Here is a 129,744-nt window from a genome sequence, read left to right on the forward strand (position 1 = left end):
CTGAACCCCATGGGAGACCAGGAGAAGCACCTGGCTCCTGCCTTCTGATCAGCACGGTGCGCCGGCCGCAGCAGCCATTGCAGGGTGAACCAACAGCAAAGGAAGACCTTTCTCTCTGTCTCTCTCTCTCACTGTCCACTCTGCCTGTCAAAAATAATAAATAAATAAATAAATATCTCCGAACTTGAAGATATGACAAGAAAAGCTTCCAGAATGGAAAAGCAAAGAGGAAAAAAAAGACTGAAGAAAACAGAAGAGACCTGTCCATAAGCTTTGGGCCAACCAGAGAAGCTATGATTTGTGTGTAACCGGAATGCTAGAAGAAGAAAGAGAGGGACAGAAGGAATATTTGATGCAATAAGGACTGAAAATTTCCTCAGATTAACGTCAGAAGCCAAACCACAGATTCCAGAAACTTAGAAAACACCAAGCAGGATAAATGAAAAGGCAAAGCCACAAAAGCCCGGGGCAGGCATTTGGCCTCGCGGCTAGGATGCAGGCTGAGGGGGCTGTGCCCCAGACTGGGGTGCCTGGGTCACTTCAGCTCCCTGGGAGTCAGGGCTGATGCCTCAAGTCCTTGGGTCCTTGTCATCCATGTGAGAGACCTGAACTGGATTCCTGGCTTACACCTGGCCCAGCCCTGGCTGGCCATTGTGGGCATTTGAGGGGGAGTGAGCCAGCAGATGGGAGCTTTCTCTGTCTCCAAGTTAATTAATTAATTAGTTTTTTAAATATTTATTTTATTTATTTGAAAGACAGAGTTACAGAAAGAGGTCAAGCTAGAGAAAGAGAGAGGTCTTCCATCTGCTGGCAACAGCCAGAGCTGAGCCAATCTGAAGCCAGGAGCCAGGAGCTTCTTCCGGGTCTCCCACGTGGGTGCAGGGGCCCAGGGACTTGGGTCATCTTCTACTGCTTTCCCAGGCCAGAGCAGAGAGCGGGATTGGAAGTGGAACAGCTGGGACTCAAACCGGCGTCCATATGGGATGCCAGCATTGCAGGTTGGGGCTTTAACCTGTTGTGTCACAGCACCAGACCCAATTAATTAGTTCTTAAAAATAGGAAGAGAAGTGGAGAAGGAAAAAATGAAGGTAAAATTAAAACTTCAAAAATAAGAACAGGGTGAGCATTTGGCCTCGCAGTTCGGATGCTTGTACCGCATGTTGGAGTGTGTGGGTTCGATACCCAGCTCAGGATCCTGACCCCAGCTTCCTGGCAATGCAGACCCTGGAAAGCAGCCGTGATGGCTCAAGCAGTCGGGTTCCTGCCACTCCTGTGGGAGACCTGGAGTGAGCTCTCAACTCCTGGCTTTGGCCCAGCCCAGCCCCAGCTGCTGCAGGCGTCTGGGGAATAAGCCAGTGGACGGTAGCTCTGTCTGTGGCGCTGCCAGCCTCTGTCTCAAATAAGCAGATACATCTTTAAAAATGAAGAAAAGAAGAACAGTGGAGAAGGAAAAAAATGAAGGTAAAACCATAAACTTCAGAAACAGGAGTGAGGCGAGCCTTGGCCTGGTGGTTAAGAAGCCAGTGTCGGGCCGCACCATGGCACAGTAGGCTAAGCTTCCACCTGCGGCACCAGCATCCCATATGGGCGCCGGTTGGAGGCTTCCACTCCGGCCATTTGGGGAGTGAACCAGTGTCGCGAGCGCCACTTGTCACGCAGCTCAACAAGGCTAATGTGACATGTCAGAGCACGGGGAAGAATCATGACAGTCTTTTCAATATAATTTATCATTCAATACCACTCAATGTGTATATTCAGCGCTACATCTAAAGGTCAGTACCACTCATACATCATTAGTCCACACATCTAGGAGTAAGGCAATCTCTAAAAATATCCACCAATAGTAACGAGTATAAAGCCTAAAAGCATAACCAATCTAAACACTCATAGCTAAGGGCATAATATGAATGCTACATCCTCAAGGTTCCTATCCCGGCCACAAAAGTCCAAGTCCAGAGTTCAGAGTCCAAAGTCCCCGTTACCACTTGGAGAGATGGATCTCGGAACAGTCACTTATGGGCAGGGCTTGGAGTTCCAAGACAGATGACGACGGTGGACGGTGGACGGTGGACGGTGGACGGTGGAGAAGTCACCGATGAGAAGTGCGGTCCAGCTCTGTGATGGAGTGGATCCACTGGACCACCACTGGCACTGAGCCGTGGCCCTCGAGGGGATAAGGAGCGAGCAGGGGTGAGGCTTGCCTTTTAACCCCACTCTGGGGTAGGTGGGCGGGGAGTCTGCTCTAGGGTGCCACCAATCAATCACAGGCCCATCCTTTTGGGTGTCACCAACCAGATGTTGGTGTCTGGGTGTGACCAATGGTGTGTTAGGGGTCCCTGGGTGTAGCCAATCGTGGTGCAGTAGTGAGGGTGAAGTAATGCAGTAGCCAGCTGGTTGGCTGCTTCTTATGATGTAAAAAATATGATAGATATTCATTTGACTATGTTGATAATCACTAATTTTTAAATATTTATTTATTTGAAAGCAGAGCAACAAAGAGGAAGAGAGAGAGAGCGAGAGCTTCCATCCTCTGGTTCACTCCCCCAAATGTGGCAACAGGTGGGGCTGGGCCAGGCTGAAGTCAAGAGCCAGGGGCTCCGTGCCTCCCACGTGGGTGGCAGGGGCCCAGGCACTTAGGCCGCCTCGGCAGTCCTCCTAGGCTCATGAGCAGAAAGCCGGACTGGGAACAGAACAAGTGGGGCTCTCACCGGCACTCCCGCGTGGAGGCTGCTGGCACAAGCATTGGCTCCATCTGCTGCACCACAACGCCGGCCCCTGGATGATCACGAACCAGCGGTCTGAACACATGACTAAGAGGCCGGCGATGTGGTGTAGTGGGTAAAGCCGCTGTCTGTGGCACTGGTGTCCCAGTAGGTGCAAGTTCTAGTCCTGGCTGCTCCACTTCCGATCCACTCCCTGCTGATGGCCTAGGAGAAGTGGTGGAAGATGGCCATGTCCCTGGGCCCTGCCATCCACAAGGGAGACCCAGATGAAGCAGCAGCCCTAAGCAGTTGTCTCCCGCCACTTACCTGGGACACCTGGACTGAGTTCTGGGCTCCTGGCTTTAGCCCAGCCCAGCCCGAATCATTGTGGGCATTTGCGAAGTACACCAATGGATAAGAGTTTTCCTGTCTCTGTCTCTCTGCCTTTCAAATAAAAAGAAAAAAAGTAAAATGTTAAAAGAATAAAAATAAACATTTACAAAAAGAACTTGGGAACAGCTATATTAACTTCAGACAGAAAAAACTTTGTAGTAAGGAAAATTATCAGGGATAAAAGGGATATTGCACGGTGATAACGGAGTCAACACCTCAGGGAGACGTGACAGTTCTTGATATGTGCATGTCTCCTAGCAACAGAGCTCCAAACTATCAGAGGCAGGGGCCGGCTCTGTGGCATGGTAGGTTAAGCCTCCACCTGCAGTGCTAGCATGCCATACGGACACCGGTTCAAGTCTCAGCTGCTGCACTTCCAATCCATCCCCCTGCTAATGTGCCTGGGATAGCAGCAGAGGATGCCCAGGTGTTTGGGCCCCTGTACCCATGTGGGAGACTAGGGTGAAGCTCCTGGCTCCTGGCTTCAGATTAGCCCAGATCCGGCTGTTGCGGCCATTTGAGGAGTGAACCAGGGGATGAAAGACCTGCCTCTCCCTCTCTCTCTCTCTCTCTCTCTCTCTCTCTCTCTAACTCTGCCTCTCAGGTAAATAAATAAATCTTATATATATATATATATACACACACACACACACACACACACATATATATATATATATATATATATATATAATCTGCATAAAAGTCCTGAGGCACCTGATTAAAAAATCTGTGAGGCAAAAACTGATGGAACCATAATGTAGGGATTCAACTTGACGTGACCACAGCCATGTGGTATAGCCACCATTTTGGTCATTAACCACTATTTGGCCTTTTAGGTTACCCTGACAGCCAAACCTAATGGGATAAACAAAGTCATCAAGATGACCTGGTGCTCCTTCCTTCCTTTATTTCTTAAAAAAATTATTTACTTATTTTGAAAGTCAGAGTTACAGAGCGGAGGGGGGGACAGAGACAGAGAGAGATCTTCTATCCACTGGTTAGCTCCCCAGATGGCCGCAATAGCCAAGGCAAGGCCAGGACAAAGCCAGGAGCCAGGAGCTTCATCCAGGTCTCCCGCATGGGTGGCAGGGACCCAAGCACTTGGTCCATCTTCTGCTGCTTTTCCCAAGCCATTAGCAGAGGGCTGGATCGGAAGTTCAGTAGCTGGGACTTGAATCGATGCCCATGTGCTGGCTTTGCAGGCGGAGGCTTAACCTGCTGCAGCAAAATGCCAGCCCCTGGTGCTCTTTTCTGAAGCTCTTCTCAATGCCTTGAATGTCTTTTATGAATATTAATCTTCCTGAAAAAGCCCAGGTGGGGGCCAGTACTGTTGTGTGGCAGGCAGAGCCGCCACCTGCAACACTAGCATCCTACACCAGTTCATGTCCTGGCTGCTCCATTTCCAATCCAGCTCCCTTCTAATGCGCCTGGGAAAGCAGCTGAAGATGATCCAAGTGCTTGGGACCCTACACCCACGTGGGAGACCTGGAAGAAGCTCCTGGCCCTGGCTGTTGCTGTCATTTGGAGAGTGAACCAGCAGATGGAGGTCTCTCTGTCTTTCCCTCTCTTTCTATAACTCTGCCTTTCAAGTAAATAAAATAAACTTTAAAAGTCCAGCCACAGGCCACCTTGTCCATAAAACTAATTTTCTCCTGCCTCATGCATGGAGAACCATACATTTCGTGGCCGCCCGAGTCCGCATTTCTGTCCATGCGTGCCCCAGGAATTGCCTCCTGCGGAACGCTGGGTTTGTCCTCTCTCTGCATTCTCACCACACCGTCCCCTTTTGGCAGTTGTTTCTCATAGATCAGGGCTTTCCAGAACATCCAAGGAGAAATAGATGTGGTGCGCTAGCTGGAGACCTGAACACACTTGTATCAAAAATGGAGTGAGCCCAAAGGCAGCAGAGCAGTCGCACAGAGCTGAGCTCACCACCGCTGTCAAGGAGCTGGGTGTGTCTGACAGTTACAGACGCTGCAGCCAGCAACAGTTGCTCACAAGAAATACTCACCCGGGCCCGATGCTGTGGCTGAGAGGGTAAAGACGCTGCCTGCTGTGCTGGCATCCCTATGGGTGCCGGTTCAAGTCCCAGCTGCTCCACTTCTGATCCAGCTCTCTGCTGTGGCCTGGGAAAGCAGTAGAAGATGGCCCAAGTCCTTGGGCCCCTGCGCCCACATGAAAGACCCAGAAGAAGCTTCTGGCTCCTGGCTTTGAATGGGTGCAGCTCTGGCCTTTGCAGCCAACTGGGGAGTGAACCAGTGGATGTAAGACCTCTCTCTCTCTCTCTCTCTCTCTCTCTCTCTGCCTCTCTATCTCTGTGTAGCTCTGACTTTCAAATAAATAAATAAATCTTTAAAAAAAAAAAAAAGGAATACTTACCAAGGTAGACCAGAACTACGTCCCAGGACACACAGAATAACAGATCTAAAGGAATGGAATCACACGACAGCTTCTCTCAGGCCACAGAGGAATTAAATTAGAAATCAATAGAAGAAAGTTGGAAAGTGCCAGAATTCTTGGAAACTAGATAATAGACTTCTATTTGTTTTATTTATTTATTTTTAAAATTTTGACAGGTAGAGTTATAGACAGTGAGAGAGAGAGACAGAGAGAAAAGTCTTCCTTCCATTGGTTCATTCCTCAAATGGCCACTATGGCCAGCGCTGCGCCAATACCAAGCCAGGAGCCAGGTGTCTCCTCCTGGTCTCCCACGCGGGTGCAGGGGCCCAAGCACTCGGGCCATCCTCCACTGCCCTCCCGGACCACAGCAGAGAGCTGGACTGGAAGAGGAGCAACTGGGACTAGAACCCGGTGCCTATATGGGATGCCGGCGCCGCAGGTGGAGGATTAGCAAAGTGAGCCACGGCGCTGGCCCCAAAAATAGACTTCTAACACCACACAGGTCGGAGAAGAAATGTCAAGAGGCCAGTGCTGTGGCCCAGCAGGTTAATCCCACCAGCATCACCAGCATCCCATAGCAGAGCGCCGGTTCTAGTCCCAGCTGCTCCGCTTCTGATCCGGCTCCCTGCTGATGCACCTGGGAGAGCAGCAGAACACAGGGCAAGTGCTTGGGCCCCTGCCACGCACGTGGGAGACCCAGATGGAGTTTCTGGTTCCAGGCTTTGGCCTGGTGCTGCCCTGGCTGTTGCAGCCATTTGGGGAATGAAGCGGGGATAGAAGATCTCTCTCTTTCTCTTTCTCTTTCTCTCTCTCTCTCTCTCTCTCTCTCTCTCTCTTTATAACTCTGTCTTTCAAATAAATAAATCTTAATAAAAAATTCAGGACTGTAGGGTACTAGTGAAAGAACAAATACATCAATGGAACAGAGGAGAGAGCCCAGAAACACAGCCACCCACATGTAGTCAACTGATCTTTGACAAAAGAGCAAAGGCAATACAGTGCAGCAAAACCGGTCTTTCCAATAAATGATTCTAGAATGACAGACTATCACATGCAAGAAAAGGAATCTAGACACGGATCTATGCTCTTCACAAAAATTAATTCAAAATGAATCACAGGCCGGCGCCGCGGCTCACTAGGCTAATCCTCCGCCTTGCGGCGCCGGCACACGGGGTTGTAGTCCTGGTCGGGGCGCCGGATTTGTCCCAGTTGCCCCTCTTCCAGGCCAGCTCTCTGCTGTGGCCAGGGAGTGCAGTGGAGGATGGCCCAAGTGCTTGGGCCCTGCACCCCATGGGAGACCAGGAGAAGCACCTGGCTCCTGCCATCGGATCAGCGCGGTGCGCCGGCCGCGACGGCCATTGGAGGGTGAACCAACGGCAAAGGAAGACCTTTGTCTCTGTCTCTCTCTCTCTCACTGTCCACTCTGCCTGTCAAAAAAAAAAAAAAAATCACAGACATAATGTAAAATTCAAACTATAAAACCCCTGGAAGAGAAAACAGGAGAAGGCCTAAATAACCTTGAGTAGGGGCTGCTGTTACGGCATAGCAGGTAAAGCCGTCCCCGGAGACGCAAGCATCCCACGCAGGCTCTGAGTCCCGGCTGCTCCACTTCCGAGCCAGCTCCCTGCTAATGTTCTGGGAAGGCAGTTGAAGATGGCCCAAGTACTTGGGCCTTGCACCCACATGGGAGACCTGGAAGAAGCTCTTAGCTCCTGGCTTTGGCCTGGCCCAGCCCTGGTTGTTGTGACCATTTGGGGAGTGAATCAGAGGATGGAAGGTCTGTCTCTCCCTCTCTCTGTCTGTAATTCTGCCTTTCAAATAGATAAAATCTTAAAAAAAAAAAAAAAAAAAAAAAAAGCCTTGAGTATGGGGAATATTTTTTATTTTTTTAACATTTGTACAGCCCAGAGGTCGTTTATCTATTTGGTTTTTTTACATTTATTCTGCCATGAATTCAGAGTGGATGGATTCCAGCAGCTCCGGCTCCTTCCACGGGTTCTGCCCGCGTGGGCTTCTCTGGGTGGAGCAGGCTGGTGCTTTAGTTGAACCCAGGTGCCTTTCTCTTCGGCTTCCTCTTTTTCTGGTTGTTTTCCTCTCTGGGCTCTCAGAGTGGGTAACGAGCTCAACACCCGCCTGAATTTCGTGGCTAGAATCTTGCCTTTCACTTCTTTGTTTACAGCAATGCCAGCAGCCCAGGGGTAACACTGTAGACGCCTCCAGTCTGGCCAGGGTAACATTTATGGGGCACTCGTTTTTGAACACTACCGGTTCCTGGCACGTCTACGTCACCTTTCTCTTAGCTGTGCGTGTGTGAGGTGGAGGCGACAATAGGTGTTTCCTGAAAGGCCTGCAGAACAGAGCAGGTGCCCCTCCTCTTTCCCTGCGTTCGGTCATCTTGACCAATTACTGGAAGGCGGCAGTTTCGGCCAGAAGGTGAAGATGACTTTTTAAATATAATACCGAAGGCACACTCCATTAAAGAAATAACTTACAGTGTAGACTTCATTAAAACTTCTGCTCTGAGAAAGACATTGTGAGGAGAACGAGAAGACAAACCACAGGCGGGGACATTTATGATGGAGGTCTGTTACCCAAAATATACAAATAACTCTTAGACGCCATAAGAAGAAAACCATCTGATTTAAAAGATGGACAACAGGACAGCACCACGGCTCAGTAGGCTAATCCTCCGCCTTGCGGCGCCGGCACACCGGGTTCTAGTCCCGGTCAGGGCGACAGATTCTGTCCCGGTTGCTCCTCTTCCAGGCCAGCTCTCTGCTGTGGCCCGGGAAGGCAGTGAAGGATGGCCCAGGTGTTTGGGCCCTGCACCCCATGGGAGACCAGGATAAGCACCTGGCTCCTGCCTTCAGATAGGCGCGGTGTGCCGGCCGCGGCAGCCATTGGAGGGTGAACCAATGGCAAAGGAAGACCTTTGTCTCTGTCTCTCTCACTGTCCACTCTGCCTGTTGGAAAAAAAAAAAAAAAAGATGGACAAAAGATCTGAACAGACACATCACCAGGGAAGACAGACAGATGGCAAGTCGGCACGTGAAAAGATTTTCAACATCATATGTCATCAGAGAATTGCAAATTAAAACAACTGCACGATGAAGCGCCACTACGCACTATTAGAATCACCAAAATGCAAAACACTGACAACACCAAATGCTAGCAAGGATGTGGAGAAAGAGAAATTCTCCTTCGTTACTGTCGGGAATACAAATTGGTACAGCCAACTCAGGAAAACAGCTTGGTAGTTTGTTTTAAATATACACTTAAGATGTGATGCTTACTTTAATGTGTTCACTTCCTCGCATCACAAGACACCCAGACATCTGGCCAAACCTCGTGGGGGTTGTGTCTAGAAGGCTGTTTCTAAATGAGATTGATCTGAGTCAGGCACGCTTCCCTCCCTCCTCCAGCAGCTGGGTACCTGAGGGGAACACGAGTGCGGAGTCAGCCCGGAGCCCTCGGATCTGGGCCCCGACCTTACGCACTGTGCTCGTGCAGCTCAGCGCTGGACTCGCACTGGAACCGCTCCATTTGCTTCTTGTGCCACTCTGGCTTGCTGACTGCAGCTCTTGGGAGCCAAGTCCTGTCTGTCTACCTAGCTACATCCTTGCAGCAATTTCCTTTTAAAAAAAAAAGATTTATTTTATTTATTTGAAAGATGGATTTACAGAGAGAGGTAGAGACAGAGAGAGAGGTCTTCCACCCACTGGTTCACTCCCCAAATGGCCTCAACAGCTGGAGCTGAGGCTGATCCAAAGCCAGGAGCCAGGAGCTTCTTCCAGGTCTCCCACGAGGGTGCAGGGACCCAGGGACTTGGGCCATCTTCTACTGCTTTCCTAGGCGCATTAGCAGGGAGCCAGATTGAAAGTGAAGCAGCCAGGATTCGAACCGGCGCCCATATGGGATGCCAGTCCTGCAGGCCAGGGCTTTAACCCACTGCGCCACAGTGCCAACCCCAGCAATTTCACTAGAGAGTGAAATCCTAGAGACCCAGCAATCCTACTCTTGAATACTTAATCAAGTGAAAGGAAAACATGTACAGAGGTTTTATTGACAGCTGTCAAAACCAGAAACAAGCCCAAATGTGGAAGTGATAAACAAGTACGTATAGTAATACAACGGGACAGCACTCAGCACCACAAAGGAGCAAGCCGCCAACGTGGCATTGCATGGACAGAGCTCAGCGACAGCAGCCAGACTCGAAGACCACGTGGACTGTGTTAGTGGCATCACTGACATGACAGTCTAGAGACAAAAATTAAATGGGAGGCTGAGAGTGGCAAGGGGTGGCCTACAAAAGTCAGAATTTTTTTTGATGATGACATTGCTCCATATTTTTGTGGTGATGGTTATTAAATAGTCGCCGACATTTGTCAAAACTGGAGAAATGTCGAGCAGAGACTTGAGCCGGCAGTCGGGCTGCCACGTGGGAAGCCTGCGTCTCCATGTTGGATTGCCTGGGTGTCAGGCTCAACCCGCTCCCATTTCCAGCTCTCCGCTGCTGCAGACTCTGGGAGGCCGCTGACGACGGCTCACGTGGCTGAGTCCCTGCCCCCCACTTGGAGACCCAGATGGAAGGAGTCCTGGGCTCCTGGCTTCAGCCTGGCCCAACCCTGCTGTTAGAGGCATTTGGGGAGTGAACAGGCAGGTATTTCTCTCTCTCTGCCTTTCAAACAAATAACATAAGTCAATAATTTTTAAAACCTGGAGAAATGTTCAGTAAAAAGTGTAAATTTTGCTCTATATAAATTGTAACAATTTAAAAACACACCTCTCATAAACGGCAGCCAGGAAGTCTTGCTTCTTGCTTTTGTCACTTACAGTGCATCTTGATTTAGGCCCACAAGGGTCCACAGGGCCTGGGATCAAATGGCTGCTCCCCCCTGTTCTAGTGGATCTGTGTTTTCGAGCGTCCCTTTTGCTCTGCACAGGCGCTGATCGTAGGACTCACCCCAGGGGCCCGTCAGGACGCAGTGGGACCCGGCGTGAGGAGCCTGGGCCAGCTCGGGCCCGCGAGGACAGCTCCACATTGGCTGCCAGCCCTTCCCCGCCAGCTCCCGCAGCACCAACACCGCTCTCTCCCCGAGTCAGCTTTGATGATGTCATTCCCATGCTGGGAAATGTTCTACAGGCCCTGGTTGCTTATCAAAGTCCAGACTCCCCAGCGTAACAGCAGGTGTCTCCCATGCTGTCGTCCCCGGCCTTTCCTCCTTTGGCTGCCCTCCCCGTGCCCCCTGCGCCCCCACCACATCTTTTCCTGGCCCAGCGATGTGCATTGGCGCATGCGCCCAGGCCTGCGGGACCCCTGCTCACCCTTCAGGACCCAGCTCAGTGGACGCCGGATGGATGTGGTCTACGCACCTGGTGCTCTCCACCCTACAGTCCTCCTCCTGTTTCCTTGCTGGTCTGGCCCAGCCCTCCCTGCCCCCATACAGCTCTTCCAGGGGCGGGTCTGTAGGTCTATCAAGACACTCCCCACCTAGGGGTCAGCACTGTGGAGCAGTGGGATAAAGCCCCTGGCCTGCAGGGCAGGCATCCCATATGGACACTGGTTCGAGTCTCGACTGCTCCACTTCCAATCCAGTTCTCTGCTATGGCCTGGAGGGCAATGGAAGTTGGCCCAGGTCTTTGGGCCCCTGCACCCCTGTGGGAGACCCAGAGGAAGCTCCTGGTTCCTGGCTTTGGATTAGCACAGCTCTAGCCATTGTGGTCATTTGGGGAGTGAACCAGTAGATGGAAGACTTTGCAGATGGAAGATCTTTCTCTCTCTCTGGCTCTACCTCTCTCTGTAACTCTTTCAAATAAATAAAATAAATCTTAAAAAATAAGACAGTCCTCCCCGCCTCTGGAGCTGTCAGCAGCCAGACATGCGCTGAAGGATTGACACACAGCAAGGCCACACAGCGAGCCAAGCACCAAACGAACTCAAGAACGTCAGTCTCTGACTCTCAGGACTTTCCTATACAACTGCACACTGACGTCAGCCCCGAGGCCGAGGCCACAGCTGCGGGGTGCAATGCCGCTGTGAGACTCAGAGTATGGGCTTCTTTTTTTTTTTTTTTTTTTTTTTTTTTTGACAGGCAGAGTGGACAGTGAGAGAGAGAGACAGAGAGAAAGGTCTTCCTTCTGTTGGTTCACCCCCCAAATGGCCACTAGGGCCGGCGCTGCACCAATCCAAAGCCAGGAGCCAGGTGCTTCCTCCTGGTCTCCCATGTGGGTGCAGGGCCCAAGCACTTGGGCCATCCTCCACTGCCCTCCTGGGCCACAGCAGAGAGCTGGCCTGGAAGAGGAGCTGCTGGGACAGAATCCGGCACCTTGACCGGGACTAGAACCCGGGGTGCCAGCGCCGCAAGGTGGAGGATTAGCCCAGAGAGCTATGGCGCCGGCCAGAGTACGAGTTTCAACTGAATCCAGCAGGCACCACCTGCAACCACTCTCTATAGAGCACTGTGGTTCCATACAGCAGTTGTGATGAGAACATTATATATATATATTTTATATATATTATATTAAATATATATTTAAATATTTGTTTGTTTATTTATTTATTTATTTGAAAGGTAGAGTTACAGGCCGGCGCCGTGGCTCAAATCTTCCTCCTGCAGTGCCGGCACTCCGGGTTCTAGTCCCGGTTGCTCCTCTTCCAGTCCAGCTCTCTGCTGTGGCCTGGAAGGGCAGTGGAGGATGGCCCAAGTGCTTGGACCCTGCACCCGCATGGGAGACCAGGAGGAAGCACCTGGCTCCTGGCTTCGGATCGCCGTAGCGCCGGTTATAGCGGCCACTTGGGGGGTGAACCAATGGAAGGAAGACCTTTCTCTCTGTCTCTCTTTCTCACTGTCTAACTCTGCCTGTCAAAAAAAAAAAAAAAAAAAAAAAAAAAAAAAAAAAAAAAAAAAAAGAAAGGCAGAGTTACAGAGAGGCAGAGAGAGAGAGAGAGGTCTTCCGTCTGCTGGTTCACTCTCCAGATGGCTGCAACGGCCAGAGCTGAGCTAAGCTGAACCCTGGAGCCGGGAGCTTTCTCCGGGCCTCCCACATGGGTGCAGGTGCCCAAGGACTTGGGCCATCTTCTACTGTTTTCCCAGGCCATAGCAGAGAGCTGGATCAGAAGTGGAGCAGCCGGGACTCGAACCAGCACCCATATGGGATGCCAGTACTGAAGGCAGTGACTTTAACCCACTGTGCCACAGCGCCAGCCTATATATATATATATATATATATATATATATATTATTTATTTATTTATTTGAGAGTCAGAGCTACACAGAGAGGAGGAGAGGTCTTCCATCCCTGGTTCACTCCCCAATTGGCCGCAACAGCTGGAGCTGTGCCGATCCGAAGCCAGGAGCCAGGAGCTTCTTCTGGGTCTCCCATGTGGGTGCAGGGGCCCAAGGACTTGGGGCGTCTTCTACTGCTTTCCCAGGTCATAGCAGAGAGCTGGATAGGAAGTCGAGCAGCCAGGTCTTGAACCGGCTCCCATATGGGATGCTGGCGCTTCAGGCCAGGGCATTAACCCACAGCGCCACAGCGCCAGCCCCTCTCTATATTTTTTAAAAAGATGTTTTTTGGGGCTGGTGCTGTGGCAGAGCAGGTAAAGCTGTCACCTGTGGCACTAGTCTCCCCTCTCTGCCTCCAAAATAAATAAATAAAATAATATATTTTTAAAGATTTTATTTATTTGAAAGGCAGAGTTACAGCAACAGAGATGTCTTCCATCTGCTGCTTCACTCCCTAAATGACTACAATGGCCAGAGCTGGGCTAGGCCAAAGGCAGGAGCCAAGAACTTCATTCCACGTGTGTGCAAGGGCCCAAGCTTTCCCAGGCATGTCAGCAGGGAGCTGGAACAGAAGTTAAGCAGCCGGGACTGAACCAGTGCCCATATGGGATGCTGGCATTGCAGGCAGTGGCTTAACTCCCTATGCCATAACAATGGCCCCCCCAAAAATAAATCTTTAAAAAAATTTACCCTTGAAAATATTTCCAGATAATATATATATATATATATATAAACATATGTACAAGAATATTCAAAGCCAGAGCCAGTGCTGTGGTATAGTGGGTAAAGTTGCTCCTTGCAACATGGGTGTCCCATATAGATGCCGAGTCCCAGCCGCTCCACTTCCAATCCAGCTCCCTGCTAATGGCCTTGGAAAGCAACAGGAGATGGCCCAAGTGCTTGGCCCTGGCACCCACATGGGAGACCTGGAAGAAGTTCCTGGCTCCTGGCTTTGGCTGTTGCAGCCATTTGGGGAGTGAACCAGTGGATGCAAGATCTCTTTTTCTGTAACTGCCTTTCAAATAAATAAAATGAATCTAAAAACTAAACAAAACTAAAAAACAGCCCAAATATTCATTAGGAGTTAAATGGATAAACTGTGGTCTATTTATAGAAGGGCATGCTACAAAAAAAGCAGAACTTCTCTCCAGTGAAGGAATATGGAACATTAAAGACACATGAAGGGGGTACAGACTTTGAATGAACTCGGGAGATGTGGGAGATGTTCCATGGTCTGCCCAGTGTAAACACATTAGGTAACATGTATCCTATGTATACCCTGGACCAACTCTTGAAGTTGCACCACTTGAACTGTGTGCCTTTGTTTGTAAGTTGTATCACAATAAAAAGTGAAAAAGTAAATAAGGGACAGCAGCCCCCTCAGGGGTCTTTATATCATTATCTTTAAAAAAAAAAAAAGAAACAAGCCATTTCCGATATACATTTAAATCCTTGACTATGAACATAGTATCTATGCCACCTAAAATTACATCCTGTGTACCAGGAATTCAAGTTTCATATTCTGGTTACCGCATTCCAGGCACTGGGAGTTTTATGTAAGCTGGTGTTTGGAGGTTGGCAGCCGTGGGAAGGACTGTGGCCAGGCAGAGATTGAGTGGCTGGGATTATGCTTTGTCACAGGCTCAGGCTGGGTTCACCGAATGCCAAGGCTCTGTGTGAAGGCATGCACCAGAAAACGAGAAGAGAGGAGGAGACGAACAGGCAAAGGGGGGCAGAGAGAAAGGGCCAAGGGCAAATTCCCTGGTGTGCTGGCCCACAGCCCAAGTCCTCGGCTCCTGACCGCACCAGAGCTGTGATGGGTGCGACCCAAGCCAGTCGCTCTCCAAATGGGAAGGGCGCCAGCAGTTCTGCTGCCCAAGGAATCAATAACAAGCATTCTTATGATTCACGTTCATCCTGCTTTATTCCGAAGCACTTTACCGAAAAGCCCCTTGACCCAGCCAAGAAGTTCAGGGCCAGGAGCCAAGACACCTGGACTCCAGACCTGCGTGTGGCAGATCTGGAACCTTCTTGGGGGTCTAGGTTTCTCCCATTGACCCTCGGATGCCTGGTGAGGCTGCTGTTGTCATTCCACAGATACGGAAACTAGGATCAGGTGGGGTTAAAACTTGCCCAAACACTCACACTATTAAAAAAAAAAGTTAGGACTTTTGATCCCAAAGCCTTTGTCAGAAATAGCAACTGGTTCCATGCCCCGATTTCGGTGCAGCCTGAGATGGCTTGATCCTGCATAAAATGTCCCCAGAGTGAATCAAAGGCAGATCAAGTGTGAGGGCCTGCAGGTGAACTGTGGAGGTCGGAGTGCTCTTTAACCAAAAAAATAAAAAAGAACCAACTACGGGATGCAAAGTCAAGTCCAAGGTCTTGCACAGGCCTTAAAGCTTCAACTTCATTCGCATGATGGTCAGTCTGCATCTTCCTCATGTCCTGCCCGCTAAAAACCCAGACACACCAGATCCCGGCGGCGCCCTCCTCCCGAGGCGAGAACCGTGGCAGGAGTCTTGGGAAAGGAATCTCATCTCTCCCAGGAGGCAGGAGGAATTACCGCGGCGGAGAGCCCGTGCGAGGAGGGAGGGAGGCTGCGCGCCAGCCAAGAGCCCACAGGGGCCCGGGGACGCAGCGGAACAAGACGCGGGCAGCGGCGGGGCCGGGGTGGGAGCCAGGCGTCATGGCGCTGTCCCGGACGAAGGGCCAAGCCGTGGGCCGGCCTGCCGCAAGCCAGCGCCCTCGGCTGTCCGCGGGCTCCCTGCGTCCTGCCCTGAGAACACTTCCCCGGAGCTAAGAAGGCAAAGTCGGACAACCCCGGCGCCGGCAGCGGAGGCCGAGGCCGGACGCTCTGCGCGGCCCGCGCGGCCCGGGTGCCGGGCGCCCCTCGCGGCTCCCCACCGCCGCCGGGGGGCAGCGCCCGCGGCCTGCTTTCCCCGGGCTGGTCGAGCCTTTTTGACAAGCTGATTGCGTGGCGGGGATTGGCTGGTCCGGGCGTGACGCCGGTAACAACAAAGGTGGAGTTGGAAGAAATTAGATTAAGGGAGAGGAGGAAAAAAAAAATTAAAGGGGGAGCTGGCAGGGGACAGGCGGCGGCGAGCGAGGGGGAGATGCGCGCGGCGCGGCCTCCGGTACCGACTGGGCCCCCGGAAGCCTCTCCGCGTAAGCCCGCCGGGACCTGGCTCTCGCTTCCCACCCCGGCCCACTTCCGAAGCCGGGTAGGAGAGACGGCTGCTGCTGCTTTGGAAACCTCCCAGCTCCCACCCTGCCACCCCTCACGACGACCCGAGGGGAGAACTTTTTGCTCGGACTCCACGTATCCTCAGCCCGGCGAAGGTGGGGGGGCGCTGGGAAGGAGGCTCGCTCCAAACCCGGGACGGCCCCGCGGGGCTCGGAGGTCGGGCGAGGAGCGCTGCCGCTCCGGTCTTCCGAGATGGCTCATCTAAGAGCTTCTTTCTGTCTTTTCTTTCTTTTTTTTTTTTTATAACACCCCCCCCCCCTTTACTTCCCCCTCGCTTTGGCTTCAGGGTTGCAAAAGCAAAGAGCAATAAAAAAAAAAAAAAAAAAAAAGGAAAGAAAAAAGAAAAAGAAAAACCGCGCACACACTCAGACACACGCCAGTGGCGACAGGGGAGAGTTGGAAAGGCGCAGGAGAGAAGCAGGAGGCGGGCGGCGGCGGGGCCGGAGCCTTGGGAGCGGGGAGCGGGCAGGTTCCCTCGCAAAACCCCCTCCGCCCCACGGCGCCTCGCCGGCCCCGGCAGGGGAGCGAGGAGCCGGGCGAGCAGATGGAGGAGTGGAGCTCGCTCTAGGCAGCGGGCTTGGCCGGAGAATGGAGGAGCCGCCAAGCGACCGGCTGATTGGAAGAGAAACGCAGAGCGATGGAGGCGGGGGTAGGAGGACGATTTCTCTGCGGGGACTGGCGGCGGCGTACACGCCCGGGTCGGGCGCTGCAGAGCTTGGCTGGCTTTCAACCCGCGCTCGCCGGCTCCAGCCCCGCGCGCCCCCACCCCCGGCCCTCCCGGCGGCTCCGCAGGTGAGTGCGAGCTGGGGGCAAAAAGACCCAAAGTCTCCGCACTCCCGCCCTGCAAAAAAAAAAAAAAAAAAAAAGAGGAAAAAAATTTTTTTCCTTTTTTTCCCCCCAATTTTCGCGCAGCCCCGAGAGCGGTGGGAGGGAAGGGGTGAGGCTGAGCCACCCGGAGGAGGCGGAGGGGCCAGGCGAGGCCGCGGTGGCCCGGGAGGCGGCGGCGCCGAGGCGGCTCTGACGGGCGAGCGCTCGGAGCGGCGCTGCGCTGCGCCGAGGCGGGCGGGCGGAGCGGGGCGGGCGGAGCGCGGCGCGTGGGGCTCGCCATTAGCCGTCGCTCCGCTTCGCCATCTCGGGCTTTGTCTGGCGACTCGCTGCCCCGGAGTCGGCTGCGGCGGAGCTGCGGCTCGGCTCTCCGGCCCGCCGCGCCCCCAGGTGTCCCCGGCCCGCGCTCCCATCCACACGCTCGGTAAGTGAGCCCCGGCGCCACGGATTTCGGGGGAGAGGGGTTGCTCCGAGCGGCCGCGCCGCCGATCTCCATGCGCCCAGGCAGGCCTGGGGAGCCATGCCGGGCTGGATTGAACCGGCTCCCACCGTGGCTCCTCGCCGCTTCCTGGGTGTAAGGAGCGAAGGGAATTTCTTTTTCCCCCTTGGCAAGGATATTTTGCTTTTCGAGTTTCGCGTGTGCCGTTCGGCGGCGAAGTAGGCGCCGAAGCTTGGCACCGCGATCGGCACCCCGAGCGAGTAGCCACGCTCTGGGGAAGGTGGGCGCGAACCGCCCGCGCCGGGAGGCGGGAGAGGGCCGGCTTGGAAGGCCGGATCTGGGCTGGGAGGCCGTGGAGGAGAGGTCCGGGGCTGCACTGCGGGCACCCCCGAGCCTCTTCGGCCGCCGGGGGGCCCTCCGGGCACCCTCTCCGCGGCCGCGCCTCGGCCCTCCCTCCCGCGCCGGCCGAGCCTGCTAGTTCCCCCGCGGGTCTGGCGAGGTCGCTCTCGGCGCCCGCCCGCCCGCCCGCCTCGGCTCCGAGCCCCGCCGCCATCCGGGCGGCTGCGTGTCTCCCTGCCCCGGCCCCCCCCCCTCCCCGGCGGCAGCAGCAGCAGCAGCCGCCGCCGCCGCCACCGCCACCACCACCACCACTACCACCACCCCCCTCCCCTCCTTCCTTCCCTCCGCCTCGGCCGCCCGGGTCCCCCCAGCTCCCGCCCCTCCTCCCAGCTGCCCCCCGCGGAGCCCGCCCGGGCAGGCTGTGGGAGGGAGCGGAGCCGGCGAGGCGGGCGGGCTGGCGCTCGCTCCCCGGGGGTCGGTGTGCGCTCTACGGGGAAGGACGCGCTCGCTGCCCCGCTTCTCCCGCCCCCCCTCCCGCTCCTCCTCCTCCCTTCTCCCTCCTCCTCCCCGCTCCGGCGGCGGAGGCTGCGGCGGCGGCGGGGGGTGTGCGAGCTGAGGCCGGGGCCGGCGGGCGGGCGGCGGGCGGGCTGCCTGCAGGCGGAGGGCGCTGTGCTTTGTGCTTTTCGCCGCGAGGAGCAGCAGGCAGCAGCTACAGCCGCCGCCGCCACAGCAGCAGCAGCAGCCGCCGCCCCAGCGCCGCCACCGCGCCCGGAGGAGGAGCCGCTGCCGCCGCGGGAGGGAGCTGCGGCTGTGCCCGGCCGAGCGGGGGAGGGCGCCGCCGCTCAGAGCCGGGGAGGGAGCCGCCGGAGCGGGAAGCCCGGAGGTCGCGCTGCGCCGGGTAACCGAGGCGGCTGAGGGCGCGCGCTGGGGGTCGGGGCCGGGGCGGCCAGGGAGAGACCCGCGGGAGCGGCGGACACCCCGGCGCAGACCCGGGGCGGCCTCCGAGCAGGGTCTGGACGCGAGCAGACCGGGGCACTGGGGAGGACGCCGGGGGAGGGGAAGGCAGGAAGCGAGGCCCGAGCCGAGCCCCGGCCTCGGGCGGAGGAGCCCGCGCTTCTCCCAGCCGGCAGGCGCAGTTCTCGCCGGCCGCCGGAGGGGGCGGCGGGGCCGGTGAGCGCTGCGCCCCCGCCTCCCGGCCGCCGTCCTCCCGCCCTCTCCTTGGCTCGGCTCCCCGGAGGCCGGGGCGGGGGCGCCGGCGGGGCTGGGCCGCAGGCTCGGGGGAGGAGGCGGCGGTTCCCGCCGCGGTCGCGCCTCTGCGCCGGGCTCCTCCGTGCGCGTCGGGGTGGCTGGGCGGTGGCGGCGCGTCTGGCCGGGGTGGGTGGCTCGGGGGCGGGGGGCAGGCTAGGCCGCTTCTCTCCGGCTGCTCGCCCGCCCAGGCGAGCGGAGACGGCGTTGGGACCTCGGGAGGGGGGAGCGGCGGGAATCCGGATCCGGTCCCCGGGGGCGGTGCGGCCGCTGCGCTCCGGGGCTGGCGGCGGCTGCGCTGCGTCCGGGTCCCCGCCGGGTTGCGGAGGCGGGGGGAACCGGCCGGGGGGAGGAGGAGGAAGGAGGAGACTGGGGCGCGTGCCCGCTTCCGTGGCCGCGCGCGCCCTTTACCCGCCCTTCCTCCTCCCCCGCCCTCCAGCCTGGGGCCTCCCCGGGGCGGGCGCACCGAGGAGGAGGAGATTTTTTTTTTTTTTTGGCCGGGGTGGGGGAAGGAGGGTGGAGGGCGGGCGCTCGCTGCACGCGGGAGCTGGGAGCAGTCTCTCGCGTGGGCAGGGGAGGGCGCACGCCGCGGAGCCAGGCTGCAGGGGCTGGGGGAGGGGGCTTGGCTGAGAGGAGGAGCGCACTCCCACACCCTCGGACCCATAAGTCTCTTGGGGTCTTGGCTGGGGCTCCCAGAGAGTGGGCCTGCGCCCCCCTCCCCAAGGGAGGGGGGTGGGAGAGAAACCCGCACGCCTTTCTCTGCCTGCCTGCCTCACTGGGGACTGGTGTCTCTTCTAAAGGGTGAGGTGGCTTTGACCCCGGGTGGCCCGGCCTGCACGATCGAGGAGGTGGCCGGACAGCTGGAGGATGAACGGAGAAGCCGATTGTCCCACAGACCTGGAAATGGCCGCCCCCAAAGGCCAAGGTAAAGGCTCCTGCCCCCGGCCCCCTGTAACTTACAAGGGTCTTTCCCACAGGGCTGGCTGCAGGGCTTACTCCCCTCTCCAAGGGGCTGTCTCCCGTCTGCTGTTCCCTGATCTGGGGGAGGGTGTCTTGAGTGTTTACCCTTGGAGCTGGGGGTCTGGGTAACTCCCAGTTAGGTGGCTACCTACAACTCCCGAGTTACGTAGCCTCCGCTCCCCGCTGGTGCCTGCCCTCCTGCTGGGGTCCCCTCCTAGTGTCCTGGAATAGGGGCAAGAGGGTTTGGGCAGGTTTTCTGGATTTTTTTGTCACCGAGAGTTGAGGTTTTGGAAGAGGCGGGTGGAGAGAAGCCCCCAGTGGTGCAGACACACAGGGGTTGGAGCACTGGCTTGTGCAGCAGCCGGCCCATCGTGGCTGGTGGAGGCTGAGATGAGCTGAGCATCTGGCCGTGATGTGGGACGTTAAGGGGAGAGAGGATTATGGGTCCATGTGACCCGCTCTGCAGGAAGCCTGGCCCAGGTTACCAAATGAAAACGAAGAGCCTCAGATAGTGTTGTCACAGCCCACCTTCCAGGGCTGTCACCCCTGAGAGGCCTGACGCGCGCTCTCAAGCTGAAAACTGCTGGTCTACGTCTGCCCCACTCCCCCCCCCTTTTTTTTTCTGGCCTCCTGGAAGCTTTGGGCCAGGAAGACAGCTTGGAATTCTGGGAGCTTTTGCCCACCTGCATGCCTTATGTCAGAGCTGCCTTACGGTTCTTCCATTTCTATCCCTTGTTTCTTAGTTGCCAGAAGTTCTCTGGTCTGCCTTGAGGGGCCAGGAAGCAGGGGCTGGTGAAATGGCCTTGCCTCCAGTATTGATTTCCATCTGTGCTGGAGAGACGGCTGTATAGGTTGTCCTACATGCCCACACCTCCTCTTAGTCCTTGTGTATTTAGGGTATCCACCTGGAACTTGGACTTGAACTTGGCAACATTTTATTTTAAAGAACTATTTATTTGAAAGGCAGGGTTACAGAAAGAAAGGGAAGAGAAAGAGAGCTCTTCCATCCACTGGTTTGCTTCCCAGATGGCCACAACAGCCAGTGTCCAGGCACCAGGAGCTTCCATGGGTGGCTGGGGCCCAAACACTTGGGCCATCTTCCTCTGGTTTTCCCAGGCCATTAGCAGGGAGCTGACTCGGAAGTGGAGCAGCCAGGAATCGAACTGACACCCATATGGCATTGCAGGTGGCATCTTTACCCAGCATGCCACAGTAGTTCTCTCCCTCTGATAAGCTCAGTGCTTTCCCACAGGGCCCCAAACTGCAGGAGCTCCATTTACAACCCTCCTGCCCCACAGTGGCAGCCTGGCCCGTTAGGGAATGACGGTAGCCTGGGAAGGTGGACTGAGTCCCTGCCCTCCTCCAGTGTGGCTGCGGGTTTCACAGGGCTTAGCCATGGGCCATGGGCCTGTATCTAGGGGGAAAACCAAGGGCTGGGCTGCTCTGGGGAAGCCTGCTTAAGGACTGGGGAGCAGAATGAGAGGGTGCATGAGCTGGGTGTGATGTCTTCTCTCCTGCTCCTCACCAGACCGCTGGTCCCAGGAAGACATGCTCACTTTGCTGGAATGCATGAAGAACAACCTTCCATCCAATGATAGCTCCAAGTTCAAAACCACCGAGTCGCACATGGACTGGGAAAAAGTAGCATTCAAAGACTTTTCTGGAGACATGTGCAAGCTCAAATGGGTGGAGATTTCTAATGAGGTAACCGGCACCCCCGCCCCCACCCCCAGCATGGGCGTGCGCACACACATGTGCACTTGCTGGTGGCAGAGGTCTATAAACAGGAAGGAACAGGACCGGGAGTGGAGTTCCTGTGCTTGCTGGTAGCTCGCTGCCTGCCCTTGTGCCTTTTGGATGGGGCCGGTTGACAGCACTGGCCTGGAGTTCGCAGTTCTGCCTTCTCTCTGGGTGCCTTAAATGCTGTCCATCCTGGAGTTCTCGTTGTCTGGGATTGAGTGGATAGCGACACTGAGGTCCCCGGCGTGTGCTGACTGCCTGGGCCCCTGCAGCCGGCGTGGGGCTCTGCTCTGCTGATCAGTTCAGTCCAGTGGAGAGCAGAGGGGGTGGGGGCACTCCTGGGTGGGCTTTCCCTCTTGCCAGCTTCTCCTTCCACCCAGCTCCCTCTGTCTTCCAGGTGAGAAAGTTCCGTACATTGACAGAATTGATCCTTGACGCTCAGGAACATGTTAAAAACCCTTACAAGGGCAAAAAACTCAAGGTGAGTGCTTAGGGGGAGGGGCCGAGGGGAGGGGAGGACAGGTCCACAGAACGGGTGGCATCTAACCTGCCTTGTGCCTGTGTCCCTGTTTCCTCCAGAAACACCCAGACTTCCCAAAGAAGCCCCTCACCCCTTACTTCCGCTTCTTCATGGAGAAGCGGGCCAAGTATGCAAAACTCCATCCTGAGATGAGCAACCTGGACCTGACCAAGATTCTGTCCAAGAAATACAAGGAGCTCCCGGAGAAGAAGAAGGTGGGGGGAGGGGGGCTCAGGTCTGGGGAGGGGAAAGGCTGGGAGCGGCTGATATGGTGTGTGGGGGTCAGGTGGGGGCGCGGTAGGCCACCGGCAGAGGGATGCGGGTGCCTTGGTACAGCCAAGTAGGGTCTTGGCTCTCCGGTGGCCAGGCCCACACACGATCAGGCACAAGGCACTGTCACAGACGGAAGCCAGGTTGAGGCAGGGCCTAGACAGTCGGCGGCCTTCTGCTTTCTCCAGCTCTCCTCCCAAATGTGTGCCCTCGCTGTTGGGCCTGCCTAGCAGTTCCTCACCCCCGTGAAATTTCACTCTGTGGGCTCCTTTGATGATTGCCTGACAGGCAGAGAGATTGTTGGGATTTGGCGCTCCAGGAGCTGAGGGCCAGGAGGGTGAAGGGCCTCAGGTCACAGACTTGGAGTCCCGGGCTCCACATGTTAGATGGATGCCTTCCCCACGCACATGTGTTCACCCAAGGATACCTCGTGCTGCTCCCTGCGGAGATGAGGTGATGCCCCAGACCATCAGAGGAAATTAACTTTGACCCAGGCCTCCTAAGCGAGGATGGACACGAGCCCAGAGCTCAGGGGGTCCGTTGCAGAGACAGGTAGCAAAGCATTGGAGGAGCGCCGCAGACTGGACATGAGATGGGGGGGGGGGCGGCGATGGCAGGGGTCTAGACGGCACAGGCAGAGAACTGGGTGAAGGGCGGGGGCGGGAGACAAGAGGCACATTTGCTGGGAGATGACGTAGGCACAAGCCAGCTCAAGATGGTGGCACCAGCCACCACCCTTTTTTCTGGTTCGTATACCCTGGCTGCGGACTCCCATGCCCTTGGTGTTGAACCGAGAGGAGCCAGCTTGGTTGGGTAAAGCCATTCTGCCCCAGCCGAGTGGGAGGACGCTTTGCTGGAGCTGTCACTGAGCCCCTGCTGAGGACGCTGGGCAGCGGACTGTGCACAGCCCCCACTCAGCATGGGAGGGACAGGCCGACGGGCAAATGAGCTGAGCAGTGGGGCTGGGGGTGGGGGGAGGCATTGGACAGAAGAAACGGAGACAGTCTGGGGCCTGGTCTCGTGCCTCTACCACCCATTGGCTGGGTGTGGGGCCTTGGGTACGTCACTTCTCTGGGAGGGGGAACCGGATCAGAGCAGTTCCCAACAGCTCCAGACGGGCTTTTTGCCTGAGGAGGACGGAGCTGGGGCAGAGACGTCCGGGTTCTGCTCCTGGCGCCTGCAGTGCTGCTGTTGTGAAAGGGAGAGACGGTGCCTGGGAGCCAGGACAGGAAAGGTGGGTGAGGAAGGCAAAGAGGGAGTCAGGTGACTGGGAGGGGCGCGAGCTGATAGAAGAACAGAAGAGAAGGCAGGGGCAGGGGGACCCCAGCCGGCCAGCCAGGAGCCTGGAGGAAGGCATGGGAGGCAAGGAAGGTGATGGCTGACAAGGATCGGAAGATGTCCCATATGGGAAGGAATGTGATGTGAAGGCAGCTGCCCCCCCAGGAGTGGGCTGGGGGGGACATGCTGGATTCAGGGGGCACACAGGGGAGGATGTGATTTGCATTGCAGGAATTCACTCTGGGGGGGATCCCCCAGCCCCCCCCCCCCAGGGTTTGGAAGCAGAACTCAGCTGCCGCAGACGGCAAGACAAGGGAGTAACAGGAGCGAAGCCACCTGCCCCTGTGTGGTGCGGGTCCTGTGGTGTCAGGAAGGCGCTGGGGTAGCCCCAGCTGTGCCAGGCCTGTCGTGCGGCCACATAGAGCCACGTCCCGCCTCTGGCAGTGTGACCAGGCCGTGGAGCTGGTGTGTGGGAGAGCCCCATAGCGCCCATGTCTGTGGCTCTAAGCCCACGGGTGTAGTGTGAGGTGCTCGCGGCTCACGGGAAGTCGCGGGCCTCCCTCCCGTCCTCCACAGCACACACTGGGGGCGCAGGAGCTGGCAAGCTGGGCTTGGGGGGCTTTTGTAAAGCTCAGGGTGACACAGGCCTTGGGTCCTGGATGACCCCATCCCTCCTCCCCCCAGATGAAGTATATTCAGGACTTCCAGAGAGAGAAACAGGAGTTCGAGCGAAACCTGGCCCGGTTCAGGTAAGGCAGTGGAGCCCGGAGGAGGGCCGTGGGGCACCGGATGCGGCAAGACAGACTAGCGCCGGCCGGAGCCTCAAGCTGGCGGTTCCTGAGGGTCCCACGGAGACCCTAGCATCCTGCTGCAGGCAGGGACAGGCAGGCAGCCGTGGCCCGCTATGTTGTAGCTGGGAGGCCCCGGGGGGTCGGGCGGCGGGACAGTTAGCTCCCATCTGCCCTGGCAGTGTCCTCCGCTGACCCTCGCTCCCGCGCCCTGGCTAGGGAGGACCACCCTGATCTCATCCAGAATGCCAAGAAGTCGGACATCCCCGAGAAGCCCAAAACCCCCCAGCAGCTGTGGTACACCCACGAGAAGAAAGTGTATCTCAAAGTGCGGCCAGATGTGAGTGGCAGCCGAGGAGGAGCCGGGGAGGTGGGCGCGCGCAGCCTAGGCCCGGGGGAGCCGCGCCAGGTTGGCCGGGCACGGTGCAGGGGAGCAGGAGAGGAGGCCCCTCCCCAGGGGTGGGCTGCATGGACAGGGCCCGGGGCCAGCTGGTGTGCGAGCGTGCGTGTGCGTGTGCGTGTGCGCCTGTCCCCTCGCACCCAGGCGGAATCCCCGCCTCCCCGCCTTCCCCTCCTGGCCTGTGGGGGACACTGACGTGACCTCCTGTGGCCTGAGGGGGCGGGGGCCTCTGCGCCCCCCTCCCCCCCCCACCCCGGCTGCCTGCGTGTGTCTGACGGCTTTTGGTTTGCAGGCCACTACGAAGGAGGTGAAGGACTCCCTGGGGAAGCAGTGGTCTCAGCTCTCGGACAAAAAGAGGCTGAAATGGATTCATAAGGCCCTGGAGCAGCGGAAGGAGTACGAGGTTAGGCTTCCGCTGCGCTCCGCCCCGTCCGGCTCTTCACGAGCCTCTCTGTCCCCGACTCACTCACTCTGTGGCCACCGCACTCTGCGGGGGGGCAGTCGCTCCCCACCCCTCCGTCGAGGGAGGGGCCTTCTGGGCCCCTCGCCTCTGCCCCGACCTCCCCACCCCACCCCCAGCCCCATGAGGTCTCAGGCTAGGGCAGGGCAGGGCACCAGGCCTCCTCGACGGGAGACGGGATGCGGCAGACGCACGGCCACCCCAGCTTCGCTCCCTGCCTGCCCTCCCCAGCGGCTCTCCCCCACCCCCTGCCCCGGCTAACCCCGCCCCCCCGTTGCCCTCCGTCCCCCCCCCACACGCTCTGCAGGAGATTATGCGGGACTATATCCAGAAGCACCCCGAGCTGAACATCAGTGAGGAGGGTATCACCAAGTCCACCCTCACCAAGGCTGAACGCCAGCTCAAGGACAAGTTTGACGGGCGACCCACCAAGCCACCTCCGTGAGCGCTGCTCCCGGGCGGCGGGCGGGCGGGCAGGCAGGCGGGGGCCAGGCCCTGTGGCGGGCACGTAGGTGGCTCACGGGGTGCCGCCTCGCCTCCCGCGATCCCCACAGGAACAGCTACTCGCTGTACTGCGCAGAGCTCATGGCCAGCATGAAGGACGTGCCCAGCACGGAGCGCATGGTGCTGTGCAGCCAGCAGTGGAAGCTGCTGTCGCAGAAGGAGAAGGACGCCTACCACAAGAAGTGCGACCAGGTGAGCCGCGCGCGTGCCGCAGCCCCTGGGGCCTGCGGGCTCTCCGGCGAGGCTGCCCAAGGCTGACCGCGGTTCCCCTTACCTTCCCAGAAAAAGAAAGACTACGAGGTGGAGCTGCTGCGTTTCCTCGAGGTGAGCGTCGGGCTGAGGTCGGGGCGCTGGGCAGAGGCTGCCCTGGGGAGCCCGAGCCCTCACCCCTGCCCTCCCCACTCCGTGCCAGAGCCTGCCCGAGGAGGAGCAGCAGCGGGTCCTGGGCGAGGAGAAGATGCTGAACATCAACAAGAAGCAAGCCACCAGCCCGGCCTCCAAGAAGCCCTCCCAGGAAGGAGGCAAGGTGGGCAGGCTCCCCCGGCTCCCCTCGGCGGGCAGGCAGGTGTCGGGGCTGGGGCAGGGCTCCCCCGTCGGCACCCCGTGGACCCCGACCCTCTCTGCACTTGCACAGGGGGGCTCGGAGAAGCCCAAGCGGCCCGTGTCGGCCATGTTCATCTTCTCCGAGGAGAAGCGGCGGCAGCTGCAAGAGGAGCGGCCCGAGCTCTCGGAGAGCGAGCTGACCCGCCTGCTGGCTCGCATGTGGAACGACCTGTCCGAGAAGAAGAAGGTCAGGCTCGCCCGGGAGCCCAGCGCTGCGCCTCCCCTCGCCCCGTGCGGCCCGCACGTGCGCCCGCGCTCAGCTGGCGGGGCTGGGAGCCCCGCGAGCCGAGCCGGAAGGCGGGAAGCTGTCAGCTGAGGGCTGAGGCTCCCCGGGGAGCAGGCCCGTGGGCGGAGGCTGAGCCCCAGGCGGGAGACAGCTGCTCCCGCCCACGCGGCCGCGGGCCCCGCCCTCCTGCTGCGGGACTGGGCGTCGCGCGCCCCCTGCGGGCGGCGGGGAAGCTGACGCCTGTGCGGTTCCCCTGCTGCAGGCCAAGTACAAGGCGCGCGAGGCGGCGCTGAAGGCGCAGTCGGAGAGGAAGCCCGGGGCCGAGCGCGAGGAGCGGGGCAAGCTGCCCGAGTCGCCCAAGAGAGCCGAGGAGATCTGGCAGCAGAGCGTCATCGGCGACTACCTGGCCCGCTTCAAGGTGGCAGGGCAGTGGGGCAGGGCTCGCAGGGCAGCCTCGGGCCCTTGGGGACCCCTTGCACAGCTCATCGCCCCGTCTGCCCCCAGAACGACCGGGTGAAGGCCTTGAAAGCCATGGAGATGACCTGGAACAACATGGAGAAGAAGGAAAAGCTGATGTGGATTAAGAAGGCGGCCGAAGACCAAAAGCGCTATGAGGTGGGAGTGGGAGGGCGGGATGGGACCACCTCCTGCCTTGGAGGCCAGGGGACCTCCCTCGGGGTAGTCCTTGCTCGTGGGCCTCTGGAGCCTGGAATCCTAGCATGGCTTGTTTGAGCCTGAGCAAACCTCTTCTGTCTCAGTTAAACTGGGGGGGGGCGCGACCCCCCCAGGTGGCTCGTGGGGATACCAAAGCAACTCTGAAAGCACTGACACCTGTCCCAACTGTGTGTTACTAGGAAGCTGCTCTCCAACTTTGCCTCAGTTTCCCCCCCTTGCCTAGCACATAGGAGAGCCTGATGAGGGGGCTGCGGGCATGGGGTGGGGCTGATGTGACCCTCATGGTTTTCTGCACAGAGGGAGCTGAGTGAGATGAGGGCGCCTCCGGCTGCCGCCAACTCTTCCAAGAAGATGAAGTTCCAGGGGGAACCCAAGAAGCCGCCCATGTGAGCGCCCCGCGGCCGCCACCCACCTGGGGCTGGGGAGGGGGCTGCCCTGCGGGGGTCCTGACCCTGCCTGCCCTGCCCGTCGCCCCCAGGAACGGTTACCAGAAGTTCTCCCAGGAGCTGCTGTCCAACGGCGAGCTGAACCACCTGCCACTGAAAGAGCGCATGGTGGAGATTGGCAGCCGCTGGCAGCGCATCTCGCAGAGCCAGAAGGAGCACTACAAGAAGCTGGCCGAGGAGCAGCAGAAGCAGTACAAGGTGCACCTGGACCTCTGGGTCAAGGTGAGGGCCCGGGGGCCTCCGGAGGGGGAGAGGCGGGCACCCGGCAGCCAGGGAGCCAAGGCTCTGATGGCTTAAGGAACTCGCCCTGGAGCACGTGGTCAGAACAACTCCAGCCAGCCCGCCTCTGCCTCTCTCGAGCTGGGGCCAGCCTGTGCTTGGCTCCCAGCCTCTGAGCTTCCCCTGTGTGCCTCGGCTGAACAGTCACTCCTGTAAAGTGGGGGGAGTCACGCGTGTCCTGCTCAGCCAGCGCTGCCGAGGGCCCAGGGAGAGAGTGGGGACCGGGCTGGTGTTCCGGAAGTTCCACGAGCCCCAGCGCCTCATCCATGGCCCTAGGGCTTGGGCTTGGGCCTGACACCCAGGCTACGGGAGTCCACTTCTTAGTCGAGGAAGGCCCTGCCTGCGGAGCCTGCATTTGGGGACAACCACAGGAGGAACACGGGACCCAGCAGCCTCAGCCTAGTGTGGCTTGGAGATGGCTTGGAGGCGTCCTCAGGCGCTGGATCGCTGGCGCTGTGTGCTCAGACCCCAGGGGCTGCCTGCCGAGACCCGGATTGCAGGGTGTTGTGACTGCGCTTGCCTGCGCGCTCAGGTCTACATCCAACCCTCCCCTCTGTCTCCCCAGAGCCTGTCTCCCCAGGACCGCGCCGCGTATAAGGAGTACATCTCCAACGTGAGTCCTCGGAGCGGGTGGCGGGCGGGCTGGGGCAGGGCGCCAGCCTAAGGGCTGGAACTCAGGGCTGCTCTCTCGGCCTCTCCACCCTCTCCTGCAGAAACGGAAGAGCATGACCAAGCTGCGGGGCCCGAACCCCAAGTCCAGCCGGACCACCCTGCAGTCCAAGTCGGTAAGGAGCCTTCCCAGCCCTGGGGTGGGGCGGGGCCTGGGGCGGACAGGGCGGGGCCACCGGCTCATCTCTGCCTCGCCTAGGAGTCGGAGGAGGATGACGAGGATGACGAGGACGATGAAGACGAGGATGAGGAGGAGGAAGATGATGAGAACGGCGACTCCTCCGAGGACGGCGGGGACTCCTCGGAGTCGAGCAGTGAGGATGAGAGCGAGGACGGCGACGAGGTGGGCCTGGCGGGCCAGTGGGCACGGGGAGGGTGCCGGCTCCGACCCTGCCAGTGGGGCCTCCTGGCGAGCTCACGGCCTTGCTCCCGCAGAACGAGGAGGAGGACGATGAGGAGGACGACGAGGAGGACGATGAGGAGGACGAGGACAACGAGTCCGAGGGCAGCAGCTCCAGCTCCTCCTCTTCAGGGGACTCCTCCGACTCGGACTCCAACTGAGGCCCGGCCCGCCCCGACTCGCCGCCTTGTTTCCCCCATGTTCTGTCCCCTGCCCCCCGGCCCCCCACTTTCTTTCTTTCTTTTTTTTTTTTTTTTTTTTTTTTTAACGATATACGGTGGGGGTAGGGGGCTGGAGGAGCCCAGGCCGGGACTCCACGGCCTCAGAGCCATCTGCCCTGGGGGGGGAGGGTCCTCCAGGGAGAGCAACCATCAGACTGAGCCAGCACTGGACCGGCCCGGCCCACCCCTTCTGCACTTGCGGTTCCGGCATGGACAATGGACAGGGGAGTGGGGGTGGGGGTCCCAGGAGCTCAGTGAGGCCCTCCACACCTGCAGCCCAACCCAAGGTGGGGTGGAAGCTAGGGGAGGACCCCTTCCTTCCCGGAGGACTTACGCCCCCACCCCTGCATTGGAACTGGAGGCAGGGAACGTGGGAGAGGCGGGCAGGTGCCTGTGAGGAAACTGGCACTGCCCTGATGGCCCTCTCCCCTGCCCCCTGCAGGCAGGAGCTGCCGGGACCCACTCACGGGGGAGGGGCAGAAGTGTTTTTTATATATGTGTATATATTTTTTTTTTAAGCTCTGAGCTGTCAACGAGACGTTTCCTACCGATCCCGGCTCTGCCTCTGTTGTCATTTCTGGGAGAGGGAGGGTTTAGGGGGTGGGTTTGGGACTTGATGCGCGTGGAGGAGAGTGTATTGATGTGTGTCCTGTGCATAGCACGGCTGCACCTGTGTGTGTGCGTGTGTAAGTAAGAGAGAAGGTGGCTTGTCCTGGGGCCCACCCTGGACTTTTGGGTCTAGAAAAAGGACTGTGAGAGCCAGGGAGCTGTCGACCCTGGTCACCAGTTGCATTCGGATAGGTCCCGAAGCCACTCTGATGTGGCCTCTGCCGGGGTCGCGTGCATCTCCGCTGTGGCTGGTCTCCTCTGTCCAGCAGGAAGGTGGGAAGGGAAGAAGACAGTGGGAACCTTAAAGCTTTTAGTTGGAAAAAGTGTCCCCAGCACGTTTGAGGGGTCACCCTGGCCACCCAGGGCTTGGACTGGGCTTGGAGAAAAACGTCGGGCACTCTACTGGTCCCGCATCCTGCGGCTGCTGCACCCCCCACTCCCGCGTCCTCCATTTCTCAGGTCTGGGCCCGTCCCCTCTCCCCTCCTGCAGCTGGGACAGGGCCCACGAGAGCTGCTGTCCACCGCTGCCCCAGCCATTCCCAGCCTCCCAAGCCTTTTGGGACCTTGCTTCCTTCACTGAATAAGCCAAGCCACGTTATTGCTTTACTTCTTTGGTTTTTTGTTTTTGACTAAATTTAGGGTTGGGTTGTTTTTTTAGGGTTGGTTTTTTTTTTTTTAACAGTCATGTTAGTGACCTATTTAACTGGGGCTTTGGGCCAGTCCACCTTACCCCTTGATGAAAGCCAAGGGAGGGGAAGAGCCGGAACCCAGCTGAGGGCAGGAAAGGGGAGGTGACATTGGGCTTCCCTTTGCAGTGGAAAGCAGAGGATCTGCTGGGACCGTGGTGCTGGGGGTGGGGGACCCCCCCCCCGCGAGGGGCACTCCTGCCCTGGTCCCCCCAGAATGAGGTTCAGGGCCTGTTTCTTCCCAGCAGTCCCGGCACTATTGTGTTTTAGTGGAATGTGTTTTCATTTAAAAACAATTGGGTGCTTTCCCCCCTACTTTAGAAATTTAAGATTCTTGCAGTATGAGCGGGGGTGGGGGTGGGGGTACTGTAAGAGTCAAGTGCATTTGGCCCTGGGGTGGAAGGACCCCATCCCCATTTTTTTTTTCTTCTAATATTTAAGGACTTTGTAGGTTTCAGCAACAACCGCAACCTGGATTTGTATCATGGGAGGTGGGTGGGAGTGACTTGAGAGACATCCGCGTAGGCTTAAGGCCAACTGTGGAAGCTTTGTTGCCCTTTTTTGTACAATTAAAAAAAAAAAAGGTTTGACTGCTCTCTGGTCACTGGAATCTGTGATGGGGGAGGGGACAGGGGTGACCTAACAGGTTTGAGGTGGAAAAGCCTTGGAGCCAGCTTGTTTGTCCTTTCTAGAACCTTCAAGACAACCAGGGACAACCTAGGTCCACGTTGTACTACGCACTTTCTCAACTCACTTTGTGAGACCACCAAGGACTGAGAACAAAGCATTGCCTTGGGACAGTGCAGGTGACCAATGCCAAGGTCAAGGGTTCGCCCAGGCACGCAAGCCCTCCCTGGGTAGTAGGACTTCAGGGTGGCGCACTGCGGAAGCCTGCCACCGTGAGCCCTCAGCTTCACCCGGGGTCAGGGATGACATTCCTAACTCCGCCCAGGCCTCTGCTGGGAAGCGAGCTGGGACCACATGAAGGACCCCCAGGCTCAGGGCTGCCTTTCCCACCAGAGCCTTGGCTGGGTTCAAGGGACAGCAGAGGTCTGGAGGCCTTGGCTCTGTCGGAGAGTTATTCTCAACCCTAGCCCCTCTCCTATGCCTGGGCAACCCAGTAAACGGCTCATTGCCCCTCCTGGCTGTCGCATTCCTTCGCCTGCCACTCACCGTGGCCCTGAGGCTGCTCTGTGCTCACCCTGCTGCTTCTCTTCGCTGCTCTGAGGGGCCAACTCTTCCTCCTCATTCTCTCCTGGCTGCTCATGTCCCCCCGAGCTTCCATTTCTCACCCGTGTGCAACCATCCCCAAAGCTGGGGATCTACAGAGACCACAGGCTAACAGGTGGAATGTCCCCTCCAAAACTCGTGCTGAAATGTAACTGCCATTGTGATGAGATTCTGAGATGGTGCTTGTTTAAAAAAAATTATTTTCATTTTATTTGAAAGAGTGAGTTCTCTCATCCACTGGTTCACTCCCCAAAGAGCCGTAACACAGGCAGAGCTGGGCCAGACCAGAGCTCCATCTGGGTCTCCCACATGGGCGGCAGGGACCCAGGTACTCAAGCCACTCCTTGCTGCCTCCCAGCTGCACATCAGCAGGAAGCTGGAATCTGAAGCAGAGCTGGTGCGGGAAGCCATCTTTCCGAGCTGAGTAGTGGTCTAAGTGCTCTATCGACACCAGCCCCAAGAAGTGGAAACAACGAATTAGGTCAGGGTATCATGGGAGCGGCTTACTGTATCCCAGGACTGGCTGTCTGAATGTCTACCTGCACATACTTGCTCATCCTTTTCCATCTGCTGTGTTTTGATGCTCGTAGCCCCTTGCCGGATGCTGGTGCCATGCTTGTGGACTTCCCAAGCTCCCAATCCATAAGCCAAATAAACTTCTGCTTATCATGTACTCAGGCTATTATAGCAGCAAAAACAGACTAGGACCTGCTCTTCCCAGCTGCAGACTTGTGTAGGTATCCGTGGGCTACTTTGCAGGCAACTCATACCTCAAGACCCAAAAGACCACCAACCACTGAGTCATTCGACCTAGAAACCAAGATGTCAACCTTCACTCCTGTCTCCCTGTTTCACCACCCCATGTGACCGATCACCTTGACCCGGCCCTTCCACTTCCGGAATCTCAGCTCTGTCTACCCTTCTCCCCGGCTGCTGTTCTCCTCTGGCGGGGGACCATCACCCCTCCCGGCTTCGGCAGTCTTCCCACCATTGCTCCTCCTGCTTGTACTCTCTCCCTGCAGTCCACTCTGCACAGGGCAGCAGAAACTCGTTAACAAGTCTGATTACCTAAGACTTCCCGGGGTGGGTGTTTGGCCTAGTGGTTAACATGCTGGGTGGGATGCCCACGTCCCATGCCTGGGTTCAATTCCTGGCTCTGTTCCTGATCCCAAATTCCTGCTAATTCAGATCCTGGGAGGCAGCAGTACCTAGCCTGAGTTGCCAGCTCTTGGCTCTGGCCCTGGCCCAGTCTCAGCCACTGTGGGTATTTGGGGAGTGACTGAACCAACAGATGGAAACTTTGTGTGTGTCTGTGTGTCCACCTGTCTCTCAAATAAAAATACATAAAAATAATATTTACTATCTGTAACCTTGGCCCAGCAAGGCCTGTCCCTGCATCTTTCTCTTCTTCATTCACCCCACTCTGGCTAATAACTCACAATAATCCAGCCAAGTGAGCTCCCTCCAGCTTTTGAATCGGGTCTACCACAGGAACCTTGCACTTACGGGTCTTGCTACCCAGCATGCCCGTTCCCCTGACTCTGCGCATAGCTGGCCGGCTCAACTCTAGGCCTCAACTCAAATCTCACCCAGGCCTTTCTCCACCACCTTCTCCTCACTTACATATTTATTTCCTGTTACCCCAAGCAGAAGACACTTTACTTGTTTGCTCATTATCGTCTCCCAGAGCCTAAAACCACCTGGCATACACTGGAAACCCAAGAAGCACTTGTTGAACGAGTGACCACATATGGGCCTGCCGGCCTCTTTGCCCCTACTCCAGCCACACCAGCCCTGTGTCTGTCAAACATAACAGGTTCTCTCACAGTGCCTGTCCTGCTCTCTCTGTCTAGAATGTTCCTTGTCCCTCTGCCTAGTTAAGTCAGGGCTCTGCATACGAGCCCACTTCCCCCTGGGGTGGGCCTTCCCTCAACCCTGTGCGAAGTCTGGACGCCTTCACACTCAGCTTGTTTCTCCCACGTGTCAGGCTTTTTCTACGCTGAAGGCTCCACTGGGACAAGGCCTGTGTGTCTCTCTTGCTTGTTGCTGTAACCTCAGGGCCTCACCCAGGGCCAGGCCCAGCTCAGGCCTTACTGTTTATTAACTGGTGCTAACTGTGGAGCCTGGGCATGTGCCCAAAGAGGTCACTGCCGTGGAGCAGCCCAGGCCAAGTGCAGAACGAACAGTACAGTGCAGTGCTATAGAGTGTGGTATGAGGATGGATCTGGGAGGGGGCAGGAGGAATGGCATAGGTAAATGGGGAGGGGCCGGGAGGGTTTCCTAAGCAAATTCCTTAAGGGCAGGCTGTCCTGAGCCTGATTCCCTAGGACAGAAAGGAATCCGCATCCCTGGAGCAGCGAATCCCGAGCGGGCAGGCCAGGGCCAGGCTGAAGGAGCACCTGAAGTCCTGGCTTGCTTCCTGGCTTCATTTGGGGCTCTCCACCAGCGGGTCCCCCAGAAGCCCTGGTAGCTCCCAAACCGAGCACGTGACCCTTCTACCTCCGGCCCTGTCCTCCTTTACCTCACCCAGCTGCATCAGAAACAAGGACCCAGCGCTTCTGGAATGCCACACTCAGAACCACCTGCTAAAAACCCAAGTCCGCTCAAAGGATCCCCTTCACCATTCCCCACCTGGCCCGCATGTTCCGGCCAGTGCCCAGCTCCGGCTACACGTCTTTTTTTTTTTTTTTTTTTTAAGATTTTTTATTTATTTATTTGAGAGGTAGAGTTACAGACAGTGAGAGGGAGAGACAGAGAGAAAGGTCTTCCACCTGCTGGTTCACTCCCCAAATGGCCACAGTGGCTGGAGCTGTGCCAATTCGAAGCCAGGAGCTTCTTCTGGGTCTCCCATGTGGGTGCAGGGGCTCAAGGGCTTGGGCCATCTTCTACTGCTTCCCCAGGCCAGAGCAGAGAGCTGGATTGGAAAAGGAGCAGCCAGGACAAGAACTGGTGCCCATATGGGATGCTGGTGTCACAGGCAGATTAACCTACTGTGCCACTCCACGGCACAGGCCCCCCAGCTACACTTCTGAAGCTTCCTCCAGGGGAGGTCTAACACCTTCTTGGCCTGCCTTGACCTGGCTCCCCTCGCCTTGCCAGACCCATTCTCACGCATCATTTGATGCCTCCTCCTGTCCACCTCTGTTCTGTGGGCATACAGGTCTTCAAAAAGGTCATGGAAAATGCGTATATGAAAAAGCTACGCGTGGATTTCAAGTATTTTGCACCAAAACAAACTTAAATCTTTTGAATGCATGTTTCCTGAGCTTTCTGAAGTCTCCTCGCACTGCCTTGGTTTTGACGACAATATCGTTTAATTACTCACCCCCTGGTCTTTCTACCCTTCGGGAGACAACTGCTCATTTCACCTCCGTATCCCAGCACCTGCAGCACCCTACAAGCAACAGCTAAAATCGGACCCGCACCGACACAGAATGAAGAGCTCCACACAGATTGCCTCGTTAATTCCCACAATCACTAAAGACATGCTCCCAAAGGGTGAGGTTTCAGCGTCTCCCCTAATCTCATCCCTTGGGGGGAGAGGGCTGCCACACCACCATGCCAGGAGGCGCGCACTGCGGCTGCGGAAAGGGGGCTCGGAGTGTGCGCACAGGGACACCCCCAAGGGAGCGGCACTGGGTCCCGGATAGAGTCCGGCCAGTGCCAGGCAAGCTGTCCGAGAGGTAGGGGGTCCAGCGTGGGTTCCGGAAGCAGGAAAGGCGAGCAGGTGTGGGATCTAAATTAGGATGAGGGTGGGGAGAGCGCTCCGCTCAGCAGGGCGCAGCTCGGCTTCCGCCCTCAGCCGTGGACCCTCATCCCGGGCGGCTCCCGGTTCACAGAACCGGAGCGGGCTGCGACCCGCCCAGACACCAGAGAGACGGAGGCGCGGCCGAGCCCCCCGCGGCTCCATGGGTCTTCCACCCTGAGAGCCTGCCGGCGCCCCGCTTCAAGTCCGTCCTCGTCACAGAAGTGGCTGCCCGCCTCAGCGTGAAGGTGGGGAGCAGGGGTGTGCGGGGCGGAGAGGTGGGGGCGGAGAGCCCCGAGGGAAGGGCGGGGGAGCCTGGGCCGGAAGGCGTCCCAGGCTCGGCTGGGAGCCGGCGCTCTCTTTCGACGCCACCCGCTGCCCCCGCCCCCGAGCCGGCCGGGACGGCACAGCGTCTCCGCCCCCAGCGCACCGCGCACCTCACCTTGAACGCTGCTCCACCCACTCCCAGCCTATTGGGCCTCCCGGGCGGAGGCGGCCCGGCGATTGGCCAGGGTGGCCCAGGGAGGCCCCGCCTCTCTCCCCGCCCCCGTTCCCGTCCGCCGGTACTTTGGACGGCGGCGTGGCGCCCCTCCTCCCCTCCCGGTCCCCGCCCCCTGGAGCAAATGCTGCCGAGCTGCGGCCGCGGGGCAGATGCACGCGCTCGGGCCCTTCTAGCAGGCGCGAGCAGGCGCTGGGCGCGCGAAAGCGAAAGAAGGAAGAGGAAGGGAGGGCGAGGGCGGGGTGTTGAGGAGGGGCGGGAGGAGGAAGAGGAGGAGGTTGGAGCGCGCTCGCGCTTGGCCTCGCGCCCGCGCGGAGGGAGGGGGAGAGGGGCGCGCGCGCGCACTCTCGCGTTCTCGCTCGCTCCATCCATCCATCCTCCGGTCGCGGCACGCGCGCGCGCTCCGGGCTCGCGCCGCACCCCCCGCCCGGGAGAGGCGGGCTGGAGTGGGGGGCGGGGGGAGGGGCGCGCGGACGGCGCGCGGACTGCGCGCGGGCGGGGTGAGGTGAGGAGGAGGAGGCGGCGACGGGACGAGAAGGGAGGGGAAGGGGCCATGGCCGCCCGGTGAGGCGGCGAGGCGGGGGGGCGCCCCGACCCCCCGGCCCCGGGCCCTGGGCCCCGGGGAGAGGCGAGGACGGACCGACGGACATGGGGCTCCGGAGCAGCCGCCGCCGCCGCCGCCGCCGGAGGACGCGGCCCTGAGAGGCCGCCGGGCCCCGGCGCGGCCCCCCGGGCGGGGTGAGTACGGGACGGAGACGGGAACGGGGGAGGGGCCTGCGGGGGGCGGGGGGCGGGGCCCGAGGCGGGGCTTGGGCCCCCTCCCCCCAGGTCTGGGTCAGCGCCCCTTCCCCTCCCCCCGGGCCGACGCGGAAACGCCCGGCTTCCCCCGGCTTCCCGGCCCGGCCGGGGCCCCCTGCTCTTCCCCCTGTCTGGGTACCCCCCTTGGGCGGGGCAGGGCCGGCCGGGGAGGGGGCGCGGGGCCTTTGTTAGGGAGCCAGGCCCCAGCCCCCGGGACAATAGAGACACCCTCCCGGACTCCTGTGCCCGGTCGGGCCGGGCCGCCGGCAGGCTGGGAAAGAGAGGGGCCGGGACGCGTCCCACTCTGCCCACTCTCTGGGGGTCGGTCCGGCCCGGCCCGGCGCCGGCCTCGGGCGGCTCGGCTCTCCTCCCCCCAGTCGGTATGATGCAGCAGTGCCGCAGGGACGGGGGAAGAGCCGAGGCCGGGCCTCCTACCCTGCCCAGTGCCCCTGGCTCGTTTGTCAGTCCCCACCCCACTGTGGGCCGGCAGCCCCTTAAACTCGTACCCACCGTTCGGAGGGGCCCCGGACTGTGGGCGCTGTTTCTGAATCCTTTGGTGGGGGCTGCTGGACTTTGGGGCTCTTGGAGAGACTTCCGGGCAGGTCCTGAGGGAGGGAGGGTGGCTCTCGGAAAGAAGAACAGGTAAGGGGAGTGCCCTGCTCCTGGCGTGGCGTGGCGTGGCGTGGCGTGCCACCCCACCGCGCGCTGTCCCCTCCGCCGGCGGCGGGCCTGCGGTGCCCTTTAGCGCCGGGCTGCGGCGGGCTCTGCCCCTCTCTGGAGCGGCCGGCTGATTTCAAGGGAAGACCGAGTGGGGTGAAGGTGGTAGGGTCCTAGGGCCATCGCCACTTCTGGTAGCAGTACCCCCCCAAGTGGACATCCTGGCCGAAGCAGAGGTGACTCCGAGGAGAGCCTTTAGGGGAGGGGGGGTGTACTTAGGAGTCTGTGCAGTTCTTTGCCACACCCTGTGGGTTCGCTTTGAGGCCTGAGTTCCTTCTCCTCCCCCTGCTGCATTGCACCATGGGTACCCGAGAGGGGTTTGAGTTTTGGGGACCTGGGGTGAGCAGCTGCCTGTTGTAGACCCAGGCTGAGATTGGCAGTGGCGTGCAGGGCCCGGGCTCAGGCCTGGGGAGGACTAGGCCACCTCTGGGCTTCAGGCCGGCCAGAGCGGCCGCACTCACTGAGCCTGGGCCTTGGGGGAGAGAGAGGCCCTGCTTCCAGGATTCCGCTCTGGGCAGCGAGGTGGGACGGGAGGTGGCAGTCTCCAGGGGTGCCTTAGATTCACACGGACACCCCCACCCCCATGTGTGCAGCCGTGTTGCCGCCCGCTGTGCTATGAGCAGTCAGAGCGCCGTCTCCACAAGAGTTTACAAATGAAAATGGAGGACATGTCTTTGTCTGGCCTGGATAACAGCAAACTAGAGGTGAGGGCTCCCCCACGTGCGCCTCTGGTTCTCGCTCTCGGCGTCTCCACGTCGCAATACCTGGCATCCCCACCAAAGAGGAATCTGGGTAGTCAGCCTCGCTCCTTAAAGGGAACGGCCAGCTGCGGAGGCCCGAGGACCCAGGAAGCAGAACGAACACGAAGCCACGATGGGGACAGTGGCAGAGAGCGCATGCTGTGTGGCCGGGGCTGCGTGGCAGGCGCCGTGGTTGGCGAGAGTCGCGCCTCTCGTGACCCTGGGTGTTCTCCCCTGGGGCCCAGGCCATCGCTCAGGAGCTATACGCGGACCTGGTCGAGGATTCTTGCTTGGGATTCTGCTTCGAGGTGCACCGGGCTGTCAAGTGCGGCTACTTCTTCCTGGACGACACGGACCCCGATAGCATGAAGGATTTTGGTGAGCTTCAGGGCGGAAGGAGGACAGCGTGTCCCCTGCCCTGGCAGCCGCCCTAGCTGAAGAGCCCGGAGCTCCTGTGAGCTCAGACAGGGCTTTGAAGAGGCCTCGGGACCAGGGGTGGGGGCAAGAGGCGAGGGCGCCCTGCCCGCCCTGACCGCCACACCTCTCCTGTCCCCAGAGATCGTGGACCAGCCGGGGTTGGACATCTTTGGACAGGTTTTCAACCAGTGGAAGAGCAAGGAGTGTGTTTGCCCCAATTGCAGCCGCAGCATAGCTGCCTCCCGCTTTGCTCCCCATCTGGAGAAGTGCCTAGGAATGGGTCGGAACAGCAGCCGAATCGCCAACCGCCGGTGAGGGCCTTCCCCCTGCTGGAACCCGGCCTGCGCTGTGCTGTGTCCGCAGGGCGGGCCGTCCCTGGCCCCCAGTGCTCCCCTGTAGTTCTGGAGGTGTGGATGGGAAGGGGCAGCGGCCTTGACCCTCCCCTGTCTCCTCCCCTTGGCAGGATTGCCAATAGCAACAACATGAACAAGTCTGAGAGTGACCAAGAGGATAACGATGACATCAACGACAATGACTGGTCCTATGGCTCGGAGAAGAAAGGTGTTTGGGGCTTGGGAAACGTGGGGGACAAGGGGATGCGATGGGCCGGTGGGGTGGGTGGAGGGTACGCAGTGGTCATGAGCTGTCCTGAGTGATGGGGGCCGTGTGTCGCTTTACGCTCTTTCCTGGCTGCCCTCAGATTGAGAACACGAAGTAACCCTGCTCTGTGGTTTTTTTGCCCCTCACAGCCAAGAAGAGAAAATCAGACAAGGTGAGAGTGGGGCAAGCACGGGGAGTGTGGGCCCAGGACAGCTCCCCTCCCCCGGGGCAGGGCGTCCTGCCCTCTATCTGAGGTCACGGGGCCTCTGGGTCTGGGGATGAGGGTGTCTGGTGGGCAGGGGGCAGCAGAGGCCGTGGCCAGCTGCAGGGCGGATGGGTAGATGGGAGTGAGAGAGGAATTTGAGGATGTTTCTTTGTCAAATCTTTTTTCCTTCCCTGGGTTCTCGGCTCCCCCTTATCGTTACCCTTTCCCCAAAGCTATGGTATCTCCCATTCCAGAACCCCAATTCCCCTCGAAGATCCAAGTCTTTAAAACACAAAAATGGTAAGTGGGGCTGGAACCATGGGAGGGCTTTCACTGTGGCTTCTGGGACTCGTTGCTGGGGGTGGGCTGGGAGGTGCGGGGGGGGGGGGTGTCGAGGGAGGGCCTGTGATCCTTCTGTCACCCCCACTTCCTCTCTGGTTATTTTCAGGGTTCTCTGTCTGTACCTCTGCATCAAACACCCTTCCCCTTCTTTTTTCTTCTTCAGGGGAACTTAGCAATTCGGATCCTTTCAAGGTGAGCAGAGGCTGCCTCTCGTGGCCTTGCTGCGAGTTGCCTGGGATTTTATGGTGGGGAGCGGAAAGCTGGTAGCAACAGCGCTGGATGCTCTGTGGGGTCTTGTACACCCGAGTCCATCCCGGGCCCACCCCCACCCCAGCCCTCGTGCGCTGGGACCAAGGGCTCACTTGGAAGACTGCGGGGCAGTCCTGATGCTCTTCATGGGAGGAGGGAGGAGAGGGCCTGGTTCTCCACTCCCACCCCACGCCCCCTCGTTGCCCCTTTCTTGCTTCTCTGACTTGTTTCTCTGGTTCTCCCACAGTATAACAACTCAACTGGGATCAGCTATGAGACCCTGGGGCCGGAGGAGCTGCGTAGCCTGCTCACCACGGTGAGTGACCACAGAAGGGGCGGTCCTTGGGGAGGGGGCTGGAGCTGCAGGCAGTGGTCACAGCCGTGCAGGAGGCAGGAGGCTGGTGACATAGCAGTCAGGGCCACCACGTTCTCTGGAAGCCGGCTTCTCTGCCCATCGCAGTCCACACCGCCTGCCCTGGCCACCTGGGACTGGTTCTGCTTGTGCAGGCTGGCGGTGTACTGCAGGGAGCGTGTAGGTCTAGCCGGGTGCCCGCCCCTCCTCTCAGCTTATATTCCTCTTCCAGCAATGTGGGGTGATTTCTGAACACACCAAGAAGATGTGCACGAGGTGAGCACAGAACTAGAAGGGGGCCGGGGGCCTCTTGAACACTCGCCCTGAGCATGGGTCGGGAGCGCCCCTGGATCTGAGCAGTGGGGCTCCTGCTCTTCCCCTCCCTTCCTGGAGCGGTCAAGCATCAGGCCCCGGTCTGGGAGCACCTCATTCACCCCTGCCCTGTCTACGCCCTTCCCTCCCGCCTCTGCCGAGGGCAGGGAGGGCTCTGCTGACCAAGGCCCTCGGGCCCCTGCCTGCCTTGTCGGCTCTGACCCTTCTCTCCCCTACCAGGTCCCTGCGCTGCCCCCAGCACACGGACGAGCAGAGGCGAACCGTGCGGATTTACTTCCTCGGGCCCTCAGCGTGAGTGGCCTGCCGAGAAGGGGCTGGGCTGTGGCAGGTTAGGAGCCAAGCTGCGTCCCTCACGCCTTCGGCTCCTTCCTTTCCCAGCGTCCTGCCTGAGGTCGAGAGCTCCCTGGATAATGACAGCTTTGACATGACTGACAGCCAGGCCCTGATCAGCCGGCTCCAGTGGGACGGCTCCTCGGATCTCTCACCCTCTGATTCAGGCTCCTCCAAGACGAGTGAAAATCAGGGATGGGGTCTAGGTAGGTGGCACAGTGGGCCCTGGGGGCTCGCCCGGAAGGCCTGGGGCACCACCTCTCCTGCTGCAGCCCAACCGTCCCCTTTCCTGCCTTTCTCTGCAGGCACCAACAGCTCGGAGTCTCGGAAAACCAAGAAAAAGAAATCCCATCTGAGCCTGGTAGGGACTGCCTCTGGCCTGGGCTCCAACAAAAAGAAGAAGCCAAAGCCACCGGCGCCCCCAACGCCCAGCATCTACGATGACATCAACTGACTCGGGTGCAAGGGATAGCCTTTGGCTGAAAAGAGCCCTCTCTCCCGACCCCCACCCAGGTGGCAAAGCCTGGCAAACGGACAGCTGCTGGGGGTTTGGGCTTGGGAAGCTTGGTGGGCCAGGCAGGCGGAGGACCCAGTTATGCACCCCTGGGGGGTGTCAGGGTCTTCTGCAATGGAGCACGACTCCTCGGCGTGCGGGACTCAGACCTGGACATATTATGCCTTGGACATAAGTTTGGTGGGGAGGCGGTTTTCCTATTTATTCTGTGAGTTACTGGATGTCCAGCTAGGCCAGGGGCCTGACCTGGGCACTGTGCCAGGGCACTGCCTGCCCCCCACCCCAGGAACTGGACTAAGCCCTGCCGAGGGGCATCATGGCTACCCGGAGGCTGTGGGTTGGAAGCTGAGCCTGGAGGGGCCTCCCCCGGGCTGCCCTCAGCAATGTGAACGGGTCTGGTGCTTGGAGCTGAGGGGCAGGGCTGGGCATGTCCTGTCTGTGTGCAGAATCCTATCAGATGCCCCCAGTCCCCGGGGGCAGCAGGCAGAGTGCTGTCTGCTGAGTGGGCGTCCAGACCCTCACAGGGGCAGCCCTTTCCCTCAGTCCCCATGGGCCCCCCTGGCAGCAGGCGCTGTCCTCTTGTTGGGTGCCAGGAAAGGGCCCCCAGCCTCTCAGCTTCAAGGAACGGGAGAGGGGAGGGCAGGACGAGGGAGCTGTGTGTATCAAAATTACTCCCCCTGCCTTTCCTCCCTGACCCAGGGCTGGCGAGGAGTGGGCCCCAAGGTGAGAGGGAACGGTGCTGCTTTATTTGACATGTTTTCTTACCTCATTCCCTGCCCCAGGAAGGGGCCCAGCCTCACCCTCCTGGGGTGGCCCCACGGTCCTCCTGCCCACCCTGCCCTGCTGGGGCAGCCCGAGTTCCCGACTGCTGCTGCCACCCGTCACCTTGACCAGCTTCGGTTCCTCTCAGCGCTCCTCCCTCCAGAGCCTGCCCCGTTCCCCCTCCCTTCGCCGCTTTTAAGTTATTTATTCTGTACTTGTGGTCTGGGGCTCTGAGGAAAACCTGACTCTGTGCCTCTCCCCCTTTGCTAGGAGTGGGGTGGGAAGCGACGGTGGCCTTCGCGCCCTGGGCTGTCAGTGGAGGGCGAGAGGGCATCACGGCCCCTCTGGGACTGTCGTGCCAGTGTGCCCACCTGCCTGGTCTACATCCTCGAGAGATGTACCGCCCCACCTCCACGCGAGCACCACCACTCCCGGGAGCCACGCTGAGGACTGCAGTCTGGGCGAGGAGCAGAGCTGGCTGGCCCCGAGCCGAGTCCTCAGCCCTCCTCCCAGGAGGAGCCATCCCCTAGCTTGGGTAGCGAGTACCCAGGACTGGTTGGACTGACTGGGGTTAGGGACCCTAGAGGGTTAAGAGAGCAACAGAGCAAGGGCTTGCCGTGCCCTGTCTGGAACTCCAATCTCCCCCTGGGGTGGTTCTGATTGTGGCTGATGCCTGGTTACAGATTCGTTTTTAACCCAAGAATTGTGATTATTTTTTAAAGAGCCAAACACACTTTGGCAGGAGACAGAATAAATCCTGGGGCCCCGGCTCCTCTGTTCTTGGCCCTGCTCAGCCTTCTCCCCACATGGGGAAGCCAGAGGAAAAGGAGCATCTCCGCTTCCCGCAGAGCCTTGGCCGTGGGCGGGAAGGCCAAGGGCCACTCTCCCTTCTGGGAGGCAGCTGCAGTTCAGGCCCTAATACACCCTTTCCCTCCTGGCCTCCCCCTTCCCCCCCTTCTGGTTGGAGAAGGGAGAAGGGGGGAGTAGCTTGGGAACTGGTTTGTCCACATCCACGTCCCCATTGTTCCTTGGCCCACCCTCAGGGCCGAGCCCCCTGCCCAGGCTGGGTGAGATGGGCTTGGTCCAGCAGGAACCCTGAGGGAGCAGGCGAACCCCTTTTTTGGGGAGAGTGCCCCCTACCATGTAGTTAAGCAGGGGCTTGGGGCTCCCCACTTCCCTCCCTCGAACAGCAGGCTGTGTGGGTTTCGGTTCCCATCCTTCCCAGCCCGGCTAGGTGTCGTCCGCCCTGTATCCTATCATGTGTCTGAGTGTGTGGGGGGTTCTGTACTAATTCCCGGGGCCGGTGGCTTTTCCTTCCATGCATCACTCCCCCCCGCATGCCCAGGGGCCGCCCGCCTGGCATTACCGCATGCTGGGGTCGTTGGGGGAGGGGGGTGGGGCTCACGCTGTCCTGTGGTCTTGAGATTTTTATTTTTGCATATGTAATCCATCCTGTACAGGTAGCTAACTTTGTAAACGCTGTGTACTCCCTCTGCCCCCATGGCTGCTGGTGTAAATAAACTGCATCTCCCGTTGGTAGCCCGGCCTTCCCACCCTCCTCACCACGCTGCTGGGGGAGAGCAAAGCCACTCTTAATGTCACAGGAGGCGGCTCCACAGCCACAGGAATGGAACTTTATTCAGTCACAGACACCGACCCTCCATCCAACAGCCTCAGACAGGAGGCCCTGAGAGCCATCCCAGAGCTCGTCCTTGGAGCTGGGCGGGGTAGGACGCTGGCTGGGGGCCAGTGCCGTCTTGCTCACAGCCCTAGGCCTAGGGGAGTAGCAGCTGTGGCCTGGCCCCTCCCAATGCTGGGGGCTTGGCATTGTGCCCCAATCCCCTCCCCAACTGAGCTTTAGGAAGACTTAAAAAAAGAAGTCTCAAAGAGGGGAGCACAGTGGAAACTCTAGAACATGGGGGCCACCTATCGCTGCTACAGGGCTGGGGAGGAAGGTGGTGGCTGGGTGTCCTTATCCCCAGGGTGGCTTCAGGTCCTGGAGGCCACTCCTCAGCTCAGCAGGAGTGCAGTGGGGGCATGCTGGGCCACCCTGGCAGGCAGCTCTGGTGCTAGGGGCAGACATGCAGGGCACCTGGAAGAGCTGGGGTCGCTGCTGGGAGGGAACCTTCAGGGCCCAAGCTTCCCACTGAAACTGGCCATCAGCTCGACCCCCGCGGGATCCCAGACGTGAGATGACCTCCTCATTTCTACCTGAGTTGTGCTTGCACAGAGGGGATGTCCACACCCTGTGAACGTGAGGGGGAGGCCCCATACCTGCCTCTGGGGCCAACAGAGGGGGCAGCCCCTGTGTCCTTCCCACCCCTCCCTCCCAGGCCCTTGGGCCCAGCTCTGGCCAGGAAAGGGGGAGGCCACAGTGGAGGAAGACCAGGCCTTTCATTTTCTCCCCGTGTCCTCATCGTCCGTACATCCCGAATACAAGGAAGCTGAAGAAGACGGTAACCCCCACCAGGGAGACAGTGGCAGGTGCTGTGAAGAACTGGCGGTAATTGATACGGAAGTACCAAACCACGCCCAACAGCACCACAAACACAGGCACCATGAGGCTGCCCACGTTGACGCCAAGGTTGGCTGGCTCGGTGACTGAGGGGGCCAGGGAGGCTGAGGGGCCTGGAGCAGCTGCCCCCGGGGGCGAACGGTGGCAGTGAATGACACAGTTGTCGGTGATGTTGAGGGACTGCAGTGTGCGGCCCGGGTCCTGCAGCAGGCGGCCCTGGTAGATGAATTTCATCTGGCTCTCCTGTCCAGGGAAGTATTTGCTGGAAGGCAACGCACGGAAGGAAAGACAAAGGTGAGGGGTGGGAGGGCGGCCAGGGAACTGAAGGAAGCATGCCCCCCACCCTTGGTAGGGGCTGTGCCTCACGCCTCCCTGCTGCTCCCCACCGTCCCCCACCAAGGGCTGGGAGCCTCCCGCTTTCCAGCCCACTCACCTCTTCAGAGCACCCACAGTGTCCTCGGGCCTGGCCACAGCCAGCTCCTCGGTGTCATTGAGGAATTTGAGCCGCACATGGATGAGGCCGGGGCTGGCAGGGATGCAGGTGCTAGCCTCGGAGCGCAGGGGGGCCTCAGGCCCGCTGCCCTCTCTGCCTGCTTGTCTCTTGGGCAGGCCTTGGATGTCCAAGAGATGCTCCAGGCTGGGCTCGGCACCGCCTCCAGCCCCCGACTCCCCTGTGGCGTGTCCCCCACCTTCGCCGGCCTCTTCAGCCTTCTCATCATTACCCTCTGATGGAGGGGGGAGTTCGCTGGGCTCTGGGGCTCCTTGGCCTGCTACCAGGTGGTCCACGTGCCCCAGGTGGAGGACAGATGTATCGCCTGCTGACACGATAGTGCCCAGGAGCTGGCTGCTGCCACTGTCTGCTACATAGGTAGAGAGCCAGGCTAGGACCAAAGCGAGAATCAGCACCACCACACCGGCCACCACCATCACCTCATTGCCCACACCCTCAATGAGGGTGACGTCAGAGAGCTCCATGGTCCGGCTGCCGACGGGGTCCGGGCTGCAAGAACAAAGAGGGGCGGCATCAGTGGAGCCCGAGGAGCTGTGACCAGGTTTCTAGCTTGTCTGGGCTTTCACTGACCCAGCCCTGACTGCAAATGGAGTTCAGTGGAGAAGGGAGGCACAAAGCTTCCTAACTCTGGACCCCAAACTGAAAGCCAAGGCCTTACCCTTTGCCACGATTGTGAAACTCTCAGGTTGCACACCCTTCCTCCCACATTCCAACCTCCCCACCAGCAGATCCCCGGCAAGACCTCCTCTGCGTGTCGTTGCTGCCACTGTTTGCTGTTCTGAAACATTTATTTCAAAGGCAGAGTGCAGAGAGGTCCTCCATCTGCAGGGTCACTTCCCACGTGGCCGCAGCTGCCAGGGGCTGGGCCAGGCCAAAGCCAGGAGCCTGAACTCCATCCAGGTTTCCCATACGGAACTCAAGTCCTGGGCCATCCTCCGCTGCTTCCCAGGTCCCTTAGCAGGGAGCTGCAGCAGAAGCGGAGCAGCCGGGACACAGACCCGTGCTCCGACACAGGACGGCGATGTCCGACTGGCGGCCGCATACCCAGGCTCCACGGCACCCGCCTGCACGGCTGCTACTTTTTAGTGAATGGGGAGAAACATTCGCTTCTTTGAGCGCAGTTCTTAGACTTTCCAACACTCGGTCAAGCAAGTATGTCCCCTAAGCAACCTCCAAGGCAGCTGTAGAGAAACCAAGAAATCCGAAAAGTTTTATCTTAAGGCCTCTTCGGAGGCCCTGTGCGGCCAGCCTTGCAGATCTGAGCCCCTTCTCCCTCACGGTCGCAGATCCAGGCCCGGCTGTCAAGACCTAAGGAAAATGAACCTCTCATCGAAGCAGTCACACCTCCCCAGAGGCCACCGGAGGGGCCACCAGGGGCTCACAAGCACCACACGCACTCCCCAGGTGAACCGCCTCGGGAAGGATTCCACGCCGGCTCTCCCAGGCCCTCTCAGCTCTCCCTGGGCCGCGGCGTTGACCCTGCGCGCTTCCTCCGAGAACCTGCTGCGCTCACAGCCGCCCCTGGGCAAGTCCAGGCCGGCGGTCACCAGCATCGGGCTGTCCTCACCGCACCTGCGCAACTTCCTCACACGGCTCTAGCTGTCCGGCTCTCTACCCGATCCAGGAGACAAGGAGGACTGCGCGCCTGGGGAACCTACCAACCTCGGCCTCACCCGCCACGCCGGCCCTGCCCCTGCGGCCGGGGAGAAAGCAAACACAGAGCAACCCATCACAACGCCCGCCCGCCTGCCTCTTCCTGGCGGCGGACAACTTTCTCAGAGCCTCGGTAAAACGGGGTTAAAAATAGCACCTACCTCGGCCGGTCGTTTGGAAGATGACGTGAAATCACCCAAGCAAACTACCTAGCGCGCTGCCCGGCACATTGCAGCCGTTCAAGTGGCAGCCATCAGGTTACCACTGCCCCGACCAAGCCCTCACGGCAGGCGCGGTAATGGCATGAGCCGCGCTTTACAGAAAAGGGTGGCGGCGAAGCGACCGAAACGGCTGGTTGGACACCGGGACCCCAGCCCGCCCGCCCCCCGGGCCTTCGCCCTCTCAGCCCGTCGGCGCGCTGAGTGAGGAGGGTCCGCCTCCCCGTCTGTCCGAGCCGCAGGCTCCGCGTCTGGGCGGTCCTGCTCCCGCAACGCTGGCGCGGGGGCTGCCGGGTTCCGGTCACGGCGCCCAAGCCCAGCTCTCCTAGGCCCCGAGGGGCAGGATCAGGTGAGGGGGTCACAAACCATCCACACCCCTCAAACTTCGGGGCGGGGCTGCTGGACCGGGGGTGGGGCTTGAGGGCGCGAGGAGTCATGGGAAAATTAAAGGGGGCTTGGACTGGTACTGTGCTCGGATGGGGAAGGAGGTCCTCACCTGAAAAGTCCAGACTAAATAGTTTTACCTTCTCCAGGACGGCCCCTGGCCTCGTCTTTCCGTAGGGACCGGGGGAGGGGCTGGCAATCCTCGACTCGGTCCACAGTCCAGTCTCTTCCGGCTTCTCCCGGAAGCTGTTAGAACCACAGATAGGAAGTCCCGCCTCCGCGCCTTGCACTGATGACGCACGTCTACGTAAGGCGAGCTGACGTAAACGTATTCTTTAAATAAAAGGGACAGGATTCTCAGCGGAAGAAGGGGCGGAGTCATTGTTGGCGGGATCGCGGCCCTCCGGGCTCAAGGCCACGCCTGGTGGGCGGGGCCTCAGGCCGACCGGGGTGAGAGGCGGGGCCGGGGGGAGGTGCTCGGGGCGGGGCGTGGCTTCGTGGCCGTGGAACTTTGCCCAGGCTGGCTCCCCCGGCCGGAGCCTGAAAGAGGCCGCCCACTCTGCGGCCTGTTTCTTCAGGCCTTGCTCCCTGGCTCCCAGGCTGAAGGGATTCTTTACCGCCCTGGGCCGCGGACTGAGCTCCAAGTCCCCGGAATCAGTGAGGACCTCCTCGGCTCTGGGCTGGTAGGGCAGATGGAGGGGCCAGGTTAGGCAGTGCGCGAAGATGGCAGCTCCAGGTGGCGTGGAGCCTGGGTAAATACGGCGGGAAAGCGTTTCAGAGAGGCAGGGATTCATCGCAGCCTCGGGGCACGAGAAAAGGAGCCAGAGAGACGGGAGAAAAAGCTCAGCTCCCCAGCACTTACCTAAGGGTTTGTGTTTTTAATGAGCTGTTGATTAAAGTATAAATAATGCAGCCGGGGCAATCCTAAGTGCAGGGCTCGGTGGTTTGCACCGGCTGAACTCTCGGCCAGAACGAGCCTGCAGAAGCAGCAAAGGAAATGACCCCAGAACCAGCTCCCTTCAGACCTCGTCTAGCCACTGAAGTCCGTCATAGGTTAGTTTTCCTGATTTTGCACTTTATATAAAAGGAATCCGGGGCCGGTCGTGGCGCAGCGGGCTAAACCACCAAGTGGGACACCAACATCCGCTGCTCCACGTCCCATCCAGCTCTCCGCTATGGCCTGGGAAAGCAGTGGAGGACGGCCCACGTGCCTGGGCCCCTGCACCCACGTGGGAGACCCGGAAGAAGCTCCAGGCTCCTGGCTTCAGCCTGGGCCAGCCCTGGCCATTGTGTCTGTTTGAGGAGTGAACCAGCAGATGAAATGTATCTTTTGATGTCTCCCTAGCTCTGCCTTTCAAAAAATGATAAAATAAATATTTAAAACAAAAGGAGAAGGGATACAGTGTTGACATAGCAGGTAAAGCTGCCACCTGCGATGCCAGCATCCGAATGGGTACCTGTTGGTTTCTCAGTTGTTCTACTTCTGATGCAGCTCCCTGCTAATGTGCCTTGAGCCCCTGCACCCACATGGGAGACCCAGAAGAAGCTCCTGGCTCCTGGCCTCTGGCTGGCCCAGCTCTGGCCATTGCAGCCATTTGGGGAGTGAACCAGTAGATGGAAGATCTCTCTTTCTCCCCCACCCCCTCTATAACTCTGCCTTTCAAATAAATAAAATAAATCTAAAAAAATTTTAAAAAGAGACTGTTTTGTGTCTGGATTCTTTTAAAGTTTGTTATTTTAATTTTAAAAGAGATTTATTTATTTATTTGAAAGGCAGAGTTGAGTCAGAGAGAGAGAGATGGGGGTATCTTCCATCTGCTGGTTCACTCCCCAAATGGCCACAACAGCCAGGGCCAAGCCAGGCTGAAGCCAGGACCCAGGAACTCCATCAGGGTCTCCCATATGGGTGGCAGGAACTGAAGCACTGGGCCATCGTCCACTGCTTTCCCAGGCTGCTTCAGGAGTGCAGGTGTAGCCAGGATTTGAAGCGGGCACTCAGATAGGAGATGTAAGTGTCCCGAGTGGCCGAATGGCAGCTGCACCTACTGTGCCTTTATGCCGTCCTTTTTTTTTTTTTTTTTTCTTGAAAGGCAGAATTATAGAGAGAGGAGGAAGAGAGAAAGAGAGGCCTTCATTGCCTGGTTCACTTCCCAAATGGCTGTAATGGCCAGGGCAGAGCCAGGACAAAGCCAGGAGCCCAGAACTTCTTCCGGGTCTCCCATGTGAGTGCAGGGGCCCAAGGACTTGGGCCATCTTCTACTGCTATCCCAGGCCATAGCAGAGAGCTGGATAGGAAGTGGAGCAGCCAGGACTCGAACCAGCACCCATATGGGATGCCGGCGCTTCAGGCCAGGGCGTTAACCCACTGCGCCATAGCACCGGCCCCGAAATATTATATTTTTATTTTTAAAAAGGTTTATTTATTTGAAAGGCACAGTTAAAGAGAGGCAGAGCAAGAGAGAGAGAGATCTTCCATCTACTGGTTCACTCCCCAAATGGCCACAACAACTGGAGCTGAGTTGATCTGAAGCCAGGAGCAAGGAGCTTCTTCCAGCTCTCCCACGTGGGTGCAGGGACCCAACCAAGCACTTGGGCCATCCCCCACTGCTTTCCCAGGCCATAGCAGGGAGCTGGATCAGAAATGGAGCACCTGGGACTTGAACCGGCGTCCAATGGGATGCTGGCACTGCAGGCAGCGGCTTTACCTGCTATGCCACAGCGCCGGCCCTGGAAAAGTATTGTTTTAATTTCAGCATATGTGTACCTTTTGGGTTTTAACGTTTAGTGGTTTTACTTTGAAGAAGCAGGCAAGTCATCAAGGTCCAAGTAGACAGAATTTTGAGAATGAATATTTTCCAAGCAAAGTTCCAGACAGAACAGGTTCGAGAGCTTCCAGTAAGTACTGGAAGGAGTGGAAGAACATTGACTTGAATACTGCTAATGCATCTGTGTAACGAAGCCCCGTTTGTGTTGAGAGCTTACTGTGTACCACGGACCATGCTGAGCATTTCATGTGCATTTTCTCACGGATCCCAATCTAGTAGCCCCTGCTTACCTAGTTAGCAGGTTTGGAAAAAGAGACTCACGGAGAATAAATAATTGTCCAGGGCCTGGTGCTGTGGCATAGTAGGCTGGGCCTCTACCTGTGGCACTGGCATTCCATACGGGCACCTGTTCGAGTCCCAGCTGTTCCTCTTCTGCACCCACGTGGGAGACCTAGAAGAAGCTCCTGGCTCCTGGCTTCAGATCAACTCAGCCCCAGTTGTTGTGGCCATTTGGGGAGTGAACCAGTAGATGCAAGACCTCTCTCTCTGTCTCTCCCTCTTTCTGTCTATAACTCTACCTCCCAAATAAATAAAAAATCTACAAAAAAAAAAAAAAAGATTTGTTTATTATTTGGAAGGGTTACAGAGAGATCTTCCATCTGCTGGTTCACAGTGGCCAGGGCGGGGCCAGGACACAGCCAGGAAGCCCGAGCTTCATCGATCATTCTGATCTCCTGGATCAGAAGTGGAGCAGCACCAGGGAGGCCAGTGTCTCAGGCAGCGACCTCACCCTCTGCGCACAGTGCCAGCCCCAAGGCAAAGTCTCGGGATAGCTGTGGTGGAGAGGGGCCATGGAAGGGAAACCCATTGGCTGGGGCAGAATGGCTGTGGTGGAGAGGGGCCATGGAAGGGAAGCCCATTGGCTGGGGCAGAATGGCTATGGTGGAGAGGGGCCATGGAAGGGAAGCCCATTGGCTGGGGCAGAATAGCTGTGGTAGAGAGGGGCATGGAAGGGAAGCCCACTGGCTGGGGCTGGAGACAGGATGCTCCGTGAGAGCAGGGGAGGCCTGGAACAGTGCAGGCCGCGTCTGACCCGGCGTGCGCTCTGTGCGTGCAGCAAAGGTCCGGAGCAGCTGCGTTAGGGTGTTTTGAAAGAGGGGCTTTCAGGGCTGGGTTCTTGCGGGTGGAGGGATTATAAACTGAAAACTGAGGAAAGAAAGAATCTTGCTGGGCCGGCACTGTGGCTCAATGGGTTAGAGCTGCTGCCTGTAGCGCCGGCATGCTATATAGGCGCCAGTTCGAGTCCTGGCTGCTCCACTTCCAATCCAGCTCCCTGCTAATGATTTGGGAAAAGCAGCAAAGGATGGCCCAAGTGCTTGGGCCCCTCTCACTCATGTGGGAGACCTGGATGAAGCTCTTGGCTCCTGGCTTCAGCTATCTGGGGAGTGAACCAGCAAATGGAAGATCTCTCTAACTTTTTCAAAGAAATAGATAGACCTTTTTTTAAAAAAGAAAGAATCTTGCAATTACAACTATATCATTGCCATTTTTTGTGGCCATTTGGGGAGTATCCCAACAGATGGAAGACCATCTGCTGGTTCACTCCCCGGATAGCTGCAATAGCCAGGACTGGGCTGATCTGAAGCCAGGAGCCAGAAGCTTCTTCCAGGTCTCCCATATGGGAGGCCATCTTCTGCTGCTTTCCCAGGCCACAGCAGAGAGATGGATCAGAAGTGAAGCAGCCGGGACTAGAACCCGGCGCCCATATGGGATGCTGGCACTGCAGGTGGTGGCTTTACCTGCTACACCACAGCGCCGGCCCCACTGGTTCACTCTCCAGATGGCCACAACAGCCACACCTGGGTAGGCCAAAGCCAAGAACTTGGGGTTCCATCCAGGGCTCCCATGTGGGTGCAGGGGCCCAACTACTTGGGCCATCCTCTGCTGCTTTCCCAGGCACAATAGCAGGGAACTGGATTGGAAGCAGAGCCGCTGGGATTTGAGCCAGTGCTCTGATATGGGCTGCTGGCGTCTCAGGCAGCAGTGTAGCTGGCCGTGTCACAATACCGGCCCTGAACTTCGGTAGTAGTATCTCTCTGTGCAACTTGATGGCTACACAGGGATGTATCTCTGAATCCAAGGTGCTGCCTCAATTCATGGATTTACAGCAAATCCATTTTGCTAAAAAAAAAAAAAAAAAAAAAAAAAAGGTGCCCCTTTGCTAACCACTAGGTAGTTTTCATAATAGGCAAAGAGTGTGTGTTCATTTGCATTCATGATTCCTAGTGCATTTGCACATTTCTTGTGTTTCATTGGCCACTTTGTAAATTATGTTTGTGCTTTTTGCCCTTTCTTCTCTTAAGTTTTTGTTTTCTAAAAATACTGCACCAGACTCCACGGGCACCACTTGTGGGACTTCAGATGCCTCTCCTGAGGGGCGCAGGTCGCAGTCCTCTCCCGGAAGGGAATTCCTGAGCGCTGGCCTTCCGGGCTCCTGTTCCTCTGCAACGCTGGGGCGTTGTTTGCTGCACATACTGGATTCCAACCTGTTTCTGTCTAACAATACCTGTCCAGGCCGCCTGGCGTCACCCCGTTTTCTCTGCTACAAAGTACCGAACTGTATGCCACAGCATAGGTTTCACACCCTCCCGCACTCCGGGTAGTCACGAGCAATGTGGACACGGTACCCTGATGCACCTGCTGTTCATGTTGTGATAGGGATGCTGCCAAATTACCACCCAAGAGGCATCTGCCCACCGACAGGCTGAGAGAATGTATCCATATCTGCATAGGCACTGCATGGTATCAACCTAGTGGAGGAACAATATTTTAATGTTGTCTTATTTTTTATAGACTTTTTATTTATTTATTTTCGCTACTTGAAAGGCGGAGAGACACAGATCAGTCTTCTACCCACCAGCGCACTCCCCAAATGCCCACAAGAGCCAGGGCTTTGCCAGGTTCAAGCCAGCGGCCAGGAACAACATCTGGGTCTCCCACGTGGGTGGCAGAGACCCAGGTCCTTGAGCCACCCCCTGCTGCAGAGGGCCGGTTCAGAAGCGGAGGTGCCAGGACTCGGATCAGCACTCCGATATGGGATGCAGGCGTCCCAAGCAGCGGCTTCCCCGTGCACAACGCCTGCCCCTGTTTGAACCTGCATTTCCTGGCTCCCGGTGAGATGCTGCATGTTCAGCAATGGGGCAGACCTGTGAAGACCGGCTTTCCCTGAGGCCCCGTGTAGGCAATGGCGAGGCAGTGCCACTCCGCCCGCACAGGTCAAGGACGTGCAGCGGCTTCCAGAATTTACCTTTTACTTATCTCAGTGACTGGGTGCTTATGGAACTAAATTTACATTTTTTGTAGTGAGATCTATTCATCTTTTCCGCCATGCTGGGAAGTCTTTCCCCACTGCCAAGCGGCATACATAACCACGAGAATCTCTCGTTTTTCTCCGCAGGTATCCAAGGGGTGGGAGGTTTAGTGTGGAGCCCAGAATGAGGCGGCCCGGGACGACGGAGGAGTTCCCTTCTCTCAGGCCTCCTGGCTCTGTGCAGCTGAAGCCAAAAGTTCACCCAGACAGGGGCGGCTGCCGCTCTGTGCAGTGAGGTCAGAGGTCAAAGCCTGCCTTTGTGCCGGTGAAAGGGAATCTCCACAGAGGGAGGACTCTGGATCCCAGAGAGCCCAGGATCCCGCAGCCGGGGCCTCGCACTAGTCTTCCCAGCCGTCTCGGGCCCGAGTAACAGTTGTGCAGTGCAAAACCCTTGGAAACCACCCAAGAGCACAGAACGGAGTGCCGGGCACCCCATCACACTGAACTCTAATGACATCCATGCCTTTGTTCTGTGCACAAACCGTTTATTTGCTGGGCTCGCTTTGCAAAACTTCCTCCTAAAGATCAAGCGTGGTCCTTCTGAGTCTGGGACCACAGGACGTGAGACAGGGAGGGAGGACAGCCGGTGGCTGGTGCCGACACAGGCTCTCAGAGGCCAGCAGGTGTGGTGACCGCTGTCTTAAGGCTCCACGCCTCTCACGGGGCTGGGGGGCACGCACTCCTCCCTCAGCAAGCAGGTGCTGAAATGCGTCCCAAGAGTACAGTCCCTGCCCCAGCCTAGCCCAGGCAGACACAGGCACTTAGCAAGTGCAGCGCCCCAGGCTGCCTGGGGGCAGGCACAGGGAGCAGTATTGGAACTAACGCTTGAGGGTCACATGGGCCTTGACCAGTGAAGGTTCCAGAAGCAGTGGGAACAATCATGCAAACTCTGGATGCAAAGAAGGGCAGGACAGGTCCAGCAAGCAGTGAGCGGTTTATGAGGGCTGGGTGACCCCAGGGTGGCCATGAGCCAGTGGACCTGACAGAGCCCCAGCTCCGCCGGCTCCCCTTGTTGGGTTTTGACTTGGGCTGGAGGTGGGAGCCACTGAAGGAGATGAATGACTGGAGATGTGATTCCCAAAGGTCATCCCAGCATGCATCAGGGCCCTCCCTTGAAGTGAGAATGGCAGGTTGGGCACAGCCATGCAGGGAGAGGTGGGATCTGTCCCTCTTTAGGGGGCTGGCCAGGTACATGAGGGCAGGAGGTGAGGTGGCACAGGCTCCCGGCTTGCGGCACCCACGGGAGCACAGGAAGGGGTGGGCAAAGGCTGAGTCTGCAGAGAGAGCGGTGGGCTGGACTGCGCGGCCCCAGGAGCGCGGGGTTGGGGGGTGGCGGTGGTGGCGATGGGGACGAGCTGCGGCAGTGGCCCGGCACAGGGCTCACTGGATGCGACCCTCCACTCGCAGCAGCAGGTAGTCTCTGAGGAGCGGCGGCAGCGGGAGCCGGGAGGCAGCCTGGCGGCAGCGGCCCCCAAGCTGAGCCCGCACAGCCAGCCGGGCCAGGTGCTGCAGCCGCCGCGGCTGGTTCACCATGCGCAGGGCCGAGCTGTAGAAGGCTTCGTGCTCCTGGGCCAGGAGGGAAAGACGGTCAGCTGCCCGACACCCTCAACTCCGTCCTTCCACTGGGCAACCCTGGTAGGGGCCCTGGGCATGCAGTGTGTGTGTGGGGGGGGTCTCAGCCACGTCTGTGCCCATCCCCACTCGGGAGGTGCTGGCACAGCGTGTGGGATACCACGGGGGGAAGCACCCTGGATTCCAGGTGTCTCCCTCTGCACATCCCCTTCCTCCTGGCCCCTGCTCTTCCCTCCACGAAGCAGGTCCTGGGGGGACAGGCCTGGCCCTCCTCTCCCCAGGACGAGCCCTGCCCCTGGGGTGGACGTACCTGCCAGAGCTCCGGGAGCACCGCCTCCACCCAGCTGTCACAGGACGGGACGCACGGGTAAGCGTTGAGCAGGACTTCCAGGGCCCGAGGGAAGTTGGCACAGTGTTTCAGCATCTAGGAGTGAAACGGGCGTCACAGGGCACCACGCCACTCCCAGTCAAGGCAGGCCCGGGTCCCCATCACATCCTGGTTTGGGGCTAAGGGCTGGCTGTCTCCTGCCTTTCCCTCACCCCACCCTGGAGTGTGCTCCAACCTCTGACCCCATTCTGCAGCTTTCCCCTGTTGGACGCCCCCCCCCCCCAGCCCTATCTCCCCATCCCCAGTCGCGGGTAGCCCTCCGGCCCCTAAAGGTGGGAGTGAGTCTCCCGGACCGCTGGCTTCCCCAGGGGCAGGGCCCGTCCAGTCGCAGACTGCCCCACCTGGTAGGAGCCGCCCTTCCCAGGCCCTCCGCGTGTACCTCGGGGCGCACAGGCTGGGCCCCGTAGTCCAGCAGCGCCGCGAAGAGGACCTCGGGTTCCCAGTTGGGCGCATCCTGGACGGCCTGCAGCGCGCAGTCCATGGGTGTGTGGCCCGCTCCGTTGGGGGCTCTCGCGCAGGCCCCGTGGCGCAGCAGCAGCTCTGCCAGGCCCCCGCAGCCGTTGGCACAGGCGTTGTGCAGGGGCGTGTGCTGCTTGCGCCCGGCCGCCCTGGGGTCCGCCCCGGCCTCCAGGAGGCGCCGTGCGGCGGCCTCGTGCTGCCTGCTGCTGCCCGGGCCCTCGGCGCTGGCGCACGCGGCGTTCAGCGCCGTCTCCCCCTGGCTGGTGCGCAGGCCCACGTCAGCGCCACGCTCCAGGTAAAGAGCCACGTGCTTCTCCAGGCCCCGCGCCGCGGCCACGTGCAGGGGTGTCATCTCGGTCTCCCGCGCCGCCAGGTTCACGGTGGCTCCTGCCTCCAGCAGCAGCTTGGCGCACCTAGGGACAAGACGCAGGGCACCAGGGCAAATCTTGAGGGCCCCAGACTTTGCCTGGGGAACCCCTTAGCCTGCTGCTCCCTCTGCTTTCTTCCCAGCTCTCGGCTTGGGGGCGCCAGCTGTCAGGTCACGGAAGCCCCACGACAGCAGAGCTGGCAGGCCCGTGGAAGCCACTGAGGGCACCTTCCATTTTCAGATGACAAACCTGCGCCAGTGGGAGCCCAGAACGTCTGTCAGTACTGATCCAGAGTCAGCACTCAGCTCACAGCCCCTCCCGGCCGCCTACCCGCTCCTCGTCCTCCGCCGGGCCAGGGGCCTCCCAACATTCTGATGGCACTGATTTTTCTGAAAATCCCCTCCAATGCACATTACCCAGTGTAGGAAATTTAGGAGTATGTATGAGCCCAACATAAATAGAAGCTCTGGTATTTTCTTCCTGTCCCCAAACTTCCAGACCAAGCCACGCTCACTCAGGCGGAGGGAGGCACCAGGGGGCCTCCCCGCTCCACGCTCCCCTGGAGCAAACCCACAGAACCAAACCAACAGAAAACTGCGAGCGCACGTGGTTTGCAGACTAAGTTCCTAGAAAAATTGTAGAGCAGAGCGCTGTTCCAGCAAATGCCCGTTACCTACTGCGGGCTGGGCCAAGCACAGAGAGCTAAATTAATAATGATGAGACGACACTAGCAGTCATTTATAATGAACAAGCCGGAACAGCAGGCCCGTGGGCCCCCGCGAGCCCCGGTAACCAGGCACCTTCCGCAGAGTGGCCAGAGCTCCGGCTCGCGGGTCTGCCAGGCGGCTCAGGATCGAGAAGCAGCGAGTCTTCCGCACACTGCTGAATTCACTTCCTTGCTTCTGGTCAGGGGCTCCTCCCTGCTTTTAAACATTGCACCTGGGGAACACTGGCGCGCGCGCTCAGCAGAGTTGCAGCCGTGGCCATTGTCACCTTACCGGAAAGGACGAGGTTGGTGGAAAGTGCACCACGTGCCCACCTGAACCCAAGCCGGGGCTGGCACCAACCCCGAGCTAGGCCTGGTGGGGAGAGGGCCCCAGCGCGTCTTCCAGGAGCCCCCCCAGCCTTACCTGCCGGCTGCACCTGTCGACCTGATCGAGTGCAAATCACCCAGGGGCCCCGGAAACCACAGCAGAGGAAGGGCGGGCAGAGGGGCTCCTCGCACCGAGGTCGGAAACGCCGCCAGGTCTTTTCCTGACGCCCACCTTCCATCACCCAGCACGGCTACAGAGGGTTCACGGGACTCACGGACCACACCCGGAATGGGGCTCCCCCACAAATCACCAGGCTCTGGCTGCCAGGATTAGCAGCGTTGACCTTGGGAAAGTCACTAAACCATTCTGAGCCTCATTTGTCTTGTCTTGTCTGTAGAACGAGGCCTGTGTCCGCGTGTGTGCGGTGCTTTGGCTGCATGAGCTGGACACACACACACACACACACACACACACGTGCACGTTCCCCAAACCATCCCAGCCCCTGAGCACCTACTGTAAGGACTCGGGGGCCGTGCAGAGGTGCAGCGGGGCTGTGCCCTCCTCGGACAGCACGTTGGCCTTGGCGCCGAAGTTCAGCAGGAGCCGCACACAGTCGAGCTGGGCTCGGGCACAGGCCTCATGCAAAGCAGCCCGGCCGCCCACCCGGGCGTCCAGCTCAGCCCCCTGCAGGATCAGGTGGCGGGCGCAGTCCGTGTAACCTCGGGCCGCAGCGATGGTGAGGGGTGCCGTCTGCTTGGTCTTGGGGGCTAGCACCCAGAATCCTGAGGAGAGCAAGTCGCGTTGGGGAGGGGGTGAGCCTGGGCAGCAGGGTGGGCAGCGGCGATGCTGGCCTGCAGTTGACACTGGGCTCCCCTCTCGGCTGGGCTGTGGCCGTGGAAAGGGCCTCACTCAAGCCCTGAGTCGGGAGTATGAATGGAACAGCCTTCTAGAACAGTCTGTCAATCTGTGACCAAACAGCGTGTGCCACAGAAAACCACAAGGGCCACCCATGAGGGGGTGAGGGGTCTGCTCGGGGAGTCGGAGTCGGTGGTGTTTTTGCTCAGCGCTGGCTCTGGGTGTGGGGGGGTGGTTATGTACAGGTGCGCCTGCCGCGGGTCCTAGGCTTCTGGGGCAGAGAGGGCTGGGCGGGAGTACAGGGGAGGGTGGAGGAGGAGAATGGGGGGGGGGCGGCACGAGGAGAGGTTTGGTTATGTAACGGTGATGGAGTCCAGTGGTGGGGATGGTGAGGAGCTTGCTAGAAGGCCTAAGAGGAAAACCAGAATTGTTTATATGGCAGTGAAGTAAATCCATGGTTCTTCCAAATCTCGGGTAAAGCAGGCTTTGTTTTCTACCAGGATTGAAATCAAGGCCAAATTCCACTTTGGAGATGACACACGTGCTGCAGGACAAGCCCAGGAGGTCCTGGGAGAAGTCCCGGCCTTGATCTGCTGAGCCGGGCGGGAGTCTGCAGCCTGCTGTGGCTGTGGCTCGCTAGAGCATTTTATTTTTTTGATTTATGTATTTATTTGAAAGGCAGTGACAGAGGGAGAGGGGGAGACAGACAGAGGGAGAGAGAGATCTTTCATCCACTGCTTCCTTCCTGAAATAGCCACAAATGCCTGGGCTGGGCCAGGCCAAGCCAGGAGCCAAAACTCCATCCAGGTCTCCCATGGGGGTGGCAGGGACCCAAGGACTCGGCCATCCTCTTCCGAGTTAGCAGGAAGCTGGGTGGGAGGCACTGAGTTGCCGGGACATCGTCCAGGCATTCTGAAATGGGAAGCGGGCATCCCACGAGGCAGCTTCACCTGCTTTGCCACAACACCTGCCTCTCTCTTCCGTCTTCAGACTGCGGGCATCCCAGTTGAGCTATTTGGTGTACAAGGATGAACCCTCTAGTCAGAGCACACCCTAAGTCAGTCATCTGTACAGAACCACAAGTGCATAAAGATGTTCATCGCGTCGTTACTTAAAATAACTGTACCAGAAGGGGGTGGGGATTCTGCCTTCCACCGGTAAGCCACTGCTGTGACAGCAGCGTGCTGTATCTGAGAGCAGGTCCCAGTCCTGGCTGCTCTGCTCCCAGTCCAGCTCCCTGCTAATGCCCGAGGAAAGCTGCGGAAGATGGCCCAAGTGCTTGGACCCCTGCCATCCACGTGGGAGACACAGATGCAGTTCCAGGCTCCTGGCTTCAGCCTGGATCAGCTGTGGTAGCCATTTAGGGAGTGAACCAGCAGGCAGGCAATCTCTGTCTCCCTCTGTTACTCTGCATTTCAAATAAATACATTTTAAAAATAATAATAAAATTAAAAGTTAGAAGAGCAAAGACAAAAAAAGGAACCCAATTCTCCCGGGGACTAGTTATGTAAGTCACAGTGAGCGTTACAGAGTACCATCTATGTGCCTGTTTAAAATACTTTGTTATTGACATGGAAAGGTGATACATGAGAAAATCAGTTTATGAAACTGCATATGGGATATACTTTTATTCCATGAAAGAAAAATGTCCCTATATGTGGAGATATAATATAGGTAAAGAAGGGAAAAACAGCATTAAAATATATCTTCCTATAGAATCCATGTACACCATTGTTCCTTTAAAGCCTATGTTGAAAGAACGTGATTAGGAAGACAGCTGAGCACAGCGCAGCATGGGGGGGCAGTCTGGGGCCTGCACGGAGGGCCCGGGGCCTCCCCCACCCCGCTCCCCTCGCCCTCTCTCATGCCCCCACCGCGGTCCCCTACCCTGTTCGCTGGACCAGGCCAGCTGGTTGCTCGCAGTCTCCACGATCATGTTGGCGGCCTCCTCGTCGTGGAACAGGGCTTGCACCTGCTGCAGGTCGCCGGAGAACAGGACACTGTGGACGGCTGGGTCTCGGCAGGAGCGGCGAGGCCTGGTGAGTCGGGCCCGGGGACTTGAGGGGCGCCTGTGGCTGCGGCACCGCTGGGCAGCGGCCCGTCGCCGGTCCTCCCATTCCAGCCACTCGCGCTGCAGGCGGAGAGCGCGTAGCGTGGAGGGGGTGAAGGGGAAGCTCTCCCCTGCCATGGCGGGGGGCCCCGGGGTTGGGCAGAGGCACCCGGGCCTACCACCCTTGCTCTGAGAGCTGCCCTCCCCCCTCTCCTGTGAGTCCCAGAGAGGAGCAGCTGAAGCTATAAATAGGCCCTTTGCTGGCCTGGTAAACAGTTTGCCCAGAGTCATGATCTGGGTGCAGAGAAGGTGCTGGGCCAGCCCCTGCCCCCGCTGACATCCTTTGCCTGGTAAGCAGGCCCTCAGCAGAGGCCAGCCCTGGGCGTCACAGTTCCCATCCTCCCACTTCTCTGGAGGGAGCCCCTTGGGTCGGCAAGGTCCGAGGTGAGGGCCATGGCCTGGAGATGGGCAGGTTGGGGAGACCAGGCTCGCCCAGCCTCTGCATTGTTGGCTAAGGCCAGAAGCCCGCCTCGGCCCAGGCGGCGGGGAGGGGAGAGAGCTCAGCGTGGGAAGTTAGGGCAGTCAAGGCAGGGTTCCCGAGGCGCTGGGCAGCCCGTGGACGGGGGCAGCAGTGACAGCAGCAACCCTGCACACGCCCAGGGCTTACGGCGTTCAAGTTGCTTTCCTGCCCCTCTTCACTCGCCTTCCCACTCGTCCAGGGAAACAATGAATTTGGCTGGGACAGCAAAGGATAGGCTCAGGCTAACTCACAGCTGAACGCCTCTGAGATGAGTGGTCTTCTCTCTCTTACGGAAGGAACACTGGCTCACAGCCACACAAAGGACCAGGCTATGACCCCCCCCCCATCCCTCACCCCCACTCTCCAGCCGACTCCACGGGTGGTGCACTTGGGCTTCAGCTGTGGCCACGCCAGGGCCAAGACACTTGTGAAAGGCTCCCGGGCTCTCCAGGCAGGACAGCATGGCCTCTGGGAACTGCCTTCAGTGATTCTTGATTTTTTGGGGGGTACCCAGCTCCTAAGGGGGCTCGCACGCCTGCCTGTCTGTGGAGGGCCAAGGGGTTCTCCTTGAAACTCTGACGCTCAGGCCACCAATCCATTCTCCCCTAGGAGGAAGCAGCTCTGCTCCCAGGAGCCTCTAGGGGGAGGAGTGAGGCCGTGAAACCGCAATGCTGGTGGGACTGCCACGCTGGGAAGCGGAGGGCCAGAGGGCGAAGCTCTCCTAACCTGAGCCGGCTCAGCATGCCGGCGGCTGCAGGCCTGGCCCACCTGGCTCCTCTCCTTGATCACAGCCCACGGCTCAGCTCCCACTTCTTCACCGCCTGGTCCTCGCACACAAACAGGCGCTGGCTTCTGTCTCACATCCTCGGCTATCTTAAATGCAGGCCTTCGGCGCCTTAGGCCCCGCTCAGCTCGGCCTCCTGCCTGGTGCTCCTGCCTCCGGCCACACCCGCCTCTTCCGTGCTCACCTAAACCAGTTAATTTCCTTGCTGAAAAACTGCTGCTGCTGGGACTGGCTCCCTGCTGGTGGGCCTGGGAAGGCAGCCCCTGCCACACATGTGGGAGACCAGGAGGGAGTCCAGGCTCCTGGCTTTACCCTGGCTGTTGCGGCCCTTTGTTTTTTATTTTATTTTTTTATTTTATTTTATTTTATTTTTTTTTTTTTGACAGGCAGAGTGGACAGTGAGAGAGAGAGACAGAGAGAAAGGTCTTCCTTTGCCGTTGGTTCACCCTCCAATGGCTGCCGCGGCCGGCGCGCTGCGGCCGGCGCACCGCGCTGATCCGATGGCAGGAGCCAGGAGCCAGGTGCTTTTCCTGGTCTCCCATGGGGTGCAGGGCCCAAGCACCTGGGCCATCCTCCACTGCACTCCCTGGCCACAGCAGAGAGCTGGCCTGGAAGAGGGGCAACCGGGACAGAATCCGGCGCCCCGACCGGGACTAGAACCCGGTGTGCCGGCGCCGCAAGGCGGAGGATTAGCCTAGTGAGCCGCGGCGCCGGCTGTTGCGGCCCTTTGGAGAGTGAACCAGCAGGTGGAAGATCATTCTCTGTTTCTCCCTTTCTCTCTCTCATTCTGCCTTTCAAATAAAAAAAATACATCCTGATAAAAAGAAAAAGCAAAAACAACAAACTTCTGCTGCCTTGGGACCCTGCCCTCCCCAGCTGCGTAAGCTCCCCGTTCGGCGGCTCAGCCATGTCACCGAGCGTTCCCTTCCCTCCTCGTGGAATTCCCTCCGGCTCTGACTCATTCCTCTAAGTCCACCTCAAAGGTCGCCTGCCCAGGCGATGTCTCCATGGCAACCCCAGGTGCCCCACTCCTACAGGGCAGCCACTCCCCAGTGGGAGCCCCGGAAGGCATCGGGGCCTGTGCCGGTCCCGACGTGGTAGTTGGTTAGCAGCACCTGGCTCGTGCGGGCCGGCCTCCCGTGTGCAGTGCATGGAGCGAAGGCAGCAGCCTGAGCCTCTTCCGGTACCGCGCTCGCTGCCTGGCCAGGCTTCTCGGTGGCAGTCCAGGTGAGGGGCCCCAGCGGAGGCATGAGGTCATGCACAGCGAAGGCTTGGAGAGCCTCAGAGAAAGGTGCCTCTATAAACACAGCTGTGATTAACCCTGCTGGTGTTTTTATCGCCCGCCAACGGCCTGGCTGAGCACCCACAGCTGGGTTCCCAGGGCTGGGTGTCCAGCGAGGGCGGTGGGGGCCCCCTTCCTCCCTGAGGCACACGGTAGTCGTCACGGCCCAGCCTCCCTGCCAGAGGCCTGAAGGTGCTGACTACAACATCCCGCACACACCAGTTCAGTCTCCTGCCCCTAAAGGCGGCCTCTCCCTCCAACCTGCCCACGCGCCCACTGGGAGCTCACAAGGGTTACTGCAGGGGAAGGTGCCAGGCAACAAGATGGCCACAAGAAACCGGGACCTGGAGCAGCGAGGACGGGATGGGGCTGTGCGGCGGGGAGCAGGGCTCCGCATGTCCCATGGGGACAGCAGGCTGGGGCCTGAGGTGGCTCAGGCGCAGGGAGAGCAGGTGTAGATGGGCTCTGACCCAGACCTAAGCTACAGAGGCAGAGCTGAGGAGCGAGCAGCCGCGGGGAAGAGTGTGTGGTATGCTCAGGTAAGAAGAGCAAGTGGCAGATACCAGCATTGTGGTGTAGTAAGTTAATCCTCCGCCTGCAGTGCCGGCAACCCATAAGGGCGCTGGTTCGAGTCCTGGCTGCCCTGCTTCCGATCCAGCTCCCTGCTGTGGCCTGGGAAAGCAGCAGTGGATGGCCCGAGTGCTTTGGGCCCCTGCACCCACGTGGGAGACCTGGAAGCTCCTGGCTTCGGATCAGCCCAGGTCCGGCCGCTGCAGCCATTTGGGGAGTGAACCAGTGAGTGGAAGACTCTTTCTGTTCTCCCTCTATCTGTAACTCTGCCTCTCAAGTAAATAAATACATTTAAAAAAAAGAGAGAGAGAGCAAACGAGAGCGAAGGGGCAAGGGCACTGGGAATTGGCCTCTGCTCCCCTTGGCCGAGCAGCACAAAAGCCTTTGGGAAAAGGCTTCACCATCAGCGGCCAGCTCGACACAGAGTTCTCAAAGCACTTGCCTGCTGCAGCCCGACTATGGTCCAGCCATCAAAGCAGGAGGTCACTTCCCTGAAGGAGGAGAGAACTTCCACTTTGCTCATGGCCTTGTCTAAATAAGGTTGGACTTTGTGGACTCAAGAGGCTTCCACAGCCTCGGCTACTCGTGACAAGAGCCTCGGGTGATCACTGACATCATAAATAAGTGTCAATTGTTAAATCAACAACAGGAGTCACTGTGCACCTGCTCCCCATGTAGGACCTTTGTCCTTAATGTGTTGTACTATGAGAATTAACAGTAAAACTAGTCTTCGAACAGTACTTTATACTTTGTGTGTCTGTGTGGGTGCAAACTGTTGAAATCTTTACTTAGTACTACTGAGTTGATTTTCCGTATATAAAGATAATTAAAAATGAATCTTGGGGCTGGTGCTGTGGCACAGCAGGTTAACGCCCTGGCCTGAAGCGCCGGCATCCCATATGGGCACCGGTTCTAGACCTGGCTGCTCCTCTTCCGATCCAGCTCTCTGTTATGGCCTGGGAAAGCAGTAGAAGATGGCCCAAGTCCTTGGGCCCCTGCACCCGCATGGGAGACCCGGAAGAAGCTCTTGGCTCCTGGCTTCGGATCGGCGCAGCTCCGGCCGTTGCGGCCATCTGGGGAGTGAACCATTGGATGGAAGACTTCTCTCTCTCTGCCTCTCCTCTCTCTGTGTAACTCTAACTTTCAAAAAAAAATAAATCTTTTTTTAAAAAATTAATCTTAATGAAGAATGGGATGGGAGAGGAAGTAGGAGATGGGATGGTTTGGGGGTGGGAGGGCTGGTGTGGGGGGAAGAACCGCTATAATCCAAAAGTTGTACTTATGAAATTTATATTTATTAAATAAAAGCTTTCTATAAAAAAAAAAGGAAAAGAAAAAAAAGACTACAGTCCGTGGGCTCAGCCTCACTTCAGGGAGATTAGTGCCTCCCCCAGAGCAGTGCCAAGCCGTGCCCACCAAGTCCCCTGCCAGCCACACTGGGCTCCTTAACCCACCTCGTCAGCCGTGAGCTGGGAGTTTGCCTTCCTGCCCTTCCTCTTAGAAAGGAAAGCAAGGCTGGCAACGTGGTAGATTAGGCCTTCAGCCCAGCCATGCCCCTGTCCAACTCTGGTCTGACAGGTGGAACAGAGCTGCATGGCAGCGAGATCACTGAGCACAACTGGGTGGCCACCCAGAGTGTCACTATCCCCCGAGGCCATTCTGACACAGGTGGAGAACGGGCGACGGGGAGCAGACGCACCTCCAAGAGCCCCTGCGGCCGCTATGCCCCAGGAGCGGGAGACAACCCTTGCTCCTTAGGCACGGCCTCACCTAGTGACTTCCTTCCGAAGAGAAGAGAAAGGGAGAAGGGAAAAGAGCCAGCTTACGTGGAGAGACCCTCTCCCAGCCAGGCGACCAGGGTCAGCGTGAACCCTTGCGAAGTAAGTGGGGACGCAAATGGCGGGCACCCGACCTCTAGTCTTCTTCCAAACCCGTGATCCCAGTTTAAACAACGAGAAAGCCCTTCAACAGTTCTAACCAGACATTCTCACGGAGGGGCGGCCTGCCACTCGCCTGGCCAGCACCGCCCGGAACTGTCCAGGTCATCACAGGAGCTGGCGTGAGACGCTGCAGCTGGCTCAGTCACGCCTGCAACCCCAGTTCAAGCCCTGGGTGCTCTGCTTCCGATCCCGCTCCCTGCTAATGCACCTGGGAAGGCAGTGGAAGAGGGCCCGAGTGCTTGGGCCCCTGCACCCATGTGAAGATGCAAACGGAGCTCCTGGCTCCTGGCTTCCGCCTGGCCCGGCCCCAGCTGTTGTGGCCATTTGTGGAGTGAACCAACAGATGGAAGACCTCTCTCTCTCTCTCCCCCTCTCCATAGTTCTGCCTTCCAAATAAATAGTTTTTTTTTTTTTTTTAAATTGCTTGTACAATTAAAGTACAGTTGGGAGTCAGGATGCCTTTTTTTTTTTTTTTTTAAGATTTATTTATTTATTTGAAAGGCGGAGTTACAAAGGCAGAGACAGAGAGAGGTCTTCTATCCTGGTTCACTCTCCAAATGGCCACAATGGCTGGAGCTGGGCTGCTCTGAAGCCAGGAGCCAGGAGCCAGGAGCTTCTTCCGGGTCTCCCACACGAGTGTAGGGGCCCAAGGCATGTGTGGGAAGTGAAACTGCCAAAGCCAAGAGGAACCCAGAGGAGACACTAGGATCCCGGGTGGAAGTGTGGAATTCCGAAACAGAAGGCCATGAGGGCAACACAGAGTAAATACGCACGAGGTGTGGCGTTCAGTGGATCACCTGTCAACACCGCTTCATTAGCTGGGACAGACGTTCTACACTCGCAGAGGCTATCGATATGGGAAACAGGACGTGGAGTCTACGGGAGCTCTAGCTTTGCAATCCTGTGCGTCTGAAACTGTGCAAGAACAAGCGTATAAACTAGAAAGAGGGCCAGAGCGGCTTGGCTGTGCCTTGGCCTACGCATCTGCCCGACCCCGCTCCGGCCGAGCACCAGCAGCGGGGCAGTCAGGGCAAGGAGCAGCGAGGGGTGGGAAGGAGAGGAGGGGACAGAAGCCAGGACTGCTTTATTTCAGAACAAGGTCCACCAGCCCACGCCCCTGCCCAGCACCTGGGAGCCGTGGGCACCGGGGAGCTGAGCAGCTACAGCTCCCAGGTCGCCGCTGCTGTGCTTGGCTCCTCTCGGCTCCTCAGCCATCAGGGAGTCGGGAGTAAAGGGACAGGACCTCAGCTCCAACTTCCTCCGGAGGGAAGCTGTGGCAGCAGGGTGACATGACGGTGACATACTTTTCTTGCTGGCGGAAGGAGAAGCCACGGTGCACGGGTCTTGGAGGACAGGAGGCGGAGGGTCCTGGCTGAGTCCCGGTACACCAGTGCCGAAGGAAGCCCCGGAGCAAAGGCAGTGCAGGACTGCGACAAGGGAGCTCTCGGGGTGGCGCCCAGCGTGGGAGCACCACAGGAGCCCCGGGTCTGAGGCCTCCACTCCAACGCGCTGGCCTTCCTCTCGCCCTGGGGTGTGATCGACACCCAGAGCTGGGCCCCGGAGCCGGAGCGAGGGGCCCGCTCAGGGAGGGGGTCCCGCCTGGGGGCAGTCCCAGCCGCCGGTCCCGCCGAAGAAGTCTTCAGGCAGCTCACTCAGCAGTCCATCCAGGTCATCTGCGGAGGGGGCGCAGACGGAGCAGCATTGGTGACAACGCGAGGGCCTGTGTGACGCAGGCCCAAAGCTCCTGCTTTTCAGGAGGGCCTGGGCCTGGCCTGACTCCCACCGCCCTCCGTCCCGGTCCTCACGGACGACAAGGGCAGGGGCGTAATCGCTGGGCCATTCTGGTGAGAAAGAGGATCCCACCGAACCTCAGTGGTCCTTCTTCCGCCCAGAGGCCTGATGCCGAACCAGAAGGCTCCTGAGCCCGTGGTAGGAGCCTCTCCGGGGACGGAGGGACAGAGATGGCCAGAGAAGCCAGCAGCTGTGTCAGAGCCACAGCGTGTTCCACTGGCTCTCATGCAAGAAGTGAGGGCCATCACCCCCCACCCAGAGCCTGCGTGGGTGGAGGGAATGCAGTATGCGCCCTGACTGCGGTTCTCCGGCGCGACGCTGGCGTCCAGGCACCAGGGCTCCGCCGTCCCTGCTGCTCCTCTGTGGGCAGCAGCCGCTATCCCCATAGGCCGCTAGCTCGGTGCCTGGGAACCCTTCTGAGTGCACTCACGGCAGTCCCGTTGGAAACCCCACTCTACCTGGCAGCAGGGTTTAGAGGTCACACGACTCGCCCAGGGTGAGCACCCCCAGGCTCCTTCAGACGCCAGAGCCACCGCCGCCAAGGAGAAGGGTCCCACTACAGGGCACAGGTCAGACCACTGTGCCCTGCAACCAGGGGCCTAGCACTGGGGCCAGCGGAGCACACGAGGGCGCTCTGCTGGAGGGAGGGGGAAGCTGGTTTGGGGAGTGAGGAGGTGACCGGTACAGGGAGGCAGAGCTGACATTCACCTCCAGGGCGATGCTACAGTACTCAGGGAGGCAGAGCTGACACGAAGTTGCCTGGCGCCAGCTCCACTGTGACTGCTCGGAGAAACACCACGTGATGTGCATGCGAGTGAACAGCGAGTGCGGGTTTCGGAAAACGGGAATTGGCTAGAATTAGTATTTGTGTCTCTATCCCTGTCCAGTCACCTCCGGCAGCTGCCTGCTGGGCAGTCTGTCCCTAGACTGGCAATGCGACACCAGCCCCAGTCCCCTGGAGCCGCTCTGCCCGCTCCGATGGGATCTGGCAGCTCACGAAGCGACAGTGCAGCACCCCGGCGTTTTACGGCGTGTAAGTACATGGGCGCTGTGGTTTGTCCATTGCTATGCTGTGAATCAGGTCAGTGTGGGGCAACTGTTTATCATCTCATAAGCCTTTGGCCAGACAGGATGGAATTCCCGGGAACCAACAACTGCCGACCAGCCCCTCGACTACGTTAGCGTCACTTGAGGGACACTGCCTCTCGAGGAGACAGCTGGCCTACCCACAGGAGCTGGACTTGGGTCTCAGGTGTGTATCCTGGTGCCTCGCCCAGCCACGTGGATGCCTGACTCCTCAATACCCTTGGAGGGGGACGGGGTGTGGCACAGCAGGTTAAGCTACTGCTTGCCATGTCAGAGTGCTGCTCTGAGTCCCTGCTGGTCTGCTTCCAACCGAGCTCCCTGCTGATTCACCTGGGAGGCACCAGATAACGGCTCAAGTGCTTGGGTCCTCGCCATGCACACGGGAGACCCAGATAGAGCTCCTGGCTCTCGGCTTTCGCATAGCCCAGCTCCAGCCATTGTAGCCATTTGTTATCTACCCTTCAAAAAAAGTAAACCTAAAAAAAGAATGTACAACAGAAACAACTATCAGGGGGAAATGTGTTAAAAGATTAAAATGGGGGAGGGAGGATGGGGGGGAGTGTCACCATATTCCTAAATCTGTTTATATTAAACTTATGTAACTTAAGTAAAATGAAATTTTTAAAAAAGTTTAAGATGGGAAAATCAGCCTCAGTGGCCAGGCCATCAGCCCTCAGTCTCACGGCGCCATACAAAGACAGGCCATCAGCTGGATGGTGTTTCCTCCTGTGGCTAACAGCGCGTGACCTGGAATAGGGGAGACCTGGAGAGCACACTTCAAGTGCTCTACGCGGCCCCTATCACACTGGGAACTATTCTGCGGCCTGCAGCCTTGCTAAACAGGACACTGTACCTGTTTAGCAAAGACTCACAGGAAGAGAAACAGGCTATAGCAGGAAGAGTCTGGCCGAGCTCCTGGAAAGCAGGCAGGAGAGCCCACCGGTGGCCGGACAGACTGATGGTCTTACCTGCTTCTGGGGGATCCTCCACAGGGGACAGCCCTGCCTCGGGGGCCTGGGCTGCTCTGAGGCCTGCCCCAGGCTTTGCGGCCACATCATGCTGGGGACTGCTATGGAAGCGTCCTGGATCCTGGGGACAGAGGAACTGGTTACCAATGCCTGTGCCCTGAGACCCCTTCACATGGTACCACCTGCACCCAGACACCTCAAACAAATGGGTGCTGGCTCAGGAAAGTCATGGCAGAGGAGTGACCCAGGCCCGTGCTGGAGAGGGGAGGGGGACCTGAAACGTCCACCACCCAAAACAGCAGATAATAAAAGGACAAAACCAAGCCAAAGCCAATGTTTCACGGCTGATTTCCTTTCCCAATTCCATAGGTGTCTCGTCTCCTAGGGGCTCTCATCTAACTGGATCAGGGAGGAAAGAGGCCGTTCGGCAATACACTGAGGAGCTAGTGTTGGATCAGAAATGAGCTGTTAATCCCCAAGCTCGCCAACGTGAGTATATGGACAGACGACGAAAACTGGCAACTCAGCTGCTAACAACCATTAGCCCTAGGGAGTGGGAGTGGGAAAAGGTGCATCACATTTTTTGCTTGTTCTATGCCATTTCAATTTATTTTAATGAGTAGAGATGATTTGAAGTTCAAAAAGAAAGAGTATATTTTGGAAGTGGGGTGCTTCTCAAGAGAATGTAGAAGGGTTAAGGTGAAGTTCGAGCTCAAGGCCAAAGCTGACTAGAGGTCAAGTCTAATATTCATTCTATAGATAGAGCAACGGTAGAGGAGAGAACAGGACCTGCCCAAGGTCACTGCAAATGATCAGCAGAGCTGGGACAGGACTTAGGTCTTGGGCTGGCGTTGTGGCAGAGTGGGTTAAGCTGCCACATGTGACACTGGCATCCCCTACTGGTACCAGTTCAAGTCCCTGCTGCTCCACTTCCAATTCAGCTCCCTACTAACACGCCTGGGAAAGCTGTAGACGATGGCCCAAGTGCTTGGGCTCCTGTCATCCACAGATGGAGCTCCTGGCTCCTGGCTTTGGCCTGGCCCAGCCCTGGCCATTGTGACCATTTGAGGAGTGAACTAGCAGACAGAAAAATCTCTCTGTCTCCCCTTTTCTCTCTCTGTAACTCTGCCTTTCAAATAAATAAATCTTCAAAAAACAAAAAACAAACAAAAAGACTTAGGTCTCCTAACCCCCAGGCCAGGATCCCGGGGCGGGGGCGGGGGGGGGGGGTGCATGGCCAAGTGAAGCCCGGGCTCCACACGCTGACCCTGGTTCCTAAAGGGGCATCTTCAGTGTCTGTGTGGTTCCCCCAGCCTAGCAGAGGCCGAGGCCAGGAGGGAGGACACGGAGCCAGCGCTGGCTCACCTGACAGCCCATTTCCTGCCTGTCACCTGGAGCAGATCTGACCCTCGTCAATTACTGTCCCCACCCCTGTAAACCCTTGGTTCTCAGGTGACTCCTGTCCTCGCAGATGTTCAAGCCTGCCACCAGACACTCGGGGATCACCCCGGAGCCAGCTGCTCCCGCAGGTACTGTTACGGAGCCGGCTGGCAGGCGGCAGCCCGGCACAGGAGGAGATGGTTCCGCTTGCCTAAGGCAGCTGCCCCCTTCTCCCCAACGTGGAGGAGTGAATGCACGGAGCGGAGCCCGCGGGAGGAAGAGCGCTCCACCAGGCCCCTTCCCTCCTGCTCCTCTTACCTCGGGGAGGGGCTGAGAGGGTGTGAACAGGCTTCCGTCCCCAGAGTCTGCGCTGTAGATATGGACCAGGTTGTTGGGCGTCACGTTGAGGTAGTGATTTCGGAGCGAAGGAGAAAACACTCCGATCTGGAGCCAAGGAAGGGGAAGGTCAATGCCGTGACGGGGCCCCGGTGCTGCTGGATGGCTGCCTTTCACCTCCTCTCCCTGGGTGTCCCCTGCACCGGAGCCACACAAATCGCTCCTGCCTCAGCCTTGGTGCCAGGGCAGAACCACTCAGCACACTTCCCCTCAGCACCCCCTCCATTCCCATCCACCCCCCGCCCCCAAGAATGGGCATCAACTCAAGGCCATGGCCGTCACGCAGGGCCTGGCAGCAGCTCAGCCTGGGTGTTGGGGCCAGGCAAGGAGACAGACGCCGGGGGCTCCCTCTAGGGAGGTGGTGGAGAGCAGACCCCCACGGGAGCTCCTGTACCTGCTGTAGCAGCAGCACCGAGCCAGGCTTCAGCTCACTCTGGCGTGTCTCCAGCAGCACCCTGTGCACCGTCCCCTGCATCTCTCCTGAAAATACCACATGGCTCATCAGCCGAGGGTCAAGGGCAGGGCAGCAACCGGCTTGGGCCCTGGCTGGGAAGCGGGCTGCTCACTGCCTCCATTTCCCCATCTGCAAATGGAGAGAGTGGTTTTTCCTCACCCCCTGACCCCCACAGAGGCCACTCGCCCCACACTCCCGGGCCCTGACTCTTTACCTGTGGGGTCCTTGAAGACCACACTGGCGTCCATCGTGCGCCGAGTCAGGGACTTGATCATCACCGCCATGTTGGGCACCTTGTTCCTGGGGAGCTGCTTCAGGGCTGCCTGTTCACAAGGAGAGGTTTAGCAGCCCCTTGGCCGCCACGGCCCACCTGCAACTTCCCAGGGCAACCACAGGAGGAAGGGGGCAAAGCACAGGCATGGTGAGGAGCTTCCTCTGTGGGGGCCGGGACCCTCTGAAGTGTGCGCCCGCCTCCTCCCGGCAGGCCTGTCGGTTCTCTCCCCTGCCTCCTTTCATCTGAGTGGCTGTGTGTGTGTGGTGCTCTGTGGTGGAGGGATATATTGGCATGTAGCCGTGGACCGCTGTGGGGCTGGGAGGGTAGCAGTGTGCCTAACCGCCCCATCCCCCACTTAGGGCCTGGAAGTGCAGAGGCATATCCGTACCCCCACAAGGGGTATGCAGAGGCATATCCGTACCACCCTCCGGGCCCACGCTGGGGACTACAGAGAAAAGACAGGTGAGTGGAAGCTGCCACCCAAGGGCGTCACGCTGCCACTAGGACAGGCCTGGGGTGGAAGGGGGCGAGCGGGCCCAGGGAAGGCAGAGCAGGGCAGGAGGCTGGACCCGTACCTTGCGCAGCACCATGACAATACTGTAGGAGCAGAGGAAGCAGGTGGGGTCTCTCTCATCCAGGCCCAGAGCAGATTTCATGGCCAGCCAAGGCCCTCGCTCAAAATCCTCCTCTACTGAGGCCTGGGAACCAGCGACAATCTGGTAGCACAGAGCAGACCTGCGTTAACGGGTCTGACCCCTGACGGAGACAGGATGGTGGGTGGGAGAAGGGTGGGTCCCTGAGAAAAATGGCAGCGTGGCAGCCATAGTGTCTCCTCTCATTACTTCCAAGGTCAGCAGATGGCCTAGGAAACCTGGCCGCACATCACATCTTTCACTAAGCAGCTGTGGCGAGGGTGCTCTTTCCTTTGTAATCAGGTCCTGCCCTTACAACCACACGGAAGCCCCAGGGCAGCCACACTTGTCTCTTGCAATGAACGATCAAGTCTCGGGCAGGGAGCCCTCACCCTCATTCGCAGGCTTCCACAGTGTCTAACCCGTTTCATCTCCAGTCCAGTCCTGTTTTACCTGGAAAGCCTCTGGCTTTAACCATCGACCTTCTTATTAAAATAAATATTTTGAATCCAATCAGTATTGACTACTTTGGATCTGAAATGACCTGGTAGGTCTTGGGAGCTGCAGTCAATGGAAAAAAAATATTCATGAGCCGGCGCCGTGGCTCAATAGGCTAATCCTCCACCTTGCGGCGCCGGCACACCGGGTTCTAGTCCCGGTTGGGGCGCCGGATTCTGTCCCGGTTGCCCCTCTTCCAGGCCAGCTCTCTGCTATGGCCAGGGAGTGCAGTGGAGGATGGCCCAGGTGCTTGGGCCCTGCACCCCATGGGAGACCAGGAAAAGCACCTGGATCCTGGCTCCTGCCATCGGATCAGCGCGGTGCGCCGGCTGCAGCGGCGGCCATTGGAGGGTGAACCAACGGCAAAGGAAGACCTTTCTCTCTCTCTGTCTCTCTCTCTCACTGTCCACTCTGCCTGTCAAAAAAAAAAAAAAAAAAAAAAAAAAAAAAAAAAAAAAAAATATTCAAGAGAATTAAATGTACAAGCAGGTCTGAGGGCAGAGCAGGTCCACCAGAACCCTGGGGAGGAGGGAGGCTGGCGTCACCCAGCAGAGGGGAACCCACAGGACGCAGGGTGAAGGCGGCTCCCTCCAGGCTCGGTTCCCAGACACCTGAGAGGAAGAGCCCCCAAGACACAATCTCACAATACTCAGTACATGAGCCTCGCCCTGGGCAGCTGGCCCTAGCTGGGCCTGTATCTTCTGAGATGGGCGAGAAGGCTGGGCCCATGGCTTCAGTTAATGTCTGCCTGTCATCGGGACAGGCCTCCCCGTACGCCAGTGAAACTGCTGCCTCCACACACGCCCTCCACAGTGTGACACCAGGAACAGGCCTAGCTGTACCAACTCTGACCCCCGAACCCTGAAGCCGCAGGGACACCCCACACTCTCCGCCGACACCCAGGGAGTTAACCTTTGCACGGAAGTAGCTACCTCTGTCCGGAACTTAGCCAGCGCGCCGTGAGCTGGAGTCTGGGGCGTGGAAACCATGATCTCCTCCAGGTTCCTCCCACTGTGCTAAGGGAGAGGAGAAGGCGAGAACAGCTCAGCAGCTGTTATTTACAAGTGCAGCTTCTTGTGTGCCTTACGTAATGAATCCAGGAAACTATCAGGGACAATTAGCACATATTACACCTCCCCTAAAGGAGTCTCAGGAGCCCTGGTGGCAGCTCAAAAAAGACACTTTGGGGATCGTTTTGGGAGTGAGAGGGAGCAAAAACCCAGGGCTGCCTGAGGCGGGCGGCGACCTCAATGGCGAGGCCTGGGATGAGCAGAGGGCAGCTCTAAGTCCTTTCTCCGGGACCCAGCCTTCCCCGCTCGGAGATCAGCCCAGCAAGAACAGAGAAGGCCTCCCTGGTCTTCCCTTAAAGCACCAGGCAGAAGCAAGAGTAGCAGGCAGAAACTGTTCAAACACCCTGAAAGTGAGAGCAAGGGGCTGTACCCAGCACGCCAGCCAGATCTTCAGAGCCCGTCACCCAGGATCCGATCCAGGAAGAGTTTGCTGGGTCCTGCCCCTCCGCCACTACAGAAATCCAGACTCTCCTTCCCAGCCCCAGCCTCCCTCCGGCAGCCCCACAGAGCAGCCACAGTGAACTGCTCGGTGGCTCTCCGAGAGCCCCTCGCTCTGAAGTCTCTGCCTTGTCCACTGTGGGTTCATCCTCAGAGCAAGCCCAGGGCGGAGCCAGTGTCTGCCCAGGGCCCAGGGAGTGACCCGAACCACACGGGCTCTCTGCCCGATGCTTCGTTCACGTTCCCTCTGCTGCGCTGTAAGGTCCTGAGGACATTCCCCTTTCACTCTTCGTACTCTCAACTCCAAGCAAATTATCCGACACAGACAAGTCCTCGGTAAATCAAGTAAGAGGGAAAGGACCGTCCTGCCCTCGTGCTGGCCAGGAGCAGGTGCTCACCAAGGCAGCAATACGAGCAGGGCCTCAGCCTTAGTCCCAGGTGCGGCTTCTCCCCCCTCCCCCCGCTGCCGTGACTTCTGCAGCGTGGCCAACCGGCCCTTCTCTTGCTTTCTTCCCACCTGCCCTCTAGGATGTCCTAGCCTGCACAGGCCTGGTCCTCTGCTTCTCCCCCTCACCCTGACGTCCTGGAGAAGCGGGTCACTCACCTGATGAGGCAGCAGCCCTGCTGGGCCGGGGAAGCGGCGTGTTTTGGCTCCAGGGGCGCGATGGCCCGGCAGCTGGGGTGTCCGGCTGGCAGCGGTGACCAGCTGCACCAGGTGGTTGGTGACCACAGGCGTCTGCAGAGCTGCCTGGGGAACCAGCGAGGGGCGGGGAGCTCTTGGGATGCCCACAGGAGACTCAACAGAACACCCTGGAGCTCGCGGCCGCAAGGGGCTTTGAGGAAGTATCCTAGGGCCAGTCGCTGAGCGAGCAGAACAGCTGGAGCTGGGAGTTCGGGGTCCAGGAAAACGAGGCCGGCCACCTGCCCAGGCCCCTGGGGACTGAACTGACTGACAGCGGAGACCCTCTCGAGGGCTGCCCTGCACGGCTCCTCCAGCAGCCAGGGGAGGCCGGGATACTGCGGGGCAGACTTCCCGGGGGTGTTGCCGAGTGGGAACCGCTGAGGCAGGTGGGACAAGAAGGCTGCCGGAGGCACCAGGCCGCAGGCAGGGCCGCGGAGTCCTGCAGTGGACAACAGGGCCCAGAGGCTCATTCTGGGCCAACAGGACACCCGCTGCACAGGTGTCCGGCACCGGCCCCTTCTGGCCAGAGCCACTCACATCAGCTACCCGGGCCTTTTTAGCCAATACTGAGTCCTCCCACGGCTGGGCAGGCAGGGTTCGTGCGGCCTCACGGCTCACTCCATGTTCCAGCTCCGTGCCAGGGCCCTCCAGCTCCATGCTCGCCAGGACCTTATCGAAGTCATCATCATGTTCACACCCCTCGAAGCCAGCCAGGCCCTGCTGCGGGCTCTTGAAGGCGAACAGGGGACGTGGGGCTGAGGCCTGGGGCCTCGCTGGCTCTGGGAACGTTTCTGTCCGCGTCACTCCTCTCGAATCACCAGTCAGGCTGCTGGAAGTCGAGGCGGGCCTTAGCAGAGCTGTCCCTGCAGAAGCTGGCCCTCTGGCAGCTCTGAGCGTACTGGAGGCAGCAAGGCGGAGTCCCAGGGCCGGCAGGCCTGAGGCCTCTGACGGCGCAGCAGGGTGCTGTGGCAGCGGCCTAGAGGACTGGGGCTGCACAGCCTCCTGTGGCCTGGGAGAGACAGGTCTCAGGTGACCAGCGGTCACAGGCAGTGAGCCAGTGAACTGGCTCTCCGCATCCTCCACCGCCGACAGGAAATCCTACAAACAAGCAGAGACAGTGGGTCTTGGGAATCAGGAGGCTCGGCTGTGACGGTCCACCCGGGAGGTGCGTGTGTGCGTGTGCAGACAGGTGAGCCGGACGGCACAGCGCGAAGGCGGTGGTGGCGGCCATGCTGCGTCCATCAGAACCATGCGAAGGCTAAGTCCCCGAGTAGCTTCCCTCTCTTCCTTCAGTCTCTGGGACAAGAGGGAGTGGGGACAGGGGACACCAAGGAACCAAAGCAATCACATATAAGGTCAAACACCCAGCTCAAGGAAGTCCCCTCTGGGGTCTGGCCCGCGCGGTAGGCACCTATCCAGCTACTCCCCACCCCCAACATACACACAGCATGCAGGAGAGGCCCTGGAGCCAGCAAATAGGCAGAAGTTAAATATAGCTTTTCAGGCAAGTTAAATTAAGTATGGATTCCAGCTGGGAAGCAAGGTGAGACTGACACCTTCGAGAGCAGCAGGCCTGTGCCGAGGGAGTTTTTAAGTCAGAACTGCTGACTTATCCGACAGGAAGGTCCCCATCCCCCCAGCCCAGCCCCTGCTGCCGCACTGGCTTGTTGGGCTGGGAAAGGTGTGTTCCTGCTTTGTGTTTATCAAGGGAGTCCCACATTTGGTGGGACCACCTTGGGATTAACACAAAGAATGATCAGAATCGCAGCAGCAACACTGTCCTGATGGCCCTGGTGATGGACGGATTCCTCCTCTCCCAGAGCGCACTGTCAGACGTGACGTCATCCGCCTCGGGAAGCGGGAAAGGGGCTGGCCTGCTATTTTCAGGAACAGAAACTTGAGCTGTCAGAGTTCTTCACTCTAGTTCCATTACTAGCCGAGCGGTCCTGCCTTTAACAGTCCCTTCCCGGCCTGTAACCACAAATCTCCAAAGGCAAAGACAAAGACAAGGACACATCTGCTTGACATAGCTGGCAATTCTGAACAATCAGTGAAAACAAAAATCAAGGGGCGGGCGCTGTGGCATAGCGGGTAAAGCCGCCGCCTGCAGTATCGGCATCCCATATGGGCACCGGCTGGAGCCCTGGCTGCTCCTCTTCCAATCCAGCTCTCTGCTCTGGCCTGGGAAAGCAGTGGAAGATGGCCCAAGTCCTTGGGCCGCTGCACCTGCGTGGGAGACTTGGAAAAAGCTCCTGGCTTTGGATTGGCACAGCTCTGACAGCTGTGGCCATCTAGGGAGTGAACCAGAGGATGGAAGACCTCTCTCTCTCTTTCTCTGCCTCTCTGTAACTCTGCTTTTCAAATAAATAAAAACAAAGGGAAGAAAGAGTGGGGCTTGGGGCTGCCAAAATTCAGACCAGCTGAACAAAGTCTAAATGAAATATTTTAGGCAAAGTACTGGGACACAAAATGTAGCGTTTGAATAGCTTGTCATTGGTAAAACAGAATAGTTGTCTACCAATGCAGCTTGGTAGTTTCCATGTGTGTCATGCTGGAATCAGAGGGTCAAGGCCTCATCCTGCCTGTCGGGGCTCCATTCTCAGGCCAGCTAATTCACCTCCGTGGGTTTCACTCCCTTAAATCTTCCCTCTGGCCAAAAAGGATTTGAGGTGGCAGTTTCCAGTCTCGTGGATGAAGCTATGTGCATTGGTTCTGCATTTTCTCCTTCACTTATTATCTGAAAGGCCCAGAGACAGAGACAGACCAAGAAATCTTCCATCTGCTGGTTTACTCTCCAAATGCCCACAACAGCCAGGGCTGGGCCAGCCAGAAGGCAGGAGCCAGGAACTCAACTCAGGTCTCCCACCTGGGTAGCAGGGACCCACGTACTTGGGCCACCACCTGCTGCCTCCCAGGGTACACATTAGCAGGAAGCTGGATCTGAAGTGGAGCAGGGACTTGAACTCAGGCACTCCAGGGTGGGATGTGGGTGGCCCAAGCAGTGTCCTAACCACTGTGCCACATGTCCACCCAGCCCATTGGTTCTAAATAGGAAGAGTGCTATGGAGACTGCTGGTCAGTGTTCTCTGGCCAAATAAAAATATCTCTATGTGAGGCCTCGCCAGAAATTCTGATTTAATTGGCGAGTGGTGGGGCCTAGACTAGGGTAATTCTCTCTTTTTTAAAAAAAAAATATTCATTTATTTGAAAGGCAGAGTTACAGAGAGGCAGAAGCAGACAGTGAGAAAGAGAAAGTCTTCCATCCGCTGGTTCACTCCCCAGATGGCTGCAACGGCCTGAGCTGCGCTGATCCGAAGCCAGGAGCCAGGAGCTTCTTCCAGGTCTCCCACGTGGGTGCAGGGGCCCAAGGACTTGGGCTATCTTCTGCTTTCCCAGGCCAGAGCAGAGAGCTGGATCAGAAGTGGAGCAGCTGGGACTCAAACCAGCGCCCATATGGGATGCTGGCACCGCAGGCGACAGCTTTACCTGCTGTGCCACAGTGCCGGCCCCAGAGGTGATTCTAATGTGCCAGTCTCACCCCTCATCTCCTGAGCAGAGGGAAGAGAAAAGCATGCCTCACTGTGTCAGAGAAAACCGAAGGCCAAAGAATAAAGTAACCTGCCCTGGACCACAGGGCCAGCTGGCAACTGCCGGCCTCCCGCCACGCAGTAACGTGCTGTCACTCATGTGTCCTTCCACCTCGTTGGTCATCACGAAGGTGATTCGATCATCTACCGACACAGCCTCCAGGAAAGGGCCCTCGTCACTGGAAGATGCGGCGACTGGGCAACTCAGCTCAGCTCGCTGGATTTTTGTTTGTGTCCACAGCAGGCAGGTAGGTAGTTCACCTCTGTCAGCCTTCCCTGGCCTCTCAGATACAAGGCACACATCTCAACTACCAGGCAGCTGGGACAGGCTGCGCCGTGTTCCCGACCTTTTTAGCTTGTTCATAATTTCTGTTTTAGGGGTGTTTACGTCAGACCTCTGCCACCTCTGCTCGCCAATACCTCCTTACCTCATCTTCAAACTCCTCTTCCACAGCAAACAGCTTCTGCAAGCTGCAAGCCTGGAAGGGAAACAAAGCAACTGAGGCAGGAGAAACACTGCTTGCAAGTACACGCCGTCCCCTCCGCCTAGCAAGGCCGGCAGGTGCGCTGCTAGCGCTGGGGGAGGAGTACGGGATGAGGAGAAGAAACGCAATTTAGGGAAAGAGTTAAGTGACTTAAAATACTGTCTTGCAAAATAACACATTCAGATCCACCTATGCCAGGCCTGGAAGAGGGGAAGGGAAGCTGCCAAGGAGCAGGGGCACTTCTCCCAGATCAGCGCCGGCCCGGGGGCTGGAGGCTTTTGTCAAACACGGAAGGAAGCTCCCCCAACCCAAGCAAGCCCTGCACCCTGGCCCTGTTTCCGAAAGAGCCAGCCAATGGCCTCCTGCAGCCTAATCCAACCAAAAGCTGGGGGCTCTCGCCAGCCCGGCCCCTCCAGTCCACAGACTCTCAGCCGGTTCCACCTGGGTGCCCGACCCGGGTGCGAGATCCCTCCCCCAAGATCTTGTCTGAGGGTCAAGGCGGATGTAGGGTAGGGCCAGGGAGAGGGCAGGGAGGGTCAAGGGGCGGTGACGTTTGGGTGCGCTGAGAACGATGACCAGCAGGGGAACTCGGGACCAGGTGTGTGCGGTCGGGGGCTCGGGCGCGGCCGGGCAGACCCCTGACTAGAGCCCAGGGCTCCCGACCGCACCGAGCTCCTCCCAGGCCCGGGCCCGGCGGCTGTTGCGGGCGATGGCCCGGCACCGCCACGTTCGTCCCCGTGCCCCCGGGAGCAGGCAGCCCAGAGACCCCTCATTACCATGGCGACAGCGGGTGGGCTCCAGGCGGCGGGTTGACGCCGCGGACCCACACTCCGGGGGTCGTCAGGCCCTCAGGTTTGTCCCAGGTGGACGGGTCGGGTGCCGGTGCTCCAGGGACGGAGTGGGAGGGAGACGCCCCCGTGCCCCGAGTGGGGCTCAGCGAGGGTCGCCAGGAAGCTGGTGGCCGACGCCCCAGGCCGCATTCGAAGGCGCCGCCACACCAGTGACTCCGCCTTCTTAAAGGGGAGACCTGTTTCTATCCTGCCGACGCAAAAGCCTTCGCCCTCCCGCCTTCCGCTCTGGCCTTAAAGGGGAACTGGATGTGCTCTCGGTCGCCCCCCAGCGGCACCTCGGACCCAGCCGACGAGTTCCCCACGCGTCCAGGTGGGAGAGCAAGGTTGGGGGCGCAAGATGCCCTGGCCAGCCACGACCGGCCCCCTGCTTCTGTGTTGAGCACACCAGGAGCTGGGTGCTGGAGCGTGACTTCATTCACACCAAAACCCACCGGTCGGTTTGTCGCCCGTCTCTCTGCTCCTGTAAGACACTTTTATCCTGAAAAAACGTTTTTGGTCTGGCTGCATTTGTTTTGGGTTTTGCTTAGATCTCAAATCTTCCCTGTTACCTTCTCCCTCGCCCATCACCACATTCTGTCTTTTTCTCGGTGCCTTTTGGAATTTACGCTTGTCATGGTCTCCGGGTTTGCTTTGTGTCTTCTGCATCAGCGGGGACCTTGTCTGGCTTGTCCCACACCTAGCGGTGCTAGTGGTAGTGGTCCTCAGTTCTACCTCAGTTTCCCTTCCTGCTTGTCACTGGGGCAGCATCTAGAGCTGCAGAGCCTCGGAGACAAGCAGGAGGAAGGCAGCTGACTCGGGTGTTTTTATTTATTTATTTACTGAGTTATCTGTGTGAAAGGCAGAGCCACAGAGAGAGAGAGAGCCAGAGACAGAGCTCTTCCATCTCCTGGTTCACTCTCCGAGATGGGCTGGGCCAGACCAAAGCCAGGACCACCCTGGTCTCCCGCAGGGGTGGCGGGGACCCAAGTACTTGAGCTGTCATCCACTGCCTGCCCACCAAGAGCCTCAGCAGGGAGCTGGATGGAAGGTGCAGCAGCCGGACTTTAAACCAGCGCTCCAGTGTGGGACGCCAGTGCTGAAGGCGGGCCTCGGCCCCTGTGCCACAACGATGGCCCCAGGGACTTGGGATTTCTGGGGTGTGTGTATATGTGTTTAAGATTTACTTATTTATTTGAAAGGCAAAATTGCAGGGAGAAACGGAGAGACAGAGAGAGAAAGGAGAGAACGTGACCTTCCGTCAGCTGGTTCATTCCCCCCAGATAGCTGCAACGGCCAGGCCTGGGCCAAGCCAAAGCCAGGAGCTTCGGCCAGGTCTGCCACATGGGTGCAGGGGCTCAAGCACTTGGGCCTTCTGCTGCTGCTCTCCCAGGCCGTAGCAGAGAGCTGGATCGGAAGTGGGGCAGCCAGGAATCAACCAGCACCCACATGGGATGCCCGCACTGCAGGCAGTGGCGGCTTAACCCACTCCACCACAGCACCATCCCGTGACTTGGGTTCTTTGTTTATTTGAGAGTCAGAATTGGGATTTAGTCCAAGATGGTGGAGTAGGGAGGGAGCTTACTGCTCTAGTCCAGGAGAAGATTATTTTAAAAAGTGGAGAGAGTGTAGTCTCAGGGAAGAGTTAGGGAGAAAACAGCAGAGGAAACTGCCGAAATCGGAGGGACACGACAGACCTACATGCAGGGGGTGGCGCCCACAACTCAAGGCGCCAGCAGCCGAGAGCCCATGTGCCAGTGTTGGAAAGTGAGGTCCTTTTCCAACTCTCCCAGGAATATTTTGACATTTTTCACTGTAAAGATCTTCCACGTTGTATTAGTTTTCTAGGACTGCTGTCACAAATTACCACAACTGCGATGGCGCAAAACCACTGAAACTTATTCTCACAGTAAAGGAAGCTAAAGTCTGAAAGTAAAACAACAACAACAAAAAAAGACAGTCCTAATTACAGAGAGAAAGTGAGAGACAGAGAGAGAAGCCTTCCATCCACTGATGACCACAATGACCAGGGCTGGCCCCTCTGGGTCTCCCATTTGGGTCATCTTCCACTCCTCTCCCAGGCGCATCAGCAGGGAGCTGGGTTGGAAGTGGGATGCAGGCCCTGCAGATGGGATGCAGGCAGCTTAACTTGCTTCGTCACAGCACCGGCCCTGTGGCTTTGGGTTCTTAATGATCGAATCTGAGCCAGCCCTGACTCTTACCCAGGGTGGCCTAGCCCCTGGCCTGGCTTTGGATCAGGACAGCCTGTGGCTTCCAGCAGAGCTGCACGTGGACTAGACAATGGAGGCTGCCATGGTGATGAGAGAAGGAACCCAGATCACGAACTCTCACCCAAGGTATGGAGTCCCTCGGGCCGGCTTCTGAGCGAGGGAGACAAACCTCCAACCCTGTGGACAGGGAGCACAGGTGCAGCTCCTCCTGGAGACCCGGATACAGGAGTTCCCTGAGCCCTGAGTGAGGTCAGTTCCAGCTGAAGGAAGATCACAGAGCTCATCTGTTAGGAAAATGGCGCAGTCTTATCTATGTGCAATCTACACCCTGACACCATCCCAGGCGCTAGGGCCCCCCCCCCCCCGCCATCGCCCAACCACTGGTGTCAGCCCCACCCCCATCTTAATGGGATTCACTGCTCCTACTTCCCTGCCAGCTCCCTGGCAAAGTTTTTTTTTTTTTTTTTTTGACAGGCAGAGTTAGACAGTGAGAGAGAGAGAGAAACAGAGAGAAAGGTCTTCCTTCTGTTGGTTCACACCCCAAGTGGCCGCTATGGCCGGCGCACTGCGCCGGGATCCGAAGCCAGGAGCCAGGTGCTTCCTCCTGGTCTCCCATGTGGGTGCAGGGCCCAAGCACTTGGGCCATCCTCCACTGCTTTCCCAGGCCATGGTTTAACCATTTGTGCAGTTGTTCCGCATAAAGACCCCACAAAGGGTGGGGTGGCGGTGATATTTTTGCAGAGTAGGAAACAGGCCCAGAGGGTGGCGCGTCTTCAGCTTGGAAATCCCATACTTTCTCCTCCAGCGCCTTTCTCCTAAGTTAGATGAACTTGGCATTGGCTTTCCCCACCTGCTGTCCCTACCCCCTGTTAGAACCTGAATGGAGTTGGGGCGGCTGGAGCGAATGAAGCGTGCAGAGCTGCAATTGCAGAGAGAGGCTGGCAGGAGGCAGGGAGGTTCCGTGGTTGCAGAGCTGGGAAGGACCCCCATGCTCAAGGGTCTCCCCAAATCAGATGTCTTCTCCATCCTAGCACTGCCAGCTAGAGGGAAAGGAAAAGACTGGGGCTCCCTGGTGGTGGGGCCCATCTCCCTTCTCTTAGTAAAAGGGTTAGCACACTCCGTTCTGTGCAACCAGGTTTGGAAATGGACACTCAGATGGAAAATGAAGGGAGGGGGACTGGTGTTGTGGTGCAGCCACTTGTGATGCCACAGCCCATATCTGAGTGCCATTCCAGTCCCGGCTGCTCCACTTCCTGTCCAGCTCCCTGCTAATGCACCTGGGAAGACAGCAGAGGGTGGCCCAAGTGCTTGGGCCCCTGCACCCGTGTGGGAGACCCAGATGAAGTTCCTGGCTCCTGGCTTCAGCCCCAGGCCAGATCTGGCTGTTGTGGCCATTCGCAGAGTGAACCAGCAGTTAGAAGATCTCTCTGTGTGTGTGTCTTTGCCCTTGTCTATCTTCATTGCTCTTTCAAATAAGTTTTTAAAAAATAATTTTAAAATAAGGGAGTGAGGGAGGGAGCGGTCTCAGTCGCACTCTGGTTTAAGCCATAATAACACGGGCCAGTACTTGCTTAGCGCTGTCTGCCTGCCAGACACGGTGCCAGGGCCAGGGCTGCTGTCCTGCCCAAGCTCCCAGAGCTCCTGGGCGGCGGGGCCGAGACTGTGAACCAGGCAGTCTGACTTCAGCATCTGCGGCCTTAACTACCACGTTGTTTCGCTTCTCAGGATTCCAGGGACCCGAGTTCTTAATCTGGGGCTTCAGGGAATTGGAGTCCCCTGTAATTACGTGCAAAACACCACGTGCCTGTGCATGCGCTTCGTTCTGAGGCAGAATCCGTGAGCTCCGTGCCACTGTCACCGTCTGTCCCTCTGCTCTGTCTCGGGGACCAGCTCCAGCCCGCCCCTCCGCACCCCGCGCCACCCTCATCTCTGGGTGCCTTACACTCCTGGGCAGACCTCACCAGCTCCTGCTGGGACTGGTGCAGTAGCCTCCTGCGTGGTCTCCCCAGCCCAAGCTCTCCTTCCTTCTCTTCATTCTTCTGACATGCAAACGGGGTCCTGGTTTCCTTTCTTTATTTTTTAAAGATTTATTTATGTATTTGAAAGTCAGAATTACACAGGAAGAAGGAGAGGCAGAGAGAGAGAGAGAGAGAGAGAGAGAGAGAGGTCTTTCATCCGATGGTTCACTCCCCAAATGGCTGCAACAGCTGGAGCTGCACCACTCCGAGGCCAGGAGCCAGGAGCTTCTTCTGGGTCTCCCATGCAGGCGCAGGGGCCCAACCACTTGGGCCATCTTCCACTGCTTTCCCAGGCCATAGCAGGGAGCTGGATTGGAAGTGGAGCAGCCAGGACTTGAACCAGCGTCCATATGGGATGCCAGCACTGCAGGTAGTGGCTTTACCCGCTATGCCACAGCGCTGGCCCGCCTAGTTTTCCACTGTAAAAATTCTTCAGAGCCTCTCCAGTCCCTGGCGGACGACATGTGAGTCCTCAGGGCCCTCAGCATCTGCCTCTGCCTCTGGCCTTCTCTTGTCTCTCAGTCAACACCAGTCCTTCTCTACTCACTCATTCTTCAAGTCCCAACTCACTTGCTGCCTCCTCCAAGGAGCCCTCCTAACTGCCCCAGGCAGACGCAGGTTTCCTTCCACTTGCCTGTGAGGCCTGCCTCCATGACAGCTCCGCTGTATGCCCTATATTTTCTCCAGGTGCACCTCACATCTCCTTGCTGAACCCTGAACTTCCTCCAGTCAAGTCTGTGGCTTTCTACCTTTGTGAACCACAGCGTGGCCCACTGAGGAGTCAGCAAGGGTTTGTTGCATGACTTAATGCCGTGTATCAGAAGGGAGTGTGAATGAGTCTGGGCGACTCCATGCTCACCTCCACAAATACTTCCAGTTGCCAGGTGAGAAGGCTTAGCCTCTTAGGGACAAAGGAGAGCACACAGGGATTGTGTGTGTGTGTGTGTGTGTGTGTGTGCATTTGGGGTCAAGGTGCTGTATTGCTGACTGTGGAGTTAGGCAAACCTTGGTTCCTGTTTGGTTCTGCTGCTAACAGGCTGTGTGACCTTGAGTGAGTCACTTTACCTCTCTGAACCTAAGTTGCTTCATCTAAGAAAATAGATGACGGCGCCTTCCTCGCAGGATTGCCGTGAGAGTCAATAGATAACTGCACTGCCGCGGCCAAGTGCGCGCCCGGAGCATTGGCAGGGCCTCAGCAGTGCGAGCGCCCTTCCCCCTCCCTGAGCTTGCAAACATGTGCGGAGTCGTTCCGGGAACCACATGGCTTGCGTATGTGTCTATTTCGGCGGATTTGCCAATGCATGTCACGCTCATTCGTATTTTCCTCGTAGGAACCAGCCGCCGTGCGCGACCCGGTGCGGCCGTGCCTGGGTTTCCACTGACATTTGCCTTGGTGTGGACAGTGGCGTGTTTGGACAGGAAGTGGGTGCGCACACTCAGCGCGCTGGGTGCTGCCTGTGGAGCCGGTGTGGAATTCGGCTCCTGTGCCACGGGGTGCGGGGTAGGAGGCCGTCTGTGTGAGTGGCTTTGTGTGTGCGCGAAGGCCTTCCGCTCTGAGCTGCTGTGTGGCCAGTGCCTGTGAGCCAGCTGTCCATTCTTGAACTTTCCGGGCCGCCGTCCCACGGAGCAGCCACTGGCCACGTGTGCCCCTTGAGCACTGGAAATGTGGCTGACTGGACTCAGGCTCTTAAGTTTTAATTGTATTTACTTTTAATTAACTTCCAGGTAAAAAGCCGCAGTACACGGCGGACAGACAAACTTCCAGCATGTTCCCCACACAACGGGCCGAGTGCGTCTTCCTCTCTCTAACCACCAAACACCCATCCCTGGAGCCCCAGCCCCCGCATGGAAATAGACCCCTGGAGCCCCGCCCGCGGTACGCGTGTGTGCATGCGCACCGAGGGCCCACAGAGGAGGCCGCCCCCTCCCCCAAGTCCCCAGCAGAGCCGTGAATCAGCCTGACAATGAGGTGAGTCATTCATGAACTGCTCGGGCCGGCCCGGCAGGCGGGAAGCGAACGTCAGCCAGCCGCCCAGCTCTACCCCAGCCCCCCCGTGGGATCAGTCAACCCCACGCACTGCAGATGTTGCCGGAGAAGCTGACGCGGGCAGGCCAATCGCGGCGCCGCGGCTCGGCTCCCCAGCCCCTCCCTCTGGTTTGCAGCCCATTCATCCCCAGCCCCTCTCTCCCCTCGGGTGGCGTGAGTCATCTCGGCGTCTCCCAGGGGGCCAGACCGCCGGCTTCACCAGCCTCCTCGCTCGGCTGACCCAGCTTGGGTCCTCCTGTAAGGCTGGGGGGCACAGGGAGGCTGCCCCCCCCCCCCCCGTGGGATACCCGGACTGGGCTCAGGAAGGAAGCTGACCTGCTCAGGGCTTAGGGTGGGGGAGGCGGCTGCAGGGCCTAGGGCAGGTGGCAGCTGGGGGACCGGGCTACTGCCGGGGCTGCTAGGATGAGGCAAAAACGCGCCTCTGGTTTGGGGGAAATCCCACCTACTACCTCCCCAGTGCCTGATCAGCGCAGGGACCCAGTGGCTTCTCTCCTCCGCATCTCCCTGACACCCCCTCCCCCACCCCAGCATCAATCAACCTCTTTCTGGATTAAACATGACCTGAGGATCTGCTTGGATAACTGGATCCCCTGGCAATGTCCCTCACTGGGTCAGGAAATACCCTCCAAAGCCTTAGAAATGCGTAGAACTCTGACCAAGCAGGTCCACGTGGAAGAAAATAAAAAACCATGTGTGCCAAGATTCCACTGTGAGAGTGCAGCTGGGGCCAGCGTTTGGCACCGTGGGTGAGATGCCTGCATCCCACGGCGCAGTGCCTGGGTTTCATGGGCGGCTCCTGACTCCAGCTGCCTGCTAATGCAGACCCCGGGAGGCAGCAGCGGTAGCTCAAGTAGCTGGGTCCTTTTCTCTCACATGGGAGACCCAGACTGATTTCCTAGCTCCCAGCTGTGGCCTGGCCCAGCCCTGGCTGTTGCACGCATTTAGGGAGTAAACCAGTGGATGACTGCGCTCTCTCTCTCTCTCTCCCATCTCAAATAAATAAAAAAGTAAAAATAAAAAACTAATGTGCATTGGTGGCTGGCGTTATGGTGTAGTGGGTTATGCTGCCACCTGCAACGCTGGCATCCCATATGGGCACCAGTTCAAGTCCTGGCGGCTCCATTTCCAATCCAGTTCCCTGTTCATGCGCCTGGAAAAACAGCAGAAGATGGTCCAATTCCCTGGGCCCCTGCAACCGTGCAAGAGACCCTGATGAAGCTCCTGGCTCCTGACTTCGGCCTGGCCCAGCCATGACTGTAGTGGCCATTTGGGGAGTCAACCAGCTGATGGAAGATCTCTCTCTGTCTCTCCTTCTGCCTGTCATTCTGCCTTTCAAATAAATAAATAAGTAAATCTTTTTAAAATGTTCTTTAAGAATGTTCCTCATACAGCATTAGTTAAAACTGTGAAATCCTGGAATCAACACACATGTCCATCAGTGTGCAACGGAACAAAGAAACTACAGTGAAACAACACAACGGAATACTAGGCAACCGCCAACCATGGCGTGGATTTGATACTGCGGGAATACTTCTATGACGTATGACATCAGAAATCAGAGGTGCTGTGACCCACGTGCCTGGGCGCCTGGGATCCAGTCCTGCCTCCGCTTCTCATCCGGCTTCCTGCTGTTGCCCACCCTGGGAGGTAGCAGATGTTGCTGGAGTACACGGGACCCTGCTGCCCACCTGAGAGACCCTCATGCAGCTCCTGCCTCCCGGCTTTGGCTTGGCCCAGCACTGACTGTTACAGGCATCTGGAGAGTGAACCAGTGGATAGCAGATCGATTTCATGTGCTTTCTCTCTCTCTCTCTCTCTCACTCGCTCTGCCATTCAAATAAGTAAAAATAAACTTTAAAAAAAATAGGGGCCAGCGTTGTGACAAAGTGAGTAAAGCTGCTACCTGTGACACCAGTAGCCCATATGGGCACCGGTTCAAGTCCTGGCTGCTCCTCTTCTGATCCAGCTCCCTGCTAATGCACCTGGGAAAAGCAGTGGAAGATGGCCCAAGTGCTTGGGCCCCTGCACCATGTGGGAGACCTGGAAGAGCTGGTGGCTCCTGGCTTCAGCCTGGCTCAGCCTTGGCCATTGTAGCCATCTGGGGAGTGAACCAGCAGATGGAAGATCTCTCTCTCTGTAGCTAAGTTTCAAATAAATAAATAAATTCATATTTATTTATTTATTTACTTATTTTAAGATTTATTTGAAAGTCAGAGTTACACAGAGAAGGAGAGGCAGAGAGAAAGAGAGAGAGAGAGAGAGAGAGAGAAACAGAGAGAGGTCTTCCATCTGCTGGTTCACTCCCCAGATGGTCACAACGGCCGGAGCTATGCTGATCCGAAGCCAGGAGCCAGGAGCTTCTTCTAGGTCTCATTTTTAAAAATAAGATTTAAGATATAATGTACAGTTCAATAATAATAATAATAATAATAAAAGCTGAGCAGAGGAACTGCGTTGTGGTGCAGCAAGTTAAGCCACTGCTTGGGATTCCCACATCCCATACTGGTGTGCCGGTTTGAGTCCCATCACCTCTCTGCTTCTGATCCCACTTCCAGTTAATGCATCTGGGAAGTAGTGGATGATGGCCCAAGTGCGTGGACCCTTGCAACCCAAATGAGAGACCTGGATGGAGTTCCAGGCTCCTGGCTTTGGACTGAGGCATTTGGGGACTGGATTAAAGAACGGAAGTGCACTCTATCTCTCTCTCTTCTCTGTCAGTCTGCCTTTTAAATAAACAAAACTTTAAAAGATGAGAGGGTGGGTGTTGTGGCATAGCAGTTGAACTATTGCTTGGGACACCCATGTTCCATATCAAAGTACCTTGTTCAAGTCCCGGCTACTCCACTTTCTATTCCAGCTTCCTGCTATTGTGCCTGGGAGGCAGTAGCAGATAATGGCAAGTACTTAGGTTCTTGCCACTCACTTGGGAGACCTGGATGAAGTTCTGAAAGGCAGAGTGATTGAGAGACAGAGGGAAACACACACACACATACACATAAAACACACACACACACAGAGATCTTCCATCTGCTGGCTCACTACCCAGATGACCCCAATAGCCAGGTCTAGACTGAAACCTGCCTCTTCTCCATCTGGGTCTCTGGTGTAGGTGACAGGGGCCCAAGTAATTGGGCCATTTTCTGCTGCTTTCCCAAGATGCATTAGCAGGGAACTGGATTGGAGATGGAGTGGCCAGGACTTGAACCAGCGTTCATATGGGAGGCTGGCATTGCAGGCGGCAGCTTAACCTGCTGTGCCACAATGCTGGCCCCTAAATATACAAATCTCCAAAAATAAATGAGCAGAGCAAAAAGATTAGAAAAGTATTTCCCTAATTGCTAACGGTTGCTGCTGCTGCATTATGCAGTTAGGAGTGATTTTATTTTCCTCTTTGTACACTTCTGATCCTTCCCACCTCGAGCTTCTACAATGAGAGATCATGACTCTTTACAGCAGAAAAAATAATTAACATATTAAGTGTTTTAAAAAGCCATTTGCGGGGGTGCTAACAGGAATTAACTGTAAATGGGTATTTTATTGTAGTGATAAAAATGTTCTACAACTGGGTTGTGGTGATGGTTGTACAACTTAGTAAATGTATTAAAAACTATTGAATTGTATACTTAAAACAGGCCAATTTTATCTTATATGAATTATACTTGGGTAAAATTATTTAAACAAATTTTTAACAGAAGCCATTTGCTGGGCTTTCTGCCACAGAGGTCAGCCTGCTGCGCTTCTAGAAAGCATGAGACAACCAAGCAGGGGAATCTACGGAGCCTGCGAGAGTGGGGTGGGAAGCGCAGGTGTGGAGGGGGGGCAGAGGTCATCTCCAGTGTGGAAGGTGACACTGGGCTCTGTGAGTGCTAGGGGTGGGTGCGTGGGAGACTGGGGTGGTGGGAGTGGGGCTTAGCTTTGGACCAGGCCCCTGCCAGCCCTTCACACTCGTACCTCATCACCTCCCCACCAACCCGGTGAGGAGGCTGTCACTGTTGTCACAGAGACGCAAGGGAGCTCAAAGCTGGTACGTGGCAGAATCTTAGTGCAGGCCACGCTCTTCACCCTCTTGTTGGGGTGCTTTCTTCACAAAGGCAGTGGGATCTAGTGATTAAATCAGTGGCCAAGGGGCCAGTGCTGTGGTGTAATGGGTTAAACCTTTGCCTGAGATGCCAGTATCCCATATGGATGCCCGTTCGAGTCCTGGCTGCTCCACTTCTGATCCAGCTCTCTGATATGCCCTGGGATAGCAGTAGAAAATGGCCAAGGTCTTTGGGCTCCTGCACCTGCGTGGGAGGCCCGGAAGAAGCACCTGGCTCCTGGCTTCGGATCAGCGCAGCTCCAGCCATTGTGAAGAGGCAGAGGCAAAGAGAGAGAGAGAGAGATCATCCATCTGCAGGTTCACTCCCCAGATGGCCGCAACGGCTGGAGCTGCGCTGATCTGAAGCCAGGAGCCAGGAGCCTCCTCCAGGTCTCCCACGCGGGTGCAGGAGCCCAAAAACCTTGGCCATCTTCTACTGCTATCCCAGGGCATAGCAGAGAGCTGGATCGGAAGTGGAGCAGCTGGGACTCAAACCAGCATCCACACAGGATGGCGGCACTGCAGGCAGCGGCTTTACCCGCTACGGCACAGCACCAGCCCAAAGGCTTCCTTCTTAGCCATCCCCTTGGACCTCTGCTCTTCTTGCTGTTCGAGGGGGGAGAAGGCTGCACACCGGCCACTCCCAGGCCTTCTGGTCACCTGCTGTCCTCTAGCAGGTAGCTGACCTGCGGAGGACGGCTCTGATGTGTGAGACCTGCAGACAAGGAGACGGGCAGTTTTTATCTGCTCTCACGCTCTCTTTCTCGCTCTTTCTCACACACACACACACACACATGCTCACACACATATACAATGGTTTGTTTTCTTTTTGCTAGATGCCATGACAGACACTGGCAGCTGCCCCCAGAATAGTCTTTATTTTTAAACAAATTCACAGCTTGTTCTGGGAGAACCTTGGTGCTGGTTTTCCCCAGGCTTGCCACTGCTGAGTGGCAGGAGCATGACCCAATCTCTAGAGCAGCAGGGAGAAAGTAGGAGGGCTGGGGGAGGGACGGATGGAATCAAGGGCTAGGTAAGGCTCTCAGGTAAGAGTGACTGGGACGCTAGCCAATAGCCAGGTCCTCCTTGTCTGTGCTTGTTTTGAACTGCAATTCCAAGATACAGTTAGCAGGCAGAGCTGGAAAAATCTTCAGAAGTCATCTGCCCCTTTTCCAGATGAACACACTGAGGCCCAGGGAGATGATAGCTTGGCTAAGGCTCCTGTCCGCTGCTCTTTTCCCAAATAGCTCGGAGTCAAGCATGACTGCCCTGCTGGCCGCTGGTCTGAAACTCGCTCTGAGCCTCAAGCTCAGAGAGGGCCCTGGGGGTGCGGAGGAAGGACTCGTTCTTCTTCCCTTCCTTCTCAGCTCCATCTCCTTGGCACAGCCGGAGACGGCTCTGGCTGGAAGGAAGGGAATCCAGTCCAACCCTCACAAAGGGAGCTAGGAGCCCACAGGGGGGCCTGGGCCAGACCCAGGCATCCCGGGGCAGTTTTCATCACATTCTGCATAACTCATTCCCGCCGTTGCTTTGGACCTGGGAGTGCACAGATCGTCCGCCATGCATTAAGCTCACTTTTGGTTCCCAAGTTCATTGGAAAGAGCCCAAGGGCAGGACAGGGTGTGAGCGACCTTAAAGCCGGGTACTGGGATGGACGTTGTCACATCAGCCATCATATCTTTTTTTTTTTTTTTTTTTTTTTTGACAGGCAGAATGTATAGTGAGAGAGAGAGACAGAGAGAAAGGTCTTCCTTTTGCCATTGGTTCACCCTCCAATGGCCGCTACGGCTGGTGCGCTGTGGCCGGCTCACGGTGCTGATTTGAAGGCAGGAGCCAGGTGCTTCTCCTGGTCTCCCATGGGATGCAGAGCCCAAGCACTTGGGCCATCCTCCACTGCCTTCCCTGGCCACAGCAGAGAGCTGGCCTGGAAGAGGGGCAACTGGGACAGAATCCAGCACCCCGACCGGGACTAGAACCCGGTGTGCCAGAGCCTCTAGGTGGAGGATAGCCTATTGAGCCGCGGCGCCGGCCAGCCATCATATCTAATTTGTCATTCGCTGAGCATCGGAGGACAGAAGTTCAAGTCCTGCTTCCCAGAAAAGGAGACCGAGGTCCTGAGGGGAACTGACTCACCCTCAGTGCACAGGGATGGAGCTGTCCAGACCGGGTTTCTTCACCTCCCTACCTGTTTCCTCCTCCTCCTCTCCCCCTCCCCCCTTCCTCCTCTATCCTCCTCCTCCTCTCCTCTTCTTTGCAGTCCCTACAGTACAGAGCATTGTGCCGGCCTCATAACATGCTCAGTACATTCTTGCTGAATGGGATAAGTACAAGACACCTTTGTGTACCAGGTGCCTGTAGTGATTGATAGACACTTTAAAGGGAGCACATTGTCTTTGATAAATATCAAATACATGCTTATGCTTATTGCTTGGGTTTATCAGCTCAGCTCCTCCTGGGCTATATTATTTCCTGCCAGAGGCCATATTTAGGCAGAACTGGACTAGTCCCACTCTGTGGAGGCAAAGCCAGGCCCCAACATGCACTAGAACTGTGGCCTGGACGCTCTGGCCAGGGCCTCCCTGGAGTCTCTCGAATCCTGCCCATGGATCTGAAGATTTCCACCCAGGAGAGGCTGTGGGTGAAAGGCTGGCATGGAGGGCATAACTGAAGTGTGTCCCCTGTGTGCCCCCCCAGGCTTTGCCAACCTTAGAAGGCACAGACCCAGGCTGAGTAAGAGGGGGTGTGGAGGAGGCGGGTGCTTGTTGGCGGCCCGACAGTGACCAGGGAGCAGGAGGGAGGCTGCTCTGTCTCCTTCCCCGAGGCCTGCCCAGCACCGTTCTCCAGCCCGTCTCAGAGCGCCTGGCTGTGTGGCTCACCACTCCCCATTCCTCTTCCAACCCCTTTCAAAGTCCAGTCCCGGAGCTGCCTGCCAGGATGTAGGTTGAATGGCTGATTTTCTTCTGAGATTTATTTCCTGCTACCAAAGGCCAAATTCACCACGGGTTCCCAAGGTCAGAAGCTCCCCAAGCAGCTGCCAGATCCCCTCTGCAGGCTCACTGGACATCAGGCACCTGGGGTAGGGGTTAAGGAGATGGTCCCTCAGCTCCTGTTTCCATGGTGATGGGCCCTACCCCAGGGACACAGAGACAGTTCTCCTCTTTGTAAGGAACTTTAAGCTCCTTAAACCAGAAGCATCCCTACAGCCCCACACCTGCCACAGGTGCTCGAGAGTCATATGGTAGAGTGAATGAATTATTTAGCCCTCACTCACCTGAGAAGAGAAAATCGGAAGCCTCATCCGGATCCCATATGGTAAATTCTGAGGACTTCCGGGGCATTGGGCCCCTGGGGGACAGAGATGGTAATCTCTGAGACCTTCAGACAAAGGCCTGGAGTTCTGGGCTGAGCAGCCCAGCTCTGCCTGCCCCTGGTCGTCGTGTTTGGAGAGCCCAGAGACATGGGTGTGAACCCCAGTTCTTGCTTGCATGGACTCTGTAACTCCGGGCAATTATTTAACTTCTCTGAGCCAATTGATACTGATGGATATTTAGGTTGTTTCCAACATTGCCTATCAGTCGCTTCCCTTCTATGTTGATTTCCTTAGAATACATTTTTCGTAGTGGAATTGCTGAGCCATCGACAAACTAAGATTAATCACACACACACTCACACCTGGTCCCATGGGGAGCTGTAGGGATGATGGCGCTCAAGCCAGGGACCAGGAGTCTTTCTGGCCGCTGCTCGGTTCTTTGCAAGGCCTGGGAACCTCACTCCCATAGCCTGGCCGTTCCCAGGCGTATCTTCGCCTAGAGCCGATGCGGTGTGCGCGGTCAGAGCTGGGGGCTCCGAAACCAGTCTGAGCCGTCCTCTTCCAGCCTGAGCCCCCAGCAGGGGCTTCTGCCACCTTCCCAGCCCCTGGGAGAGTCCACTCCCAGTTCTCCTCCCCCACCACGGGAGCGCGTGTTAGGGAGCAGCTTGGGCAGGCAACGATTGCACCATCCGAGGTTTGAAAAGGAAGTCGAGGTAGCGCCGGGGGAAAGCCGTAAGTCCCAGAGGCCGAGCTCCAGCACTCAGCCCCGCCCCTGTAGCGCCCCTGGCACCGCCACTCCGGAGGCTCAGAGCCCATCTCTTCCACCCCCCTCCCCATCCCAACTCTTTCCTGGGTCCTGGCCCTTTAACAAGCTGTCACGGTGGCGCTGCTGGCCCCGCCTGGCGGGGAGGGCCGGGAGGGAGGGGAGGGGTTGGTGGTGGCTGAAAGGGGGGGGGGGTCTGGGTCTATTTTTAGCTCCGGGTCGGGTCACGTGACGGGAGTGACGTCTCCGAATGTTGTTGTTGGTGGCGGCGGCGAACGGAGCCGGAGGAGCCGCCGCAAAGATGGAGGAGCCGTCGAAGAGGCGCTGCCGCTGCTGCCGCCGCCGCTGCTGCCGCCGCCGCCCGCGAAGCCGGAGCTCGAGCCGCAGGGGGTGAGCGCGCCGCCCCGGCCCCGATTCCGTCTCCCCCGGCCCGCGGGACGCGAGGCGGCGCCCTCTCCTCCTGCCGTCGCTGCCCGCGGGCTCCCCACACGCGCGCCGCGCTCCGCGCCCCCTGCCTTCCTCCCCGCGCCCCCCGGGAGCAGCGCCCGCCGCGCCGCCCGGCCTCTGGGTTGCTCGCGCGCCCCTCCCCGCCCCTCCCGTGCAGGGGTGCCCTCCTTGCAGGTAAGGGAGGGGCCCGCCCTCCCGCGGCCCGCGCCCCCGAGTGGCCCGGAGAGCGGCCGGGGTGTCTGCTTGCCTGTCTGGCGAGGCACGTTGCGCTGCGGGGCGACTTGAGGCCTGCACCTGGCTTCCCTGCAGACCCCTCCTCGCTGGACACCCATCCCTTGGTACTTTGAGGTGAGGGGCGCTGCCCACCCGCAGCGCTTCTCCCCCTGGCTAAGAACGCATTCTCGATTTTCTGCCCTTGACTTTGGTGCATGAGGAGGGGGACTGCGGAGCCCACCTTACTTTTCTCTCCCCCTGTTCTCACCCCTTGGTCGGTGAGGCGTTCCTGCGTTAGTTTCCACCCTCTTCTCCTGTCTGACGCCCCGGAGCTGGGGAGAGACAGCTAGGAAATGAAATGGAGCTCCCCCCACCCCACCTCCGGGCTTTTTGTCTGGGCCAAGTGCCCCCCGTTTGACATCCTGGGTCTGTGGCGTGGAGGCAGAGCACAGCCAGTGCCTTGTTAACTTGGGGGAGTCAGCTTCACTACCCCGTCCATCCCTGGGGTCCCGGGGAAGGTGAGAACTGGCTTGGTGATGGGGAATTAACCTGGGAGTCTTAGGGGGCAGGCAGGGGAGGTGGGTGCTTCACCTGGGGGAGGAGGTGATCACCTTTGGCCTTCTGAGATGAGGTGTGTCCCTACGAAGAAAGGGTGCTAACGACAGTTGTCTCTGGGAAGGGGTGCAAAAGGGACCCACTGTTCTGACAGTGACCACTGGGCTTCTGGGACCTGCAGTTAGCTTGGGAGCCGAGGGAGGGGGTGGTGGTGGTGGTCGTGGCAGCGGTGGTCTTAGGGTTCAAGGTCCAACCAGGAGGGGAGCACCGTGCCAGAGCAGAGGAACAAAAGGAGGCAGGGGAGGGGAGATCAAGGAGTCTTGGCCAGAGGGACCCCTGGCCGGGCTGCCTTGCAGGATTGGAACCTGGGGCAGGGTCCTGCTCCGGCCTCCTCTTGGTTCTGAGGGTGAAGGGAGAGAGGGTCCACAGCACCCCGCGTCTCGGGCACCAGGGCCCCTGAGCCAGCACTGGCTGTGGGGATGCTAGCTTGGGCTGGGCCGGGGATGGTGAGTGAGCCATGTTGGGGCTGCCTGTTTGTTCATTCCGGTCTTCCCTCCTTCCTCTCCCTGAGCTGAGGGAGAGCTTGGTTTGCCTCCTCTGCTTTCCTTGAACCTTCTCTTTGCCCTCTCTCTCCACTTGGGCCTGGATCTGGGCTGTCTTAGAAGGCAGGTCGGGGTCCCTGAGAGGCGTGGGCCCCCAGCACGTCCACCCTGTCCTGGCAGTGTGTGTGCACTGGGGCCCCCCCGCAGGTATAGTTTCCTCCAGGGACGGGTGGGAACTGTTGGCTCTGTGCCAGCCTCCCCTTCTGCCCCAGTCCATCCTCCTGTCCCTTCTGCTGGGTCACGGAATTTGGAGGGGGCAGCAGTATCCCTGGCCCCACCCACCCCAAGTAGCTGCCGAGACAAAGGTTTGCTTTCCCTTCCCTAGGGGGTGGCACCTTGGAAATGGGGCCTGGGCCTGGAGGGGAGGGGGTCATTTGTGTTCTCCATGGCGGGGAGGGGATCAGCTCTAGGAGCGGGGGGCAGTGCAGTCGCTGCTGAAGTACCAGCTGTTCTTTAATAATCAATTCTTCCTACTCACATCCCTTTCAGGAGGGATGTCTGGAACGCGGCATCAGGCTCAGCCAGCTTGCTAGAGGACGCACTCCTGCTGGGGGGGGGTGCGGGAGAGACAGCGAGGGGGGCGGTTCTTGGCATTTTTGGAGCACTGTGGCTGCTCATGAATGAAAACCTGAAGCAGCCCGTGAGGGGCCTATTGTAGCCGACTTGGGCTAATTCAACTTTCTCTGCCTTTCTTCTCCCCCACCCTGGCTCACCCCAGCTCCAGCCCCAGCCCTTTCTTGAATAGGGACCCTGTCTGATCCTGCTGGTGAGGGGCTATCATTCTGCCTGAGGTTTTAGGGCAAACAGACCCCTCTCCTGCCCTCTGCCTCCCCCTCCTCCCTTGCTCCCCTCTCACCCCCCCCCTTTTTTTTTTTTCTAGAAATAGCAGCCTCCTCCATCTGGCTTGTGCAGATGCCTGGAGCTGCGTCTGAGCAGACAAACAGAAATGGGCCGATTGCAAAAATGAATTTGTCAGCCCGGAGTCTTTTTTCCTCCTCTGATGTCCTTCCCCTCTCCCTGATTTTGGGCCTGGACAGCCAAGTCAGTCCCCCTGCATAGCTCCGTGGGCAGTGGAAGCTTCTGGAGGCTGGGGCCACGGTCGGAGGGGCCAAGGTGCCCGGTCCTCGGTGTCTTTGTGTGGGGTATCTGAGCTCCCGTAGCTTTTGGGCAAAGTTGTTGGAGCAAGTGAAGCAATCTGCAGCTCTCCAGTTTGGTTAAGACGACTCGCTCCCACCGCTGGGGCCTGGGAGCGCAGGACCTGGGCCTGCCTCCTGTGAGGCGCCGGCTGGTGTGTTGGGAGCGGGTGGCACGGTGGTAGTGGAGTCCAGGTCCAGCGCGGCCCTCCGCGGGACACCTGACTTGGAGGGAACTGTTGGAAAGCCAGCATCCGGTGGGGCAGCGTTTTGAGAAGGGGAGTTTGGGTCCTGGAGTTACTGGATGGGGGTCTGTGAGGAGAAAAGAGTTGGGGGGGGCGGGAGGGGCAGGGCCCTGGCGGGGGGTGGGGGGTCTGTCTGGGAAGCCGGCTGCCCGCTGGTTCGGCCTCGCCCTCACTCTCTGCCAGGACCCTCGTAGCCCCGCAGTCAGCAAGTTTCTCTGGCCGAGGCGGGAACAAAGAGCTCAGGTTTTAAACATCAGGCTGCCCTTTCTCCCCTTCGTGCCCCACCCTAGACAAGAATCTCTGCCTGTCCTGATCGGGCCGGCCGTGAAGGCTGCTTTGTTTGCAGGGAGGCCGCGCCGGCCGGTGGCTCTTGTTCTCTGGGGAGACTTGGTGGGGGTGTTGTTGGCAGACTTGCTACCGGTGGCTGGGGCCCCAAGGGTCCCCGCAAACCCCGCAGGGTGGGGAGAGAGCATAGCAAGTCCTGGGCCCAGGAACTGCTCCCGGCTCTCCTCCCCAGCGGGTGAGGGTGAGGGTCAACACCTTCCCACCCAGAGAGAGGGTGGGTGGGCCAGGCGCCTGCGGGCTGGGGGCTGAGCTGCGCTTGCTTTTCATACCACTGGGCTCTGCCCCTTCTGAGCACCCTGCCATGGCGGTACCTCCCACCGAGGGAGCTGGGCTGGCTTCCTTGGGCTGCTGGGAATCGTGGGAATTTCTGAACCTGTGTTCCCCAGCCCACGGGAAAGGGTGTGAGCAGGACTGGGCGCCAGCGCTGGTGTGGGCACGGGCAGAGCTGCCTGCCCACGCGGGCCCTGCCAGCGCATCAGCCCCACCTGCCACATTCCTGAGCTCAGCCCCAACCCTGCACAGTTTCTTTGGTCCTGCTCCACACCTGTGCCTGTCCAGAGCAAGGCAGCCCCTTCAGCACCCTTGCAAACCCTGGATGAGAGTGCATGGCTCACTGAGAATTCATCGTGCCAGGAGGCAGTGCTGAGTGCCTGTTCCCGGCGTGGGGAGCAGAGTTAGGGCTGAAACCTCAGGCAGCTCTGAGCCTCCTCCGATCCTTCCCTGCCACTGGTATTGGAGGGCCTGCCTTCATCTGGAAGCAAATGAATGAGATCATGTCTGGGTGGATCTGGGCTGTTCAGGGATGGGCCCAGGTGGGTGCACACACAGTGTCTGAGGCTTGAGGACTGGCCGGGGCTGGGGCGGGGGAGGGCTGCAGGAGTTGGCGAGCCCATGGCTCTGTCCTAGACTCTCTTGTTCCTATGTTGACCTCATCCACTTGGGTGCCTTTGTTTCAAGTAGGAAAAAAAGGCCCTTATTCGGGGTGGTGGGGAGAGGCTTAGCAAGTGTCAAGCCATGGCTTAAGTCGCAGGCTGGATTTCATGCCTGTGGAGACCGGACCTGGCACAGAGCACAGAGCCCTGGGCTTGGGCCCTGGACCCTGCAGGCCGGGACTGCTGGATCCTCAATGTCTCTGACTTTCCCAGTTCCTGGAAACAAACCCTGTGCCCTGAGCCAGTGTTGAGTGGGGGTGGTTGGGGGTGGAGTGGGGAGGGACCAAGACAGGGTCTGGCAGCACAAAGGTCAGGACGTTGGGAGAAGAGGGCTCTTGCCAGCTCAGGCTGCTGGGGCTGGGATCCCCTGCCCGCTTCCAGGGCCTCCGCGTGAGCCCTGCGGCCACCACGCCAGGGAGGGCCGTTGGAAACCTCCCTGCACTTTGGCCTTCAGTGCACCCTGGTCCCGTGTCGGGCTCCCTTGGGAGTCTGTCAGATCTCCCCGCCTGACCACGAACGCTCTCACTTGAAAAGGAGTTTGTTTGGGTGTGGCCACCATGGCCATTTCCTATTGGGCACCAGAGGCTTCTGCAGTTCGGAAGCTGCTTCTGCTCATTCCCGGGGCAGGTGTCCTCCTGCGCGGCCCCAGGTGTACGCTGCCGCGCTCCAAGGTCTCCTTCAACTCTCAGCTTCCTGAGTTGGGGGCCTCTAACCCTGCTCCGTCTCTCCCCAGGGTTGCCGTTCTGAGTGCCTGACTGCCTCGCCCCGAAGGATGGCCTCGGATGGGCATTAGAGGCACGGCGGCCCCGGGCTCCCGTCCCGTCCATCTGTCTGTTATCGTCTGTCTCTCTTGACATCACCGCAGCTCCACCCCCTCCCGTCCCAGCCCCCAGCGCCAGCTTCCTGCGGGCCCCAGCCGGCATGAACTCTCCCAACGAGTCGGGTAAGAGCGGGGAGGTCGGAGGAGAGCACCCTGGGGCCGCTCGGATGCAACGGGGCCGTGTGGGTCTCCCGCGCAGGCCTGTGGACGCTCAGTGCTGAGCTGTCAAGGAACCAAGGGGTCAGGAGTGGAGCAGCATTGCAGGAAAAGGACGTGCCATGAGGTCACCCTGGCTGCTCAGGACCCTGGGAGGGCGTGGGTGTGATTCTGCCGTGTGTCTGCCCTCAACTTGGGGGCCCTGGGTTCCAGCTCTGCTCTGCGCTGTTAGCCGAGGCAGGCCTGAGGGTGGAGGCCGGGTCCTGGCTCTCTCTGGGTGGCCCGGGATGATGTTGGAGGAATTTCCATGCCATAGCTAAGTGTCCAGCTTCCTTTTGGTGGTGGTGGCTTCTCTCTTGGTGAACTGTTTCTCTGTGTTCTCATTTTACTGTTTAATCCTCGTGGAGATGGGCAGGGCCCCGGGCCCTAACCTCTGCCTGGGTGTGTGGAATTGGGATGCAGGGGGGCTGTTTACAGAGGAGCCTTGGCGCTCCTCTGAGTCCAGGTGGACTGTCCGTCTTCCACTTGGGCCCAGGATATGGCTGATTCCTTTTTTTTCCTTAAGATTTATTTATTTATTTGGAAGGTAGAGATACAGAGAGAGAAGGAGAGAGAGAGGGAGAAGGAGAGAGAGAGAGAAAGGTCTTCCATCCACTGGTTCACTCAACAGATGGCCACAAATGACCACCGCGACCACTGGGGCTGGGCCAGGCCAAAGCCAGGAGCCAGGAGCTTCTCCTGGGTCTCCCACGTGGGTGCTGTGGCCCAAGGACTTGGGCGTCTTCGGCTGCTTTCCCAGGTGCATTAGCAGGGAGCTGGATTGGGAGTGGATGTTGGCACTGCAGGTAGAGGCTTAACCTTCTATGCCACAGCGCCGGCCCCATGGTGGATTCCTAATTTGGGGTCTTCTGCTGTGATATTTCCCATTCCCCTCCGTTCCTGGGACCCTGCCCAGTGCTGCCACAAATAGTCTGTGGGTAGGAACCCAGGCAGCTTCATGTGAGGCTGGCTCTGGACCTGTGCCCTCGGGGATGTGTCCAAGTGGCCAGAGTGGACCCTCAGGAGTTTCCCAGGAGGGTCATGGGTCAGTGTGGTCAGTGTAATGACTGCCTTCTCTCTCGGGCTGTCTCCTTCTGCACAGTCTAAAGGGGGCAGAGTCCATCTTGCTCAACTTGAACCCGCCACAGCTCATCACACCCCCACGTCTTTTTCCATAAGGGTGGGTGGACATTTCCTGTCTAAATTTGAAGGACAGGGGCTCGGGGCCAGGGTGGGAAACCTGCCTGCAGAAAGCTATGCAGGTGGTGCCCGGGAGGCACCCGGGGTGCCCTCCACTTTGTTCCCCGTTGTCTGTCCTGCCGGGTTTGGGTTCCTGCCTGTGCCCTGGAGGCCTGGCTGTGCCAGCTTTGTTGTCCAGCTCTGGCTTTTCTCCTCCTCTTAGGCTGGTTGAGGTAAAGGGCAGGAGAGGCCTGGGGAGTGGTCACCAGTGTGTCGCCCGTCTCAGCCGGACACTGCCCCTCGCAGGTCCAAGTGTCTGACGGCACGAGCCGTGCCAGCTGCTCCTTCTCGGAGCTGAGACGCTGATCCATCTGTAGACCCTGCCTCAGCCTTGGCAGGGGCCCAGCAGCTGCCCAGAGGCCTCTGTTGGTGACTCGTGATGGATGTTCCCTAGCTGTGGGGCTTCATTCCCTTGCAGTGAAAGGTCCTAATCATCAACCCAGGGTAGGGGAAGTTATTGGCTGCCTTTCCAGACGCTACTGAGCTGAGTCCCCCTTGCAGGTCGTCTGCCAGAGCTGGCAGGAGTGTGATGTAGCTGGAGGTGGCCCCCGGAGCGAGCGGCTGCCCTGCTGCCCAGGATGGACCGCGTGGGGCCATGGACTTGGCCCTGCCTCCTGGCTGGCTTTCCGGCTACCCCCAGCAGGGGGAGATGCTGTCTGCTTGGTGTTTGGGAGGGAGAGAAAGGAGGGGGCTGGGGTTTGGGAACCTCCTTTTAGCACTGTTGGGAGGCCTCAGAACCGGGATCCTGGCTTGAGGCTGCCCCCCTGAGGTGCTTCTCCCAGCGTTTGCCTGGGGACGGGCTCTTCCAGTTGTGGGGTTCGGGCTGCTGTGGGTCAGGGAGGCAGCCAGCCTCTGCCGTTCCCAGAGCTCGTGCCGGCTTCTGGGCTGGGGCTGCGGGTGCCCGGCGCCTGGCAGAAGCCTGCAAACATGTGCCCTGGGACTCCACGGAAGTAAAAGGAAACCATGAATTATAGGCAGAGCACATGGGTGTCCACTTCCCTGCGGACACCCTGCAGAGCGCCCCAAGAAAGAGAGGTTTGGGGCCGGGGATGGAGACAGCACTGCTGGCAATGCTTGGTTCCAGGGCCTGGGTGCCCTGGTCCTGAGCACTGCCCACCCTCGCCCTGCCTCCTGTAGCATTCACTGCGCCTTCCCCTGGGGCCAGAGCCACGGAGCTGAGCAAGGAGGGTTTTCTGTTCATCTAGCTCCTCCCCACACAGCCCTGCTGAATGTCACGGGCAAGCTCGGCCGTGCGGGAAGAGGTGCGAGCGTGGGAGCTCCACCCCTGCCCCAACAGCAACAGGTCAGCAAGAGCAGGCGCTGCTGGGGGGGTGTCCCCTGGAGTCTGAGCTGCCCACCCTCTCTCCCCTGGGCTGGGCTGCACGAAAGCATTTGACCCGGTTTACCTCTGCCGGCCCGGGCCTAGGGACAGAGGCCACGGACAGGGCTGCCTGTGTCCCCGAGGTGACATCGCTGAGCTCGGCCGCCTTTTCAGGCAGGAGGGGACCGAGCCCGTGCTTGTTTTTCTGGAATTGTTTGTTTCTGCGTGTTCTGCGCAGTGGGCTTGGAGGAGGGACAGAAGCTGCCCTGGGACCTGAGAGCTGGGCCCACGCTGGTCATCGGGTGCCACTGCCCAGAGAAGAGGGAAGAGCCAGGCAGTGGGTGTTAGCTAGTCTGGGCGGCAGCGGGCCCCGGCGTGGGAGGCGGGCTTCAAGACAACACCTGCCTGCCCAGCACCTCCCAGCACCCTCTCCACTTTCTCTTCTTCCTTTTCCCAGGAGGGAGGGCACTGAACCCTCCTTTCTGGGTGACCAAAGAAACTGGGGCATGGGCGTGGGGTGGAGCCGGGAACCTCGGCGTCCTGTCTCCCAGCCTGGGGCTCTGCTGCTGAGCCCCTGGGAGGGCCGGCAGCCAGCCCTGAGGAGGAGAAAGTGGGTCAGCGCTGGCTCGGGCAGGGGTCGGCGAGGGGGCCCCCATCTCCCTTCTCTCCTTGGATGCCCCTAGCACACCTTGCGCACCGCTGCAGCGTGGGGTCTGCTCCCCTTCCTCTCCCTCTCCCTTAGCCCAGAGGGGTTGAGGGCTCAGAACCAGGTGACTGGAGGAGGCAGGCTCAGCAGTGAGGGGACCGGGAGAGGCCAGAGTAGGTGTTCACGTTTTTCCTGGCCCGGCTTCCAGGGAGAGAGCTCAGCCAGCACCTTGTATGGGGCCTGGCACACGTTAGCTCACAGCCGGTGCTGACCGGCTCTGGCACCACTAGGTTCAGGGGGCAGACAGGCCTCTCCCTCCTGGGCCCTGGGGCAGCTGGCGTCTCCTACTCCAGCACGGTGCTCCTGGGTTAGCCCTTAGCTTCCTACAAATGTAGTTTATTTTCATCTACTTGAAAGGCAGAGTGACAGAGAGAAACAGAGATCTTCTATCCTCTGGTTCACTCCCTAAATGGCCATGACAGCCAGGACTGGGTCAGGCTAGCGTCAGGAGCCATTCAGGTTTCCCATGAGTGGCAGGGGCCCAAGCACGTTAGCCATCCTCCACTGCCTCCCAGGAGGCATCGAGAGGCCAAGTAGTTGGGACTCGAACTGGCACTCCGATATGGGATGCGGGTGTCGCAAGCAGCGGCCCAACCCGCTGTGCCACATGCAGGCCCCAGCCCTTCATCTTCTGACCATGCACAGAGCAGAACTTGCTCTCCTCCACTGGGCCCCACCCCAGCCTTTAGACCCAGCACATGGGAGCCTGGGAGAGCTCAGGGAGCCAGCACTAAGCTCTTCCTCTCCTCCAGATTGAGAGTTGTGGGGTCAGAATGCAGCCTCTGAGGCAGGGGTTGGCGCCCCTGCAGGCTGGGGAGGACATGTGCCGTGGGTGCTGCGTGGGTGCGTGGGCTGACCCCTTGGAGAGCTGGATGAGTAGGGACAGAGAAGACGAGGAATCCTGAGAGCCTAAGGAGAGAGGCTTTAGCAGGAAGGGTTGAGGTTAGACATCAGGTTGACTTTGTTGCATCATCTGAATCATAGAAAAAAAAAAAAGAAAGACGCTTGCCCTACTCCTGTCCCCCCCCACCCTCCACGCGCCCCGTCCCCTCCCCAGCTTCCTTGCCTATTCCCCTTGAGAATTCTGGGAATTGCATTGAGGATTGGCTGTGCCTGACACTTCCCTTCCCACCTCCCGGGAACCTCTGTGGTCCTGGGAGCTGGCTCCAGCCACCTCTGGGTGCCCGTGGATCGGGTGGGTGCTCACAGGAGTGTTTGCTAAGCGAGGGGTCCTCTCCCTGGGGCTCAGGCTGCCCAGGCTCTGGGGGCTCTGCTTTCAAGTCACAGCAACCAGCGACTTCCTCTTCTCCAGAGCAGGGCCCTGCTGCCACTCTCCTGAGCCTGGGGCAGGCAGAGGGAGCCAGGACAGGGCCAGCCAGCCCTTCTGGTTGCTCCCAGCGGGGGTAGGTGGAGTCCTGGCTGGGAGCGGCCGGTGCCCACGCTCTCTGCTCTCCCTCGAGTCTGCTGCTGCCGCCCCACAGTGGGCACCTCGGCCGTCCCTTCCCTTCCCCTTGAGAAGGCCTGCTTGGCCAGGATGAGGTCAGGGCAGGGGCTGGTAAATGAGGTCCCTGGGCCCACCGTGGGGTGTCCACCACAGCCCAGCCCCCCGGGGGAGCACTGCTCCCCTTCATCCTTCCAGGGTCTGCTTGGCTGAGAAGCTGCAGCTCCAGACCCCCGATGGGTTCCCCGCCCCCAGGTACCCCAGCAGCATAGGCACTCTCGCCAGTCTAGGGCCCCAGAGAGCCTGCCCTCTGTCACCTCCGCTCTCCAGGGCAGGCCCATCTGCCGTCCCGGTCAAGGAGATGGGCCCCAGGAACCATGGCCACCGTGTCCTTGGCTGGCCAGCTTCTCCCAGGCTCTGACAGGAGGGTGAGGTCATTCAGTCCAGAGACAGGTGTCCCTGGCTCCATGCCTGGAGTAGGGGGCAAGGAGGGGCCAGGAGAGGGCTCCAAAATAGCAACTGTGACATCAGGAAGGGGGAGGGGGATAGAGACCCAGGAATAACCAGGCTATTAAAAGGCTCCAGTGAGGTCAGGAGGCCAAGTGGGATCTCTACACTAGTGGGAGGTGTAAGCTGGGGAGGTGAGGCAGGCCAGCAGTGGCGAGGGCAGGCCCATGGCCCCAGGTCCCAGCAGGGTCCAAGTAACAGGGGCTGCTCTGCCAGCCCGAGGCTGGTTGAGGGGGGACTCTTCACTCTTCCTGGAGGGCTCCAACCTCAAATCATTTCCTCCTTGGGTGTGGGGATCATCGGACCTGTTCCGGGAAACCCAGGGCCAGCTACGTGCATTAACTTGCATGGGAGGCAGTGCAGTGTGGTGGTTAGAGCTCAGCTTTGCACCCCGGATGTCCCAGCCCCCTGTGTAAGCAGCTATGTGACCTAGGATGAGTGACTTCATTGCTCTGGGCCTCGGTTTCCCTACCTGTACCTCACTCCCGAGGTCATCATGCAGGATAAATTAGGTGATGTGTATGATGCTCCCAGCAGCGCACGCGACATGCTGCCAGGGAAGTGCTTCCTGTGCTCTGAGAACTGGCAGCTGCTGTCTGGTCCCCGTCCCCTTTCCTGGCCTGGACTGAGGCCTGCCCAATACGAGGCTCCCTGCCCCCTGGGAGGCAGCCCCTGGAGGCCAGCACTGCAGAGAGGACCGGAGGGAGCTGCCATTGAGTGTCTGGCTGTCCAGGGGGCTCCCTGCTGGTTGAGGGGGTGGGGAGGGCAAAAGTTAAACAAATCCCCAGGCAGCTGTTGAGAGAACTCCAGGCAAGGTGCAAGGTTAGGCCAGGTGGCCGGGTGTCTGCCAGTCTCTCCCAGCCCCTTCCATTTCTTTTCCTGCTTTGGGTGGCAGGACCAGACCAAGTCTGACTTCTTGATCGAGCCCCTTGCTCCCAGCCCACGCCCGAGTACCCTGGCCTTGGCCCTGAGTGCAGGCTCTCCCCCGCTCCCATCCCCCTCGCCTGGCGCTTCCTCCTGGGGTGGAACGCGCCTCCCCCATGGGGCCTCCGCCAGGCCGGGCTCCTGGCAGCCGGCCGGCGGCTCCCTGAGCATGCTCCACCTATTTATAGACAGGGCCCTCCCCCAACTGCTATTTCAGTCTCCTGCCAGCTGCCGGCGGCTCATTCGGGAAGGAGGAGCAGGGAGCCAGGCCCAGAGCTGTCACCCGGGGCTGGGAGGGAACACAGAGAGCCCGTCTGCCCAACGAGCTCCTCTTCCTGTCCCCTGAGTGCTCAGCCAGACCCCAGCTCCTGGGAACTGAGGACGCGCCAGTGGTCGGCGCCCCTCTGGGGAGAGCTAGGCCACGGTTCCAGGGCCCCGGGGCCCCTCCTGCCCCTGCCACCACTAGGAGCGCCCAGGCCGGATGAGGCGCCTCCCCACAGTGCGGGTCCCGGCAGCCGTGGCCTCAGGGAGCCCCTGAGCAGTGCAGACCGCACCCGGCACCTTCCCCGCATCGGCTCCCCGCCTCAGGCGGCCCCTCCCTGGCATGCTGCTGGTGCCCAAGGCGCAGGGGCTGGTGGAGATGCTGCAGACCATCTACGAGACGGAATCCTGTTTCTCAGCAGATGGCATGTCAGGCCGGGAACCAGCCCTGGAGATCCTGCCCCGGACTCCTCTGCACAGCATCCCCGTGGCAGGTGAGTGCCTCGGCGCCCTCCTTGGGCTCTGTTCTTGGGCATCCTGGTCCCTGAGGCAGAGCAGCTGGCTCTGAGCCCTGCCCAGGTGGGCTCCTGCTTCAGGCTCTCTCGAGGGTGGCGGTGAGCATCCGTGGGGCTCGGCAGGGGGCAGGGCAGGGTGCTCACAGGTGGCTGCCTTCCCCCGGGCCACGCAGCTGCACCACGCTGCATCCCTCCCGTCCCTTTGGCTTCCGGCAGGGTCTGTCCCAGCTGCTGGGGGCTGGGGATTACTTGAGGCTCCTGGCCTAGTTGGCACCACGGTCAAGGGGGAGGAAGTGGGCCAGAGACCTGGCTCCAGGCTGCCTGCTCCCCAGCTTGGGGCAGGGGAAGACGCTGAAGCGACCCAGCTGCTTCGGCTGGTTTGTGCTGGGTAGAGGGTCGAGTGCAGTGATTTCAGCAGGTCCCCAGTCAGGCGGCGTCTGAGGATCGGACACTGTGGGGGAGATGCTGTGTGGTTGTGGGGGGTTCCACAGAGGCTGGCGGTTGGCGTGCGGGGGGCGCGGCTGCCCCGGCTCCCGGCTCCCCCATGTCTCCCCTCTCCCCGGGCCTGGCCTCAGCCCCACCTCTCTAGGATGCAGAGGCATTGCTCTGGCTCAGATGGGCTTCCGGACCCCCAGCCCTGGCTGCAGGATGGCCCCTTCCCCGGCTGCCTTCGCAGCAGCAATGCTTTCAGCCCTTGGCTGGGGGTGGGGTCCCCCAGAGCCGGGCCACTCCTTCCCTCACTCCCAGGAACCTGTTGGCAGCATCAGGCCTTGCTGGCACAGCCTCCCCACCAGGCCGGCACCACAGGATGCTTCCTCCAGGGAGGAGCCTGCTGGACCCACGCCCACCTGCCCCTCCTGGCAGTGGCTTGGCACTGTGTGTGTGTGTGTGTGTGCGCGCGCGCGCCCGTGCATAGGGAGTCCTTGCCTCTGGTTACGTGGGTGTGGATCCCAAGCTTCGAGTTAGAAGGTGGGAAGTGTGTGCCTCTGCAGGTTCCTGTGGCTCAGGGCTGGCTAGGGAGAAGGTTACAATGGAACTGGGATGTGTCAGAGGATGAATGTTTTGGGAAGGGTTTGGAAAAGCCTTGGCACATGGCCTGCCACCTGCCTGGGCAGGGATTTCCGTGCGGCATCCTAGCGTGGGGGCACAGCGTGGAGACCAGCCCTGCAGGGTCCATGCAGGCCCCTGGGACTAGGTGGGCGTCCACAGAGGCGCTCACTCGTGCCTACCCAGTTCTGAGCTTGAGCTAAGGACCTTTCTGGCTGGCTTTCAGCCTCTGCGACTCCAGGCAGTCTCTTGCAAAGCAAAATGAACAGTCGCCCAGAGCATCTGCTGGGGGCAGCTCTACCGGCGGCCACACCAGCCAGCCCATCCCACCCCGCCCCTGCTGCTCGGTAGCCTACAAGCTGCAGCCAGCTCGGGCCCAGGGTTCCTCTTCACATTTCGAGGTAGACCCCAGGAACCTCGCAGGCCACAACCCTGCTCCCCCAGCCCTTCGCTAAGCCCACCTGCCCTGGCCCCCCCGCCCCCGCCGCTGCCCGGCCTGCTGCGTGGTGGCATGGTCCATGCTGGCAGGGGAGAGGCGTGAGTCACCTCAGCAGCTCGGGGAGAGGCCGAGGAATGTTCCCCCTGCGCGGCTCTGATGCTGTGTCTGTGACGCGGCTCGGGACAGATATAGGCCTGGAGCTCGGCGGCCTTGTTTTTTTTTTGGACTCTGGAATGTAAATAGACGTTTCAAATAGAAACACTTTAACCTTTGGGTTAAAAAAAAAATCCTCCCTGGATAAACATGGCCATGAGGGCCCAGTCAGCCTGGTGATTCCCTCCCCACCCCAGCCCCTCCCCCGCCTCCCGGTCCCCCTCCTGATCCCTCTGCAGCCGGGATGCAGGGATGCGCTTTGGGGCTGAACGTGTCGCACAGGCGTCCCTAGCCCAAGGGGTTGGGACGAGGGGCTCTTCAGGGTGGTGGCAGCTGCTACCTCTAGCAGCAAGTCGCAGGAACCCTGTCTGGGGGGCGGCCTTCTTCTTTGGGGAGTCTTGCTCACTGCCATTGCCCTGCGGCTACCATAGTGCCCGGCCCTGGGATGAATGAATGTTACAGGAAGGGCTGGGGTTGCTGGCCAGGGGCTCGGCCCTCTGGGTGAATAGCCAGCTCCAGTGTGTCGCCCCAGCAGCTGAGCCGTGGAGCCTGGGGCTCTGCTGTTGTTGCTTCAGGGGCCTGGGGTGTGGGAGGTGAATCTTGGCGTCCACCCGTGGTGGTTGGGGTCCCCACCTAGCTGGCTGACCTGCCACAGCCCAGCACCCACTGGGCACCACTGTTACCCAGGCCTGGTCCCCGCTTGGGAAGTTTGAATTCTTTTTTTAAGGTTTTAACTGATTTTATTTGAAAGTCGGAGTTACAGAGAGAGGGAGAGGCTGGGAGAGAGAGAGCTCTTCCATCCGCTGGTTCGTACCCCAAATGGCTGCAATGGTCAGGGATGGACTAGGCCAAAGCCGGGAGCCAGGAGCTCCTTCCGGGTCACCCAAGTGGGTGCAGGGTCCCAAGCACTTGGGCCATCTTCCGCTACTTTCCCAGGCAGCAGAATCAGAAGTGGATCAGCTGGGCGTCAAACGGGCACCCGTGTGGGATGTTGGCATCACAGGTGGAGGCGTTACCTGCTATGCCACAGGGCCCGGGAGTTTGAATTCTTGTAAAGGATGCACAGGAGTTCTTGGCCCCTTCTGTGGGCCCTGGACTCTGACTGTGCGGGCTGCGGCTGCTGCTGGGTCAGTGTGTGATCACTGTGGATGTCGGGGGGTGCTGTGGGGTTCAGGGTTGGCACTGGCGCCCTCCCTGGGTGTTGCTGTCTGTGTCCTTAGGCCATTGCAAGCGTGGCTGTGTGTGCAGGTGTTGGGATGCCGAGAACATGGGGAGGATGAGTCTCGGGTGGGACAGGAACTAATGACACTGTCGTGTACCAGGTGACAAGGGCGTCAGGTACCGTTCTTTCTTCCCTCATCTCTCTTTTTTTTTCCAAGGTGTATTTTATTTATTTGAAAGAGTTACAGAGGGGCTGGTGCTGTGGAGTAATGGGTAAAGCCACCATTTGTAATGCCGGCTTCCCATATGGATGTCGGTTCGAGTCCTGGCTGCTCCTCTTCTGATCCAGCTCTCTGCTGTGGCCTGGGAAAGCAGTAGAAGATGGCTCTAGTCCTTGGAACCCTGCACCTGCGTGGGAGACCTGGAAGAAGCTCTTGGCTCCTGGCTTCAGATTGGCGCAACTCTGGCCATCACAGACAAATGGGGAGTGAACCAGCGGATGGAAGATCTCTCTCTCTCTGTGAAACTCTAATTTTCAAATAAATGAATAAATCTTTATTTTCAAAGATTTTATTTATTTATTTGAGAGAGTTACAGACAGTGGGAGGGAGAGACAGAAAGGTCTTCCTTCCGTTGGTTCACCCCCCAAATGGCTGCAACAGCTGGAGCTGTACTGATCTGAAGCCAGGAGCCAGGTGCTTCTTCCTGGTCTCCCACGCGGGTGCAGGGGCCCAAGCACTTGGGCTGTCTTCTGCTTTTGCAGGCCACAGCAGAGAGCTGGATTGGAAGAGGAGCAGCCAGGATTCGAACTAGCACCCATATGGGATGCCAGCGCTGCAGGCAGAGGATTAACCTGCTGTGCCATGGTGCCAACCCCATCAAATAAATAAATTAATTTTAAAAACTAAAAATAAAAAAGAGTTCCAGAGAGGCAGAGGCAGAGAGAGACAAGTCTTGCATTCGCCGGTTCACGCTCCAGATGGCCTCAACAAGTGGAGCTGAGCTGATCTGAAGCCAGGAGCCAGGAGCTTCTTCGGGTCTCCCACGTGGGTGCAGGGGCCCAAGCACTGGGCCATCTTCCACTGCTTTCCCAGGCTACAGCAGGGAGCTGGATCGGAAGTAAAGCAGCCAGGACTCGAACCAGCACCCATATGGGATTCCAGTGCTGCAGGCCAGGGCTTTAACCCACTGTGCCACAATGCTGGCCCCTCTTCCTTTCTCTCTCTCTTTCTCTCTCTCTTTTAATTTATTTGAAAGGCAGAGTTACAGAGAGGCAGAGGCAGAGAGAGAGAGAGGTCTTCCATCTGCTGGTCTCCCCGGATGGCCTCAACGGCTGGAGCTGTGCGATCTGAAGCCAGAAACTTCTTCCAGGTCTCGCCTGTGGGCGCGGGGGCCCAAGGACTTGGGCCATTTTCCACTGCTTTCCCAGGTAATAGCAGAGAGCTGGATCAGAAGTGGAGCAGCCAGGACTTGAACCGGTGCCCATATGGGATGCCGGCACTGCGGGTGGCAGCATTACCTGCTACGCCACAGCACTGGCCCCTCTCATCTCCTTTAATAAGATGTTAACAGCTACATTTCATTTTATTTTGTTTTGTTTTTAAAAAGATTTATTTTATTTGTTTGAAAGGTAGAGTTACAGAGACAGAGAGAGAGAGAGAGAGAGAGAGAGACAGAGAGATTTTCCATCTACTGGTTCATTCCCCAAATGGCAACAGCCAGGCCTGGGCCACACCAAAGCCAGGAGCTTCTAAAGGGTCTCCCACGTGGGTGCAGGGGCCTTGCACCTGGGCCATCTTTCCGTCTTTCCCAGGTGTACTACCAGGGAGCTGGATCAGAGTGGAACAGCTGAGACTTGAACTTGTGCTCTGATGTGGGCTGCCAGCATTGCAGGTGGCAGCTTAAGCTGCTGTGCCACAACACTGACCCCCCAACAGCCATATTTTATAATTGAGGAGGATCAGAGAGGCTAAGGAATTTGCCCAAGGTCACAGAATAAGTGGGAGCTTGGAATTGAACTCAGGTCTCTGGGTAGGGCCATTGTTGATCCACATATTGTTGATTCTTTTGTTCAGATTTTTATAGGGTAGCCCTTCTGGGTACATGTGTCCTCATTCCAGTGTACATGCTTGGTAGTGGCCCTTTGGGCTCGATTTTAGCCCCATTTTCCCCTTTAGCTGGGTGCCTTGTGCAGTGTACAACCTGCACAACCTCACGTGGTAGGCCAGACTGTGTGCCACCAAAGCTAGTGCTCCTAGAGGATGGAGCCAGTTCTGGCCTTTGAGAGCTCCTCCTGGGGAGTCTTGGTTGCTTGCTTGCTTGCTTGCTTGCTTGCTTTTTTTTTTTTTTTTTTTTTTTTTGACAGGCAGATTTAAACAGTGAGAGAGAGAGACAGAGAGAAAGTCTTCCTTTTCCGTTGGTTCACCCCCCAAGTGGCCACTATGTCTAGTGCACTGCGGTTGGCGCACCGCGCTGATCCGAAGCCAGGAGCCAGGTGCTTCTCCTGGTCTCCCATGGGGTGCAGGGCCCAAGTACTTGGGCCACCCTCCACCGCACTCCCTGGCCACAGCAGAGAGCTGGCCTGGAAGAGGGGCAACCTGGGCAGAATCCGGCGCCCCAACCGGGACTAGAACCCGGTGTGCCGGCGCCGCAGGCAGAGGATTAGCCTAGTGAGCCGCGGCACCGGCCTGAGTCTTGGTTTCTTATAAGTCCTTGGGGCCCCTTGGCCAACTCCTTCCCCACAAGGATTTTGTCCAAGAGAAGAAGGCGCAGGGCAGAGTTGGAACTGTCCCCCGCACAGCCAGCCTCCCTGCCCCTTGCTCCTACCTCTTCCCGTCTTCTCTGTGAGACCCTCAGCTGTCCCTTGCCCGCCGCACAGCTGCCAGGCAGGAAATCAGATTAACTGTGTCCACTCGCAGCTGTAACAGCTGGCGGGGGGCCGGCGCCCCCGGGGCGGTGAGAGGCGGCGGTTCTCAGGCTGCTTTCAGTTGTACGGGAATGGCCCAGGGAGTGCGTCCAGATGCAGAGTCCCAGGCCCCTGGCTTAGCTTTTGTAGGACAGCCCAGGAACTAACACTTAAAAAATTTCTTTGTTTGGAAAGCAGAGGCAGAGAGATACAGACAGACACACAGAGCTGGCATCCTTTGGTTCTCTCCCCAAATGCCCACAATGGCCCCCAGCCTTGGCTAAAGCCTGGAGCCAAGAACTCCATCCACGTCTCCCACGTGGGAGGCCAGAGCCGTCACAGTTCCCTCCCAGGGTCTGCATTCGCGGGAAGCTGGAAGCGGGAGCCAGAGGCTGGTGTCAAACCCAGGCAGAAATGCCCATTCCAGGAGCTAACGTTTTAAGCTCATGTTTCTGGTGACTCAGACCTTGCTTGGATAGGGGCTGTGAGGTCGGGGTCACGGGGTGCAGCAGACTGCCGCTGGATGTGAGCAGCATCCCTGGGAGGCCCCGTGGGCCGTGGGCCTCCTGGGCAGTGGCCCGTGCAGAGGGAGGGAGGCTGTCGCCAGTTAGAAGCGAATCCAATTCCCAGCAGCCTGATAGTCTGGAGAGAGAGGATGTTTTGAGACGCTGGGGAGCAGGTGTCTAAACCCCAGCGGGTCGAGGGGTTATGGCACGTGGCCAGGTGGGCAGGGCACTCTGCCGGCTGTTCAGGGCTGGGCTGTGGCTGCGGAGTGGAGGCGAGGCCGACCTGCGGGGGGCGGGGAGCGAGCAGCGCCAGCAACAGCTGTGGCCTGCGCGTGGTCAGTGTGCCTTCGATTGCCTCCCGCCTTGTGCCCGAGTGTTTCCTGGAAGTGGCTGGGAGATGGGAGGCAGCCTCTCCAGGTGGCCTCCCAAGCCGATGCGCTCCCGCTGGGCCTCCGCAGCCCCTGAGTAAGAGTTGTTCAGACATGCTGGTTCCTGGGCACCCCCTCCTCTCCTGCCCCCGCCCCCGCCCCCAGCTGCCTTCTCCCCTGCACTCCTGGGCTCTGGTGTACATGCGGCTGACCAGGCGCCCCGTCCACGTCCCTAACAGAGTGTGGTTCCTTCCTCCATTTCTCATTAAATCGGGAGCATCCCTCAGGGTGTCTCCTTCTGTCAGAAGAGCAGGGGTGAAGGGCTGGTTCCCCACCTCCTTTCCAGACGACCTTGAACAAGCCGCTTCCCGCGCTGGCCTCGCTTTGCTCCTCTGTGAACTGGGGCGGCTAGTTGCTGGGCTCTGTGAGGTCAGTGTCACGCTGCTTCTGCCTTGCGGGGAAAAGAGGCCGAGGGTCTTCCGGGTCCTCCCCGCAGAGGCTGTGCGCCAGTGCTGGGGAGAGCGCGCGCTTAGGTTAGAGCGCCAGGGACAGCCATGAGCTGCTGGGGGCCCCCAGAGTAAGGACTAAAACTCATGTCCTCTGTGCCAAGGAATGCTGCGAGGGGTCTCACTGCTCGGCCCGAACGCAGAGGACAGAGGGACCTGTCTTTGATTTATCTGAAAGACTCAGGGAGAAATCTTCCATTGGGTTTACTCCCAGGTGGCTCCATCCTGGTCTCCCGCATGGGCGGCAGGGCCCCAGGCACCTGAGGCAGGCATGACACCTGCTGCCTCTCAGGGTAAGCATAGGCAGGAAGGTGGAATCATAAGTGGAGCTGGGACTTGAACCCAAGTGGCATCTTAACTTCTGCACTAAACAGAGTGGCCCTTCTTGGCACTGGGGAGGCAGACGGAGATGGCCTGGATGTGCTGGAGTTAGGAGGGGGCTTCTCCCAGAGTCCTCTCCCGCACTGGCCCCAGGTGCTGGCCCCTCAGGCTTGGGTGGTGTGGGGTCCTCAGGAAGAGGCCTTGACTGGGGACAGGGTCACAGGGTGACCTTAGGTCAGTCTGCCAGGGATTCTGAGCCTGGCACCTGCAGTATCCAAGGGTTCTGGCTGCACACGATTCTAAGCCTTTTATTTGTTTGTTTTTTGTTTTACTTTATTTATTTGAAAGAATTACAGAGAGTGGTAGAACCAGCGAGAAGTGTCTTCCACCCACTGGTTCACTCCTCAAAGGGCTGCAATAGCCAGAGCTGAGCCGATCCAAAGCCAGGAGCCTCTTTCGGGTCTCCCACATGGGTTCAGGGGCCCAAGCACTTGGGCCATCTTCTACTGCTTTCCCAGGCCATAGCAGAGAGCTGGATCAGAAATGGAGCAGCCGGGACTTGAACTGGCACCCATATGGGATGCTGGCGCTGCAGGCAGTGGCTTTAAACCATTGCACCACAGCGCCTGCCCCTCTACGCCTAGTATTTTATGCATTTTAGAAAATGCTGAGAAATGGTCTGTAGGCTTCACTGGATTGTCAGCAGGGTCTGGGGCACACGGCAAAGTCTGACGGGCACCTCCTTAGGTCCTGCCGCGTGCATCTTCCTGAGCCTACCCACCCTTGGGGCAGGTGAGGTGCTCTGTCCTCTCCCATCTCACAGGTGCCTGTGTTGAGCTCAGGGAGGCACCCAGCACCTTGCCCCAGTGAGCGGTGCACCTGCCTGGAGCCCCAGCATCCTCTTACTCTTAGCCATTACATGATGTGTCTTCACTTGCGTTACTGGACAAGTTGTGAAAATTGCTAGGTGAGAGTCCTGCCCAGCTGGCACATGTGGAAACACCCTGTGCACTGTGGCAAGACCTGTTGAGTCTCAACGGGCCGCCCCAGTCACGCAAGAGCACAGGAATAGATCATGGGAAGCCGTGCTTGGTGGGGAGTGTCCTGGGTGGAGCCGCCTGCCCAGCGCCCTGCAGGCAGCATGGGGGAAGCGCCTTTCCTCCTCCAACGAGGGGCAGATTGAGGTGACGAGACATTCAGTTAAGGCAGCCGCTGACCGCCCAGGCTGGACGGGCAGGTCCCCAGGGCTGGGGTGCTGCTGGAAGAGGCTACCCCCTGGGAGCCTGGTGCTCACCAGAGAAGGAGGGAGGCTCCCCCCGCCCCTGGGCAGCGCCATCTACCCCGCGTTGGAGCCAGGCCGCACACGTTTGTGTTCAGAGGAGCCTGGTGTGCTGGGAGTCAGGACGCCCAGGTTTAGATCCCCGTCGGCTGCTGTGTGGCTGGCGGGCCCTTTGCAGGGCTGCGTCGCTAAGAAGCTTGGTTTCCTCGCCTGGGTCACAAGGGGGTTGAAGCAGATGATCTCAAAGGGCCCTTTCACCCTCTCCCCTCGGATCCCGGGATTATCTGCCCCGGCCTCATTTCTCTTCCGCATCAACATTCCAGGCGACTCAGAACACCCCTGTTTCATACTCTGCACTCCACGGGTCCTCTCCTCCCTTAGTCTTGGGTGGCTGCTGGCCCCTTCCCCCCCCGGGGCTGGCCAGGGTGTGCCACAGGGACATCAGCTGAGCTGACGACATCTCCAAGAGAGGCCTTGTCACTGGCACGTAGCGTGTGCCCAGCAGGAGGAAGGTTTGTCCGTGCATGCGGACAGCTCGATCTGTTTCCTATTTTGAACTGTTGTACTCAAAGGTGCCACTAAAGCCTGCTCCTCGTGGCCCAGTGTCCCTTTCCCGGGATGCCCGGTTGTAGGTGGAGGCTGTGCTGGCAGTGGTCCCGAGGGTTGCCCCGTCAGCGTCAGCATCATCTCTGCCAGAGGAGCCAGGCCCTCCCTGGGCTGGCGGGCATGGGGGCGGCCTGGGAGGAAGTCTCACTAGGGTGTCACCACTGCCCATTTGTGACCATGAGCTGGGCAGGGCAGCCTCTCCTGAGAGAGAGCTCAGTATCTGCAGAGCCTCTCTGATGACCAGAAATGTCCAGCTCTGCCCACCTGGCTACCCAGCCTAGAGACTCCTCCATGGAGGCCATGTGGGTCACCTCTGCAGAAAGCCGTGTGGTCCTTAGGCCTCCACTCCCAGGAAGTGCGAGGGCCTGAGTCCCTGGGAAGACAGAGTATGTGGCAGGGTGGGTGTCCTGGGCCTGCCCGCAGCCCTGCCCCCTCCCTCCGCAGGAGGCCTCTCCTGACTCCTGCAGCTGCATCAGGGCGAGGCTGGTGGGGAGGGGAAGGACCCAGGGCCTTGCTCTGCGTGCGACCTGGCTTTTCAAGTGGGCTCTTTGCTTGGAGCTCCCACGTAGTGCCCTCTTTGCCCCCCTGCCCGTCCACTTCTCCTTCCAGGAGTTCTGCAACCTTTAGTCTGCCAGGAGGCAGCCAAGTCTCTTCCTCTCCAGACACACCCACTTCCGCTTCCAGGTGCTTGGTCCTGGTGGCTGCTGCCGCCGCCTGCTCTGCTCGTGCGAAGCTGGCAGAAGGCACAGACCCTCGAGGGGTGCAAGGCCAGCAGACTGTAGGCTCTGCCAAACAGGTTACATCCTAGGGACTCCACGCCCTTCCCTTTCCTGAGTGCAGCCAAGCCACCGTGGCCCCTTCTGTTTTGCGTGGAGCCAGGTCGCTGCCTTCTAGACCCCTGGAGTACTGGCTGCAAGGTCTTATTTTCCCAGCTGGCCCTGCTTCCCACTGCATGGGAGTCGGGCTGCGTGGCAGGGCCCTCTGGCTGCCTTGCCACCTGCCTGCCCATGGGGCACAGCTCCCACTGCAGCACCGGGCCTGACATCTCTGTGGAAGCAGCCCTGGGGAGAGATTCCCCTCGCCTGGGCCTATGTGCTTTTTGCAGGGCTCCTGCAGGGGAAGCTACCACTGCTGGCTGCAGTTCCAGCCCAAGGCAGGGTTATCTGCTGGGAGCCAGGAGCACTTGGACCCCTGCCTTCCCTGGGCGGGCAGGCGGCCTGGCATCCGGCTCCCGCAGCCCTGGTCCTGCTGGGAGCAGCAGGTTGAAGTCTGCCCACCGCTTGGCTGAGTGATCCGAGTGCCGTGGACCAGGCCAGCCCTGCCTGGGAGCAGATGACCCTACAGCAAGGCTGGGGCCTTCCTGAGAGCTCCAAAGGCTGCTTACGGCAGCCCTGCTTTGCATCATGGGGCCGGGGCAGGACATGGGTTGGGGAGTGTGTGTGTGTGACCCCACCCTCCTGGCCACATGGAGCCACTCCTGCAGATGTGGCTCTGGCCCCGTGGCCGCAGAGTCGTCAATGCGGCTGGCAGGAAAGCCACAGAGGAATGTGCCGCGCTGGGGGATTAGGGGCTGTGGGCATGCAGAGAGGCGTCCTGCCCGGGCTTCAGCCTCTCCCACCCACCCGCGCCGTTGGGAGTCCCAGGGGCCACATTCAGCCAGGAGAATGGCACGGCCGTTCACGGCCTCACCCGTTCAGTGCTGGGTTCCCTGGAGAAACCCAGGTCCCTCTGGACAGGGTGTGGCTGCCTCTCTTAGCCCACTCTGTGCCCACTCCCGGTCCCCTCCCCACTCATAATGAGGGCTGGTGGTGAGGGCCCTGGGGCTGTTGTCAGCTTGGACTCCGGGGGGGCCCCCGCTGCCACAGGAGAATCTTCGTGGCGCCCGTGGCCTCCCTGGGCTATAGCAAGGAAAGTGAGGGCTTTCTTTGGAGAAAGAAGTGGAAAAGAAACGAGCTGGGGTGGCCCTGCCTCTCTCACTTCCTCCTTCCCAGCACTGTATCCTGCCTTCCCCTTCCTGCCCGCGTGGTCCGGAGGTTTCTGTGGGGTGTGGGCTGGGCTTGGGGCTCCCTGCTGCTGTGCTGTTTGCCAGTTGCCCTGGCAACCATAGGGCAGCGGTGGAGAGTGGCATTCAGTGACCAGAGGACAGTGCACGGGACCAGAAGGTCGAGATGCAGCCTTCCCGTGAGCCACTGCAACCTTTTGGGCTCCCTGGGGTCTCTGGGCCAGGGTCTTGGAATCCAGCAAACTGCCCCCCCCCCCCAGGCTGTCCCCTTCCCTGGTGGGGGCCCCTCCCTGGGGCTGGAGTCAGGTCCCTGCCTGAGGTCCCTGCTGCAGCCCTTACCCTTCTTCCTGTCTGATTCCTTTTCCTTTCCTGTCTCCTCCTCCTACCTCCCGCCCGCCCATTCTCTCAGCCCCCTTCCCCCAGGCACAGCTGCCGTTGGGCTCACTCTATATATAGCGGCATTTTCAGGGTAATTACAATAAAACTGTTGAAAGGAGAGAACCCAGCAAAGGAAGCCAGTCTGACTCCCAGCCCCCTCCTGTCCCTGGCTGGGTGCAGCCCTGCATCCCATTCCCTGCGGCTGCCTGTCAACCCCACCTTCCCATGGCCGCTCCCAGGGCCCCCTCTGCACCAGCTGGGTGGGAGGCAGAAGACAGGAGAGGGCAGTGCGGTGCAGAAGGCGTCCACAGGCCTGGCTGCCGGCCCCACTAGTTCTGGAGCCGCCGCGGCACCTCCGTGTATCTCCTTTGGGGGAGGATGATGTTGAGAGAGGGGAAGAAGGTGCAGGATGGTGGTGAAGACGGAGGATTTAGGTTCACATCCTGTGGCTTCCCTCGCCTGTGAGTGATGACTTAAGCCTCTTTCCACCTCAGTTTCCCTTATCAGTAAAGTGGGGTGATCACAGCACCCAGGTCATGGGGCTGAGGCCTGAAGAAACCCCTGGGTAAGGTGCCCGGTGTTCCGTGCCCGGGGGCTGGGCCTCATGCTGGTGCTCATCTTCTCTCCGAAGTTCATGGCGTTGACCTTGTGGGATGAGGGTGGAAGGCTGTGCCCACGGGGCAGGGGATGTGACTCTCTGTCTTCACTCTCTGGGTCTCCTCGTCCTGCCTGGTGGCCCACTGGGCTGCCAGTGGCTGTGGGGACTGGGACGGAGCCCACTGACCCCTTCCTGTCTCTTGTGCCTACAGTGGAGGTGAAGCCGGTACTGCCAGGAGCCATGCCCAGCTCCCTGGGGGGCGGGGGCGGGGGCGGAGGCAGCCCCAGCCCTGTGGAGCTGCGGGGGGCCCTGGCGGGCCCCGTGGACCCCGCGCTGCGGGAACAGCAGCTGCAGCAGGAGCTCCTGGCGCTGAAGCAGCAGCAGCAGCTGCAGAAGCAGCTCCTGTTCGCCGAGTTCCAGAAACAGCACGACCACCTGACCCGGCAGCATGAGGTCCAGCTGCAGAAGCACCTCAAGGTGAGAGAGGTGGGCGCGGCGGGGGCACCCCCACGCCCCACCCCCGGGCCCGCTCACCCGACCCCGGCGCCGCACCTCTGCAGCAGCAGCAGGAGATGCTGGCCGCCAAGAGGCAGCAGGAGCTGGAGCAGCAGCGGCAGCGGGAGCAGCAGCGGCAGGAGGAGCTGGAGAAGCAGAGGCTGGAGCAGCAGCTGCTCATCCTGCGCAACAAGGAGAAGAGCAAAGAGAGTGAGGCCCGCCCCCTCCGCCCCGGGGTGGGGGCGGGCTGCGGGGGTCTCTGCCCCAGACCCCCCAGGTCAGCTCCGCTCTGGCCCGCAGGCGCCATCGCCAGCACGGAGGTGAAGCTCAGGCTCCAGGAGTTCCTCCTGTCCAAGTCAAAGGAGCCCACGCCAGGCGGCCTCAACCATTCCCTCCCACAGCACCCCAAATGCTGGTAATGGCGCTGGGCAGACGCGAGAGGGCAGCCGGGGGCAGGGTGGCTGTGAACAGGCCCTGCAGGCTCCACCCCACTGCCTCTCCCCACTGCCCTCCCTGGAATCCATTTCCTGCCACTACATATATACAGGAATGTAGACCACCGGGTGGCCGGCCCGGGCCTGGTGATAACCCAGACCTGCTTCTGTCGCTGTTCCCCACCTGCAGGGGAGCCCACCATGCTTCTTTGGACCAGAGTTCCCCTCCCCAGAGCGGCCCCCCTGGGACGCCTCCCTCCTACAAACTGCCTTTGCTTGGGCCCTACGACAACCGAGATGACTTCCCGCTCCGCAAGACAGGTGAGGCAGGGCCTGGCCTGGCCTGGCCTCCCGGCACGTGGCTGCTGTGAGTCGGCCCTGACTCGGGTGGGCTGGGCTGCAGGTGTGCGCCAGCGTGCGTGGATGTCGCTGAGCCCTGGCTGCCTTCCCTCCAGCCTCTGAACCCAACTTGAAAGTGCGTTCGAGGCTAAAACAGAAGGTGGCGGAGCGGAGAAGCAGTCCCCTCCTGCGTCGCAAGGACGGGACCGTCATCAGCACCTTTAAGAAGAGAGCAGTTGAGATCACGGGCGCCGGGCCTGGAGGTAAGGGCTCCTCCCGTGTGCTTTTTCCGGGGGCCTGGGAGTGGGAGTGGCTCGGAGCAGGCCCAGTGACAGCCCCCTCTCCTGTAGTGCCGTCCGTGTGTAACAGTGCGCCTGGTTCCGGCCCCAGCTCCCCCAACAGCTCCCACAGCACCATCGCCGAGAACGGCTTCACTGGCTCAGTTCCCAACATCCCCACCGAGGTACAGGCCTGGCCCAGGGCGGGGCCGGGAGGGAGTGGGCGCCAGAGCTGCTCTCTTTCCCTTTCCCGGTCTGCCTGCCTGAGCGCGCCCCGGCAGGAGGGTCCTTGCTCAGACATGACGCTTTGTAGAGGGGTTCCCCCCGACAGGCCTGTGGGGGCTCTGATGGCCCAGTCACCCCAGCTGGGGCTTGGGGTGGGGGGTGTGGAGCAACCGTCCGAGACCTTGGCCTTGGCCCCAGGCTGCCCTCCCTCACCAGCTCCCCTGTGCTGGCGCTCATGCCTGTCTCTCCCCTGCCTGCTCCCCAGATGCTCCCCCAGCACCGGGCCCTCCCTCTGGACAGCTCCCCCAACCAGTTCAGCCTCTACACGTCTCCCTCTCTGCCCAACATCTCCCTAGGGCTGCAGGCCACGGTCACTGTCACCAACTCACACCTCACTGTAAGTACAGGCCTCTGCTGTTGGGGTCACTCGTCCCCACGTGTCCCAACCCGGGCCCCGCAGCAGTTCAGATGGTCCGCCCTAGAGCTGAGGGTGGGCAGAGGGTAGACGAGGGATGTCGGTCCCCGATCTCCGGTCTCCCTCCACCCCTTGCCAGGCCTCCCCGAAGCTGTCGACGCAGCAGGAGGCCGAGAGGCAGGCCCTCCAGTCCCTGCGGCAGGGCGGCACGCTGACGGGCAAGTTCATGAGCACATCCTCCATCCCGGGCTGCCTGCTGGGCGTGGCGCTGGAGGGCGACGCCAGCCCCCACGGACACGCCTCCCTGCTACAGCACGTGCTGCTGCTGGAACAGGCCCGGCAGCAGAGCGCCCTCATCGCGGGTGAGTGGGCCGCTGGCCCTGCTTCCGGGGGCTCCAGTCAGGACCCAGTGGCAGGGAGCGGCAGCCGGGGAGACTCCTGCCACGGCTCCCCTCGGCGGCACCACTGAGCTCTCCCGCATTCTGCAGGCATGGAGTGTGTACAGCATGCCAGGGGCGGTTGTGGGCGGAGTCTGCTGCTGTGTCGGGGTGTGCGTCCCACAGCAGCGCTACCCAGTAGAAACCCCACACAAGCCACCTGCGCAGTTCAAAGTTCTTCAGTAGGCGCAATAAAATATGTAGTAGGAAAACAGGTGGCATTACTTTTTTAATATATTTAACCCAGTGTAGCCGGAATGTTCTCATCTCAACACGGAATCAGTGTAGTCATCCATCAGTTATTTTACTTTTTGTTTCATACCAAGTCAGCCCTGCTGTGTGTGATGCTCCTGGCACACCGAGGTAGTCGGGCTGTGTTTCTGGGGCTCAGGCGGCCCCTGGCCATGGGACTGAACAGCACAGCTTCGGCCCGGCCAGCCCCTTCAGTACCTCTGGGCATCAGAAGAGGTTCTGCTTGAAAGTCTGATCCTGGCCCCAGGCCTTTCCAGCCTGCGGGAGGATCCATGACCCGGAGTTCTCACTGCCACTGGGGAGAGCCAGTGGATGCCACTCGCACCTGGGAGGGCCCAGGAGCTCGTGCGCACTCTGTTAAGGGAATCCAAGGGAGGGAGTGGGGAACCCAGAGGTGGAGAAGGGGGCCCAGGTTTGGGGACGGGGTGCTCCGGGCCCCTCCCACTTCTTCCTGAGTGCAGAGGCACTGGTGTTCCAGGAGGGGGAGGGGTTCTGACGGCGTTGCTTCTCCCCCATCGCCCCACAGTGCCGCTGCATGGGCAGTCCCCGCTGGTGACAGGGGAACGCGTGGCCACCAGCATGCGGACGGTGGGCAAGCTCCCGCGGCACCGGCCCCTGAGCCGCACCCAGTCCTCCCCGCTGCCGCAGAGCCCCCAGGCCCTGCAGCAGCTGGTCATGCAGCAGCAGCACCAGCAGTTCCTGGAGAAGCAGAAGCAGCAGCAGCTGCAGCTGGGCAAGGTGAGCCTTGGGCTGTGCGCGATGCGGGATGCGGGATGCGGGGGCCACCGTCGCGGCCTGGTGGCTGCGGGGCAACAAGCAGGAGGGCCCGCTCCCAGCTGCTGTGCCCCGTGTGCTGCCCCCAGATGCTCACCAAGACCGGGGAGCTGCCGAGGCAGCCCACCACACACCCTGAGGAGACCGAGGAGGAGCTGACGGAGCAGCAGGAGGTCCTGCTGGGGGAGGGCGCCCTGCCCATGCCCCGGGAAGGCTCCACGGAGAGTGAGAGCACCCAGGAAGACCTGGAGGAGGAGGAGGAGGACGAGGAAGAGGACGATGAGGACTGCATCCAGGTCAAGGACGAGGAGGGCGAGAGCGGCCCGGAGGAGGGGCCCGACTCGGAGGAGTCCAGTGCTGGCTACAAAAAGGTGCCCCCAAGCCCCCACTGGCCCCGGTCCCTTGGCCAGACCCTGTGTACCCTCCCACCCTTGCTTTCGCTTCTCAGCTATGCAGGAGCTGCCTTCTCAACAGAGCAGGGGGGGAAGAAAGAGGCCGGGAGGGACTCGAGGGCGGGCCCTGCTTCTGTGGGTCCCCAGCCCCCGCCTCCGCTCGTGTGTGTGCATGTGCACACGTGGCCTGTGTGTGTCTGCATTTCTGCCTGCATCGGTCTCTGTGCGTGCGTGTGCGTGTGTACACACACGCCCCCGCTGCTACTACAGTCTGCCTTGTGCCTAGCGCTCTGCGCTCCATTCATTGCGGACACAGCCGAGTCCTCCGGGCCTGACTCATCCCGCCCCCGCCCCCGCCCTCCCAGCCTCTTACCTCAATGCTACTCCTCGCGGTGACTCATCACATCCCCCCAGCGGGTGAAGGCTGGAGTGTCTCCTGTCCCTGGGGGGAACAAGTGGGAAGAGGTGGGGGCAGGAAATCTGGAAGAGCAGGGCTGGATCGGGGCTCCCCCGGAGGCCGCAGGGCCATCTGCCCTCCCTGGCCAGGCCAAGCCTCACCCAGACTCCTTCCCGCTCTCCAGCTGTTCCCAGATGCCCAGCAGCTGCAGCCCCTGCAAGTGTACCAGGCGCCCCTCAGCCTGGCCGCTGTGCCTCACCAGGCCCTGGGCCGCACCCAGTCCTCACCTGCTGCCCCCGGGAGCGTGAAGAGCCCCCCAGACCAGCCCACCAAGCACCTCTTCACCACAGGTGAGCTTCCCCTCCTCCCCTCCGTGCACCAGGGGACCTTTAGCATCCAGCCCCAAAGTCAGAGTCAAGAGGCAGCCAGGGAGCCTCAGACGCTCTGCAGGGATCCTCCTCTTCTCTGCGCCACAGCCACAGAGTGGTGGGGGCAGCCTCTGCCCACCACCGGGGGACACGTGACTTTGCACCATAGCCTCACAAGCCCCAGGGCTCAGGGTGGGGAGAACCTCCTGTGTCTTTGGAGTCGTGCCCCTTCTAGCCTCTCCTCCTCCCTGTGAGGTCGGAATGAGGCCTCAGAGAGTTCAGGAAGCTCTTCCCCACGAGGCTGGGGCCCCATGAGGGGAGCAGCACACAGGGCCTAGGGACGGCAGGGGGAGGACGTGCAGGGGCAGAAGCTGGAGGGAAGACAGGTGTGTAGGAGGGTGGCTGGGTGGCTGTGGGAAGGAGTTGGGGCCAGGGATGGGTCAGGGAGAGCTTTGTGAGCTCTGCTGAGGATGGTGGTGGCCAGGCGGTGACAGTGGGCCCAGAGCAGGGCTGGCTGACACAGGGCTGTGTGGCCCAGGTGTGGTTTACGACACGTTCATGCTGAAGCACCAGTGCATGTGTGGGAACACGCACGTGCACCCCGAGCACGCTGGCCGCATCCAGAGCATCTGGTCCCGGCTGCAGGAGACGGGCCTGCTCAGCAAATGTGAGGTGAGGCCCCCTCCTTCCCCGGACCTGGGGCCAGCATCCTCCAAGACATCCCTAGGCCCAGCCCTTGCAGCCTCGTCGCCCCCAGCGTCACCAGCGGGTGGGCGAGGATCCGGGAGTAGAGTTTCTCAAACACCTGTGCATCTCCGGAGGCCAGGGAGCACTTCCACATGCCGTGGGCTCTGAGGGAGCGAGGCCCTGGGCACCAGGAGGGCTCAGGCTTCCGGGGGCCTCTCTCCCTGGCCTCTTCTCTTGCAGCGGATTCGGGGTCGCAAAGCTACGCTGGACGAGATCCAGACGGTGCACTCTGAGTACCACACCCTGCTCTATGGGACCAGCCCCCTCAACCGGCAGAAGCTGGACAGCAAGAAACTGCTTGGTGAGCTGGGTGCACAGGGCGCAGGCCAGGGCACAGCCGCTGCTGGGTGGCCAGGTGGGCACAGGTCATGCCATCACCTCCAGAGGGCGCTGTGTGCAGACATGCACAGAGAACGGTGCCTGCCGATGGGACACCGCGCGTGATGCACCTGCTGGTCCGCTTGTGCTGGGGGAGGGGTGTGCTTCGCCCCCTCCCAGCCTGTTGTGCCTCTCTGTGCATCTGCCCCCAGAGGTGGGAAGCCGCCCAGAGCAGAGGGCCGGCAGCTCCCAGCTGCTGAGGCTGGCAGAGGCCTGGCCTGGGCCTGGGCCTGGGCCTGGGTCTTCATTTCCTGTGACGGCGCTTGCTGCTCTCACAGAGCCGCGCCTGCAGCTCTGGTGGTCGAGGCAACTTGCAGACTAGCTCGTCCCTCTCCCTGCAGGCCCCATCAGCCAGAAGATGTACGCCATGCTGCCTTGTGGGGGCATCGGAGTGAGTAGGGGCACGCCGCCAGGGCTGGGCGGGCGGCTCCCAGCCCCCATGGCTGCTTACTCATTGTCCAGGTGCCCACCGCCTCAGGGGGCTCACTGAGGCCCGCTCTCGTGCCCCCGCAGGTGGACAGTGACACCGTGTGGAACGAGATGCACTCGTCCAGTGCTGTGCGCATGGCAGTGGGCTGCCTCGTGGAGCTGGCCTTCAAGGTGGCCGCGGGGGAGCTCAAGGTAAGGCTGTGCCCCTGGCCTTGGCGACCCTGCACTGGGGTCCCGCATCCTCAGGGGCGGAGGCACTGGCGGTTGGGGAGCATGAGGAACCCGAGAGCAGGCACCATGGAGTGTGGCTCTCGCGGAGGCCATGGTGACGAGTGTTGAGTGTGTGTGCACGGCCTGTGTTCTCTTCCCTGCCTGGCTGTGCTGCTCTCCTGCGTCCACCCCTCCCCGGGCCGCCTCACCTTCTGGTCTGTCTGTCCCTGGTCCTCTGCCCGCCCCTCTGCAGAATGGATTTGCCATCATCCGGCCCCCAGGACACCACGCCGAGGAATCCACAGCCATGTGAGTGCCGCCCCCTTCATGCCCGGAACCGCAGCCGCGCCCTCCTGCCTCCTGCTTGTGAAGCTGACCTCTCCTCCCCACCCCTCTCAGGGGATTCTGCTTCTTCAACTCTGTAGCCATCACAGCCAAACTCCTGCAGCAGAAGCTGAACGTGGGCAAGGTCCTCATCGTGGACTGGGTAGGCCGTGGGCCGGGACCAGGGTCGGCCTCAGGAGCCCCTCCCGCATCGCAGTGACTGACTAACCCGACACCCCTCCTCTGGGGTCATCAGTCCAGTCCTGGCCTCCAGGAGGCCTGCCTCCTCACCACGGAGACCCCCAAGTCCTGTCAGCCCAGTGCCACCTCGCCCCCTTCTTGCAGCCTCCAGCAGCCAAGGGGATGTCCTACAGGGACACCACTGCCCTCGGGAGCAGCCCCTCTTCTCTCCGGCTACTCCCTGGCTAGGAATCCCGTTAGTACTTGACCCGTGGTGCTGCTCGTGGCCACCTCGAGCACCAAGGACTGGGCTGTCCATTTCCATCAATGAGGGCGCCACTGGGTGACTGACTTGGGGCCACTCAGCGGGGGCTGTTGCCCACTGGCTATCAGTCCAGGCTTTCTGGCCCCACCACTTCTGCCCTTGCTCCTGTGGGTGCTTTGCAAACCTGCCCCTGCTGGTGGAGGAAAAAGCACACAATTTGAAGGCCAGTTTGGGCTTAGAAATCCATGTGTCAGGTCCTCCTTTAGACCTTCCCTGCTTATTTGCCAATTCCTCACTAGCCTCAGTGTCTCCACCCAGACTGTCCTGTGGAATGGGTTCTGCAGGGACACGTGCCACATCTGAGCCAGGCCCCTGTATGTCCTGGAGCCGGGGGAGGGCTCACCCCCAGAGAGCGCCATGGGGTGCAGGCGGGGCCACATGGAATTCTGATCTTTGGGTCAGGGCTTGGACCACTCTGCCGATGCTTTGCCTTGTCCCGCTAGGACATTCACCATGGCAATGGCACCCAGCAGGCGTTCTACAACGACCCCTCTGTGCTCTACATCTCCCTGCATCGCTACGACAACGGGAACTTCTTTCCAGGCTCCGGGGCTCCTGAAGAGGTACAGTTCCTGGGCACCAGGTGGGCTTCTCCGGGACATGGCAGCGAGGGGCCGGCGGGACCCCATGAGGCCTAGGGTGGCGCAGGGACCTGGAGAGTCGGCCGGCTAGGCTCCCCGAGCAGTGAGAATAACCACCCGACCCTGCTACAGGTTGGTGGAGGACCAGGCGTGGGGTACAATGTGAACGTGGCATGGACAGGAGGTGTGGATCCCCCCATTGGCGACGTGGAGTACCTGACAGCCTTCAGGTGGGGACTGAGAAGGGCCCAGGGAGGGGGAGGGGCAGCGGGCACTCAGTTCAGTGTAGGAGGAAGGGGGTGGGCTCTGGCTGGGGGACAGAGTGGGGCGAGGCCTGGCCCAGCCATCTGCCGGGTCAGCTTGGGCCATCCCTTTGCAGGACAGTGGTGATGCCCATTGCCCACGAGTTCTCACCTGACGTGGTCTTAGTCTCCGCCGGGTTTGATGCCGTTGAAGGACATCTGTCTCCACTGGGTGGCTACTCTGTCACCGCCAGATGTGAGCCTGCTGGGGGATTAAGGAGGGTGTGCCACGGAGTGGCGCGGGGCAGGGGCAGGGTGTAGACGGACACTGCAGGGGAAGGGGGCGGGGGGCTGGCCTGAGACCTGGAGTCATGCTGGGAGTGCTCCCCACTACCCCTGCAACCCTGGCCCTGGGGCGGCTGGGGGCCGCGGAAGGAGCACGCAGATCCTGGCCGGCCCAGCCCGGCTCCCAGCTCTGTGCAGTTCTGTCGGTGCCGGAGCACTGAGCCAGTTGACACAACCATGGGCACAGAGGATTTGGGCTTGAATCTACCCTCTTACGTTGTGCCATTTCTCCCACTTTTTTTTTTTTTTTCCTCTTACCACTTCTTGAGTTACTATTTTTACCTTTTCATTCTTCTCCCTTCGCCCATCCCCCAAAGGTTTTGGCCACTTGACCAGGCAGCTGATGACGCTGGCAGGGGGCCGCGTGGTGCTGGCCCTGGAGGGAGGCCATGACTTGACCGCCATCTGTGATGCCTCTGAGGCCTGTGTCTCGGCTCTGCTCAGCGTGGAGGTGCGGGGTGGCGGCAGGGCCCCTTGGGAGGTTTCCTCAGTCCCGAAGGCGGTTGGTGGGGTGCGGGCTGCGGTGCAGAGGTGAAGCTGCTGCCTGGGACCCACGCATCCCATCCCAGGGCTCAGGTTCGAGTCCTGGCTCCTCTGCTTCCAGCCAGCTCCCCGCTCACATGCCTGGGAAAGCAGCAGAGGATGGCCCAAGTGCTCGGTCCCCTGCCACCCACACTGTGATGGGTTCCTGGCTTTGGCCTGACCCAGCCAAAGCTGTTGAGACCATTTGGGGGAGCGAATCAGTGAACAGAAGACCTTTCTCTTTCTCTGCCTTTCAAATAGATGAAAATAAACAAGCATTAAATCAAAAAAATTAAGATGATTGGGTGGTGGCCAGGGAAGGCTCTGAGTGTTGAGTTCTGAAAAGACCGGGGCAGTTGGGGGGCCAGCATCCCCACCCTAAACTCTCCCTCCTGTCCCCGCCAGCTGCAGCCCTTGGACGAGGCTGTCTTACAGCAGAAGCCCAACACCAACGCAGTGGCCACACTAGAGAAAGCCATCGAGATCCAGAGTGCGTGGGAACAGCAGGGACAGGCGGGCAGGGCTTGTGGGGGTGCAGGGCTGGGGAAGCCCCCCATGGGGGTCGCCCGGCCTGATGCCCTGCCTCTTCCTCCTCCCCAGGCAAACACTGGAGCTGTGTGCAGAGGTTTGCTGCTGGTCTGGGCCGGTCTCTGCGGGAGGCCCAGGCAGGGGAGACCGAGGAGGCAGAGACTGTGAGCGCCATGGCCTTGCTGTCGGTGGGGGCGGAGCAGGCCCAGGCCGCCGCCGCCAGGGAGCACAGCCCCAGGTAGGGCCCCGCCCTGCTGCATGCCCGCGCTCCAGCTGAGCCCCCCACTCACTGCCCACCCTCTGCTTGTCCCCACAGGTCGGCAGAGGAGCCCATGGAGCAGGAGCCCACCCTGTGACACCCTGGCCCCCTCCCCACCCCCATCCCTCTGGGCATCATCATTGTGATTTTGTTTATTTTTTCTATTAAAAACAAAAAGTCACACATTCAACAACTCGTGCCGTGTGGGTCTCTCAGCCTCACTCCCTCTGCTCCTCACACTGCCTCAGGCCCTGCCCGAAGCCCACCTCTCAGTTCTGCTCCTTCCATGGGGTGGGGGCTGGGGTATACTTCCCGGCACCCCGCCTTCTCCCTGCCTCTGTCCTGCCCCTTGGAGCACCCAGACAGCTCTGGGGCCCTGAGCCAAGGGACAGAGCTGGTGCCTTGGTTCAGCTGACCTGGCGGGGGAATGCCTTATTTCACTCTCCTCCCCTCCCCTCTCCAGCCTCAGGAGGATGTGCAACTGTCCAGGACGCTGAGTGGG

General features: G+C 59.3%; 6 protein-coding genes across 25 annotated transcripts; 3 read left to right on the forward strand and 3 right to left on the reverse strand.

The window, feature by feature from the left end:
* Positions 1-15,984: 15,984 nt before the first annotated feature.
* UBTF (upstream binding transcription factor) lies at positions 15,985-29,866 on the forward strand. 10 transcript variants are annotated; one of them, XM_051825725.3, is made up of 21 exons: positions 15,985-16,123; positions 19,677-19,801; positions 21,365-21,540; positions 21,974-22,057; positions 22,156-22,311; positions 24,329-24,393; positions 24,652-24,772; positions 25,125-25,235; positions 25,600-25,733; positions 25,847-25,988; positions 26,079-26,120; positions 26,209-26,322; positions 26,431-26,586; positions 26,888-27,043; positions 27,130-27,240; positions 27,598-27,686; positions 27,779-27,968; positions 28,591-28,638; positions 28,739-28,810; positions 28,894-29,037; positions 29,130-29,866. In XM_051825725.3, the coding sequence occupies exons 2-21, from the start codon at positions 19,744-19,746 to the stop codon at positions 29,253-29,255; spliced, it is 2,295 nt and encodes a 764-aa protein (XP_051681685.1). In that variant the 5' UTR covers positions 15,985-16,123; positions 19,677-19,743; the 3' UTR covers positions 29,256-29,866. The 10 variants fall into 10 exon arrangements, with proteins under 10 accessions (XP_051681685.1, XP_069916727.1, XP_051681684.1 ...); XM_051825724.3 differs by lacking the exon at positions 15,985-16,123 and adding an exon at positions 16,682-16,820; XM_008271575.4 differs by lacking the exon at positions 15,985-16,123 and adding an exon at positions 17,074-17,277.
* A 6,368-nt stretch (positions 29,867-36,234) lies between these two features.
* Positions 36,235-43,982, forward strand: ATXN7L3 (ataxin 7 like 3). 7 transcript variants are annotated; one of them, XM_051825731.3, is made up of 13 exons: positions 36,235-36,822; positions 38,193-38,303; positions 38,585-38,717; positions 38,896-39,067; positions 39,220-39,317; positions 39,506-39,528; positions 39,816-39,861; positions 40,067-40,095; positions 40,400-40,468; positions 40,737-40,780; positions 41,057-41,128; positions 41,216-41,373; positions 41,473-43,982. In XM_051825731.3, the coding sequence occupies exons 2-13, from the start codon at positions 38,253-38,255 to the stop codon at positions 41,619-41,621; spliced, it is 1,044 nt and encodes a 347-aa protein (XP_051681691.1). In that variant the 5' UTR covers positions 36,235-36,822; positions 38,193-38,252; the 3' UTR covers positions 41,622-43,982. The 7 variants fall into 7 exon arrangements, with proteins under 7 accessions (XP_051681691.1, XP_051681687.1, XP_051681690.1 ...); XM_051825727.3 differs by having other exon boundaries at positions 36,682-36,822; positions 39,795-39,861; positions 40,010-40,095; XM_051825730.3 differs by having other exon boundaries at positions 36,682-36,822; positions 39,795-39,861.
* Positions 43,983-44,041: 59 nt separating this feature from the next.
* Positions 44,042-48,041, reverse strand: TMUB2 (transmembrane and ubiquitin like domain containing 2). 3 transcript variants are annotated; one of them, XM_008271574.5, is made up of 3 exons: positions 47,865-48,041; positions 45,392-45,958; positions 44,042-45,220 (listed from the first exon to the last, which is right to left on the reverse strand). In XM_008271574.5, exons 2-3 carry the CDS (start codon positions 45,931-45,933, stop codon positions 44,857-44,859), a joined length of 906 nt encoding a protein of 301 aa, XP_008269796.4. In that variant the 5' UTR covers positions 45,934-45,958; positions 47,865-48,041; the 3' UTR covers positions 44,042-44,856. The 3 variants fall into 3 exon arrangements, with proteins under 3 accessions (XP_008269796.4, XP_008269794.2, XP_008269795.2); XM_008271572.5 differs by having other exon boundaries at positions 47,837-48,019; XM_008271573.5 differs by lacking the exon at positions 47,865-48,041 and adding an exon at positions 47,284-47,752.
* Positions 48,042-54,323: 6,282 nt separating this feature from the next.
* On the reverse strand, positions 54,324-61,140 carry ASB16 (ankyrin repeat and SOCS box containing 16). The gene is made up of 5 exons (XM_002719434.5): positions 60,423-61,140; positions 58,195-58,462; positions 56,199-56,691; positions 55,742-55,855; positions 54,324-55,425 (listed from the first exon to the last, which is right to left on the reverse strand). Exons 1-5 carry the CDS (start codon positions 60,874-60,876, stop codon positions 55,240-55,242), a joined length of 1,515 nt encoding a protein of 504 aa, XP_002719480.4. The 5' UTR covers positions 60,877-61,140; the 3' UTR covers positions 54,324-55,239.
* Positions 61,141-66,748: 5,608 nt separating this feature from the next.
* On the reverse strand, positions 66,749-80,516 carry HROB (homologous recombination factor with OB-fold). The gene is made up of 10 exons (XM_008271570.5): positions 80,199-80,516; positions 79,366-79,416; positions 75,273-76,448; positions 74,093-74,176; positions 72,606-72,746; positions 71,971-72,079; positions 71,697-71,782; positions 71,225-71,350; positions 69,527-69,647; positions 66,749-67,354 (listed from the first exon to the last, which is right to left on the reverse strand). The coding sequence occupies exons 1-10, from the start codon at positions 80,199-80,201 to the stop codon at positions 67,263-67,265; spliced, it is 1,989 nt and encodes a 662-aa protein (XP_008269792.2). The 5' UTR covers positions 80,202-80,516; the 3' UTR covers positions 66,749-67,262.
* Positions 80,517-94,929: 14,413 nt separating this feature from the next.
* On the forward strand, positions 94,930-129,432 carry HDAC5 (histone deacetylase 5). 3 transcript variants are annotated; one of them, XM_017349223.4, is made up of 27 exons: positions 94,930-95,086; positions 99,902-100,111; positions 107,002-107,076; positions 119,578-119,843; positions 119,927-120,071; positions 120,162-120,276; positions 120,486-120,616; positions 120,751-120,897; positions 120,985-121,097; positions 121,403-121,534; positions 121,692-121,914; positions 122,768-122,979; positions 123,105-123,386; positions 123,989-124,154; positions 124,711-124,844; positions 125,100-125,220; positions 125,639-125,688; positions 125,811-125,918; positions 126,190-126,245; positions 126,336-126,423; positions 127,209-127,328; positions 127,479-127,576; positions 127,726-127,844; positions 128,251-128,384; positions 128,861-128,945; positions 129,056-129,221; positions 129,300-129,432. In XM_017349223.4, exons 2-27 carry the CDS (start codon positions 100,090-100,092, stop codon positions 129,337-129,339), a joined length of 3,348 nt encoding a protein of 1,115 aa, XP_017204712.1. In that variant the 5' UTR covers positions 94,930-95,086; positions 99,902-100,089; the 3' UTR covers positions 129,340-129,432. The 3 variants fall into 3 exon arrangements, with proteins under 3 accessions (XP_017204712.1, XP_017204713.1, XP_051681679.1); XM_017349224.4 differs by having other exon boundaries at positions 107,005-107,076; XM_051825719.3 differs by lacking the exons at positions 94,930-95,086; positions 99,902-100,111 and having other exon boundaries at positions 106,819-107,076.
* Positions 129,433-129,744: the final 312 nt, after the last annotated feature.

This window comes from Oryctolagus cuniculus, chromosome 17 (genome assembly GCF_051225735.1).
Source record: "Oryctolagus cuniculus isolate XC-2025 breed Fujian yellow rabbit chromosome 17, ASM5122573v1, whole genome shotgun sequence".
Taxonomy (NCBI): Eukaryota; Metazoa; Chordata; class Mammalia; order Lagomorpha; family Leporidae; genus Oryctolagus; species Oryctolagus cuniculus.

Coding starts and splice junctions, on each gene's coding strand:
- UBTF (XM_051825725.3), top strand. CDS start 19,744: ATGAACGGAGAAGCCGATTGTCCCACAGACCTGGAAATGGCCGCCCCC. Junction 25,734..25,846: donor CGACCCACCAAGCCACCTCC/GTGAGCGCTGCT, acceptor CGATCCCCACAG/GAACAGCTACTCGCTGTACT. Junction 26,587..26,887: donor ACCTGTCCGAGAAGAAGAAG/GTCAGGCTCGCC, acceptor CCCCTGCTGCAG/GCCAAGTACAAGGCGCGCGA.
- ATXN7L3 (XM_051825727.3), top strand. CDS start 38,253: ATGAAAATGGAGGACATGTCTTTGTCTGGCCTGGATAACAGCAAACTA. Junction 40,469..40,736: donor TGCGTAGCCTGCTCACCACG/GTGAGTGACCAC, acceptor TTCCTCTTCCAG/CAATGTGGGGTGATTTCTGA. Junction 40,781..41,056: donor ACCAAGAAGATGTGCACGAG/GTGAGCACAGAA, acceptor CTCCCCTACCAG/GTCCCTGCGCTGCCCCCAGC.
- TMUB2 (XM_008271574.5), bottom strand. CDS start 45,933: ATGGAGCTCTCTGACGTCACCCTCATTGAGGGTGTGGGCAATGAGGTG. Junction 45,221..45,391: donor ACTGTGGGTGCTCTGAAGAG/GTGAGTGGGCTG, acceptor GTTGCCTTCCAG/CAAATACTTCCCTGGACAGG.
- ASB16 (XM_002719434.5), bottom strand. CDS start 60,876: ATGACTCTGGGCAAACTGTTTACCAGGCCAGCAAAGGGCCTATTTATA. Junction 56,692..58,194: donor ACGGCCCCCGAGTCCTTACA/GTAGGTGCTCAG, acceptor TCTTGTCCCTAG/GTGCGCCAAGCTGCTGCTGG. Junction 55,856..56,198: donor CCCAGCCTGTGCGCCCCGAG/GTACACGCGGAG, acceptor TTTCACTCCTAG/ATGCTGAAACACTGTGCCAA.
- HROB (XM_008271570.5), bottom strand. Junction 76,449..79,365: donor AAGAGGAGTTTGAAGATGAG/GTAAGGAGGTAT, acceptor GCTTGTTTGTAG/GATTTCCTGTCGGCGGTGGA. Junction 74,177..75,272: donor CAGGGCTGCTGCCTCATCAG/GTGAGTGACCCG, acceptor CCTCTCCCTTAG/CACAGTGGGAGGAACCTGGA.
- HDAC5 (XM_051825719.3), top strand. CDS start 106,926: ATGCTGCTGGTGCCCAAGGCGCAGGGGCTGGTGGAGATGCTGCAGACC. Junction 120,898..120,984: donor CACGGGCGCCGGGCCTGGAG/GTAAGGGCTCCT, acceptor CCTCTCCTGTAG/TGCCGTCCGTGTGTAACAGT. Junction 121,098..121,402: donor TTCCCAACATCCCCACCGAG/GTACAGGCCTGG, acceptor CCTGCTCCCCAG/ATGCTCCCCCAGCACCGGGC.